We start from the raw sequence: 111,506 nt of genomic DNA, 5'->3' as shown, positions 1-111,506 counted from the left end.
TTGGTTAATGTTTTTTGTTTTCGTGGAATATATTTTAATCCAATGCAATTTGCAGTAATGCATGATTTCCCGCCATTGTGATTTTCCGTAATTTCAACAATATTTGGCAGCTTTGTTTGGTTTTGGCGTCATTTTTGGCGATGATGGCAATTATTGGTCCCGTATTTTCCCATATTTGGAATCCCAATGTCCCGTATTTATCTCGAGGAAATATGGTCAGCCTACTTATAGTGAAATCATGAGGCTTTTTCAAGACGTCATAATTATAATCAGCATCATTTTGAGGGACAAACACTAGATCATAGTTTCCTAACCTTTTTCGTCTCCCATCGCAATCTAACCCATAAAATCCAAAGCCATACCCGTAGCTTCTATCACCCCCAGGCCATAGGCGTAAACTTGTATCCGGCCCATGGGCCCGAGCCCCCCCCCCAATATTTTTGAAGAGCCGGCTCGCCCCCCCCCCAAAAATTCTTTTTACCAAAAAAAAATTTTAACCAAAAATTGTCCTAATTATGAATTAGATAATGGAAACAATCTGCTCAAAATTTTATTTCTTTTAAATACTCCCGATGGTCTTTGGCTTTCTTGTTCATGCCAAAATAATTCTCTCTCATTTCTCTCTTGCCGCTCAGTTCCCCCAGTTTCACTCCCCCCTTTTACCATAGCCCACTAAATAATGAATGTCTAGTCGGCTGTGCTTTTACTGCCAAAGAATTTTCTTTGAGTGCGGAGGGGGTCTTTTCTTGTTTGCCTGGAAAAACTCGAAAGTGTCTCTTCTTTTGTTCACTGTGACCAAGGGAGGGGGGGGGGGCGCATGATGCCAACATGAAAGGAAGCCCAAAGATGTGTGGTAGAAAAGGCACCGACACAAAGAACATTGGGGGCTGAAAGATGCTGGTTGTTCCGTATATACAGGACTCGGCGAGTAAGTAGGAGAGAGAAGGTGCATTGCATTGTTTTTTCGGAAATTATTGGGGGGGGGGGGGAATAAAATAAAAACGAGTTAATTATAATATTGATTTACAAAACATGCGTGAAATAAATAAACAATTTTCAAAGGTTCAAGAGCCCTCGGGCAGGACCTTTATAAAATTATCGAATTTGAAAGTTGTGGGGGCGACGAAATAATGTTTGCCCCAGGCTGCAAAGGTCATAGTTACGTCCCCCCCCCCACCTTCAAGTTTCCCGTCTGGTTGGGTGTTTCGAAGATGAGGAACGAAACTAAAATTCAATAAAAAGCTGGTGCGGGGGCTATAAGTTGATTACAAGACTCATTCATAAGAAAAATATCGCTCACAAATTAAAAATAATTTCTTCAACTGAAAAAGTAGAAATTACCTAAGGACCTTCAATTACCTAAGGAAGCAGGTTGGCCACCCCTTCATAAACAGTGAAATGCATGCATAATATGGGTATACATAAGTGACCCAAAATGTATCTGTCTATTTAGAATTCAACAAATCATAAATAGTAAGTCCTCGGTATAACGTCACTAAGGGACCACATAAAAATGACCATAAGGGGTGATAACTTGATAATGAGTAATACCGATTCACTTATTATGCTGGCAGGCACTAAAAAAAGGGACGATGATAGGCATCCCCAATACTGCAGCAGGGTCTCAGGCTGGGTTCTTTGGTGGGCTATAGCTCACGGGCCACTCTATAGTGAATTTTTTGTGTGAAAAAAATAATAGAGAGGAATCGTCCCGGTCCTCCGAGTGGTGAGGGGCATGTTTATAGTGTAATGCAGCGGTTCTCAACCTTTTTTGACTCGCGGAGCTCTGTTTGACTCGAGGAGCCCTTTTTTGTACATAATTTTTATGGCAGAGAGAACCTGTGGGGCCTCTTTTATATTTATTTATCAAATTTACTGATTTATATTATTTTCCTCGAGTCGCCACGGAGCCCTTGGGGCTCCACGGAGCACCGGTTGAGAACCCCTGGTGTAATGTATGCTTGATGACGTGAATTAGTGTTGACGTTACAACGAGGTCTTTATTGTACTTTGTCAAGCCTCTCTCGCTGTCATCCTTATATAAGATTTTTAATTGAAAATTAATTTTTTTTAAAAATTATGTATTGATAGATTATCTTTCCATGTTTAGCGTGACCTTTTTCTTCTATGAACGCAGGGTCGTAGCGTGCCTTCTCGGAGCCCCAGGGCAATGCCTCGATTGCCTCAGCCTAGTTACGGACCTGTATGAACATATAGTAGTTATTCCAGACAACCAGCTTTTTCCGGGGCAATGGCTATCGTGCGGAGTGATCAAAGAAGCCGTTGGGTCGCAACAGGTTGGATTTAACGATTAACCATTTTGAGGGAAACAAAGCACATGCTTAGGGCATCAGCAAAGGGGCCATCACAAAAAAATATCGAATTTTTTTCTTTGCTGATTGTAGATCGACTGCGACAGGAGAAGAAAATGTCATCAATGAATAATAAATCCTCTTGAACGCTCTGTACTATGGCTGTGGCAGATAACTATATTATAACGATAGACTCGTCGACCAGTTCCCACCACCCACCATTTAACAAGTGAAGTGGGGGGGGGGGGGTTCAGCGATTCTGTTGAACAGTTTTCTCCTTTCTTTTTTTATATATCGCTTCGTGTACGATCTCCTTCCTCATTGTGTGTACAGTATACCCCTCCTGGGGAGGTCATTTACGGCGTCCTTTCAGTGACGCTTTGATTATTGAAGAAGCATGTACTGCAGCAGCATGACGTCTCTACAACTGCCCCGGAGCAACACCTTCTAAGGAAAAGATTGCTCCAGAAGGTGTTGCCCGGAGCAAGGCGGAGTATACACAAACACACACACATATATATATATATATAGGCTAATTCCGAAAAAAAAATAGTCATGCGCCAATTTGTGTGAAGAACACAAACACGCACACGAATGGGCAGCCAAATGTATTGAAAATGTTTCCCTGAGGAGGGGCGCGAGAACTTTCTTGAAATTTTGTCATAGATACCGTCCTCCAAGGACGTCCCCCTCCGGAGAAAATGTCTGAAATAGAAGGAAAAAGATGGCCTATCCATATATTGTTCTACCTCTTTGGTCAACCTCCAAACGAAATTTCTGGAAACGGGGATGCCGCCATCTATGCTTAGGCCGGTCGTTGTATCCTTCATCAAGGCTCAACTTGTATCAGACAGTATCTCTTGGTAAGTACTATAGCTCATTATATAACAGTTTCTCTAATTTTGGGGACATTTCGCGAGTACGTTAAAGGCTTATACAGATATTCTTGAGGCCAAAAGCTTTTATGACAAACATTGTTTGGAACAAGAATTGTTATCGAAATCCAAAGTACAGTAGGACCTCGATTATCCGAGGGTGGATTATCCGGAGTTCGAAAATTACAAAACTACGGAAGGTGAAACTATGGAAAGAGAGCCGAGCATGAGATTATTGCTCAGACAACTCAAGTAGTTGGGGTAATATTTATTCGGTGATGGTGATTAGAAGAATGGGAACAGAATATTATTATTGAAGTTATTATTATGAATATATTATTATGATCAGTTAGATCAGCGTTTCCCAAAGTGGGCAATATCACCCCTTGTGGGGAGCGATGAGAGAGAATTTTTTTCAGAAGGTGGGGGTGGAACAAAAAGTTTGGGAAACTGGAGTGTTACCCACCTCCTTCTCATGTCGAAAGGCACACTGCAGTGAATAGGCTGGGATCTTTTGAGGGCCCCTTCTGTAGTTAGTTTACAGCGTGAAAAAGCAAAAAATGATTAGAACTGTCCCGGGCCCCAGGGCTAGAGCCCTGTCAGCACCCCCCCCCCTTTGTGGGGGCCATGGCTGTAACTATGATTTTTTGCCGCCCCCACCATTTTAAAATTCGATAATGTTTAAATAGTGTTCTTTGTTTCCACCTGAAATTTTCCAACCCTTAAATTTTGCCGCCCGGGGCAGTTGTCCCCTCTGTTCCCCCCCCCCCTCCAGTTCCCTCCTTGGTCAGGGGCGTCGCGACAAGCTGGAGATATTGATTTGTATGCTTATTTTTTTATTTTTTGAAGTGGTTCTTTTATAAGTAAAAGTTTCTACCAAACTATTCTTGGGAGCCGCAAATGAACCATGAATTGGGCAAGACTGGGCCACTGGTAACAAAATGCGGAGAACCACTGAGTTACGGGACAATGTTCAAAACAGAATATCATTTGATCATTCCGTCGCACCACGGTCATTTTCTGCACACGAGGGCTAATTAGACCGGGGCCTACAATTTATTGCCGATTTCGAACGGCAGGCTTGTTTTTTATACTCATCGAGAGGTTGGTGCGCTAACCCTCGATGGGGGGACTCCCTGTGGTAGCAATTTTTTTTCTGCTGTCATGTCACCATTTTTGTTGTACCCCTGTGTCAGGAAAGTTTTCTGACAAGGACGAACCGGGTATCGAACTCGCGACACCTCTAAACATCCTTTGGTGCTTCAGGCGAGTATCTTATCGATCTGGGCTAACGCGCCCCTGAAAACAGAATATATGATCACGCATACCTGAGGTATTTCTCAACTTTGAAAGGTGTTGCTAAAATCTGACAGAAAAACACTGCACTTAAGATCTTGCTTCGAAATTAGTTTGAAAGTACGAAATTAGTTAGTTAGTACGTTAATACGTTAGTTAGTACGTTAGTACGAAATTAGTTAGTTAGTTAGTGAGTTAGTTTAGTACGAAATTAGTTAGTTAGTTAGTGAGTTAGTTTAGTACGAAATTAGTTCGTACAGTTTCATACAGAGCCGCAACTAGATGCATTGTCGGCCGGGACAAGCACGGGCACTTTTACGTCCCCTTTTTAATGTTGAAGGGGAGGTTAAAGGGTGAAATTGGCGCACCCTCTAGTCCAGTGCTAGCGGTACTAGATCCCACTGCTCTCCACTAGTTGCGGCCCTGCCAAGCCAAAATTTTCTACATTTTTCTTAAAACTCTTCTAGATTGTTCTGCAGTAGCATTAATTCTTCTGCGCGTACGTCGCAGATTTCGGCATATTCTGCTTTGGGGATTGTATAAGAAACATTAGAATTAAGTATCATTGTAAATAATTGTCGAAAATGTATTTTATTGTAGTAATATACTAGGGATGCGACGTAACTGTACCCAAAATGAGAAGCGAACAACAGCTAGACGCGTTTTGGAACTGTATAAAGTTCCTTCAGTAGCAAAGAAAAATATAAATATTTAGGATAAACATCATTTTTCGACTCTGTCTCGAACAGCGTGTAACTCCCGCTATAAGGAGTGTTTATCTTTTAATTTTTCTTTGCTACTGAAAGAAGGAACTTCATACAGTTCCGAAACGCGTCTAGCTGTTGGTTGTTCGCTTCTCATTTTGGGTATAGTTACGTTGTTTCCCTAGTAACCTTTTAGTGTCTCACTTAAAAGGTGTTTCATTTCTATTTACTGTAGTATTTTCGAAGGAATTCATAGTTATTGTAAGTATCATCAGAATTCAGTATTATCTATATACAGGGTGTCCTGTAAGTGCTAATACGGCCTTTATCTCATCAACCATCCATCGTAGAGGAACGATTCTAATTCGAAAAATGCTCGAAAGGCGTTCAAAAATTACCCTGTACCAGTTTTGAGAGTTGAAATACAATGTGTCACAAAATAAAAAATCTGAATTTTTGTACTATCCCCTGTCCTATAACTTCCATTTAGAAAGTTGTTGCCCAGTCTCTCCTGATGCCAAAAAACAAATTCCATGTTTTCTTAGTGCAATATTCACAGAGATATTCAAATTCAAAACTCGGAGGAAACTTTGGGAAGAACAGCGTTAAATGCGGAAAAACCATTTTACACGCATTTAACGTTCTTTCTGAAAAAACTGATTTTTTTTTTCAAAAGAGCTGAGCTCAATGCTTTGTTGACTTTTTGCTTTTATATAGAAACTCAAGTTGTTTAAGCTTTTAAATAACGCATTTTTTTAATTTTAAATCTTTATCAAAACTGGGTAATTTCGAAAGAACTGCGTATTTTCAAATCGTTATTCAAAACTGATCAAAAACATCAGTGTGTTTGAGATTTAAGAAACAGTAATGCATGTCAATCTCAGTCAGCACAGTGTTTTGAGCAATTTTTTTGTAATGAAATTTTTCTTGATTTTAATTTTATGAAATATGATTTTAAATTATAAGTTTTATATAGTTTTTAATTTTTGATTTCGAGATTTCTGTAGGGATATTTTTACGGAAGGGGAGGGGTTTATTTTCAATAAGGTTTCAGTTATACGGTTTTTGCATTTATACGACGCTTTGACCCGCCGTTTCGGCGACATGATTGGAACCTCGTTTATACGGCGCATCGTATAAATGAGGTTTTGTTGTATAGGACCTGAGCCCCCCCCCCCTAACATTTTCAATAACTTTACGCCTATGTCGGTGATTAAAGGAAAAAAAAAGCTGCCGTTCGGAATCGGCAATCAATTGTAGGTCCTGGTCTCACTAGCCCTCGTGTGCTGAAAATGATCATGGTGCGATAAAAATGATCAATATTTGCAAAAATCATGCAATCCCCCCCCCCCCAAATGCACACACGTTCAAGACGGCCTCGGACGACACCCCCAAGAATACTTCTAAAACAAACAACCAGTCCGGGGTATCCCCACCTCCTCACGAAAGCTAATTATGTATACCAAGAATGATTAACGCCCTATGGTTATTCTGCCCACTGTACAGATTTAGTTACAAAAGACAAAGAGGCCACTGAAGCAAACACGGACTATAGAGTGAGGAAATATTTCCGCTGAGCAAAATCTCCATGCACACAGGATACTGTATTCAGGAACTGCTGATGCGGTACCTTTAGCCGTTGAAGAAGCGGAAACAGGAAAAGAGCCGATGAGGGACGAAGAGAAAGGTTGAGACAAGACCAACCTGTGATCGCCATATCCACAGAGTGTCATTGCACCCCTTTTTTAGACACACATAGGAAACTTTATTCATTTCGTTCACGAGCCCTACACTGCTCAAATTCTCGCACGTGCACGTTCGTGTCCGAGAGAAAGAGCGACACGCTCCGTTGCGAAAGGGTTGAGCAAACGTCAAAGCAATCAACCATGGATCCGAGAGATCTTGATTAAAATTCTAATCCCACCGATGGAGTCAGTGGCATCATTATGCATATAGCTATTGCAAATACAAGCACCGTATATTCACCATTTTCGATCTCATGCTGATCCCGGCAGTCGTTTTTCGCTAATTCTTTTTCCCAAGGGGTCATTCAAGTATTACGTCAGCATCGATAAGGGGGGTTTTCGATTTGCTGACTTTTGATGACAACCGGGAAGGGGGGGGGGGTTGGATGATGCTTACGTCATCAACCACCCTTCATGAAAATATGAAATATTGCTGATGGCATCTCACTCGGTGCGCCAAAAACGAAAAAAATCTTTCGCTAGTTTGTGGGCACCTGTGAACTAACATTCTCCCGAATGATAAATCCCTTATAGGAGCCACTTCAGTGATCTCTAAATGTTTCACGTATCCTTTCAAGTGCTCAGGAAATGTGGCCGGACCTCTTAAGTGCTCTGGAACTGTACAAGGCATCACTCAAGTGATCCGTAATTATGACACGGATCACTTAAGTAATCTGGAAATGTTCCGCGGGTAACTTGACTGATGTAGAACCGCACTGGGGGTGGCCGCTTAAGTGCTCTAAAATTGTGCCACATGTCAATCAAAGGATCTCTAAATGTGCCACGGATCGTTTAAATGTTCTGGAACTGTGTCGCGGGTTACTTAAGTGATCTTTGAATGTGAAAGTGATGTTTTTTGCGGCGTACTTCAGTGATCTCAAAATTGTACCACGGGCCACTTAAATGCTCTGGAATTGCGCCACGGGCCATTTAAGGGATTTGTAAATGTGCCGTTCAGTTCGTTTTTACAAAATTAGGTTTGAGAAGGCAAGCCACATCAGATAACCTTCAGGGCTACATTTGGTCTGCGGGTCAAGGGTTTACCATTTATGGCTTAGATGGTGGGTCGCAATGAATTTCTCGAAGAGAAATTTTGAGTTCTTATCCTTCAAATAGCATTGAAATTAACAGAAATCGAATATAATAACATATATAAAGGTATTTTCTTTCGAAATTTTTTAAATGTTTTTTACATTAACAAAAAATATTTCGCCTGGGGGGGGGGGGAGGCGCACCAGTCCCTATGCCCCCCCCCCACTCTCGCGTACGTTTCTGATCCCACCAATATGTGTTAAGAAATACGAGGCAGTGCTGACGTGGGGAGGGAAAGGGGGTCACAGTTTTACTTACTTTTGCTGACAAGGGGGAGGGGTCAAAAATGGTTAAAACTTTGCTGACGTGATACTTGAACGGCCCCCCAACGGAAGACTTATTGATATTGTTTATAATATAACCTCTCTCATAAAGTTAAGTTAATTATAATTTTAAGTTAATAATATAACTTTATATTATTAACTTACTGTTTCTTTTTTAAAAAAAAGAATGAAATTTTGAAATTAAGATTCTTTTATCGAAAAGGCTACCTGCATATCATTATCTACATTCAAGCGATTCGTGGTTACTGTTTTCACAAGCTGAGTGATGAAAACTCCTTTTCACAAATGAGTAGCGACTGGTAGAAGTGTTTTCAAAGCTGTCTTCCCTAGCTTTGGAAATGATCCCAACTGAGCCCACAGAAATAGTTCCTAAATAAAAGTTTCTTGAAATTCCATTTAAATACGTGCGCTGGTTCACGCATTTCAATAAATTTTTTTTTTTTTATTAAATTACCATGATATTTATTATGCCATCACAGTTAATGGCCGTGGTATCGAATTCTGTAAATTACTAATTGTTAGGGAGTGCGAGAATACTAATCAAAGCTCTTACCGTCAAATTAACTTTTTTTGTTGAAAAACCAGCAGCATATAAGAGCTCCGTAAACATTCCCTTAAAGAGAGTGAATTCCGGAGAATTTTCAATAATCTCTTGATGAGATTCAATTGAATTTGCATATGGTATGTACACAAGGGGGGTTCATTGTATTGTTATCACCCTCAAAGACATTGTTTGCTCCCTGGGGGTTACAGTTTATATCATATCTCACCTGTCATCGTGTTTTGCATATTCACATCAAATTGTACAGAGTTCATTTCATTGGGTTGTTCACAGTATGAGATATTAGATGCTGCCGTAATATTGCATCTGCTGGTATGCAATATGAGCTGGTGCAATACTTCTCTGTAGGAAATTTTTGCATGCAACTCGGTGAGTGACAGCCTAGCCTCCTTCACCGATTGAGTAATTAGTTTACCCTTAGCAAGCGGATGGGTGTCAACTCTAATTGTATTATGTATTTCGATTTGTTTTTTAATGTTATCCTGAATTTGTTGGTGATTTTCACTTTGTTCAGTGTTTTCAGGAATATTCCACCTCTTTTCTTGTGAGGAGGAGCTGATGGTAATTGTTCCAGTAGACGGTGAATCAGTTTCATCAAAATTTATAAGATCTGTGTTGACATCTGTTGCCGCATTTACATTTTTAGCAGCATTTTGCCCCGCAACAGATTTCTGCAATTCCGGGGGGACCCTAGGGATAAACACCCTGCCCCTATTTGTGTTCGCAATAGGTCGTTTTGGGCAGCCTGAGTATGTAGATGTGTGCTTATCACCACAATGAAAACACCTGATTTTCTCAGGGTTTCCCTTATCCTGACAAAACCTTGTTTCATGAGAGAAGCTGCAAAACGCACAGACAGGTGACCGTCGGCACCTATAGGCACTATGCCCGTACTCTTGACATGATCGGCATTGTAGGGGCCCTTGTACACCTCTGTATCTCTCAATCTGAATGTTTATCTCCGCTATTTCCGTAATGTTGGCAAAAAGTTTCTCAGAGACTGGAATTTCCACCAGAAACAGCGGGAGGGCCCTTCCCGTGTGAAAGTTTCTCATGTTTGAAACCTTTAAGGGGTTAAAACCCTTACTTTCAAGGTTTGACTTGATTTCGTTAGTATTAACATTGGCAGGCAAACCTCTAATCACAAATTTTAGAGTGCGTTCACCAGGTGTATGGTAAGTATAGTATTTAAAACTTTTCTCATCAAAAATTTTAGTCACCAGCCTGTGGTCCTTGTGTATACTTGAAACACCAATGTATTCGTAGTCGTTTTAAACTGGGGAGGCACCTCACATTGTTTCTTTATAGAGGCAAAATCAGTGAGCCATTGTTTGCCCCAGTCTGATAAAATTATGGGGGGGGGGGGGATGCCCTTGTGTCCTATTAATCTAGTGTTTTGTACTGGGGCTGCCATGTTCACATTGAAGGTGTTCCCTTTATCAGTGTTATCAACAGCTGCTGCTATTGCAGATTTCTTTTTTTTCCTTGGCACAGAAATAAAACCATCATTATTTACCTCAACATCAGAAATACCATTACTAATAGGCAAAGTTACACTTTTAGGGCTCTCCTTAGAACCATTATTACTATTATTGACAGTATTATGAGAAGAATGATCAATTCTTTCAAGTGGCCCAGATGTGCTAGCACCCTGATTTATTGGGGGCTTTTCAGCAGTCGTAATGGGGCTGTTTTCAGGTGATATTGGATGCAACACAGTCCCAGTTCGATTATTATCTATTTCATCAGAAGTATTACAACCATCAGATGACCTTCCAGATCCATTACTACTCGACGATGTCGAGGAACTATTAGTACCATTAGAGTAACTTGAGGCAGAAGCCCCACTATCATCAGTACTGCTCCCATCAGACCCAGAGCCAGACAATTGTCGCTGACAATTTTGCCCATTATTATCAACATCATTTACAGATCCCATCTGGGGGTCATTTGAGGGGGCCCGCGTGCTATCACTCACCAAGTCACTGGAACTTTCCTCAGATTTATCCCTAGATTTCTCCAGAGAATTAGACCCCTTTTTCTTTTTTTTCTTATTTTTCTCCTTCCCAGCTTCATGAGAATCAGTTTTCGGGGTCGAAGTAAGTGGGGTGACATCAGAATTTTGTTTGAACATAGCAGATTGCTTATGCCTACACGATTTCAAATTCAATGCATCAAAATATGTTATGGAATTAAACACAAAGTTTTCATAGTATTGTACCTTGTTCTTACTACAAGAAGTTTCCCACAAGACATAATCCGCCATGACAATTAAATCAAACTCTCTGGCCAGATTACAGTTATCTCCAATGTGACTGAGTTCATCACTCTCATTTTTTTTTTAAACAAAATCCAGCAATAATTCCTCAAATTTGTCTCTAATCTCCTTAGATTCATGAGCTTCAGTAACCCATGAAGACAACTTCCTAACTATCTCGAGATTGGAACTTGCAAATGGGCAAATACTGCCCATATTTACATGAGATACCACTTATCTTGTGCAGAAAAATCACTATCCAACAGAAATGCACGATGGGGGGGGGGATATTTAGGGGCAGACGTAACACTGGAGAAAGGGAAATCACAATTGTCACAATTTGAGATCGACGACACAAGAAATTTTTCCCCGAGTTGTTTAAGAGATAGGTCACAACGGGTTATGGTGAACGGAAAATTCTGTGATTGGATTAGGCGTTACAAGTGCCGTTCCTCAAGGAAGTGTCCTTGGCCCCATACCTTTTTCACCTTTTATCGATAAACTCGATCAGGGTATCGATGGGAATGTTAACAAATTTGCGGATGACGTGAAGCTAATGGGGGTAGTCGGGAAAATCAAAATGACAGGGAGTTGCTCCAGACTAACTTAAACAGGACTACAGCATAGGCAAATGAGTGTAGCATGACGTTTAGCGTTAACAGTGCATGGTCGATCATTTTGGTTCGAACAACCCACTTTTCTCTTACGAGTTGAATGGTGTCACCATCCCGGATACAACTAGGGCCATCGATTTGGGAATTCTCATTGACGAGCAGCTTGGGTTTTCTGAACATTGTTCAGCGGTTGTCAAAAAAGCTAACAGAACCTCGGTTTCATTTTCAAAAAGGTGTTTTTGCGTTCTCCTAAATTCCTTCTTCCGCGGCTTAGTTTATCTTAGACTAGAGTATGCCATAAGGTTTTGGAGACCATACTTATAGAAGAACATAGACTTCGTCAAGGGGTTGCAAATACGCGTGCTCTTGTTGGCACACAAGGCTTGAGCTATGAAGAAGGACTCGATATCTTCAATACGTTTACATTGGAAGAAGGTAGGTGTCGGAGCGGGGTGGGGGACATAGATGGACAAATCGAGAAGCTATCCATACTTGGTTAAGATAACCATAATCTTTTTTATGGGCAGTGTATTGTTATAGCTGTACATTGTTTATATAAGTGTATATCTTACTAGCAGTTACCCGCGGCGTGGATTTGATAATCTGAAAATAGCTTGGACATAATTACTTCCAATAACATTTGAATCCCTCATGAACCCCCTTGGGGACATTTCCCAGAAATCCCGTCTTGACGAGTCTCTATATTGTGAAATATAATACTGACCGAATTTCATATTCACAGCCTCAGCGATGATTGCCTCATATAACCACTATTGAGGCCCCCTTATGAACACTTTAGGGCCTAATTTCAAAAAACTCCTTCTTAGGGAGTCTATATATCATGAAAAAAATTACTATCCAAATTTTACATTTATAGCTTAAGTGGTTTCGGCTTGGCAGGATTTCTCTATACAACATTTGAACCCCCTTATGTCTGTCTACCCCAAGAAGGGGTGCGACAGGGGTGTGCAGCATTGCATATCATCACGTTTTGAGTGCTCAGACATTATCAGCAGGGACCCAAAAAATATAAATATTCGATATTCAAACGTGTACCTAAAAATTGGCAAGAACATGGACTACACTTAACGAATTTTAGTTTTTATTTGCCTCCCTCCCTCCTCTCTATTGAAATAAAATAAAGGCCGTATTTCCTGAAGAGAACGTAATCCGGGATGAAGGGTCCGCCTCTCCATCCCTCACCGCCAGACCACCGTTGACATCTCACGAATTGTCAACTTGAGAAGTTTTGTCTTCACCTCCTCCTGTTAGATAATATTAAGAGTATTACTTTACTTTTAAAACCCTGTCGAAGACCGTAGCGAGAAGAAAGGAATCTGCCCACCACTCCTCGCCACCAGATAGCCTTTCTACGAAGCTACATCTCAAGTGATACCTCCTACCGCGTTCTACACTATCTTCCCCCTGTTTATCAGGAGATACAGACACAATTAAAATTAAATTTACTTCCACTTCCCTCCCTTCCCATAGTAGAAGTCGCGCAGCTGAATTGATAATTAATAACCTGAATTATTTCAGTGGATAAAAATTATCCAAAGAACCATACCTTCATGACAAATAGTTCCCGGGTGAAAACAGAATTTATGACTTCATGGAATCGGGGCCAGTGTCTCTACCTATCGCCAGAGACATGCAAAAACAGGTTCACAGGTGCTCCACCGCCAATGCGAGCTGATTGGTGGTGTTGTGTTGCTGGTCGTAGTTCATTGGTGACGTTATAAATTTTGTTTCGAGATTTACTCGATAACTATGAGCTGTAGAAGTATATATGGTTCTTTAAAAAATTTACCACTACTTAGAGTAAAGATTCTTTTTCCGCTAAAAGTTCACGCGGTCAATCATACTGTTCGTGCAAAATACTGTATTTATACATGAAACAAAAGAATATGCCCATTGTTAACTCACTTTCAACAATCAAAGTGACTCTCAAGATCTCGGTCGCAATTGTTTACGGACATACTGTCGGAACAACAATGAGGGGCACCCTCAACAGAGAACGACAACAGAAAACAAAAAATATCTATAGATTTTTTGCTTTGTGAAAGGAGCAAATTACACTTCATTAAACAATTTTTTACAACGGACCCTGTAGTTGCGAATGAGTTTTCTGCTCAGCTCATGTTTACACCAAATTTACCTAATTTAAGCCACTGCCGCCAAAAAAAAAGGCCAAAATAATTCTGTAAGTAACCCCGGGAGTTCAGTTTTCTCCAAAAAACATGATTTGGAGAAAAAAAAATCGGAGGAAAAAAAAAAAAGACAATGATCTTTCTTCTTCAATAACTGTCTGTTAATGAATTTCTCTGTCGCTCCTCATGATGTGAGCAAGGTTGCCACATTGTGGTAACTTCTGAAATGGAATAATGAACGTGTTTCCCGGATAAGTGGTTTGAAATTCCATTGAAATTTTTTTTTATCTTGACGTGTATTATCGCACCCCTCTCGCTTTGGCGGAAGGACTTTCGAACACCCTGTGTATAGAGAGAAACGGTGTCACTCTTCGCTGTTCATACGAAGTACGAAAGCCTGGATATAACCAATCGGAGATCGAGATGTAGTTCGGAAAGAAATATGTCGCCATCCGTTCAGCTTTCATACATATGCTCAAAGGAAAGGAAATGTCTGTCCTCTGTAGTTCAATGGTTAGAACACTCGTATACACATATAAGAGCGAAAGAGAACAGGTAGAGGGAGTGTGGGGAAATCTAATTCGCACCTAATCTCTTATCTGCTTATTTACCTTTTTCGCAACTTTTTTTTTGTAGAGTACGTTACTTGTTCATTAAATATTCGTTTGCAGGTCTGCATATTTTCAGGGGTGAACATTTTTCTCTTATAACCTGTATCACTTTCAAGAGGGATACGAAAACTCACCATATACTATCAAAGTCCGGACACCTTAGTTCCAGAGGAGTTCATAGATTTATAGTCCAAGATGTTTACTACTAGACCACTGGTCGTTATTCCTATTACCAGGGACGCAAGCAGGCGGATCTGGTGCCCCGGGCACTGAACTAAAGGGCGCCATTCACCCTTCAACTCCTAAATTACACGGGAGCATCAAAATGCGTGCTTGCGCCGGGTGACAAAGTATCCAGTCTCGGCCTGCCCGTTAATACCACGTTCAAAACTCACAGGAAAACTCACACGTTTGTACGCCATAAGTATTTATAATGTGGAAAAATAAGGGCAATTTTTAGTCACTAAATTTTCACACCGTGGGCATTGTATATTCCCTTTCATCTTCAAAAACATATTTCTATTTGTGTTCCTAGTTACATGTAATTAATACATCAAAAATTAGTTTCTCTTCTACAAATTATTTCATCGAATTCATTCATAGTTTGAATTTCTCACAAATGAAATATTTTTGTTCCAATTATTATTTTGATAATAGGCAATTTGCCAAACGGGTGGCAAATTGCCATAAAATTGAAAAAATAGGAAAACAGATTGCCCATGTGCCAAGTTTTATGAGTAATTTGTGTTTGAAAATAATAATGGTGATAACCCGTACCTAGGAAGTGTTTGTTCATTTTTTACCAAAACTATCTGTGAAAAAATGTGTAAATTATTAAGCAACATTATGTAAGTCGGAAACACAATCATAACAAATACCTCAATGCATGCTGCCCAAGAAACAATCTTTCATTTAGTTGATGCTGAGTGACCCGTTGGTTGTACGTGGAGTGAATCGAGAAATCTGCACCACGTGATACCGAGTTGCCACTAGGCAGGGACGTCTTCAGGCCTAGAAGTGAAATTTTGAAAAAAAAGAGTAGGAAAAATAGGAACACCATTGACAAAAAAATAGGAAAAAATAGGAGGGAAAAGAAACTGAATTCCCAAATTATCGTGGCATTTGAAAATGTTCTGCCATTGAGATTCACACCTGATATATTTTAATTATAGTATTATCTACTGATATTTTCAGGAACTCAAGTTCTAACGAATTTAAAAATCTTTCATTTCCACAGAATGTGGGATCAAAAACAATGTAAATAGAGCAAAACTAAAAAGAAATTAGTCAAATTTCTACTGTTACTTTAAAAGTCCAATTAATGATCGTGATCCATTTTCCGCCGTGCTTTTCAGAGAAGGAAAAAAACCTGTCTAGGTGCCAGAGAAATGTAGCACATGCATGCATACCCCATTGCCCACGGGACGAATGTGGCCCCGGAGTCATCTGTTGAGGCCCACAGCTTCAAACCTCATTTTGTAAAAAATTAACTAAGCGACGCATTTCCAGATCGTTCAAGAGAACCTGCAGCACAGTTTCAGGTCATTCAAGTGGCTCACGTCACAGTTCCAGATTACTCAAGTTATCCGAGCTGCTGTTCAAACTTCACTTAAGTGACCTGTGGCACATTCCTAGATCACTAGAGTAACCTGCGATATTGTTCATCTACACTTAACTGAACTCTGACTCACGGCAGAGTTCTGGACCACTCAAGTGACCATTCCACTCAAGTGTACATTTACATGTCATTCAAATGACCCGCGGCACATTCTGTGATGAGTAAATATATTGCAGCATATTTACAGATCACTGTGGCATAGTTCTAAAGCACACAATCGACCCATGAAACTTTTAAAGATCACTCAAGTAACCTGCGCCACAGTTCAACATTCTTTAAGTGTGCTGCAGCACCTTCCTAGATCATTTAGGTGACCTGCGGAAAATTTACAGATCAGAGTACTCAATTGACCCAGAAATATTTACCGGTCAGCTTCAGTGACCCGCGACACGTTTCAAAATCAATGAAATGGCCCACACTTTACTGAATGTTGAACACCCTTGATGTAACCCCTCCTATAATTACACTACATCCGAAGGATACAACAATTAGAATGACCTGCATATGTTTATGAATGTCTGTTTTTTTTCCAAAGACACATTTTCTTAAAACACATGTGCTAACCTGTGGCCCTCGGACTTATCTCATGTGGTCCAGGACAAATAACAAAACTACACAAGTGGCCCATGAACGATCATCAAATCATTTAAGTGGGACACATTTCCAGATTACTTCAGTGGGTTGCGGCACATTTCTAGATATAAGCTGCCAACAGCATATATTCAGATCACCTAAGTGACCTCAAGCACATTTCCAGATTACTTCAGTGGGTTGCGGCACATTTCTAGATATAAGCTGCCAACAGCATATATTCAGATCACCTAAGTGACCTCAAGCACATTTCCCGATCACTTGAGCGACCAGCGGCAAACCCCCAATTCACTTAAGTGGCACGTAGTTCCGTTGCAGATTACTTTAAGCGGCTGGAGGCACATTTGATCATTTGAGTGGCCCTCTGAACGCTTCGAAATCACTTGAATCACTCGTAGCACACAGATCACCTAATGGACTGCGATACATTAACACTTTAAGTGGAAAGATGCATTTCTATAGATTATTTTAGTGGCGCTCTTGACGCATTTCCAGACCACGAAAGTGGCCCGCTACGCACTTTCAGATAATTCAAGTGACTTGTGGCACATTTCAGATGACTCAAGCGGCCCGCGGCACACTTTCAGACGATCTGAATGACTCGTGGCACATTTCAACTTAACTCAATCTTCCAAAGAGAGTGGGGGCCACTTCATTGATTTGAAAACATGCCGCGGGCCACTTCATTGATTTAAAAACGTGTCGCGGGCCACTTGATTAAGTGATCTAGAACAGCACCGCAGGTTATTTGTGTGATGTGTAAATGTGCTGCGGATCACTCAAGCAATCTGAGAATGCGCAGCGGGCCAATTGAGTGATCGGGAAATTTGCCTCTGGCCGCTCGATTGAAGTAAGAATTCACCGTGAGCTACTTGAGTGATCTGGAAATATGCCGCGTTTCATTTAAATGAGGTATGAATGTGCCGCGAGCAACTTAATTTATTTGTAAGTGTAACAGGGCCACTTGAAGCAGGCAATATTTAGGCCATGAGTTGAGCACATGTATGCTTTAAAATAAGGGGCCGTTCAAGTATTATATCAGCAAATTTTTAGCCATTTTTGACCCCCTGCTTGTCAGAAAAATTCTGACCCTCCCCTGTCAGCAAAATTTCGTCAGCGCTCTGTCCCCTTTCTCCTAACGCATATTGGTTGGATCAGAGACGTACGGAGGTGGAATCTGGGTTTGGGGCCCGTGGTCCCCCCCCCCCCCCAGACGATCAAAAATTTATTTTTAATGCAAAAACTATTTTTTAAAAGAATTAAAATTTCGAAAGAAAATATATTTATGTGTTATAATCAATTTCAATGCTATTTGAAGGCTAAGAACTCAAAATTGCTCAAGAAATTCATTGCGACCCTACCTCTGAGCCAAGGCCGTCTTAAGAACACTATGGGCTCCCGGGCCAAGTGATTTTTCTCAGGCCCCACCTGGAAAATTCTTGAAAATTTCAATCAGTTCTAACTTTCGTGAGGCCCCTCTTCTCATGAGGTGCCCGGGTGGGCCCATGCGTTAAGGCGGCACTGCTCTGAGCCCTTGGTAATCCTTGACCCACGGTAAACATTTGGCCTGTGCGGACCAAATGTAGCCCTGGGGTTATAATGTGGCCTGTCCTTCTCAAACCTAATTTCGTAAAAATGAACCAAGTAGCACATTTACAGATCGCCCAAGTGACCTGTCGCACAATTCCAGACCATTTAAGCGATCCGTGGCACATTTAGAGATCCCTTGAGTGACATGTGACAATTTTAGAGCATTGGTGCGACCACCAGTGCGGTTCTACATCACTGAAGTTATCCGCGGCACATTCCCAGATTACTTAAGTGATCCGCGGCATAATCACTTGTATGACGTGCGACACAGGTCCAGAGCACTTAAGCGGCCCGCGACACATTTCCAGATCACTTGGCTCCGCTAAGTATTTATAGACCCCTAAAGTGTCTGTCTAGGGGACTCAATAGGGAGAATGTTAGTTCAGGTGCCCACAAACTAGTGAAAAGTTTTATTCGTTTTTCGCGCACCGAGTAAGACGCCATTAAGAATATTTCATATTTTTATAAAGAGTGGTTGATGACGTAAGCATCATCCAAACCTCCCTCTCCCTTGTCATCAAATCGGAAATCCCCCCATCGATGCTGACGTAATACTTGAATGACTCTCAAATATAAAGATACCCGAAAGTTATTTTCTGAAGCTTAAAAAAAAAATGGGTTCCGTTTTCTCCCCTTCCTGTAAAACCAGACGTGGCTCAGGCTCTGTCACCTAAAGCAACACCCCCATACATATGACGGGACCCGGCTTTAGGCAACACCCCCATAGATAAGGGGGTGTTGCCTAAAGCCGGGTTTTCCTAGAAACAGGTTTTTTGTGTCGCGTGCAACGTGAATTACCCAGCGCGACACGCCGTCCATTCACCAATAAGAAAAGCAGTACGACTGTTTTCCTACAGAGCGCAATACGGCTCACGACAGCGCTTTACGTCGGACGTGATTGGCCGACTGCTTCTGGAGGAGTTAAGCGTCGTTGTGACACGCGTTTCAGCGATCTTCTCTTTATTTTGGTGTTGTGTTCTATTTCCTTTCCCTTCAAAACCGGAGCATTCAGCCGATAGGGTAACTGACGTCAGGGTCATATACTATATAGCCGTCCTGAGCTGATGCGTCATGCTTGGAAAACCGGGGCTAACGAGAAAGAGTCTTTCTCGTTAGCCCCGTGGAAAACACAAATGCGTAACGTGCTTATGTAACACATTTCTCGCGACGCGAAATGGTCCAGTCCAGTTCGGTTCACGCGGCGCAAAAAGCCTACTCCCAAGAAAACCCGGCTTCAGGGATGAACGCTCGTTACGGGATCCCAGAAGAGAGAAACCTATAGTCTCACGGAATCTCGTGTGTGGATGGATGAAGAGCCTGTTCTTCCACCCTCGTTTTTGCCTTCTTATTTAAGGCAACGGATCTAGATTCGCTTTCCCCACCGAACTTCAGTTTTTAGCACTTTGACTACGGCGCAGCGGCGAAAGGATACGCTTGTGGTCGTCCACTCTCCAGTGGAGCTGAATTTTTTTTTCTTTCTTCTTTTATAGTAGCGAGTTGTGATGTGAATAAAACACGTCAAAAAGGGAGGGAAAGCAGTGAAAAGCCGGTTTCTCGGAATTTTCAGTGTAAACATAAGGAGGGGGGGGGGGATAAAATAGGAATAGTAGGAGAGAATTGGGGTAAAAAAGGACGATTGCGGTGAAAGTAGGAAAATAGGAGGACATTTCTAAAAAATAGGAGCGCTGCGAGGTCTGCGTCTTAAAGCATAAGCCCACCCGGGCACCTCAAGCAGGCATTCACTTTAAAGGGAGAAAGGCTTTTTCGTGAATATAAAAACACTTTTCTCTACAAGAAAATCTACAAAAACACAGGTTTTTGGTGTTCCAAATTCTTTCTTGCAGTAGTTTATTCATTAATGCTGCATTAAATTTGAGAGATTAGGTGAAAAAAAAAATAGGTGATATGAAAATATGTACTTAATAATTAACAAGATTTGTTTTAATTAATAAGCAGTCAGTTAATTTTAATCAAAAAATCCGATTTTAATAAAAACAAATCAATTTTTTGATTTTTTAAAAAATCGATTGCTCCCTGCTCCTGGTCAGATTAAATGTCATAAAACATCACATTCCGATATTTCCACAACCAGCTTATTCTCCTTGATCTTGTGTGACCCACACACATGACTTTTCCCTTTTTTCCTCAGATAAAGAATTAGCTTAAGGGGCAACGACTCTCAAGTTCCGAAGGCGACGAAGGCACTAGAGAATGTGGCAAAAGGAGGCTCGCAAAATCCTAATTTACATCTTTGTATGAGCAATGACAAAAAATACATAATTGCACAGAGTAGTTACTGCAAAGGAAACACTTAGGTTTTTGAAATAAATAGGTTCCGTTTTCATAAAAATGCTTCCGTGATAAAATGTGTCTCGGAACGTTTTGGACGTAGTAGTGTAATAGGGGGAAAATACATTGAAATTCTACTCAAAAGGGTGCCAAAAATGGGCGTTATTTCCACCTGGAGGGAATTGGAACTGAAAACATGGCAGTAATGGCTAGAGATGCACGGATTAGTCTGAAGACACGGAATGCAGAGAGCATTTTTTCCTTCTGATATGTGAGGTGGTAGAACAGAAAAGTTTGGGAAATGGTTACAGACAATCATATTACTCTTACAGGATCACACTACTAGTGTCATAGAAATATTTTTAAATGGTACAAGGTGTGAAACTATTGTGTTGTGGCATGCTCTGATCTCAACCTAATCTGCACATCTAAGTCCAACAGATAAGCTCTTTACAGTATAGTAAAAAAAATTATTCTACTTACTGAGATCCAAATATACATCTCAAGTGGACAATGTGTTAGTACTACAGAACTGACGATTTTCCTTGACAATATACCATAGAAATGTAGTTGTCCAGTATAATACTGAGACATTAACTTGCCCAGAGCAACGTTTCTCTAAACTTTTAGATCCAATGATCAGTATATATGAAACAATTTATAACCAAAACCATTCAGCCATCCCATAAAGGCGACTACGCCCCAAAGCAGAATATGTCGCAGAACAATCAGTGCTACTGCAGAACAATCTGAAAGAATTTTAAGGAAAATGTAGAAAACAATATTTTGGGGGAATTTTTATTGCAGAACATTTCCTGTCAACCGAGAGCTCATTGCAGAACAATGCCAAAAATTTTCAGCTTTAGGGCAGAAAATTTACTAAAGAAACTACTTAACTGCAAGTTTGACAAGCAAAATTGGAAGTATGGACCACTCAAGTATGTTGCACCAGTCTTTAGTCCTCAGTGTGCTCTACCAACACCTTCTATAGCAGAAAGCCTCTGCACGAAGCTTTGGCATCACTGAAGTCGTCCATTTCACCTGTAGCCATTGGATATAGCAGGCCGACATATGCAAAATCTTTACTTTTTTTTTGCAATATATCAAATGACTAAAGGTGAAATGGATGACTTCATTGACGTCACGAGCTTCGCAAAGAAGCTTTCTGCTATAGACGGTGCTGGTTATACTTAGTGTTGATATTTCTTGTTGACAATCTTACTTCCGTACAAAAAAGTATAACAGCAGCCAATCAAACACATCATTCCCTGAGCTCTACATATTCCAAGTAGTACAAACAGATTGAACATGCATGCCTGTCAAGCTTGAAGTTATGCGTGTAGCTGCCTCTTAAAAACTCAAAAAAAAACCCCAAAAAAACACTGCAATAGTTCAATAAACTCTGGCGGTAAAAAAGCCTACCGTTTCTCTTCGAAGGCATCCGAGCAATATTATTCCTAGGTAGCACATCAGTACAAGGATTTATACAATAAGTTAATGTAACTCATATTATAAGAATAAATAGATACACCGATTTATTTGAAGTTGTGTGAACAAATTTACATACTTTTGAATTGCACAACCTTCATTGCTCTTTCTCTCTCATCAACGATATGTAATTTATGTTGAAAGGTAAATACTGATACAAAAATTTTGAGAATTCACACATAAAAATTACTTTTTGCGCATTCATGCTTGATAATATGTTGTACAAGAAAAAATAAGCTTATGATGAGAATATTATAATACAATGGTAATGCCAATTGCACTGTGTGGGAGAATAAATGTTTTGTATACACTTACAATATATTATATGTACAAAAAGGTTATCTTTTTATGATATGTACTCAGAAACTAAAATCATTTTCTTTCCTCTCAAGCAATATTATTCCTGAAAATTGTTGCTCAATCCGTTTTTTTTCTTCAATTGAAGAAAAACGACATCTACCTTCCATCGAAGAACAAAGGAACAGGAATTTTAAGCATCAATTTTTCAAGGAATAGCTCGCAAAAAAACGTATGATAAAAATTATTTAAAACACTTGAGAAAAAAACTTTTTAGCTCCAACAGAAAAGAAAATCCTCATTTGAACTTATGCCCAATTACCATGCAAAAATTATTAATATCTACAATTAAAATCTATAGACTCGTAAAATGACCTGAAACACAGCAATCATGCATATGGAGAAAAGCTTGGGATTAAACGTTTCTTTTAAATTGGAGAATCTACATTTTTCGCCAAAAAGGAAACAAGTATTTTTACGTTCTCAAAACCATTTCGTCTCTCGATACCATAATGACCTACAAGTAAATGTGATCCAAGCAATCCACAAAAAATTATTCTCGATCAAGGTCTGTAAAAACTACATTAATTGGAAATGGAAAATGTATCAGAAGCCTATGCAGATCCAGGGCTATTTCCCAAGGAGGGCGAATTCGACTGCATGTTCGATATTTCTGGATCATGGGATGACTGGCCGACTTGATATGCTTTGGGGGAAACTTTCTTTGGGAAAAAAAAAAAATCAGGGAATCAAACTGAATAATCATAATAAGAACATTGAAGTAAATCCCAACAAATAGTAGCATAGCCGCCAACTTTGGAGAATGAGAATAAGGGAAATTTTCATGCAGATCAGAAATTTATACAAAAACTATTCATGGACAAATATAAAAAAGATTTTTTAAAAAAAGTGATTTCTCATTAAGAAAAGTAAAATTTCAGGGATTCCCCTTTGGAAAAATGTAGACGTCATGCCTAGCCAACATCACATACCAAAAAAGTCTCCAATTATCGCCCAAAAGCAGGTTAAATAACCTGTCGTTACAAATCAAAATCAAGCTAACAAATAATTGACCATCAGGCTTGAAAACCAGATACAGTCATCCAGGACGCGGTTCATCTCACTGATTAGACAGAGAAGCTGAAATGATGGTGGCTATGGTCTTTTCCTTGCAAAACTGAAACATTTACTCGTGAGATTTGGGGCAATAGTGACAATTTACTTCATGCATGTGATGCCATCTTTTTTTTGGGGGAAACACGGATGACAAACTTTTTTTCTCGGATCAATTCTTAGGGAATAATTTTCTTCAAAAGCAAGGATTTTGGCCAACCACTGACAAAATTTGCATAACCATTTCAGGGGGGGGGGGAGTAGAAATTTATAGCCCTGGCAGCTGTGTAATAAATACCATGTTAACGTGTAGCATATTAATAATCTTAAAGCATAAAATTAAAAAATTATTGACAAAATTCGCACTTATAAATCCATATCGCAGAAGAAATTCAGGTTTGAATGCAGTGTCTTGTATGCTCTAATGAGCGAATAACAAATACCGAAATTTATGTTAATACACAGCATATTAATCATCTTAAAGCATGAAATTACAAAATTTGAAATAAAATTTTGACAAATTTCATTCATAAACCCACATCGCAGAAGAATAAAGGTTTGAATGCAGTGTTTTGCCCGCTCTAACGAATCACCAATATATAATGTCAACCCAAGACATTTACTTTAGTAACCCAGTGGGTTGGCATCACTACCAATCAACAAGCGATTGATTTATTAACTGTTTGGCTTGCCAATCCCATAAATCATAAATTTGTTTTTGTCTGCTATGTGGTTTGATTGAAATGATGCCAAATACCTCTCAGTGCAAGTAAAAATTGGCGAACAAACATGGAATTTCAGACAGCATTTCATTCTCATAATGACGGAATTTGAAAGATATATACATTGGAATAATTTACAAATAATATTTATCGTTTTAATCACCATACTCTTGTATTGCAGTTGAAAGGATCTTGGAATATTTCATTATCTCGTTCACATTGGCCACCGTTTCACCAGTGACATCTTCAAGAGTCAACAACCTTGAGTTTACCATTTGATTTTTTGAAGATTTTTCTCACTAAGGCTAGAATTACACTATAAAAGTTTTATCAAAGTTTTTATAAAACTTGAAAATGAAAACCAATACGTGTATTTGTTATATTTGAGCAAATGTAACCAATAGGTTGTTTTTCAAGTTTTGTAAAAGTTCTTTTATCAAACTTTTACAGTGAAATCCCAGTCTAACACAGTTAAGGTAATTCACAGCCAAAATCGTTTCCGCCATAATAGACCTACTAAAGATAGCCACACAAAATCTTACTATATTTCAATACTCTTTTGCATATATTTTATTTGGCCCTGAGCCAAATAGGGGGTGGGGGGCACAAAAAAAAAAACACACTTATTTTACATATTTCTTAAGAGAGTTTGACAGTTTCTTGTTTGAAATACTCTACAAAATGAGAGTTGGGGGCCACCAGCTTTGTTTTTCTGAGCATAACCCTTTCGGGGGGCTTCAAGAAAAAGTTTGCAACAGGGCCCAGAAAAGGCGTGTCACGGACATGTGGTTGTCACAAGTTGGGGATAGAAAATCAAGAAATACTGATGCCATGAATCAGAAAGTTCTCTTTCGACCAATCACATTTGGAAGCAAAAAATTTGGTGACTATTTCCATTTCCTGTATTGGTAGACGTATAATGACAATTTCCAAAATAAAAAATTTACTACAGACTCAAATTATGTTATGACACAAATTTTTAAGTCACCATATGTAACCCAGGATTCGTCGAGCAGTGCTCTTTGGCGCAGAATCGTTCTTAGTTAAAAAAACCTTTCCACTGCAACTAAAAACTGACCCCATTGACATTAAAATTCTTTTATCAAAAAAAGTTTTCGGAATTTATTTCACCATGTCTACCAACGGGGGGGGGGGGGGAAATGGTTACCAGAAATACTTTAAAAAATATGCTTGGTTGATATGAAATTCGGCTAGCGTCCTAACTTCTTTCTCAATTTATCAAGCCCCAGTTATACAATTAAATTTCCTTTCAGGTTTGAATCAAAAATTAGAGAAAAAATAACACTATCAAACAAATCGGTAATTGACAAAAAATAAATACATAAATTGGTCAAACTCAAGGTAACAAAATACAATTCTTGCCGTTTTTGATCTTCGGAAAAAGAAAAAAAGTACAAACATCTGCAGATTCCCATTGGAACCCTGAAAAATTTTTTGTTAACATTTCCCCAGATGTTCAGTGCCATGGTGTTAACAATTAGAAGGGGGTCTTGGATCCGGGGGGGGGGGGGGGGGGGGGAAGAATCATCAGATCTTTGCCGCAAGTCTCTTGCTAGATATAAAATTCTCGAGAATAATCTTTAGGAGAATATTCTATGGAAATAGTATATATTATAAATATATATATATACTTGAAAATATTCTCTGGAAGGACTAGTTTTACAAATTACTGGGGAATATCCTTATCGAAAATAATAAGAATTATTCTCAAGTTATTTATAATGGTCCTTCCAGAGAATATTCTCCTCGATGAGAATATATTCTTCAGTTATTTATATTAGTCCTTTCAGAGAGTATTCTCAAGAATATTGACAACATGCATTATAATAAATATCTATAAATAATTTGAAAATAATTCTGATTATTTTACGATAAGAATATTCTCTAATAATTTATAATAGTCCAAGAGGATATTCTCTGTTCCCTCATCTCTCTTCATGTCAAGAAGACGGGGAATATTGAAGTTTATAGCCCACAATATTAAAGTTTGAAAGCACGAAAACAAAACCAACATGGTTGAATTGCACAACTTTTAACAAGAAATACGAGTGATAACAGAATTTAAGCGAATGTACATTGAAGAAAACAACAGTTCTGTATCTTCTTAGAATGAAGGTGATTGTATAATAGTTTCCTTAATCAATTGATTGAGTTTCACTCTTTGCTTTGAACTAATTCCTGAAAATTTATCTAACTTTAAAATAATTTTTTAAGGTTTTAATCATAAGGTTTCTAAAATCTTCATAACCAAACGTTTAAAACCTCTCATGACCACAGGAGAATATTCTCAAACTAAAAGTTGTCATTCGGGATGATTATGCTAAAAATTGATTTATATTTCATAATATAAACAAAACTAGAAAAAAGATTTGAATTATTCAAAATAAAAATGAATATTCTTGACTATTCTCCAATTTTTACATCCAGGAGAATATTATCACCTCGCATCTCTCTTGCATTTGTGAATTTTCATATGGAAGGTGGTTTTCAATAGAACTTGATGTATCAAAAAAATACTTGGATGCCAGTCAAATTTCTAAGGAGCTAAGCACGATTTACTCAAGAAAAGCGAACTTTTCTTTCAGGCTTTTCCAGGACACACACATATATATATAATGGCACTTTCTCACATTGAAATAGGCTGCAATGAAACAAGAATTTTTTGCCATCTCCATATGCCAATCTAGCAATCGCAAGCAGAGAATGTCAGGTGCTAATAGTTGGTTTCTAGTCGCTATGGCGACCTAGCACCTGGGCAGAGATTTGTATGGTCCTGCTTTTGTGAGAATAGTCATTAATTTTTTGGAAAGTGAAATAATATAGTTAATCTATCACAAAAGAAATGAAATACAAAATTTATTGTCTCGTTAATTTTAATTTTGTGAAGGGTCCATTTTTCGGATCCAGAATTTTGAGAAGGGGCCGGAAACTGGACACAAATTTCGGCTGGATAGACCCCCTGCTGGGATTTCTCAGGCCCTGGTTTTCATGGGAGAGGTGGCGATAAATTTCTCTATGTAAGGTACCAAGGAAGTTGATGTGTGGTCAACAGTTCACTTCTCCCACTTTTGGCACACTCTTAGTATTCAAAACCTTGATTTTTGCAATCACACAGCCATCAACCTTTGAGTATAAAAATTTGGATTCCCAAAGAAGAGTCCTCGGCTGACTGGAAATGTTGTGCAGTGAAAACTTCAGCAGAGGAATATGGACGAGGTGCATATGGTTTAGTAGTTGAAAAAAATTTCCATAATACGGTTTTATACATTGTTCTTTAGATTCTTCCAGGTTGTGCTGCAGTAACATTGATTTTTCCGCAACGTAGGTCAGATTTTTACATGTTTTGCTTTTGGGATATTGTCACATGGATCCGAATTCCTTACAAACCTATCTAGACAAATACAAAAGGGATTTTTGTAAATAAAATAGGGATTTTTCATGAAGAAAAGTAATTTTAGAATTTTTCCCCCTTGCAAAAACGTGATATTTTGCAAGCCATTGCTAATTAGCGCCAAGTCGGCAATCATCACCAACCAGTAGGTTACCTGTCACTATTTATTACTGCACCCAAATCAAATCCCGCCAACAAAAAAAAAAATAATCTTCATTGGGCCAGAAACAGGACAGACTAGACTCAATGGGGCACATGGTCACAGCAGATACAAATCACCTCGTTAATTTCAGATGTCGAAAGGACAAATTGATGTTGGCTGTTTAATGAATTTCATCTCCACACCCGCCTCAAAAATGAATTTTTCTTGTGATTTGATGCAAAGGTGGCGATTTACTTTACGCCTGCGATATTGTTTTGGGAATAAAAACAAAAGTGGGAGAGACTGTCGTTTTTCCCAACAAATTCTTTAGGAATAATTTTCTTCCCCAAAAGTAGGGATTTTTCAGTCAAAATTCAGGAAATATAAGAATTTTTCGGGAGTCTGGAATTGAAATTTGGGAGATGTGATATGGCACTGGCTGTCCGTAACTTTATTTCTCCTGATTAAAAGCGGCAAGAACTTTAGTTATCGTATATCAATTTTTAAGAAAAACAAATTATTTTGTAACCAATACTAAAACACATCAGCAAACGTTGCTTTACATCTTCACACATAACATTCGGTAAAACAAGAATCAAAATAATAAAACATACCAATATCAATGTGAAATTTTGTCAACATGAAATACAGAACAGTACCGCTATGAAAAAAAAAATCTTTACTACACCCGATCTCGAATAAAGAAAAAAATCATATCAAAAATATTTACAAAATTTAAACGATAAACACGGGCACCGTTCAAAAGACGACAAAGAAATGAATTTGTTTTTTAAAATAATAGTTCATATCTGTAAAATATGAAATCAAATGGTAAAAAAAAATGTTTCTAAAATTTTAAATTTGATCGAACTTTGGGTCTAATTTTTGAGTCACCGCCCCACGATTTGGATTTTGAGCGAAATTGTCTTAATTCTGATGAGTGATCCTTGTGTAGCATGGGTTTGTAGTCCTGCGGGTTGCAGAATTCCTTGAACGATTCGAAAAATGCTTTGTACCCGCCGTCGAGGATATACACTTCGGGATGATGAAGGTAAGGGTACTCGTTCATTTCTCTGTCCTTGCTACGGAGATAGCGCAGCAGTTTCGGAGCTCTCTCGGAAGAGAACTCGCAGTGGAAAATTATAACATTATGGTCCTCGTTCTCACCCGCGCGAGGTTTGCCGCTCAGCAATGATGAGTAAATATCCTCCCGAGTGTAAATGTTTCTAGCTCCGCATATGTGCCCCCCATCAAATTCGTATGGATACCGACAATCAACGACAGTAAAACTCTTCACTGAATCATCATATTCGCCTCTGAGAAGATTCATCAGCGTTTCCGGAGTTATGCTCTTCAAGTCCGGATGTCTGCCACTGATAACTGGGAGTAGATATTGCTTCGTGCCATCCCCGACGAGGTCTGGATCGGATTCGATCTTCTGAACTGCTCTCATGATATTCGTCGCAGCAGTCTCAGAGTAACAACGGTACAAAGGTGATCGATTCACGTCAGAGAACGAATTAGGCACTGAAATGGTCGGAGAACTCTTCCGTCTTTTACCGTGCAGTGGCGTAAGTCTACTATAGTCTAAGGGCTCCGGTCTCTTGAAAGTTACCTTCACAGCTATGTCGCCCAGCGTATCTTCTTCTTCCGACCGTTCTCTGGGTTTCATCGGTAGTACAACAGCAACCTTGCTAGAGTTGCCAGAAACATCACTGGATCTTCTTTCGACAACCGACATGCAACGCCGTAGAGTAGGGCCAGTTTTTTTAATGTGACAATCGTCTTTCGAGTATTTACCGAAACACTTATTGGCGGACTCTTTCAATGGTTCTTTCAATAACTGAGTCATCGTAACCGATAAGTTCATCTCTCCGTCCTCTTCCCCGACGAATCTCTCAAGGGCGAAAAATCCATCGTCGTCCTCGACTTCATCATCCGCGAACAGCGAGCTGTGGATGCTGGGTACCGAACTCTGGCTCGGAAAAGATTGCAAAGAGCGTCTCTCGCCGACCGAATTGTAACCGCTTTCCTGCGACGCAGACAGTACATCATCTTCCTGGGAAGACATTCTGGTGCAGCGCAGTACGGAGCTCATAGGAGATTCTTCGGGGCCATCACCGCCAGGGCTACCGAGCGAGTTCTCCTTATCGTGACTAGAATAACGACCCATGTACTTTCTATGCAATGATCTCTGCCTCATGATGTTCTTGCTGTCCCTCAAGACATTCTCCTGGATCATTGGGGAGTCTATGGAGAGTGGGGAGTCCGTGACACTCATCCGTCCAGTTGAACCTTTGGACCACGATATCCTCCTAGTGGGGGTGTCCGGCAACTCCGTGGATAAGACGCTGAGATTTCTTGCGAGATCCGTGACGGGCGACATCCCGTCAATCATGTTACTAACTGGAAGATCAATCGACAAATCAAAGTCCAATTTCGGATGATTAGAATTCATCTTGAATAGAGATCAATCAATTACACCTCATGCATAAAAATTTGTCTCGGGAGAAAGTCCACCGCGCCTCTTTCACAGTTCTCCCTTATATCATAAAAGTTTCTTTGTATAAAAACAATGGAGTAAATAACATCATAATGTGATCGCGACATCTATGTGACGCGACATGATCAAAAAAAGACCGAGGGTATAAATTCCACAAAAATAAAAAAAACTCTCTGATATCATTGAAATGGCAAGAACGTCAGCCATTCGCTTCCCCCGGCGTCACTCCTTTTGTGAGAAAAGACTCGTTCGCGTTGTTGCCAACTAATGAAAAAAATTTTTTTTTGAGTTTAGCGGGTTATCGATTCAAAGGTCTTACTCGATTACGCATGAAAATAAGGTAAACTGATTTTTTAATATTTAAATAAATAATAAAACTCAAATCAGAAAATTTTCGCATATAAATTATTTTACGATCCAATTTTTTCAACACATTTTGGGCTTTCAAAAATGGTTTGAATTTTTTTTTTTCGTATATGTACAATGACCATACGTCCCGTATTATTCGGGACAGTCCCGGTATTTTTGGTTGTCCTGACTTTTTGTCAAAAGTGTCCCGGTTTTTCCGGTATTTTACACGAAGCCTACTTAAATTTTTATTCTTTATTGAAGTCAAAGATTGAAATTATTTTTCAACTAATAAATTATATTATGATAATTACAACTATAAATCAGAATATTAATCTCCCACATTTTTGTCTTGGTGAACGTTTTTTTTTTCATGAAATTGATTTTAATCCACTGCAATTTGCAGTAACGCTTCATTTCTGCCATTGTGATTTTTCAGTAATTTCACCAATATTTGGCAACTTTGTTCGGTTTCGGTGTCATTTTTTTTTTGGCGATAATTGGCGATGTCCAGTATTTTCCCGTGGCCGCTGTGGTGGTCGAGTGGTCATAGAGACGGACTCGCATCGCGGGGACCCGGGTTCGAGCAGGGCCGTCTCTATTCTACCTGGATAGTAGAATAGAGACGGCCCTGGTTCGAGCCCCACAGTAGAAACAGTGGTGGTCGGCTGAGCCTATCTGCCCGTTAAAAAGTCTCGCCACAGAGAGCAACAGGCCTACAAACAGTACAAATATTCAGTCACTACACATCACTCACTTTACTTCTGAGATATAGATGGCAGCACTAAAAAATCATACACAACACTAGATACTCAGACATACAACACACTCAGACTGTTAGGTACACACACTTACACTCCCGGCACAACTCACTTGGTGGAAAATTGCCTATGGCGATAGACCTGAGTTGTGCTCGGTTTAAAAAAAAAAAAAAAAAAGTATTTTCCCGTGTGTAGAATCTCAATATCCCGTATTTCTCTCGAGGAAATATGGTCAGCTAACGTATATGGTATGCATGCGTTCAAGTAACCATAAATGCCCGTCAATCTCAATTGTAAACATATCAATAATTTTGCATCCTAACTTGGTAAGTTGCAAATTAGTTGGTCGATTATGAAATTGATCTGTATTTTCGTCTAATCTCATAGCTTGAATTGATCAATTATAATCAGCAATTAATAATCCATTGCTGGTTAAATGATATCAAATTTATATCTCAGATGTGGCCCCCACACATAAGGGGAGGCTTACAGGGCTGTAACCGAGACCCTCTTAACAGTATCGAGGATCCCTCCCCCCGGGAGAAGTAATGTTCTGAGGAACCCCTACACGACTGGGTGTACCACCTTTCAATGTACTTGTATACATATTATCAAAAATCAAGTGCATGATCTCGTAGAGGCCTCTTATATACCTGAGGCACCTAGGCCATGACAGGGTGGGTCAATGCTTTAAGACGGCCTGGAACTAACTCTCATTATTTCTTTTTTTTCATGTATAAATTTTTGTTATTGAGAGGCCCTGCCTAAGGTGTTGGTCAAAGTCTCTTCTCCAGGATTGAGGGGAATGGTGACCACTTTCATCACTTCCATTTTCCTTCACTGTTTTGATCACTCAAATGCTTGCAAACTCTCTAGGTCACTTATGTGCTTGCAAACTCTATCAGTCACTTATGTGCTTGCAAACTCTATCAGTCACTTATGTGCTTGCAAACTCTAGGTCACTCATTCTTGCAAACTCTCTCAGCAGGGTTTAAGCTGGATAAAAAATTCCTTTCGCAAAAAAGCGAAAATGGGGGGAAAAGCTTTAGCAAAAAATGCTAATGAAATGATTGATGGTTGGATGGCTACTCACTGTATGCATTTTTGTGAAAGTGGCTACTACTTCTTTCGCATTCTACGATTTTCTTTCGCATTTTGCGAAAAATGCGACCGTAGCTTAAACTCTGTCTCTCAGTCACTTATGTGCTTGTAAACTCTAGGTCACTCATTCTTGCAAACTCTATAGCTCACTCGTGCTTGCAGACTCTCTAGGTCACTCACACACTTGCAAATACTCCAGATCACTTTTCTGCTCACCCACATGCTTGCAAACTCTCTAGGTCACTTATTCTTGCAAACTCTCTCAGTCACTTATGGGCTTGCAAACTCTATAGCTCACTCGTGCTTGCAAACTCTATAGCTCACTCGTGCTTGCAAACTCTATAGCTCACTCGTGCTTGCAAACTCTCTAGGTCACTCACACACTTGCAAATACTCCAGATCACTTTTCTGCTCACCCACTCTTTTGATCCCTCACATGCTTGCAAACTCTCTAGGTCACTCATTCTTGCAAACTCTATAGCTCACTCATTCTTGCAAACTCTATAGCTCACTCGTGCTTGCAGACTCTCTAGGTCACTCATTCTTGCAAACTCTATAGCTCACTTGTGCTTGCAAACGCTACGTCACTCATGCTTGCAAACTCTCTAGGTCACTCAAATGCTCACCAATACTCCAGATCAATTTCCTGGTCACTCCCCCTGTAGATCATTCAGGCCATTTTTTAATTTGCCACTGACCTAGTCCTTTGCTCTCTTTTGGTCATTAACATGCTTGCTTATGCTGTTTAGATCATTCACTTGGGGCGGGGGGGGGGGGGCATGGGTTGAGAAACACCTACCTGGAGGGTGTACAGCAAGCCTTCATTTGGGGTGTCAGGGGGCCGTTGTCCCCCTGGCTTTTTAAAATACACTAAATGTGGTATAAATACAAATATATATATACATACATACATTGAGTACATGTTCTTTGCCCCTCCCCCCCCCCCCCGGAAAAGTTGAAATGACGGCCCTGGTGTACAGGCATATGAACAACCAAAAGAGTAACGTGGAGATAGAGGTGTGTTTACAGGGGTGGCGGCAAGTAGGATATAGCCCAGGGTGGCAGATTTTCAGAACAAGTGACCGAAAAAAAATTTGATGATAAAGGAAGAAGAGTGGCAAAATTTATGTCGCCCACAGGCAGCATAACTATGAATCCACCAGTTGCCACACAAATTTTGTGCTTTTACTTTACCTCCCAATGTGTAGGATGTAACATGGGTAATTTTACTGTGATATCAACTAAATGTGTAACGTTTTTCTCATAAATAATAGGTGAATTGAATCCCAAAGACTTAACATACATCAGAGTAGATTGTCTATCATAACGGAAAAAAAAATGTATATATCATGAACAAAGAGAAAGTGGTTGTCTCTGATCTTGACAATACAGTGCATAATCCTGATCTAGTGAAAAATTCGAATGTCGCTGTTCCAGAAATCGTAGACGATGAAGAGAATGACATCGAGGAGTGTGATGTAGACGTAATGACTGGCTCTTATGGGGAAATCTCCTTGGAACAGGAACTCATAGCGGCGGCTCAAGGTGGGTTTTGCGAAAGCAAAGACTCGCCTAGCAGTAAGACCACAGAGGAAGATGACGAGGACGAAGAAGAAGAGAAAAATGTCAGTCCCGAAAGTGATAAAAACTTGGTTCAAAACAACGATGACGTGCTGTGCTCCAAAGAGAATAGGCGTCCGAACAGTCTCGTTTTAGCTAGGAATGCTTCGGATGTAGACAGGGCGAGTGCCGCTTTGAAATTTTCCGGGGGTGCGGAGTGTCCAGATCCATGGAAAAAGATACACAAGAGTCAGCAGACGTCAGACAGTCAGACAACGAGCGTGGATGGCTCTCCCTCGTTCAGCTCAGAGGAATATGCCATCTGTTCCCCAAGGCATCATCGGACCGGAAGTGATACCAGTGGGCTGACAGATCTTCAGGGTACCATTACAGTCGATGGTGATATGGTGACTTTCGTGGCTGATGATCTGCAGGAAAAGATAAGGTTGAGCAGCCCAGTGTCGCGTTGGACAGGTCAGTAAGGGAAGTTTTATTAATATGGAGTATTTACAGTTTCATATTATGTATAAACCATACTTTAAAAATGTATGAAAGTTCTCTCTGTCTCTCACAAATTTTTGGCGAACAGTTTTTTTGATTATACAGTAGTAATTATTGATTGCTCTATTGATTTTTCAGATTCCCCATCTTATCCAGGTTCAAGATCATCGACCCCTAGTCTATATCGCCAAGCTCTACAACCGCACATTCCTATCATAGATGCTAGTGCAGTGGTAGACTTGGAAGTTCATGCAAGGAAAGTGGCTGCATGTGTGGATACGATGTTAGGAAACCTGAGCGGAACGCTACAAAGTGTATGTTGATGATAGTATTGACACCAAATTTTTACTCTTGGCAGGCATTTTCCGATAATATTTTATCAGTTCCTTGATATAACCTACGGCTTCACAAATCCCAAATGCCACGGTGACTAAAAATAGGCATTGGCAACAAATATTTTCTCTGTGTAATAACTAAATTGAAGTCTTAAGACAATGCAAAATTTTCAGAATTCAATTGAGCATTTCCACCAACATTAAGAACGGTCATTAACAGGCTCAAAATTAGGCTGGGAGCAATGAAGGCCCTGAGCAGAACCCCCCCCCCCCACAAAAAAAATATACACTTATTTCACATATTTCTCAGAAATTTTGAGTTTCTCATTTGAAGTAATCTTCAAAATTAGAAAGGGATATAACCAGTACCTCCTAGAGATAGAAAGCCTCTGAACACTGCTTGTGACGTCAGCAAGTAGTCCATCCTTACTCAGAATATTAAAAAAATGAATTCAGTTTCACGTGCTACCAGACCAGACCAGAATCAAACTTTAACTTCCATGCCCAGCCCAGAGGGCCGATTGTGGAATTACAGACGGCTCAAGAGGAGCCTATGAAGAATAGAAGAAATATGTAAGTTAGTTTGTGTGTGCATGTCAGTGGGAAGAAAAGTAAGAAAAATTTTGACAAAATCGGGAAAAATAGTCAAAATTTGGCCTGCAGGGTAAAATGCCACCAATCACACTTCATGTATCGCGACTCCTTGGCAGGAACCCCCTGATTGGCCAAAAAACAGATTGCTGCTATCTGATTGGTTGATAGCTGTTGAGCTTGAACAGACATGATGCAAGCCGAAAATTCCCTCGTTCAGGATGGAAAAAGGGGAAAAAACACCAGCCCTTGCGGGCTGTAACGCAAAAAACCCCTAGTTTTCTTGAATTTCAGTCTTTCTGGATGACTGGAAGCGACTTCATGATGATAGAAGCCGATTTCTTGACGCTATCTTGAAGCTGACGAATAAGCCTATTTAGGCTTAGTTCGCTGTTTTCGCCGATGAATTTGAGAATAAACGGCTGGATTTCCACAGCTAGTTCATCAACTGGATTAACACAACTGTCGACACTTGTTCCAGGAGAATAATCTGGAGATAGGAGCTCCAACCTATCTTTTTTCCCCTCTCTGGACGGGATTTTCGAGAGATTTTCCTTGATACTCACCTTGGGCTTGATCTTAGCAGCCTGGCTCAGCTTGACTTCTTTTCTGGCCTGTTTGTATTATTGCTTGCTATACGGTGAAAACCTACAATTACGGTAATTTGCCGTATGAAACTGCAAGCAATTACAACACTGAGGCGTATCCACTCCTCGTACATTGGGACACAGTCGTGACGGGTGTGGAAGTATACACTTGACGCATCTTTCACCAGCCTTGCATCCCGAGCTGTGATGGCCCCAATTTTGACAGCGATAGCAGATAATGTTCTTCTGACCATTGATGTTCTTGAACTTTTCAACCTTGATCTTTAGGTGGTCGATGACTCTGAGGTTCAGGATCCTTGAAGACTCCGGGGCTTGCGGGAGATCGACTCTCCAGATAGGAAGCTTTCTACCATCCCGTCGTCTTCTCAGCTGCTGAACCTTGGTTGCCTGGAAACCTAAGTCCTGTAAAGAGAGTAAAATATCCTCACTTGAGGAATCAATTTCCAGACCCTTGATGACATAAGAGTCAGGTTTGTCACAGTCCAAAAGATATGTGTGAAAGACAATATTATTTGCCTCACAATATCTTGATATGAGGCGGTGTTCATTAGCACATTCTGGAGTTACCATGACTTTATCATTCACGATCTTAGCTTGAAATCCAGAAGGGCATAAGGCATCCAGTTCTTTGGATATCTTTCTCCAATTCCCCAAACTGGAGATATGGATGGGCGGAATTTTTCTTTTTTGGCCTCGATTCACCATCATCGAGGGTAGCGGATTGTCGATGTCCCCCTCACTCTTCTTTATGTCATGATCCGGAACCATAGTAGTCGGCTCCAATGGTTGAAGAGGAATGGTTAGATCGCTTTCGCTAGTCTCAATTATTCCTGGCGAGGGAAAAGGTACAGGAGAGAAAATCGGCGCCATCGATTTTACTGTATGCTCCATCCTCTGCTTGAACTTCTTTCTTCGGGCAATGTTGCATGAATCATCCGGGCAGACCGTTGTAAGTGTAAGGAAGTCCTCAAACACTTGGTTGGACCTTTGCTTGCTCACAGGTGATCCCAGCTTCTCCAACTGCATCGCACTCTTGAATGTCTGTCTAAACAGCAGGTCATCCTTGCATATGCGTCTTGATTGAGGTATGTCAGCGATGACTTTTGCGTCAGTGACTAACGACTTAACAAGTCTAGTCACCAGGGCCATGATACCCGCTTTGTCATCCTCGGCCTCTTTTGTATCAGCATCACGATTTGAGAAAAGTTTATATCTCTTGGACAAGATAATCCAATCCTTCGTATGACTTGGAATTAGTGACTTATGGAGATAGCAACAGTTTAAAATATTGCCAGCCATAATCACAGCAAAATTTTCCAGGAATTACCTTCGATAGTTTCACGTGCTGGTATCATTGTTGTACAGAAAAGAAACAATCGGGCTCAGAAGTGACGATTTCTATGCCCCACATCCAATCATCATGTGGTATTTGTAAGCCAACCAGGAAGATTCTACATCAAAATAAGAAAAAAAGAAATAGGATGCTGTGGTTCAAAATGTGGCAAACTTGCTAGGTAGTCTTAATGACATTGCAGAGGAACTTGGCAACCTGCACGGAGGCCTTATATCTCTAGGAGGTGCTGGTACAACTTTTTCTGAACATACTCCTTTTGAAGCCCCCCCCCCCCCCCCCCGCGAAAAAGTATGCCCATGGCCGTGTAATTGAATGCTATGTTCCTGGTCAACAAGGCCCAGAAAACAGAAAAGCATGTAAAAATATAAAATATTCAGGTCATTTTCCTCAGAAAAAAAAATTATTTTTGCTCTTGGGAAATTTTGGCTACTTCTACACTACTTTATCACATACCAACTCTGGTCATATCACTATATAGCAATTTACTATAGATCGTGTTGGGTCAGAAATAAAGGCGCCACCTATCAGTGATTGCCTCAGAATCGCGGTAAGTAAAGAAACTTGTTATCTATGTTCTTCCCACCGATCGAACCCTTAAACTTGGCAATAACCTTCATGGTAGCTGATGAGCATCTTACCATTGCACCACTCGAGCCAAGGTTGAAGCTACAGCCGCATTTTTCACAAAATGCGAAAGAAAATCTTAGAATGCAAAAGAAGTAGTAGCCACTTTCGCAAAAATATGTACTGGAGGCACGAAATGAGTAGACATCCATCCATCAATCATTAGCATTTTAAGCTAATGATTGATTTAGCTTCATTAGCTTTCATTAGCTTCTAAAGCTTTTTTTCCCATTTTAAATTTTTTGTTGAAGGAATTTTTTTATCTAGCTTAAACCCTGACTCGGGTGCTAATTTTCGGCACCTAATTTGTTTCCCGATTTGTCAAGCCCTGATAAACTAAACACACTGTTTCTGCAGTTGTCTTTTTTTTTAAAATTAAGTCATTTTTGTAATGTGTCATATGTAAAATAACGGTGTCTCTTCCAATCATTGAAAAGACACAAAGTCCAAAAAAAGTTCAGAAAATCATGGCCCCTTATCAGATTTTCCCACCATAGATGGAAATACAGGGTGTTCCCCTCCCCATATCAGTGTCAAAGTCGACTGATCTGAATTACGTGCATATATATACATCTTTGTGCTCCTAGCCTTTCAAGTCTTATCTTTTCACATGTTGCTAATCGCAAGAGCCAGAAGATAGATACCCGCAATCATGCCATGGTAATTGGCTTAGGATGGTTTTCTCTAATTTTCCAACTTTGAAGTGCAAATAGGAGTCTGGCCATCTTAAGAGCATTACAGGGCCCCTAGGCCAAGTGATCTTTCTGAGGTCCTTTCCCGGCAAATTCTCAAAATCTCATTTTTGTGAGGCAACCCTCTCATGTTGAGGCCTTCCAGGCTGAGCCTGGTTAGACCCATGCATTAGGATGGCACTGAGTTGGTTCCCACTTAAAGAAAGTCACCACAGTAAGCAGCAGAAACAACCAGGGTTTCTATGTCGCAAAAAAAAAGTTGTCATGTGCCTAGGGATAATATACAAATATATAGCCAGCAACAGGCAAATTTGCCCAATGAGGTTGCTGAAAAATTATTCCCATAAAAAATATGGCTGTCAAATATCACCAAAATACCCAATATACACCAAAAATAGTAATAATAGTTATTAACATAATGCACTGCCCATAAAAAATATTACGTTTGCCTTATCTGAGTATGGATATCCAACGATTTATCCCGCTATGTTTATCGAACTTCTTTTTGAACGTATCAATTGTGTTAGAAGTCCCAACCCCTGGGTTAAGCTATTCCATTTATTAGCTACCCTATTAGTGAAAACTCCCAGGAACAACACAATTTGGAGTTGTCCCTTACTAAACGACACTGATGGCCCCTTGTAGAAGTCGTTTATTGACGGTGCATTCATAACTCATGATCCATCCTGTTGAAAATTTTGAACACTTTGATCATATCCCCCCCCCCCTTCCCGTTCCTCCAATGTAAACATGTTCAAGAAATGAAGTCTTTCTTCATAACTCCAGCCCCATGTGCCAACAAGCACACACGTAGCTCTTCTTTGCACCCCCCTTCAATCAAGTCAATGTCCCTCTGTAGGTACAATCTAAAACTTAACAGCATACTCATGGCCCTTATATTGTAGAGCAGGGCCCCTAGGCTACTTTACAGCACGTCAACTCTGGTCATATATAGCTGTACGGCAATTTCCAACCAGTGGTGGGAAATGAAGATGCCATCTGCAGAGAGAACTTGTTTCTGATGTTCTTTGCCTGGATTCGAACCATAAACCTTGACGGTAACATTCATAGTGGAAGATAAGCAGCTTACCACTGCGCAACTTGTGTACAGGGTTTCTAGGCTGGGATCTTTATCGTACCTCCCCCCCCAATGCCAGACTTTTCATGGGCCCTTCTGTAGTAAATTTATAGCATGAAAAACAAAAAAATTATGGTAATTGTCCAGGGCCCTTGGGCTGGAGCCCTGTCAGCTCCACCGTTGGGGGACCCATGGGCATACTCTAGTGTAGGATGAACCAGGCCTTCGGAAAGTGGAAGAATGACTTTAGGAGAATGCAGAGATCTTTTTAAGAATGAAACGGAGCATTCTGTTCATTTTTTTTGACCACCGCTGAACAATGTTTAAAAAACCTAAGCCTCTCATCAATGAGAATTCCCAAATCTGTGACCCTAGATGCATCTCGGATAATGCTGGCCACAAGTGCCAAATTTTATTGCAAAATACTTCTATTTCTTTAAACTGTACCAAAGTTGTTACCATTAATACATATCAACTTGTTTGTCATTTCCTGGCACAATAATGCAGTTAGTAATGCATTCGATGTCACTGCTATAATGAAAAAGTCCAAAAAAGCTCATTCGGCTGATCAAAAGAAGGTTATGGAAAATTCATTGTGAATTGCTCTTTGGATATGTGTTAGACACCCAGAATAACGGCTTAATTCCTGGCAAGTTAACATGTTTTCATCTATTCTTGCTTCATTTTTTTCCTTGTTGCAGATATCCTCATTGACGGTTGATTACATGGAGACCTACGAGAAAGCAGTTTGTAAGACATGTGACACTGTCGACACCGGTATAAAGGTAATTCCTTCGATTTTCGATATGTATGGTCAAGCATTGGTAAATTTACAATTACTCTTCCTGTCGACCAAACTTGTCAGAATAAACTTACACTATAAAAAGAGTGAAGCGTTAAAAAAAAATCCCCCATATCACTCTCACACTACTTAACCGCTTCAGAAGTTTGGAATGAATACTTTAAATCAGCTGTTCTCAACTTGTGCTTCCCAAGGCCTTGGAGCTCTGTGTACACTTCCCTGAGGCTCCGCAGCCTCCAAAGGAAAATAAAATAAATTTTAAATTTGATAAATAAATAAAAAAAGACATGCAAGCATTTTGTTGAACAAATGGTCAAGTGAAGGGTGAGCATTCTGCTGGACAAACAACGCATCTGTGATTTGGTGCCTTTTTTGGCACTGGAACTGCCTCCTGCCCTCTAGTTGTAGTCCTGATCAAAAGGTTAAAACAATTCAGTTTATCATGCAGAATTTCTTAGTTTTAGTGACTAATTTATCACAAGAATTAATTGGCAGCATTCATTTTCGGTAAATTTCTGTTGCTGTAAAATCGATTTAATGATATGAATATCGCAGTCCACATTAGTGTAGTTACACTGTTTTATTTTTCAGACTATGTATCAGGTGATGGCCAAGTGTGAAGAATTGAGCAATGCTGTGAAGCCGTTGTACAAACTCTCACAGGACATGTATCCTTTGATAATTCCTAGTTCAACATTGAAAACTTGCAGTGTTTTATTATACACTATAAAAATTTGGAATCGGCATGGACCCATGATAAAAATGCGTTTATTTGCTGCGATTTCCTGCATAAAATAAATTTAAAAAGGATCTGAATTTATTAGTGCAGGTATAGATTCCCATGTACTATGTGCAGCTTTCCCCCCCACCCAAAGTTAGAAAGTAAAACTAAAGATACTTACAAAAGATAACAGGTGGCATATAGATGCGAGTAAATGACATTTTTTTTCTTCTTAAAAACGTGATCAAGAGACCAGAAGTTCAGGCAAAATGCCATATATGCCTCTTTTTTTTGCCTATTTTTTAACTTTTTTTTTTAAATGCCTTTAATGAACTTTTCCTGTCATAAATGCCTATTTTAATGCACTTTTAAGTTTATTAGTGAATTTCAGAGGCCATAATCTGTAAAACTTAGATATTGTGAGCATTAAGAACAAAAAAATTACACTTTTCAAAATTTTCCAACTCTTAGTATCAATTATCATTAGAAAACCACCTTTTCTAGCCAAACGCGAATGAGTGATCTGAGAGATAGGAAACTTGATGTTGCAATGCATTAACTTTGCTTTGACTGTATTTCAGATGAACACAGCCCATGTTAGAAATGCAGAGAAAAATTAGAAATTTTTGTTTCTTCATGCACTGCCCATAACATGTCTCACTCAGGCATAAGACTGCATTGTATAACATGTAGCTGACCAATGACTGTCCCAAGAGGTCATAAGGTTAGGAGCAGACAGGGCTCTGGGGACCCATGTTGTTTGATTTTTTTATGCTATAAATGCACTGCAAACAACCATATGACTATTTATTTTATATTCATATTTGGTATCTGATTAAATTGACCAGAGTCGCTCCCAGGGGTGAGCGCCCAGATGCGGGTACCATACGGTACCCCATGCTTGAAGTATTCCTGCATATATGGTAATATTAAAAAAAGTTAAATTTTTTTACAAAAGTAAAACAAGGTAGCTATGTTTCAATTATAGAAATGATAATGATTATTCCAAATAATACGACCAGGGTTGGCAAGGTTTTGTACAGTACTGCCCAAAACCCTCCTGTCCTAAACTGTCCAACACCTCCTATTTATAACTATAAGTGAAAACTTTTGCGATTTGATGAAGAGGTAATTTTTGTAATCAAATATTAAACTTTATATTATATAAATTATATTAATTACATTAAATATAATAAAATTTTGAAATTCAAAACATTATATGTAAAGGGTTGTATGACTGATATCAGGTTATCAAACAATTGAAACTGAACTATCTTGAGGTTAGATATTAGATTAATGAAAACATGAAAGATACAAGAATGGGATGAAAATTTGTCACATGAAAATTAGAAAAAAGCAATAGATATGACTACAGAATGAAATTAAACTTAAGTAATAACCGAGCACTAATAATCAAGTGCAGCTGCCCCTTTTAACATTCGATATCTCATAACTAATTTAGCTGCCCTATCTGTGCCAAGATGATTTCTAAGATAAAAAAATTTTGAAAATATTCTTTCAATTAATGCATAACTTGGGGAACATGAAAATAAAAAAACAATGTGTTAAAGACAGTCTTTTGATAAGTCGTCTTCCAGTGTTTTCCATATTGCTGTCCTCCAAGTGATAGAATTGCAAATATAGCTTGAATTTATTTGGTGAAATATTAGCTTTTAGCCTCGTAAGAGCAGTAATTTAAATTTAACAAAAACTTTGGGTCTTGAAGTCTTTCATCATCATATAGGCATTATCAGTGTTTGTGAAATTGTGTTCTGTTGGTCATGTGTAGGTGCTACATAGTGGCCTCATTTTCTTCAGATACTTGCCTTTATTTATAATTAGTTTTTAAAAATTGAGAATGTAAAATAGAAATATCAATTTAAAATTTAAAGAAAAAAATTTGAGAAGTCAAAACAGAACAATTTGCATGAAATAAACACTACACAATTGATATTTATTCCCATCATTATATTGCTATCTAATAAAAAATAACAATTATGTTGAGTTTCAAAGTAATGCAATGATTATAACTGTTATTATGCATATTTGGTACCTTCAATATAATGTATTTTTTAAAAGAAAAGTTTTTGGACAGATTCGGCAAAGTTTTGGACAAGCACAGTCCTAAATACAGTACCTGCTTCATAATCATACATGAAAAATAAGATGTGAAATAAGATTTATAACATTATTAAAAATTTAAAACAGTGTTTATTTAAACATTTATATGAGTGATATTAATTTACTATCAGATTTCCAGCTTGAAACCATCAATTTGGTGAAACAATTAACTTAGAAAAAAAACCAAATGACACCTTTTTGAAATAGTTTTGATTTAGTTAGTTTTATTTTCTGCTAGTATTTTTTTTTAAATATGTTAGTATCATGAAAAAAAAAGAAAAAAAAATCCAAAGTTTTCCACGTAACATTTTGAAACTTGGAGGTTTTGGACAGTTTCAGACACTTTAGGACAGTTTTGGACAGTTTATCCCGCATGTCCTGTCCAAAACCCTAACCCTGAATACGACGAATAAATAAAAATTATTCGAAACTCGAAGCCCACAGATCATTTTCTCTAGGTCTGGTGATGGTGGCCCTGGAATTGACTTAATTTGGAGGGTCCACTAGCATTTTATTTTTGGATTGAAATCAATTTAACTTTGATAATAATGTAGTTAATATAAACTTTAATTAAAACAGTAGACGGATTAAGTGCAACTAATTTTTCAGCTAGTTTTGAACTCTTAATATCTTAGTTTCTAGTTAGTTATTTTTTCTTCCTTCCATAAATTATAAATGTCTTTTAGTGCCTATTTTTAGCATTTTTAGTGCCTGTTTGCCTGCCTATTTCAACCATTTTTAGTGCCTGATCTTCCGGGGTCTAGTGATCAACAATAGCCTCATTGCTTAAGCAGGGGTGGGAACTCTGCACCAAAATTAACATCTTGCGCCATTCTGCTCCAATAGTGTAATTACGTATTTTTCTGCGTCAAATAGCGGATTTCGAAGGACGCCAAAAATTTTTTGTTCCTTCTTGCCGCGAACTATTCTTTCTGAGAAGAGTGTGTTTTATTCCACTGTAATCTAACCATCGCCTTATTTAAACTGTCGTCCAGTGCATCAGACTTTCCATCGCGAAATCCCGATATTATCCGTGATCGTGCAACTGAAGATGATTTGCAATGGTCTTTCAGTTTTAAGGCATCCGACTACGTTGAAAACGTCATTTTGGAAGAAAATATGGATTTTAATTTTTTTATTTTTTATAAAAGCCCTATTTGTTGATATTCCAAAACAGGCCTTGTTTTGCTTATATGATGCTTAGAATCAAAGTTACGTTCACTTTAGTGTTGCGTTTTTACATACAAGTAATACACGAATAAAGACTTTAAACGTGTTTTACGAAGAATGTTATTTTTGACATTTTACTTGACTTTGTGACATGATTTGTAAAAATTGATGCATTGCATCCTTACAAAATTTTAATATGATATTTTGCTATATATTGTTGAGGTTATGAACCAAAATCTAAGGTCTATCACATATATTTTTGGTGTGTGTAATTACAGTGTTTTTTTTATAGGCAAAATGTAGGATGAAATTTCAAAAAATTCACACGTACATAAATGTATTTGGGTGTAACTTATGAGCATATCATGCAATCTTTTAAATTTTGGTTCATAACCTGCAACATTACAGCTAAATGCACTGTGAAAATCGCAAAGCATTTCATTAATAAAATTTTTTGCAATCGTGTTTCGAATATCACATGAATTTTGCCTAAAATTTGACGTAAAAATAACTTTTTCATAGAAAATATAATAGATAGACCAAAATTTGTCACTGTTTTCACCATTTCGAGACACTTTCTATCAAAAAATTTATTTAAAGTTCACTCCAGAGCCATTTTAAAGAACAGTGACAAGAAACGTAATCGGATACCGTAAAGCGCAAATGCGAGTCAGTTTCCGTTTAAAAAAGAAAGTCTGCACTGGAAGCAGCAGAAATTACTGTAGTCAATCGTCATTGCGTCAAATCCTGATGTTTCGTGAAAAAAAATTGCACTCTGGGAGTAAAAAGCACATGTCCGCCAATTGCTAATTTAGAAACTTTGCTGAATAATAAGCATTAAATCGCCAATGTTGCAGAATAACGAGTGTTATTCTGCTGAATCGCCAAACATTGTGTTGATTCTTCCGAAATTCTCTCCCATTTTACAACAATTTCTTTCCGAGTAAAAAATTTTCTATATAAGTTTTCAATTTTTTTAAGCCCATTTGAAAGGCTGCTGTTCCAGACAGCAAATAGTGCTCTCAGTAAGCAAAAACCATCTTTAATAGACTGGTGCGAAAAACTTTATGACAGCCGCTCTTTCAAACAAGGAGCCTGAAACAACAAAAAACAAGCTGATGAAAAGATGTTTGATAAAAAAAAAATGCAGTAGTTTTATTTTGAAAAGGGGTGAGGGTTAACGAAAATATTGTTAATTTCACTACTCCAATTTATAAATATCTGCTCCAAATCCTATATTTTGCTGCTCCAAATCCTCAATTTGCTGCTCCAAAACTGCTCCGAAATGGACTTTGTCACTTCCCACCCCTGCTTAAGATTTGATTGCTCGTGAATGAAATATGCATATATTGAAAAGGGAATCACATTGGAATATTGCCAAATAATACAAATGTAATAGGTTTCAAATATACAAATGTAATAGGTTTCAAATATACAAATGTAATAGGTTTCAAATATACAAATGTAATAGGTTTCAAATATACAAATATAATAGGTTTCAAATATACAAATGTAATAGGTGTTCTTTGATTCAAATCAGAAATTGTATCGCTTTTCAGTTTTTTTTGGGTATGTAGGCCATGGGTTTTATTAATTTTTCTTTTGGTTAAAGGGTTCAAAAACTCATTTGGTGTCAATTTTTTGAGTATCAAAAACTTCTATCTAGATAGAAAAATTCATTTTGTATTAACTACTTCATGGACTATTGGGATTACTTCATTGTGCAGTAACTAGCATTCATCATTCAAAGTTATGGTGCACATTTTGTGTGTAGGTAAAACGACAGTTTGCATAACAAAGCAGTTGTATATATAGGCCTAATCTAGGTTTGGTGATTCAGATGCTACCCAATAGCATTCAATTGTCTTCTGTACTTTTAAGACATGCAGAGGCATAAACAATGTTTGCAAAGAGCTAGAAATGAAAGTGTTTCATTTGCTAAAAACGATGATGCGTGAATTGAACAGTAAAATGCAAATGAATCCCTTTAAAAAAAGAATGGACAGTTCAGTAAAACCATCCACTTCACTGACTTATTTATATTGGACCTCGCAATTTACACATTTTGCACTGTGCTTTTGGAAGTGGTCTTGAAGGAGCGTCATTCTTAAAAATATTAACTTGTCTTCATAATTTGCTGTGCATTGAAGAAGAGCATTGACAGACAGACTAGATGTAAGAAGACTCCTTGAAAAAAAAAAAGAATTTAATATATTGTGAGGAGCGACAGAAATTAATTATCTGTGGTTGTTAGTATGCTGTTTTGGCCCAAAAAGTTTTTTGTTACTAAGTAATTTCTGTTGTTTTGCAAATCTAATACTTTTCGTACTCGAACCTGTCATACGTTTTCTAATTTTTGAGATGTAGCCCTGAATCACAGTATTAGTTAAGAGCAGTGATTTCTCTTTTCTTATTATGCAATAGTTGGTATATCTGTTTTGCCTTTGGGACCCGAACATACGGCTGAGAATGTATAGTATTAATTAATCAGTCATTTGCATTAAAGTATTTCCACTATTGCAACACAGTGAAAAATAAGTCACTCACTTTGACAAGAAACATAACAAACAATAAAATAAAGTTTGGTTACTCACAATCTTGTATTTAGGGCTTGGGAAGACTTTTTAATCATATTGAGAAAAATTATTACTTGCTCAACTCCAATCAAAACACCACCAGTGACTTTAGTGCACTAAAAATTATTAGCTTGTTATTCTCACGGAAAGACTAACCATCCCCTAGGCTCTCACTATATCCTTATCAGATCAGGACCCCAGAGCAAGTGTGAGAGATTCCCTTTCTTAATAAAACAAAGAACTTTACTTCTGGTTTCTTTGTCTCGAGTCCAATTCCTCAAGGTAGGCACCTGATTGGAATCCGATTTTTTGATTGGTCAAAAAATTAAAAACTAAAATGTCGTGAGCTGAAGATTTTTTTGGAAGAGTCTGGGAATGTCTGTGGTATCAGCGCAATTCAATAAACTGTAAATGTCTGTGGTCTGTGACTCAAATCAGTTCTTCAGCTCTAACTGGAATTTATATCGATGTTCTTGCAGCTTTGCCATATCGATGACAGTTTTTGTATTTTTGTCAAGTTTTGCTCTTTCCATTCTAGTGTTAAGCATTATTCTACATCTCACCAGTCGATGATCACTTCCTGTATTGAATTTGTTGAGAACACTGCAGTCGTGGATCATATGCTTCTTATTAGATAGGATGTAGTCGATCTCATTTGTTGTTCCAGTTGGGCTTCTCCAGGTCCACTTTCTTAAAAAATGAATTCATGATGCATAACTGTTCAGCCTCTGCAAATCCAATGAGTCAGTTTCCTGTGTCGTTTCGTACACCGTAACCATGACTTCCAATTGAGCTTTCACCATTTCTTCTCTCTCCAATTCTGGCATTGAAGTCACACCCATTACTATTTTGATATGATGGTTTCCTTTACTATGCATCTCGTCTAATTTTTCATAAAAGTCTTCTACTTCTTCAGAATAGCTTGTTGTTGGTGCATAGACTTGGATAATCTGTATCCGGTATCTGCTTGATATTTGTATAACCAACTTTGCAACTCTATCAGATGCACTATCTAACTCAACTATGTGATTTTTCCACTTTTTATGAATGAGAAATCCTACTCCACTGGTTCTTCCATTATCTGTTCCTCTGTAGTAAAATACGTGCCCACTGGCAAGTTAGATTTTCTCCTCTCCTTTTCTTCTTATTCACAGATGTCTAAGACGTTCCAATTTATTTTTTCTAATTCTTTCAACTGCTACAAATGATTTTCTGAAGAAAGAAATTGTCCGTTATACGTGGCCAAGGTCCTATGGCAGCCTTGTCTAAACCAGTGATTCTTACCACCCTTTGTCTTTATGTCTTGCTGGTTGCTGCCATAACCAGGTACACTCAGACTGCTGGGAACTGAGGGCCTTAGTTTATAGACAAAGTTCATATTTCTCTTTAGAGGGTTTTTGGCCGTAATCTTCCATGCTGGCCAGTGTGGGTTGGAGAAAGCCCATCCGCGTCCATTCACCAACATATGCAGGCTGTACTATGAGAAGGGGCATATTGGACTTTAAGCCTCTACTCCCTAGTCGATTCCTTCAAGTCCTCATAATGAAGCAATTGAAGGGTCTTCTCCTAGTCAACAAGTAAAAACTATTCAACAGCCCTGATTTCATAGTAATATTTTATTTTTCTCCAGAAACTTAAATTGATCAAATTAATGAATGATAGTTGCATAATATGACTACGTGCTTTTGGATTTTTTAATCAAGTACAAATTTCAATACTGTTTTAAACGTAGAATGATCTATTCTTAGATGAAATCGGTAAGATAAATGGGATTCTTAGTAGTTATGCTAATGCAATTTTTTTAAAAGCAAGATATCTAGTGCTTAATATAGTCTACAAGGTAAAAAATGAGAACTATGACTGTTATAAAAACTATTTAATACCCCTAATAAGTTAGCATTTCAAACTTGGAATTAAAAATGAGTAAATATAGAATTTAAATTTAAATCTGTTTCAAATAGAAAAAAATCGAATTTATTTTTGTTTTTTTTTTTTTGTTGAGGAAATCATGATTTTTATCAAACCTGGACTTAATATTAGCAGAAATTTTATAACAATAGTTTTCCCTCTATGCATATAAATAAATGTCTGTTCCATGTATGACTATGCACTTATTTTATTGTTTATGAAGTTCAGTGTTATCCGAAAAATTAGTATTGGTCTGATTTCAAATCTAATCAAATTTATTCATTTCCAACATACAGAGATTTAGATTAGTTTAAAAAAAACATATTTATCATCCAGAGGCTGTGATGCCTGTACTGATGATTGAAAATTTACATGATAATTAATGAATAAAATATATAAAGCATACGACATGAACAGAAACATTAAAAAAAAGACACATATACAACATAAAAGAGAAAAAATTATCACTGTCAAATAAAAAAAATACGTAAAGATAAAAAATCAAGAACGAAAAAACATTCACACCACAAAAAAGACAAAGTTCTTAATGCATGGCAAGAAATGTAAAATAAAACAAAACATTAGATGAAAAAAAATATGAAAAAAATGAAACTCGCACATACATAGATAAACACAAACAAGAACGATTTTTTTTAATTGAAAAAATATACATAATTAAAGTACCAAAGCTAAATTGAATAAATTTTATTGCTCCTCCTAAAGGTCAAAATAAGAATCTGCATCGTCTATTGAAATTAATAATTTGAATAATGTTTTTTTAAATACCGCGTGTGTGGGCATATTTTGTATTTCTACTAGTAGTTAATTATATAATTTCTGAGCTAAATAATAAAAATGTTTACAAAAAATTTCTTTCCTTAAAGTAGGAATACGGTAAATCATATGAAGTCTTCGCTCAGAAACATCTTTTAAACTGCATAAACCTTTATTACGGCTTAAGAAAAGAATAATACGAAAAAGAGTATTATGGCGTAAAGGAAGTAGATTAAGATTTCTAAAAATTGTAGAAGACTGACCATTTCTATATATAAAAGGTATCTTTAGAATTTAATATTGTTTGATATAGGGAGCTGATATGTTGTTTGTTATAGGATTTTTGTTAGGGAGCTAGCTTCTGATTGTGCTTCTGGGTTCGAATCCCAGGTTGAGCATGGATGTCTACTAACACTAACAAATTCCCTGGACAGATCGTAACGATCTCTTGGGAATACGTGCTGATCACGTTATTATTATATTGTTCAGTCATTAGATTGTGTTTTATTCTGCATAAGTTAATGTTTCAACTGGAAGTTTAAAAACAAAAAAATCGGATTCAAATCAAAGAAGTCTGATTTTTTTTAATTAAAAAAAAAGCGTGATTGTTATCAACCCTAACGAGTATTTCGTACACCATGGCTTTTATTGCTTATGGAAAAAAAAAGTACAGCCCCAATTTCTTGCATGAAGCAGTGATGGACAGCGTCTCCAACTGTCTTTGCCCCAGGTTTCCTCAATCATGTCTTCGTGTATGAGTGTGGTTTGTTTTGCCTCTTGCCGTTTAAAATTTTTTTGTCTTGTTACATGAGTTGTTTTTTTATTGTATAGTAAATATTTGATTTCCCTTGTGAAGTTCCTTAACCACCCGATCAGTAAGGATATCAAGAAAGTACTTGATCACTTCGAAAATGCAGTCGAACACAAATCTTAGTACGAATCCCACATGATTATGTACGTATAACGAATCATATTCTTGTACAGAAGTTTGTTCGAGTTTTTTCTGCTTGTGTGAAAATGTGTTATTTATTGAAATAAATTATGATGTGTTAACTTATCATTCATTTTATGTTGCCATGTATATTTTTGTTATTATATATTCATAATTATGTTAAACATATGAATAAACAATGAATTTACAAACATTTAGCCTTTTCTATTCTGCATCCTGATTCTTCCAGAAGATCGAGCGTTAAACGATTTCCGTGAATCATATGCAGTGGTTGAAAATTTGTGGTACATAAAATCTTTTGTGAGCTGTACCCAATATCCGCCCCTCAAAAAAAAATTCAGTTGAAAAATATGTCTGCAACCAAAGCACAAGTATATTAAAGAGCATCTTTTTTGAACTAATACGATTCTGAACAGCAAATAATCCCTGCTGTATGGTTTTTTTTTCAATTTTTTCTTTTGTTAGCCACTGAAAAAAAAAGAAAGAACTTTACTGTTGTTTTCATCACATTTTTTAAGTTTACTTATGTTTTTATTTTTATTTCTAATACAGACAGATAGACCATCTTGTTGGGATAGTTTGTGCTTTTTCCCAAAGGGATGGACGGTCTCGGAGATATATCTAATACAGCATACCCCAAAGCAGAATGTTTAGCACTGTTCTGTAACGAGCCCTCGGCTGACTGGAAATGTTCTGCGGTAAAAAAATCCCCATGCTGTAAAATAGTGGTTTTTTTCACTTTTTCTTAAAATTCTTCCAAATTGTTCTGCAGTAGCGCTAATTGTTCTGCGACGTACGTCACAGATTTTGGCACATTCTGCTTTGGGGACAGCATACCCTCCTGGTAATTATGTTTGTTCCTTTGCACAGGTCTTCAACATCAGGGGTGAAAAATCTGCTACAATTTCTGACGTCTGCTATATTTTGCTACAATTTCTGGCCGTTTATTGAGAAAATGCCAAAATTATTAAATTCTGCGTCATCTTGTGCCAAAAATGCAATTTTCCCTTAAGAAACTTTGAAATTGTATCACAATAGCAGTTGATTTTTCGATAACATCATTTTCCTTCCCCGCCACAAATAAAATTAGCTTGAGGGCCCCCCTCCCCAGGATGCGGCACCCAGGCTTCCGACAACGTATAAAATAGGGTCAAACTATGCAAATTGCCGCTGATCCACAGAGCAATGAAAAAAAACCCCCCTTCAATTGCTGTTTCCAGCTATTTCTTTTACCAAAAAAAGTTGACTCCCTTTTGATTTATGTGTGCCTTACATTATTTTTTAAATTGCGTCAATTTTCCCTGATGTGATTTGATGAAACATTTGTGTATCCTTTAACAGAATGGAAAAGTTTGCGAAAGAACATACAGTAGAACCTCTTTATAATGGACACCCATGGGATCAAAACTTTTGTCCACCAACGGTGAGTGTCTGTTATTGGGGAGGCACGATATACAGTAGAACCTTGTTCGTGCAACATTTGGATTCATTCCCAATTGGTTTCTATATTTTACTGTGTGTAATAGTCATACACTGGTGGGTTTGCATAATCATCAATCGTATTGATAAAGAAATTTTGATTAAATTTTGCTTCATTTATCACCGATTATGCATAATTCTCATATAAAGTAGGAAACTCTGATAAATATAGCAAAATTTATAACCTTTCTTCTCTTCATTAAACCAATTAATTATTTTTACCCGTACATGATACGTGCACTACACATATTTTGAAATAAAATTAAAAGTGTGAAGAGAAGAAATAAACGTTCAAAACAACATTATCTGTAATGTTGGCTTTCTTCACACATATCAACAAGTGTAAAAAAAACCACTTTTACCCTTTGGAATCAGCATCCTGGGCAATAGTTATGTTCAGTTAATTAAGTAATTATTTGATGGATTGCCATATTTACCAATACGAGCTTGGGATTATACTTTATCACCTTTCAATATGATAAATTCTTGATTTATGAACAAAAATTCACAAATTAGAATTTGCCTAATTTTACTGTCCTCTATCGAGAGTGTGTCTGCTAACAGGGGAGTAAAATACACTCATGTCCATAAATTAAGGATAATGCCAGCTCTGGCAAATAAAGGTTCAGAAACAAAACAAACGTTACTTATTCATAAAGCCCATTTATTAAACAAAAGATAAAGAACAAAAACGATGGTGTATGTATGATACCATTCATAAAAACTATGATTTTTGCTCCCTGGAGCAATTGTAAAAAATATCTCCTTTACAAAAACTTACTATTACATGGTTGGTATGATGGTTAATACATTGTATGTCTCCCATGCGATGAAATACAGTCCGTACAACGCCTAGGCATGCTGAGTATCAAATTATCGATCTGATCTTGGGGAAGATCACTCCACTCAGCAAGCAATGCTCTCTGAAGTTCCGGTACACATGTAGGAGGTGGTTGACGGGCTGCAACTCATCGGCCAAGCATGTCCCACACATGCTCTATCGGATTCAAGTCGGGTGAGAATGCTGGCCATTTCATACGGGTTATATCCTCAGATTCAAGGCATTCATTTACGATGTTTGCTCGGTGAGGACGGGCGTTGTCATCCATAAACACAAATTTTGCGCCCATGGCACCCCTAAACAAATGTACATGTTGTTCCAGAATGATGTCCCGATAAATTTGGGTTTTCGTGGTTCCGGTTTGAACATGCAGATCTGTTCTGGAACCCAGTGTAATTCCACCCCAAACGAGCAATGCTGCACCACCGTAACGGTGTCGTTCAATGATGTTGTCTTGGTGGTAATGGGTACCTGGTGTTCTCCATATGAAAGTCCGACGTGAATCAGACTGCAAGCTAAACCTGGACTCGTCGGAAAACATCACACAAGCCCACTATGACGATGTCCACATTTCATGTTCTCTACTCCAGGCTAATCGCTGCTGACAGTGAATTGCCGTGAGCGTAACACATCTGACAGGCCTGCGAGCATATAGAGCAATATCTCCCAAACGTCTGTACACGGTTTGCCTTGAAACTGTGGTACCCGTGGCTGCAGATAGCTGACGAGACAGGTCGGATGCTGTGCTCCGTCTGCTTCTTTTGGCAGTTACTGCCAAATACCGGTCTTCATTCTGTGTTGTAACTCGAGGGCGACCTGTACCGTAACGTCTACTGACATTTCCGTTATCTTGGAATCGTTGCCAAAGCCTAGAGATGACACTTTGGGCAATTCCAAGTTCCTCGGATACTTCCATCTGAGTACGCCCACATTTCAGGCGGCCGATAATTCTACCACGTAAAAAATCATCCACATGCGTCCTCTGTGTCATAACTATTCACTTATGGCACTGAGCGCCTTACAGAACTCTTGTGAACAATTTCACTTCTTTGCCACCATTCCTTATATACCCCCCCCCCCTTACACTCTTGTCATTGTGACGTACTATTGGCATCATCTGGTGGTTTCCTGAAATTTGCATATCATTCTTGCGGATGTGTGTGATAATTCTATTGGTGAAATTTTCACTTTAGATTTCAATTTACGTGTGATTCTGAATTATCCTTAATTTATGGACATGAGTGTACATTAAATTCCTATTCCACGGGACAGGATCAGAAAAGTGTCCATTAATGAAAGGTATCCGCTAACGGGGAGTGTCTGTTCAGGGAGGTTCCACTGTATCGCACTGGTAAAACAGCAATGACGAATCTGTCTTGACCATCAGGAGTTGCAACGCAAAAGATGTCGGTAAATTCACTGTGTCTACGATCATGGAAAAGTAACGAAATGAGAAAAGGGTCACGAAATAAGTGAAAAATAGGGAGTGAAAACAGATGTGTACTCGGACTGAATTTTTTGTAAATAAATTTCTAACAGTTTAATCATATTCTATAGTTTAATAAATATTTAATTAATAATAGTTTAATAATTATTTATTAATAAAATAATTTGAGTCTGTAGTTTTTAATCACTATTAAATTCCTTAGAATTTTTCTAATAAATATTGTAAGAATAACCCAGCAAAAGAAGTTATTTCGAAGTATGTTGAATCGAACTGAGATAATGATCAAAAGAGCGAACTAAAAAAAAAACACTTATTTTAAATATGAAATGGATAAATTCTATTAAGAGAAGCAAGATCAAATGTTCAAAAATGCTTGAAACTGAAAAGAACAAAAGCATAACTTAGACGCATCAGCGGCAAAAACAAGAAAAATAATTACTTTTCTAATGAGCGTCAAGTCTCAGTGATTTTTTTAAATTAGTGATTACTGGGGCTCGAATTTTTATGCCCTTAAAGATGAAACGTCGTTGCTGATCGGTAAATTCAGGTTTTTTAACCTATCAGCAACCACGTTTCACCTGTAGGGTATAAAATTCCAAGCCCTGTGATTACCAAGTCTACAAGGTTAAAATACCACGTGTTAAAATGTCTCTATGTTAAAAGCCTCTTATTTGCTGATATCGTAGAGAATGTGAAAATATAAATATCAAGAGACTTCTCAATTTTTTATTTAGAAATTTAAAAATATATTTCTTCTAGGGGGAAATTTCTATGTATTTTTTATGCCTTAGGGGGAGGGGTTGCACCTCCCTTCTTCTGAGTTGAGATAACAATGAAATTTCCAAATCACTGCCTATTAGTGAGAGGAAACTGAAACAATTTTTAAAATGCACTGTACTTGACCCAACCCTTCAAGAGATAATTAATTATAATAAGAATGGTTGGCCCACTGACAGATGGGCACTGTCAAACAGTACTACAAGCTACGAGATCAGATATTACATAGCTGATGGATTGTTGTTTTTCAATAACAAACTAATAGTCCCTGAAGCACTGTGTAAAGATATGTTATGTTTAATACATGAATCACACATGGGGATTGTTAAGTGCAAAGCAAGAGATCTTATATTGCCCTGGCTTATCAAGAGACGTGAAAGAATAGTGTTGAGAACTGTGATATATTTGCGAAACATTCAGGAAGCAGAATGTTAAAGAACCACTGACAAATCACTCAATCCCTAACAGACCTTTTTCTAAAGTTGGTGTTGATCTAATTAAATTCGGATAGAAATTGAGGTGATAAAGGACGAAAGTGCATCAGAAGTAATTATCACACTTAAAAGCCTTTTCATTAAATTTGGGGTACCAAACTAAGTTGTCTCAGATAATAACCCTGTCAATAGCTTACATTACAAACAATTTGCTGATACATGGAATTTTGAGTTCATTTTCGTAAGTCCCAGGTATCCCAAAAGTAACGGAATGGCAGAAAGATCAGTAGGAATAGCTAAGAGCATGTTTAGGAAATCCAATGGTGAGAGAAGATTTTGGTTAGTTTAATGGAATATCGGAACACGCCTCTTCCTGACATGAACTTATCTCTCGCTCAATTAATGTTTAATCGTCGCCTAAAAATAAAATTCATTTCAGAAAAATTGCTCAAAACTAAGCTAAACAAGAATGTGACCCAGTTTTTGAAAGAAAAGCAAAGAAAGCAGAAGCTACATTATGACAGAAATGCTCATCCCTTAGGAATTCTAAACAATGGTGAAAGAGTAAGAGTTTTGAATTTCAATAAGAAACAATAGGAACCGTTCAGCTCACATCTCCAAGATGTGAAAACACCATGTGGTAGAATTCTGTGAAGAAACAGAAGTCATATTCGACCATCACAGTGCCAAACTTTCAAACATAATGCTTCACAGGAGTTGTTTGATGACCTGAACACATTGGTTCTGGAAACTATGAACATACCCAAAATGATCCTCGTACACTGCATACAGATGTTAATCAAAAGATTACTCGAGTGAGGGGGGGGGGGGAATTTAAACGCCCAATATATTTGAATGACTATGTAGCCTAAGAGCTTAAGAGAGGGATGTCATTATTATGGAGTGAGAGTACATGTGTGCCTGGAGAGGGATTCGTTAACTCTGATATTGTATATAGTAACTAACTGAATAATATATAAGCTAATGATACAAAATTACCTGCATAGCATCAGTTTATTATTAGGTGTATGACATCACAAGCAGCCAGATGCAACACATATGCACACACACAATGAAACCTCGATATAACCTACACTCTGTAGACCAAGAAATTATCATTGTAGAGGCATTATTATCGTTATATCGAGAGGCAGCAATTTAACCTTGGAGAATACATTTCAAAACAAGACTTGAAAAAATATCATTTTAGAGGGATTTACTGTTATGTTGAGTATCGTTGTAATGAGGTTTGACTGTATATATACAGGGTGATTATAAAAAAACTATCCCGACATATGGGCCCCTAACTATCATACCATTCACAGAAACTGAATGAAATTTTGGCATAAGGTATTTTGATGTATGCGCTCAAGAATGATATGGAAAACAACAGTGTCACTCTAACAGTTACGGTTACAGTGAGAAAATTTCGAAAATATCAAATGGCAACCAAGTTTTTTGTATTGGAATGTGATCTCCATTGTGAAAAACCCTAAATAGCGTTCGAACGGCAACTGTAGCATGAAAATCACCGGCGGTAGATAGGCTAAAAGTGAGGACAACCAATAAGGACAGAGAAGCAGCATAAAATAAAGCATTTTATTGTGTTCCACAAATTTTCCACATGACCTTGTGGAGGACTAATCAGGCTGGGATCTCAGCCGAAGAAACGGTGTGACGAATGAAACGAACATTAATGCTCTGGTGCACGGCAAAGTCCTTTTTACTTTTTCCTTGCCTAGCTCCGGAGATTTTCGTGCTACAGGTGCCATTCCAACGCTATTTAGTGTTTTTCAGTATGGAGGTCGCATTCCAATACAAAAAACTTGGTGTTGCCATTTGATATTTTCGAAATTTTCTCACTGTAACCGTAACTGTTAGAGTGACACTGTTGTTTTCCATATCATTCTTGAGCGCATACCTCAAAATACCTTATGCCAAAATTTCATTCAGTTTCTGTGAATGGTATGATGGTTAGGGGCCTATATGTCGGAATAGTTTTTTTATAATCACCCCGTATATGCCATCAGGGCCATCTTAAGAGCATCCTGGGCAAGTGATTTTCCTGATGTCTCCACAAGGAAATTTTATGTTTTTTCTAGAAAATTTCAACTTATTCTTGTGAGGCCCATGCATTAAGACGGCACTGTGTGTCATCACTTTTTTTTATGCCATCCATATGCATGGCATGAAAAATTTCTGAGTGAAGTGATCGTATAAGGCTACAACAGGGCTTGCTTGACAAATCGAGAAAACAAAATCTGGGCACCAACAAAATAATTTAAGAGCCGAGCACATTTTTAATTTTTTTTGCCTAGGCTAATAATTTTATATAGAAAATTTTAGGCGCCATGGTGAACTGGTATTTGTCCAGCCACTGCGACTCAATCCAAGGCCAACAATAGGTGGTGATCACATGATTTTATCTATCCGATCTCAGGTGTGGCCAACTCGATATGTTTGGTCACGTGAGCTGACACATTGGGGATAAATATTGGTCAGACGGACAGTCATGTGATCTCAAGCTTTATTGGCCTTGTGTTGAGTCAGCTATGGTTTACACACCACACTATAGGTACACCCAACATAATTCCCTTCTGGGGTAAAGAGAAGTTTTATAACAGTGGTTATATATATATATAAATTGCTTGAATGACGATTGGGTTATGGACTATTTACCAGACCAGACCAGAATCAAAGTTTTACCCCCATTCCCAGCTCTGTGAGGGCTGACTGTGGGATTACAAACGGGCCTTGAAGGGCCTATGAAGAAGGAAAAAATTGTTGTGTTAACCTGTGAGTGTGTTTTGTGTAAAAAAGATGGAGAAATGGTCCTGGTCAGTCATTGCCAAAGAAATGTTTGCCCGGGGATTAAGTCGTATAAAATGTTGTCACAACACTTCTATCTAAGGAGAGAACAATTTACATACAATAGTAATTGAACAATAGGTGCCAAATTATCAGTATTATCTTTCATTCTCCCAATGGAGATGAAAGATTTGTTGAGGTCTACGATAGGCATTTCTCCTTGCTGAAATACGTGGAGTCTGGGCACGATGGTAATCTACAATGTCACGTATATGTTGGTATTCAGAGTTTGCCATATTGTCAAATTGAGATCTGTTAAGTTCTTTAATATATGAAAAAATATGTGGAATTCCAAGGTCCTTTTGAATGTTTTCATTTCTTACAAACCATGGTGCTCTCACGAATCTCCTGAAGATTCTATTCTGTCCACGTTGAAGGATTTTGATATTATTTTTGCTGACATGCGCCCATGCTGGTGAAGCATAAATTAATGTTGGGCGAAGAATTGACTTAAAAAGTAAGATTTTATTTTTCATAGAAAATCTTGCCTGAGGGAATGTTATTAAGTGCACCCATGATATTGTTAGTCTTGTTACATGCATTTTTAATTTGGTGCGTGAAGGATAAAGTTTTGACCAGGATGCAGCCGAGATATTTGACTTTCAAAACTGGACTGAGTGACGTATTATTGATGTGAATTCTTCTATTCAGGGGTACATTTCGGCAGTGCGTAAACCAAGCAAACTTGCATTTGTCTTGGTTAAGAACTATATCTGAGTCGATACACCAGTCAGTGATGTCATCGATCGTTTCCTGATGGACTATTTGAAGGAAAGAAAAGCAAAATAAGGTAAAAGAATAGGTTTCTTTCTCATAACAAACTTGTCGTGAGTTTTGATTTGTATTGTGTATAACAGATGGCAGCACATGAAAAGGTGACACCAGCTCATTGTTAAGTGCATAGGCGTTCACAGAATTTTCAGAAAGGGGGGGGGGGTTCAATTTTTTCTTCTTCTGAAGGGGGGTTATGTTTTTTCCTGAAAAATAACACTTTTCTTTCAAACAGAGCACAACTCAGGTCTATCACCATCTATGGGTGATTTACTGCCTAGTGAGTTTCCTATGGAATCTTAATGTGGAGGCGCGTCTGGTTTTCATGCCTAGGGAGTTGTGCCAGAAGTGTAACTGTGTGTGTACCTAACAGCCTGAATGCATATGTAGTGTTGTGATTTTTCAGTGCTGCCGTCTACATTTCACAAATGAAGTGAGTGATGTGTTATGATTGAATTACATCTGTACTGTTTGTAGGTCTGTTGCTCTCTGTGGTGAGACTTTTTGTAGGTCTGTCGCAAAATAACACTATAATCTCGGCTTGGGGAGATTAGAACCCCAAAACCCCAACGTACGGCAATGATTACACATGAAATCGTAAGATTGCTGCCCAGACCATCGAGCGAGCAAACATGTCACTCCCGTATATTTTTCTTTTGTCATTTTTCGTGTTGTAAATATTAATTATTTTAAGAAATTAATTAATCATCTTGAATCCTTCATTTTCTACAAAATCACGCAACCAAAAGCTCATAGATCGCTGAAATATCTACCAGAACCTTGTCTTCCAAGAAATATAATCTCTTTTGAAACATATTTTCCTTTGAGAATCTGGGTAGTCCTGCTAATAATCTACATGTCTCTCCCCCCACATCTGTATGAAGCTAAAACGGACATGAAACCTGTAATGAAGAATAGACAAAGTTCCCCTTATATAAAACAAATGCATCCTATGGTGTTGTGTAACGATCCCTTCAAACCCATCAATTTGATCCTTAACATCGAGGATGGATCATCCAAGACAAACTGACGAAGCTCTTGATGAATTTGATGGCCTGCAGGCCAAATGTGGTCCTCAGAGTCATCTGATGAGGCCAGTGACAGATAACCAAACCACTCAAGTGGCCCACCAAAGATTATGAAATCACTTGAGTGGCCTGTGACAAATTCCCAAACTACTTCAGTGGCTCGCGGCACATTTACAGATTATTTAAGCTGCCAACGAATAGCCAAATCACTTGAGCGACCCACAGCACACCTCTATTCACTTAAGTGATGTATGGTACATATTTGCAGATTACTTGTGACTGGCCACATTTCTAGATCACTTAACCCAGAGGTCAACCTTTTTGCAGTCGCAAGCATCCTTACGGCAAGTTTAACATACGAATGCATAAACGACGATTTCAATCCTTGAATGCAATTCCTCCAAGGTGTTTAGTTAAAATACTGATCAAGTGCTTGTGAGCATGAAATTGGACACAAGCATCGAGCACACCAGGTACTTCAAGGAGCACTGTGTTGAAGATGCTTAATTCTTTAAGCGGATCTGTATTATATAACTGCCACATTTGATATTGTAAAACCTTCACAAATTGACACCTGCTTTCCCTACCCCGAACAAGAAAAATTGACTCTGCCCATCGCTTTCTCCTACTATGACACAAAAACACTTGTCCATGACGTATGTGGCTTCCTAGGAAGAAAAATACATTTTGTATTATTTATACTGGGCGTATAGTTCTTCTGCTTCATTTATCTAACTCCACCCACTGGCAATTGACTGGTTCAAGGGGGCAGGGGAATTTGAAAAACATGTTTTGCTGTAAAAACAGCTTCAAAGCGTTTCCAGAATATGTGTTTCAGGGTGGCTGAAATAAAGCAGATCAAGTTTGACGAGCTATCTCAGGATTGCCACTGAAAGGGTTAAGTGATTCTTGGCACATTTCCAGAACACTTAAATTGCCCATGAAACATTTCCAGATTACCCGAGTGGCTTGGGGATCACTCAAGCAGCTCACTTTCAGATCACTTGAGTGATTTGCAGTTCATTTTCAGATAACTCAAGTGACCCGAGACACGTTTCCAAACCAATGAAGCGGCCCACACTTTCCAAAACTTTGAGCACCCTTGCTATACAGCCTGTTTCAGACATCTTTTCGATACAAAAAAAACTAGAACGAAACTTTTGCCGCTTGGCAACCAGTTTTGTAGTTACAGGAATGTCAATATTACTACCTTATAAAGAAAAAAAAATTGTTGATTTTGAATATGGGGTTAACCCAAGTTCGTGAATTTTTGAGTTGTGACATTATTCTTGGTGGTGTGCGATATGCATTGCAAGTCATAAAAAACAACTGACTTTCAAAATCCACACTTCATTCTTTTAATAGAGAAAACAAAAACAAACTTCACAGACGAAATATTACACAGAGTATGTCCATTATCGTTCAATATTATAGAGAAATTCAAGGATAATGCGTCATTAACATGGTTCTTCAATATATGACAATGAAGATAAATAATTGCAACATTAATTTACCGATAAACTTGCAACGAAGGTTACAAAGTCGTCAGACGAGTATCATTCCATAAATGAAAACAGGCTCTACCCATTTCAACTTCAACAAGCCGTTTCAAATTAACTCACACATCTCGGAATTTATTCCACTAGCGAAGAAATACGAAAAATGGCAGCTGGGTTCATGATGATTGTTTTCACCCATGAAACTATTTAAATGCAAACATACACGACAAGTACATGCAATTTTTTGTCCAAGAAGAACTTAATAAATCATTCTAAAACTATTATAAAAGAACAATAAAGAAACGAAACAACAGCGGAAGAGTTGATATGTCAAAGCATATCGGCAAATGAGCAGATATTTTGGTCACGATATGATATTTGTTAAAATATCAGATAATGCTAATTATTTTTATGATAATTACTATCTTGACACAAACAAAACCCGTTTTCCATGCCTAAAAATTGAAATTGCGGCATTTCATCAAAAGCTAAAGGCAATGAATCTAAACAAAATGTCTTACAACAAACCACAGAATTTACATTATAAAATGAAAAAAGAATTGTGATATTTTCAATGAAATATCTAAACTAAAATAATATATCATTAATAATAACCCTTTAAAGAATAGTGTGATCATCACCGAAAGAAAAACAAAACATGCTAGAATTATCTTCGGCCACGAGAGAGACACAGAATCCTCGCACACACACATAAAAGCCCTCAGGTTCGTTCATTCATCGGACAAATGAGAGAGACTTGATCGATCCGAGAAGGGAATGTTAAAATGTTTTTTCCTGTCCCGTCCATCATCATCATCAATAGAACCGGCCTCGACCTCTTCCACCCCTGAAGTAACCACCAGGTCTTGGAGAAAAGAACTTGACGTTACCGCTGTACTTCCCACTAGGAGGTGTGTACAACTGGCGGGAACTCTTCCAGTCCTTCTTCTTCTCGTCGGCAGCACCATCGTCGCTGCCAGACAGGCTCTTGCGCTTCAGTGATGCAGCTGCTGCATCGGATCGCTTGACCGCAGATGGCTTCCAAGACAGGACCACGATAGTCTTGAATGAGGGAGGGATGTGGAACAGGTCCTTGATCAATGAGTGGATATTTGCCATAGTACGCAGCGCGATGGACAGCTTCTGCTCTTCCTCTGCTGCTATCTTTGTCTTGTTGTCGTTCAGGGACTCCTTGATGCGTTTCGAACCTCCTTGGACGCTTCTCGCGAGGAAATTCAACCTGATCTTCAGTTCCTTGAATCTAGCAGCATTTTCCTCTGACGTCAGGAAGTCCGGAGACTTCTTTGCCAGCTGGTGGAAAGCGTAGATCAAGCATTCAATGTGAGTCAACTGGAAATTCGGCTCGTTCGCCAGTGCGCTATCCTCCAAGCTTTCTGCTGGGGGGAGAGGGACGTACTCTATCAGCGTGTCATATATTTTCTCCAAGCACGAATTATCACTTTCTTTCTCATTGAAAAATGGCGATATCTCTGCTAGAAGTTTCAAGACCTCGAGACTAACATCGACCTCATCATCGATGCTTGCCAAGTTCTTAATCACTGGCAAAATCTGGCTGCATATGTACTTTACGAAGGTGCTGGAGCTGACGTAGTAGTTGAAGAATGGCAATGCACTGCGGATGCAATGAAGTAGGCAGCTCGTTTCCTCTGGGTTCTCGTGGTTGAAGTCCTTGTCCAGTTCAACTTGTCCCATGATCATCTCGATCAGAGACTGTTGCCCCTGGAGCGTCTTCGCAGCCCTGAAATTAGCCACCAATGCCATCAGAGTCGCGAAATCCTCAGCACTAAGGCTTTTCGCAGCCTCCTTCGCCTCCTGGAGAATATGCTCTTCAATCTCCTTTGTGACCATGTCTTCGGGAAGGAACTTTATCTTGTTACAGATGAAACTGATGGCCCTCTTGCGGACGGTTTCCTCCTCGGTCGACTTGATCTGCCCGAACAGACCCTTCAGAGCCTCCTTCACGTCCAGTTTCAAGACGGTAGCCATCGCGGAGTTCACCACGGACAGTTCGGAGGGGTCGTCGGCGACCATCATCTGGGTGAGGACGTCGGCGACCTTGGCGAGGTAACGCTGGACCTTGCAGAAGCTCGGGAGGTGTTTCAGGGCCTGCTTCCTGATGGCGACGTCCTCGTCCTCGATCAGGTCCAGCTGGGCGTCCAGGGCCTCGTTGGTCAGGTGCGTGAAGTCCTTGAAGAAGCGCGGGATGAACTGCGAAGCCAACATCTTCTCCTGGGTCTCGCCCTTGACGGCTTGCAGGATGGTCTTGTACTCGTCCTCGTGCTCCTTGATCTTGTCGCCGGCGTTCGCCAGCGTCTCGTAGCACTCGTAAAGCCTGTCCACTTTATCCATGGCCAATCAAATCAATCGAATTTTCACGACTGGCAGCGGCAAATATGGCGGAAGATTCCTATCGGAGAATACAGAAAACGCAAAGTCAGACTCACTTCAAATTCACGGACTCACATGATACGCGGAACGGTAAACTGAAGGGAAAAAAATAAATGGACATAACACAGTGATGACTGCGGAATTGGTACTCACTTGATTCTCTATTCTCGAATGAATATCCTGACGGAATTTATACACGATTTCAGTTAAAACTGACGCCGGAACAGGCACATTTTCTTCGTGAGGGATTTGTTGATGTAGATGGTGATGATGCTTGCTTTAAAGCTACCATCACTGCTGGTCTCTTCCACATATACTACCGAATATTGACATCACAACAGTACGATAAAAACCAGTTTGAAAATGCAAGCAAAATATGCATATGAAATATAAGGGAAATAATTATTCTTTCGACGCAAGTTAATTTTCTTTTGCTGTTAGTAAATAGTGAAAAAATGGGAATTCTATGATGCATCCGTGCTGCCACCTCCCACTTAGAGTTTATTAAGCCATATTTTTTCGATGAATAAACAGGACATCAGGAAGACATCCTTCAGCAAATTTCACTTTGCCTTCAAAACAACTAGATCCCAGATCAAAACTGCAACTAATTAAAATTATTTCATTAAAACAGTTGAAGTCACATTCATATAGCTGTGGTTACAAAATTCCCCAAATTTTCAATCTAGTGGAACGTCACTTAGGATTGTGACCATATTTCATCAATGAAATTCACATTCAAACACGGTACATTTTCAAATTTTTACAATAAAAAATTGCCACATGGTAAGAAAATCGCCAACTGTGGCTGAAAATTCTTTAAAATTTTCGATGGAAAAGAACCACAGACAATCAAAACATATTTTCCTGAAAAAAGTCAAAACTTGACATGCATTTTTGATGAATATTCATATTCTTCATCGAAATTGAAATCACGCAAATCATTTTCGATGATTTTAGTAAAAAAATCATGGATTCAAATGAGAACGTTAAATGAAACAATTTTATAAGGAAGTTGGTACGGCGAAAAGTGCTATAATTTCATACGTAATATGAATAATGCAGTCTATTTAAATATTCATATCATATAGATAATTCATCAAAACAATGGTGATCGAAAGAAAATCACCTGAAACGTATGAACTGAAAACTTTTTGCCCCTGTAATGGCCTACAAACATCAATTGGGTGTTCACTGCCGGCACCTGGCGGCGATGTCTGGAAACTAAGCCAAGGATACATCATCAACATCATTGCTCTTGGCTTCGTCAACACAACACAATAATTATAGTTTTGTTGTTTTTTTTTTATAATTCAGTGTATGAAGCGTATCTCGATTGTTGTTGTTTATGATGATTACGAGTGAAATTTCGAGCAGCTTGAATCAATAGTAACGCGGGGGAGCGCCCCCCTCCCCATCAACATGGACTCTTGCATGAACGTTGAGCGTGAGATTGAGAAAGTCGTGAATAAATTCGGTGCTTTCAATGAACATGTGGGAAGAACTCTCACCGAACTCATTGATTACGTCCAAGGATTACAGAACGAACTTGACCACGGTAATTATCACGATAATTATCATTTAATTGGTGCATTGATTCGATTCATTATCATCATTTGTGGTCATTCGTTAACGAAGCATCGCCCATTCATTTAAATGTGTTTACACAATGTTTGTTTTCATGTCAAACCCAGCTTTTACTACGGCTCCCCCTTCAAGAGTGGGGCTGATAGGGCTTGGAACGATTTTTTTTTTGTCTCTTCAACTCTATGGATTCGCTGTGTGGGGAGGGGGCATGGAAGATCACAGTCTAGTTCGTGGGGATGGGGGCCTGGCTTGCATTGTACGAATTTCACAACTTTAACTTTCATTTTTCCCTTGCTTAACTATCTGTCCTAAAGATGTAATCTATCTATAGTGTTGATCTGCATGAATGATGTATGCGACTGCCCTTTAATTCATGGGCCATGTTGATGTGAAGACATCGAGTGAAATGCCTTGTGGAGCGAGAAGTTGAAGGGTTATGGAAGTCTAACCAAGTGACTATGAGCGATGTTTCCAAGGTTAAGGCATAGTTAGGGGGGACCCAAAATTTGATGCTATCGATGTGATAAATCAGCGGGTATACCCCTTAAGGCTTGTCTGTAGCCGTCGTCCTTGAGCGGTTTGCTGAAATTTCCCATCAATGTGTATGAATGTCACAAAATGTTTTATAGTCAGCCAAGTAATGCGTGCACACTTGAAGAATGTTGTACTTTGGTCGACCCTTTGACGGTCGGTAAAACGAAGAGACATGCATTGTATTTCCATCATTCAGGTTGTACAAGGGTGGAAAAGAAAAAGAAAAGTTTGGTAGGTTTATTTACTACCTCATAACCTAGGCGAATAAGCGTACGTAGATGTGTCTTTATATGCTTCCATAGCCCCCTCCACATCCGTCCCAATCCCCCCGAATCGAAGACCAGGGATTTGAACTCCACCACGCCACAGTGGTGGGTGGGTTTTCTCTGGTTCCCAACTTCTAGGTGCAAATGCAAGACTATCTCCTTGTTAAAAAGTCTCACCACAGAGAGCAACAGGCTTACAATTATTCAAGCATTGCACTTTGCTCACTTCACTTTTGAAACATAGATGGCAGCACTGAAAAGTCAGACACAATACTAGATACGCACTCAGACTGTTAGGTACCCATACTGACAATTCTGGCACAACTCAGTCTGTAATAAATTTCCATGGCGATAGACCACAGTTATGTTCGATTGGAAAGAAAGGCCTTCACATCCTGCAACAGGGCTCCTAGGCTGGTATCTTCGGCAGGCCCCAGGACAGACCTTTCACTGGCCCCTCTACAGGGAATTTACAGTCGCAAAAGTTGAGAATCGTCAGGGGGCCAAAGGCTGCAGCCCTGTTAGCTCCACCCTCGTTGGGGCCTATGCATGCTTTATCTGAGAAGGTTAAGAAAACAATATGATTAGTGCACTCAGTGATATCCAGTTGTGTTCGATCCAGGAGGTCACTGTGAATAGGCTACTCAAGCTCTCATAGTAGTTTCTAACAAGGTGACAGAGCTCTTTCCTCCCCCTCACTTTGGTTAAAAAAATCTAAATCTCCTATACTCTTGTTCAACTTTGCAATGTATTCAGTGATGTTAATCTACAGTGAAACCCCTTGATATAATGGTACTCAGCAGACGAAGAAAAATATCGTTGTAGAAGGATTATCGTTATATCGAGGGGCAGCAGCTTAACATTAGAGTATAGATATTTCCAAACCAGACCTGAAAAATATCATTGTAGAGGGATTTATCATTATATCAAGTATCGTCGTAGCAAGGTTTCACTGTATTTGTGATACTACATCTAGATCCTCACTGAATGAAAGTTTAGTGATTCATGAATTTTAAATTTATTCTAAAGTTCAGGGTGTCTCACAGGATGTAGTGTGTTAAATGAGATTTTATAACAGGGTTGTCAGCAATGCAAACCCGTTTTTTTAGGGGTAAACAGTTATTATCGAAACAACTTATTAGCTGTTCCCCAGCACCAAGGAAAAGCTTCGTAGATGTCATAGTCTCAACTTTGGATTTGATTACCACTGCCACAAATTGTACTAGAAATTTAAAACATAATCTTAATTCTATTTATATCAGATAATCAAAGCTTTATTTTTATTATGTTTGAGTTCTGCTGTTAAATTTTTTTTCTTTTTCCAAGCTCTGGAAAACCAACCGCTGACTTCAGCACAGAGCCAGGTGTTAGCAGATTGTGCGAAGAGAGTCCGAGATGTTGTCACTTCTATGGCATCTCAACACAGGGATTTGCATGGTACTGTTTCAAAAGTCGGGAAAGCTATTGATAAGGTGATATTTTCTATTCCTGATTGTATTTATTGTTGTTAACAGAAACATTTTTGAAATTTTTCATAAACTTGGCAGCAAAAACAAAAAGATATCAAATTTTCTCAAACTTTTCTATAAAACTTTTTGCCCGTTGTTTGTTTCTTATAGAACTTCATGGCAGACTTTGCGACAATAAGCAATGAAGAAGTTTTTCAGAGTCAACATAGCGCGAAGCTGTTGAATCAGGTTATTAGCGAGCACTTCTTACGTCAGGGCATGCTAGAGATAGCTGAAGAACTCATCAAGGTAATTAGATATATCTATTATTTTCTGGAGCTTAAATTCTCATCATTAAATGCTACCATTCGGGATGATGTTATCATATATAGAAATGTCCTCTCTCCACTTGTTAATACAAGATTCATTGGAAGACTAAGTATTTGTGGACCCCCCTCCCCCAGGGACACGAACCCAGGTCTCTCGTTTGCCGGACAAGTGCTCTACCATCTACGCTATAGAAGCAGATTGAATATTTCAACCTTGGAGCATATATATATGTAGAAAAGCTCCGTGCATGGATAGTAGCAGCAATCAACTAATAGCTTGTGAATGACATAGGCCACCAGATGACCACACGCATATATAAATGTCCTCTCCACTTGTTAATACAAGATTCATCGAAAGACTATAGTCCGTTTCAGGTTAACTTTGCAGTGAAGGGGAAGCTACGAGGGAACCGCATCACTCGTTGCTATGGGAACGAAAGCCTCTTAACCAATGTATCGATGCGCGGCCTCGGTAAGGTATGGCCGATTCTCGCCAATCTCACTGAGAAAAATATTTTTTACGTGTAACGTAATTGCACAGTTAAATTAGTAATAATTATAGAATTAAAAGAAAACCACTGCCGATACTTTCAGAAATTAAAGTGAGGTTTTTGAAATCATTTGTTTTGTTTTTTGATTAGAAAATGTTTTAAAATATAGAAAAAAATAATTATCTTCTATCAGCGTGTCACTTACTCTTCATTGATGTGTCGTAAGTAACATTAAAAATTTCAAAAAAGTCATATTTTTCTGCAATATTTCCCTTCCCTCAGCTGAAATTTATTTACAAAAAAAAAATCAAAACAATATTATGAAAGCAACGTGTAATTTTAAATACTGTATGTTAACCATGGCTCTCAAAAACTTGGGGATTTTTAATTTTTTCTTCAATTTATATGGAAAAAATTAATGTTAAATAAATTAAGAAGAAGCAGGTTAACTCTGTTTTCACATGTAAATGCAGGAATAGCACCAAATAATAATAATGATACGGAAAAGTTTAGAATTTTTTTACTCACTTTTCTTGCCGAAATTTCCGTCACTCGACCTCCCCCCTTCTCCGAACGGTATACGTCGATGCCACTTGTTTTCCCGACAGCTTTAGTCTTTTGTTATGGTTGATGTGCTGCTCATGGTTATTACGGATTATTCTTATGGAGTTTTGTTTACAACGAATATTCAAAAACCAAAAATATAGTATTCAGGAATGGAAGAGCAGAGAACTTTAGCGTGGCTATCTCTGGTGAAAATTAAGACACAACTGTCACATAACAGATGAAAGCCCAAACCACTGTGGACCCCCCCCCCCCCATTTATTGTATCTGAAGAGACGCTATAGGCAAGGGGCATGAGGAGAAACAGGTGGGTGGAAGATGGCGTCCGTTCGTGTGAGGGGAAGTCGCGACTCTGTCAACACTCTCCGTGATCGGAAACTAAAACTATCCCATAAACATGGCAAAAAATAAATAATTAAAAAAGGAGGATCTATAACCAAAACTTCTGCACCCATAGAGGGCCTCTCACAAGTCACAATAGTATCGGCACTCTCGTGGAAGAGAAACACTTCTTGTAATCTATGAGTTAATATCTGAACTCACTAAAGCCTATTTTTGGGAGAAAATAAAACTGATTGAATATTCGTTTTTATGTAAGCCTACAACTGCATGTAATGTAAAACTGAATGGAAAATTGTATCGTTATGGAAAATTCAACCAAATAACAAAAAAAAAAATGTATATATACAGTATATAATTGTGTAACGGAAAAAAACACGACAGTGATATTGGCGGGGAAAATTTCTAGGATATTGCGCCAGAGTGTCGTTGCCGTTGCTATGGATTTTTAATAATGGTAACCAATATTTTTTATAATTCAAAAATTTTAAACAAGTAAACATCGGTTCAAAACGATTTTTTTTTCAGTATTTTTTTCAAAATCATAGAAAAAATTGAAATATTATGTATAAAGGTTCATCTTAAACCTCCGATATATGAGAACTATATTTTGCGGCGAAGGAATACACTCTCTACCTTTCTCTTCACTGCAAAGTTAACCTGAAACAGACTATAGTTATTTGTGGAGATGAAGATTTCAAGGAGCACTCGTCCGGCAAGCAAGAGACATGGGGTCGCGTCTCCGTGGGGGCAGTGATGAATTTTCTTCCCTGTAATCTTCATCTCCACAAATAACTAGTCTTTCAATGAGTCGTGTGTTGTTATCATGTTTGTGACTTTTTTTTATCTTTCCATATTTTTCCCATTATGGTAAGATTTTTCAGTGTCCTAAAATCTGTGAAGTTTCAATTAAGGACAATGAGAATTAATTGTTAGCCATTAGCAGGATCTTAACAGCATTACAAACTTTTGAGCGAATTAATCTATGTTCTGGGGGGGGGGGCTTCCTATCTGGCCAAAATTATGTCTACAAATTTAAATATGTTTCTTCAAAAAGAACAGCACCAGGTCTCATAATGTGTGATCTATGTGCCAAGAAGACTAGCCCCCTGGTGGTGGACAGAAGTGGCTAGTGCTTGGTGAAAAAATTAAGAAACCACTGCTCTAATTCACAAAACGACCATAACATAACAAAAAAATAGAGAAAGGGCACTTTTGACTCAGGAATAGAAAGCATTTCTGGGAAATCTAAACATTGATATGCATAAATTGCCTATTTATTAGCACCAATAGTTTGCCTCAACAAAGTTATGAATCCTAATTAGATTCATAATTTCTCCTGTTTACACCAGCGCAAAATTTCAAACCGTTTTAGTAATCAAGAAAATATGCATTTTCTGAATGTCATGCCTAGGTGAACTTGGAAAGCAACGTCATCTGGTCTCTGCCAGGAATCGAACCCACATCCTCTTGTAGCGGTAAGATGCTCGTCTTCCACTATGAAGGTTGCCGTCAAGGTCCATGGGTTCAAATCCTGTCGAAAGAACATCAGAAAAAGTTCTTTACCTATCAAGCCTGGGGTGACCACTGATCTTCATTGATGCCTTCATTTCCCACCCAACTCCTCTAGTTGGAAATTGCCATGTGGCGATATATGACTGAAGTTGGTGTGCAGTAAAGTAGATCCTCTTGCAGAGTGGGCAAGTGTGCTATTGTATACACCACTGGAGACATGGCCTTGCCTTCCTTGTTTCATTCCAGGCATTAGTAGCCCCTTCCCTTAACTTCAGCTAATGGCCCCTGGGTTGCACAGTAGAGAGAATGAGGCAGCTTTTTCCTCAGCCCAATATATCAAGGAAATAGACATTTTCTGGATATTATGCAGAGGCGAACTTAAAAGGAAGTGTCATCTGTTATCTGGCGGAAATTTAACCCAGGTCCTCTATCGAATTTCTGGCAGAGACCAGAGGACTTATTTTTCTAAGTTTGCCACAGCATAATGTCCATAAAATGTCTTTTCCCTTGATGTATTGAGCTGTTAAAAAGCTGTCTTCCTCTGATCTTAGTAATGATAAGGAAATTGTACCTAGTATTGTGAGATGAAAGGATAGTTCTAAGCTGAGGAGTTATGTTCCAATAAGCATTCACAGATACTTATCTATATGCCTGATTCATGCATCAAAATTCAATTATACTCCTCCAAATTTCATTGAGGAGTGAAAATACTCCTTCAAATTTTAGTTAATTTTTTTAATGGAGTTATTTCTCTGTTTTTCATTAAAAAATTAAAAAAAAAAAAAAAAAAAAAACTACCCCCTTAAAAATTTGGAGAGGAGTAAAATTACTCTTCTAAATTATTTTTTTTTTTTCAGATAACACTGGTTCCGATAGAATTCCCAAATTTTTCGCCCACATCTTGTGGGAAAAAATCTTTGGTTGTGGCAGGTGCATAGTAGTTTTGACCTCCTTGGCTAACTGCAACTGAGATCAGGGCTGGGGGCTGCTGGTATTTGTAAGCGAACCAAATTTGATTGCATCAGGTTTGTGTCCAGTCTGCATTTGTTGGTCCACCCAAGTCTGTGTTGCGATTGCTGTGATTGGTCAATGGTCCAATGCAATTCAAATACAATTTTTCTATAAATGTTACTGTAACCCTAGCCTCAATCTCAGTTAGTTCTGTACAGCCAAGGAGATCAAAGCAACTTTATATCTCACCACTAGTTAAGATATCTTAACTAGTGGTGGTGGTTTTACGGATGCTGACAAATTGTTTGGGAGTCCAAATCCTATTGGACCACGGCTTGCCAGTCCTGAACTATTTTATCATCACTATAATGCTTTCTGTAAATGAAAACGTACTCTATAAATGAAAACATACTCTATAAAACTACATACTTTTTGTGCTTCAAAATCACTTCTGGTATTTATTTTGCTGTGGTTTTTCTTGTTGATTTATTCAGGAAACCGGTTTGCAAATGGAACAGGGAAAGAGAGAGCCTTTCACAGAACTCAACAGAATATTATATGCCCTTAAGAAAAAGGATCTTCAACCCGCTTTAGAGTTTGTATTAAATTTTCAAAAATGTATAATTCATGTGTATTATAATTTTTCTGGGCTTAACAACTTCATTATAGTTCATGAAAATTGTGGTGTAACTAAGACTATGTAAAGTGCTTTCTTGCAACATGTTTAAGGAAGTCTGCCGATTGAATTCGCATGAAATTTTTTCCCTTCCATGGGATCAATGTTATTCAACTGCTGATAATTCTTCCCTGAGGGACTATAGGATCTACTTTTCAATGAAGAAGCAGTGAAGTGGGTCTGTTCCCGCTTGCCCTTGCATTACAGGGTGGGATAACCTCTTTCTGTGAGGAGTAAAAATATTCATCGGGATGCATGAATTTTTATGAAAGTTTTGTTTTCTCGAAATTTATTAAAGTTGTAATGTGTAAACCAATTCACTGATGAGGAAAGAGAAAAGTATTATTTTAAATTGAAATTGTACTTGTTTGATAAATTAATTGTTATTGAAAGAGGGGATTTTTTGTTGGTACAGCGGAGCCATCAACAATATGTGTTTTGTAATTTTTCTTCTCAATGCTTTATAATGCTTGATTGCACCCACTTACTCCAGACCATAGATAGGGCAGTGGTTCTCTTGTGGTGCTTTAAAGTTATTAGAGATGTCTTTCTGCTGAGAGCAGGCAGAACTTCAGCATAATATTTACATAACATGAAAATATGAACATATGTTCATGATATATGAACATAAATATGTTAAGGCCACACACATACACTCAGAACAGTTCCGACATGTACCGATTCATTAGAAATTCCCCAGAAGAATGTTTGCAAGTTGCATATACAGTTAAGTAGTAGTAGTAGTAGGCAGTGTGTTTGCCAATGATTCACACATAAAAATTCAACTTTATTCCTCCAAATTTTATTGAAGAGTGAAAGGCTCCTTCAAATTTTGCGTAATTTTTTTTGTCAAAATAGAGTTTTTGTTTTAGTTTTCTCTGCTTTTCATAAAAAAAATACCTCTCTTTTTTCAAAATTATTCTTTACAATTTTGGACAGGAGTGAAATTGCTCTTTAAAATGGTTTTTTAGATAACACTGGTAGTAGCTATTTAGAGATGTCCCCTAACTTTAGCTAGAGTCCAAGCCATGACCATTCAGTGGCCATGAAGAAATCAGTATACAGATGGACTAACCCTGGACTAACAAAGATAATTTGTTCTGGAATCACATTCGTTATATAGCCGAAATCTGATTTTTCATAGGTTTCCATCGAAAATCATTTAATTTGTTCCAGATATGGCACAAAATTTAAGGATAAGGTTTTTAAAACACCAAGAAGCATTATAAAAATACAAAAATGGACTAAAGCTAGCGGAGCTAGCTTTGAGGAGCTTCAAAATTGGATAAATGATAATTTACAGAAAAACAAGGTACTGAAGATCCTTTTATTTCACACTCTGTACTCAACCAACACCAGCTTTAGTCTACTAAACCTTGTGTTGACACAACCCAGTTGAGTTCATAGGTGTCCCCCATCCATTTATGATTTGGTCAACTTATTTCTTCGATTCTTAGGAACCCAGCATATTTTTTTTAGAAGAACAGATTAAAATAATATCGATATTAATATTGATTCTGTTGATTTTAAAATTTTTGCATGTTGAATTTAATTTCATTAATCATTTCATATATTGATCAATTTTTATTGTTTTTTTTTTTTTTTTTTGGCAGCTGGGCTCAAGCAAACAGACAGAAATTACGTGAACAGAACAGTACTTTGGAATTCAGGTTACACAGGCTTCATTTCATAGACTTGTTGCAGCAGGGCATTATGCGGCAGGACGAAGCGATCGGTTATGCTCGTCAGAATTTTCAACACCTCGCAACACAACATGAGAAAGGTTTAAGCAAAAACATTATCAGTATATAAAAAATTTTCAGTATTGTGTGAAAAAAGGAAACATTTTTGCCTAATGTACATTTAAAATTTTTTTTCCTTCTGTTTTTTTCAGATATTCAAGTATTGATGGGCAGTCTGTTGTACTTGAAGAGAGGCGTTGAAAATTCACCGTACAGTTATCTTCTAGATCAAATTCAGTGGGTAGAAATCTGTGATATCTTTACTAGGGATGCTTGCGCCCTCCTGGGTCTTTCAGTGGAATCTCCTCTAACTGTCTGGTAAATATTACAGTTGTTAAAGTTTTTTTGAATTCATTATTCATTCTGAAGGGTTTGATTTTAATTTTTTTTAAAAAACAACACTAGTGGTTTTAGAATTTTATGCTCAACCTTAAATTTCAGTTTGGCAAAAACATTGAGTTGAATCATTATATTTGCAAAATTCAATTTTTTCTATACATTTAATACATTCAATTCTTTTATACATGGGCAAATATCTAATAAACTATTCTCAGGAGCCACAATGAATGAATTTGGCAAGGATGCCGCAGATGACAAAAGTTTGAGAACCACTGCTATAGCATATATATGAATTGCGTTTTGCTGACAATCTAATGTGCAACACAAAGGAATTTCTCTAGCTCATCGCAATGTTCCTAAGAGCCATGACTCACACTTTGAGAAACACAGTGTTTCAGTTTTCATCTGTGCTTATCTCTTTTAAACAAACAATCTAATTTCCTTCAGTTGATCTAATTTTGTTTTGCTGAATCCCTGGGGAGGTGATTATAGCCAAAATTGTTATCTACTTTCTCACAGCTTTAGGGCTAAGGGTGGTTGGGCTTGACTGTAACACTCTAACAACAGTAAAATGTTTTGTAACTTCATGATACACAGTGAAACCTTGATATAACAATATTCTGTGGACCAAGAAAAAATATTGTTGTAGAGAGGTTATTATTATATTTAGAGGCAACATTATCATCATGTGCCGTAAACTTTATGCTGCTGTTGACATCTTTTCTAAATCAGTGTTAGTACCACAAAATATGCTTTTGAGTATTTTATTCACCACAAAAAATTAAATTGATTGGTTGATAAACAAAATTCTGTGAGATGTATTGTTCCTGTAAAGAGGTTTATTGCAATACAAATGCAAAGGTCCCAACAGGCAAAATACCCAACGAGGTGGCTGCTGCGAAGTAGTGATACCAAAAATTTCATCAATACTTTCTATGATCAGGTGGTACACAATATCAGTGTTATTGCCCTCGGAAGAACTGAAATATGTAATGAGTTTAAAAATATATTGAAAGATATTTCAAGCAAAATATAAAAATATTGTTGGAGTTTCATTATATCTTCCAAAAATATCATTATAGGGTAGTTTGTTGTAGTAAAAGATATTGGTGTCGAGAGGAGTTTGAGACTATAGGCAATTCCAAACAAGATTGAAAAATATATAGTTATATCAACTATCATTGTAGCATGGTTTCACAGCATGTAAATGTAATTCGATTGGATGAAAAAAATTGACATAACACATTTACATTAGTGGCCGTGATGATATGAGGAATTTGAACAACTATTTCTACTTCCCCTTCTTTTTTTTCTTTATAGCACAAATGCAGGATGTATTGCATTGCCAGCTCTACTAAACATCAAGCAGGTCATGCAGCAAAGGCAAGTCACAGGAGTATGGACAACTCGAGATGAATTACCTGTAAGTTTCGGCATTTCTTATTCTCCATCTTTTCCAGTTCTGACGAAAATTCTATGTGGGTCATTATTTGTTAACTTTTTAATCATTTATCGTTCACTGGAGGTGTGGTTTAGATGTGTGAAGCAGAACTTTGTTTCGAAAGCTCCAGTTCAGAAAACTTCACTTCATCTGCTTTAGAAGCTGTGTAATTTCATTTGCATTGGAATTTATTTGCCCTTAAGTTTTTATTCGATAAAAACAAAGCAATTGTTCATAATTACATGCAATTAAAAATTTATGAAGGCTGATAAGCCTTGTGGAGTCAAATGTCACTTTTACCGCAGCAGGGTCTTATAGCTGTTTGAGCTATTAGATATCAAAATCCAAGTCACGTACTGGTGTTTATCATACATCCTGCTGTGTCTCTCATCATTTCAGTTGTACAGTTATTTTTTCTGGCTTATTATTTTTGTGTAGCTGTATTTAGATTATGGCAACCATAATTTTTTGTGTTTTTTTCCCGATACTATTTATTTTTATTTCACCTTTTACTTTTTTTCCAGCCGCCTTGTCGGGCAATTTGCCTGTTGTGGTTTCTGATCTTGTATTTATGTTTTGTATATTTATATTTGTATATCATTACAGGCAGATTACCATATATATTTGTGTATAAGCCAAGGCTTTTTTTGTTGAAAATTTTGTTTCTTGGTTGGGAGGAGGGTGAGTTTTTTGTAGAGAAATTATTGATCCCCAATTCACCAAACTGTACAGCTAGATGGCCTCCTTATGACTTGAAGATCCAAGATGTCATTGGACTACTTTAGGTTGCATTACTAATCAGTAGAATGATTTTTGTATCTATGTTCAAACCCCACTGAACCGATGATCCGAACACTCAGAGCAAAGAAAAACATTGTTAACTTTGATACCTGGTGGACTTTTTTTTAGTCTTTAGATGTGAACGTCAAAAAAACCTTGTAAAGATTTTATTAAAGATGCCTTAACCTAACATCGGCCTAGTGTGCCAGTGAGTTCACATGGTGTAGAATTCTGTTTCCACAGAAATCATGACAAAATCCTTTAGAAAGTGTTTTATGAGTAATGCGCGTGATGGGCGGAACTGAAGAGGACATCCTTTTTGAAAGTGAAGACGACAGCACAGTTGAAGATGAAAACGAAGATGCCACACCACATTATTGGCTTGCAATATAGTGGTCAGAGAATCAGAAGAAAAAATGGATAATTTTTCATTGTTACTTTTTTTATTACATGAAAATATTTAAAAAAAAATTCTCTCCAAAATTTGCTGATTTTTAGGGGTCGACCTGTACACAAATTTTCAATTTATTGTGGTTTTTGGTGGTCCTGAAATGAGATTGTCGGCTTGTATATGTGTATACATAGGGTGTATTGAATTTTTCAATATCAAAGTTAATTTTAATTCAGGGGCAGATCTTGTTAATTTTTTTGCGAAAAAGATGGTGTTAAGACAGAGCTGACATTATAATGGATTGGATGATCTTTGCAAGTTGTTATATTGGGTGATTAATAACATGGCAATGAATGAGAAAACATAATAAACTTATTATATCAGTCATTGTAATGGGATGGTCACATTGATTGCATTAGTCATTCAGACTAAGCTTCAAACCTTTAACTTGTTCTAATTAGCCTTTGTATGAATAAAAAGACTGCAGTGCAATGAAAATAATCTTGAATTTGATCGCTTAGGGGAAAAACCTTTCTATTTTTATTCCTGCTTCATTTGCGAGAGTTTTGGAAAATCTGAAATTTCTCATTTGAATAATTGTGATTGTAATGTTTGTAAATAATTGTAATGTAACTAATAATGTAAATGCAGATGTTGGTGAAAGGGTTCAGTTCAGTATGTAGAATAAACAGCCAAAGAATGCTAGAGTTACATAAAAACATTGAATGTCCACATAATATGTGATTTTCGGTCAATTTCAGATTGAGATAGATCTTGGCAAGAAGTGTCACTTCCATTCCATATTTGCTTGTCCAATACTAAGACAACAGAGTTCAGAAAACAACCCTCCTATGAGATTAGTCTGTGGTCATGTGATATCCAGAGATGCTTTGCACAAATTGGCAAATGGGAACAAGTAAGTTTCCCCCGTGCTATGGTTGTCATTTCAATTTCACTCAGTTTTAAAATTCTTGTGCAGACTGATATCTTGTCATGCTTGTGAGTTCATTGTTTTTTTTCCCTCTGTATTGTATATATTGTGAAAATCATTTTCAGATTTTTACGCAATTAGTGTTAGTTAATTGTAATGTTGTTTCATGTATGTTTGTCTCATTAATGTTTGTTTAATTGTCCCTTAACTCTTTAGTTTAATTGATGGAAATTAGTCTTAATAATAGTTAGGCTTCCTGGTAGCAAATATTAGTTAGTGTTTCTTGTAACTAATAATTATTTTATCATAATTATTGGTTTTTTATTGCACTTATTGGCTGCATATTTTTTATGAGCATTTTTTTTCAGCCACCTCGTTGGACATTTTGTCTGTTGTGGCATTTGTATTTGAAATAAAGAGTTTCATTTTATTTCATGTGTCAGTAGATGGATGCTAGTCTGCAACTTTCATGATCATCTTCGTCTCTGTCATTCTACACAAATTAATTCATTCATCAAGGGCCAGAGACTCATGTTTGGCAAACTCAAGCAATTAACACTGCAGTTAAAGAAAAGCGACGCAGTGAAGAAGAAACCGGTAGTAGATGCCAATGAAGACATGAAGTGATCCATACGTCGGGCCTAGACAATTTGCCCACCATCAAATGATTCTTCATCTTGCCCATGTAATACATTCAACTATGGCATCGTATCTGTGTTGTCTGTCACGTGCCACCTACAGTGTGTTTTTTGCATACTGCCAGCTGTCTCTAATTCAATTGCTCTTGAATGTATGACTGTCACTACTAATTATAATAGGTTTAATTTTTGTCTAGTACTGGTTACCACTAATCCCCTCCCACACAGTCTGCTTTTCATGTGGAAATCTGGTGTTGTCATGTTTATATTTTGTGATGTATGTTTTATATATACAGTAAAACCTGTCTTTAATGAAATCAATATTAAGGGGAAACCGGTATTAAGCAGAAACAAAGTATTGGCCCCCCTGTGATTTCAATGCCAAATTACATATTAAAACACCTGGATTAAACAGAACCTGTCTGCCTTGGAAACCGAAAAGAAATTTGTATCCCCTTATAAAGTGTAGGGTGACATTTTGTACAAATGCTGTTAAAACCTGAATATTTAATATAGTTATATAGAGTAAATAATGTACATTACTTTAATTATTTTATCTATTTTTAAATTACTTTATTTTTTATCAATTAATTTTTATTTTATTTCCATTGCATACAAGATAGTTACATAATGTCACACATTATGCCAATTGAACCTTTGTGAAGCAGAAACCTATGTTCAACGGATAAAAATCTCAGTCCCTATCGATTCCGTTGAAGACAGGTTTTACTGTATAAATAAATTAGGCTCATTGTCCTCACTCAGCCCGTGTGTACAATGAGCTGATATAGTTATGTCGCCTGGGCATCCCTCGGTTTGATGGACGGTGTCCTTGTTCCTGATCTTGTCCTGGTGTTATCATCCCTCACATTCTAATATAAACTTGAACGTATGTGTTAAAAGTCAGTCATGTGTGTCTCAATCATAGCCGTCATAAAAGAAGGCTGACAGAGCTTTAGCCATGGGAGCCTGTAGACTATTTTATTCAATTCTTTTAATGATATTCATTTACCAGGAAATCAATATAAGAGGTCTGCTAAAAGTCTCCAGATGTCCTCCCTGACATAATGAATTTTGATGTGTGATCATACCTATTCTTTTTTTTATATTTAGGTTAAAGTGCCCGTACTGTCCGGTCGAACAGAATCCATCAGATGCAAGGCTCATCCATTTCTGATGTGCAACAATGTGGAGGAGGGAGAGAAAGAGAAGATTAAATATATTCAGCGTCCATAAGTGGACCTCACATGTCTTCAGTTTTCTGAAAAATCTTATATCATGAACTATTATTATGTTCCCCCTCTCGCCCACACAAATGACGATGTCACAAATCATGCTTTGTTCCTGCCACGGTTGTCTTTCCCCCCCCCCCAAATATTAGAACTAATTGTACCTTCTCATGAATGTGATGCCATCTCTTGGAAGTTCGAAAATTTATAAAATTTCCTCCTTTGATGTCGAAATGAATTTTTTTTAAACTTGAAAAATCATGTATACAGAAGACGCATGATGATGTTTATAAATATATTTTTTTTTCCTCCCACATGCTTTCGAAGATTTTTTGATTATTCTTTTTTTAATTATATATTTTTTTCACTGAGTAAGTAGCTCATATATGATGTCGTATAGTATTTTTTAGGGTGTTTTTTATTTCACATTTTGAAGCATTTTTCTTGTTCGATATCATGTTTTTCTCACCATTTCAAACTCTTCAACATTCGCTATTCATTTAACAGAGCTGCCATGAGAAGCACACGTTTTGCATTGTTACGTCATATTTTTGACCTGAAATATTTATATAGCATTAAAATTCTGAATGACTCCAAGCTCTCTATAATTTAATGCTCATGAACAATTAATAGTGCAATTACTATTGATTTAATTAATGTAACATCAGGAATCACAAGTCTATATGAGTGAACGTATGAGGGAGTGTCATTCCCAGGAATTGTCAAAACAAATGAACATAAATCCGTGAAACATCCTGGGAGTCAAAGGACTCGCAATAAGAAGTAGGCAGTACTCTGAACAGCTGATGGATATTCACTGCGCTTGGCTCTTGCATTGGAGGAAGTGGACCAAACATGGACGAACTTCAATCCATGCATCTTCTGACAATCTCTTACTCTATTAATCTTATTCTTATGGTGTTGGCTGAAATAACTCAATGTACATTTTTTTTCATAAACTCTTATGGCATTAATATTGATAATTAAGCTTGTTTTTTAGACAATTGTTATTTTTCTTGAAAAAATGAATATTTAAAGCAGCGTTTCTCAACCTATCGTTCCTCGGACTAGATGTGGTCTGTAAAAATAAGACATAGTAATTCTGATTAAATGAGAATTATTCAAATGCATGTAACTAATGATAATAATATTCACATAGGTTCAAACCAATATATCAAGGCCCACATACTGTAAATTAATGATCTTTGCATTCAGAGAGGACTTTACTTTTGAGAAACGCTGATTTGAAGGATCGCCTTCCCCACAGACTTGACATTTGAATATGTGTTTGTAGAAGCAGAAGTCACCACATCTGTTTATCAGTGTCTTTCATGAGTCTGTGGTTGACATTAAACATTTTGGCCAATGATCAAAACTTGATCGTAATTCCCATAAGTGTTCATACTTTTTATCTTCGCTATTTCAACATTGCTAAGCATAGTCGTTCAATGTGTAATTGTGTATTTGCTTAGATATTATTTCACGCAACCATCAGAAATTATGATTTCTCAAACTATTGATTATTTTGCCTTTAAATTTTTTTCTTCAATTCCATCAAATTTGTCCGAAATTAAAATTTCTCAAACAATTTTTTTTCATGGGTAATGATGGTTTTTAAGTTCTGAGAAATAATGATTCTTTACTTAGGATTCAGTTTAGAATAAAGCCATAGCTAGTCAGACTTAAATGTTTGTGTAAGCATGAAAATTCAACATACTTCTGGAGATAGTTATATCTCCGATGTTGAGTGCTTGCTGGATTGTGCTCACCTACTTAGCTCTTGGTTGGCCCTCCCCCATATCCCATTTACATAGGGTACTGCATGGGGTATTGATTGTACATAGGCCTCTCCATAGTAATGAGATCTAGTACTATTGTTTTTTTTTTTTTTGGAGAAATATGTGAAATAAGTAACTGGTATTTACTGCCAGAGAAGGGGGAGGGACAAAATTTTACTCTGCTTGGGGCCTTATGATGCCATAAAGACTGATCTTCCTAATCTTTTGGCACCAAAGGTCCCTGTTACATTGCTACCGTATTTTTGGGATAATGATGTATAAAACTCTTGTCGCATTGTTGCCTTTTGTATACACTAGCATAATTCTGTTTCTAGGTGGTGATTGTGCCATTTTCCATCTATTTTTGGTGTTGCGCTAGAATTCCTGTACCCAACAAGTGTTGCTATTTGGGTTATTCAATGCACCCAGCACTCAGGCACCTGCAATCACGCTCTTTCAGGAAACAGCTAAAGCATTATTACCTCACATTACTATCAGACTAACATGCATCAGTATGTTTGTGCTGAACGAGTCAGGGCTGGTAATAGATATTTAGTCGGCTGGATCAAACACTTATTTTAACGTTTATGTGTAATTTTGAAGGAACAGTTATAAAGACACTGGACCTGCCTGCTCCATCATAGTTGTGGCCCTGCATAGGATTCTCTACATTTCTTGTAGCCACATGACCTAGGCAGGTGATGGTGTGTCCAGTGTAGCTTATGAACAGGGTGGAATTCAATAAGCACACCTTTAATATGCTTATATACACCACGATATAACTCCAGAGTATTAATGAATCATTGGGAAATAAATAAATATATAATGCAGTAACAACATTCAAAAAAGACAGTGCTATCGATAAGTGTTCAATTGTACCGTTTAGCTTTATCGGGATCAATATCACTTGTTTCTGATGATCCACTGGAAGTTCAAAAATGGAGATCATGGATTTTTTTTTTTTTTTTTGTTCAGTTGTGAAATCTGGCCATAGAGGCATGTCTGTTAGTAGTCAATAAGTTATCATTTGGACATATTAATGAATTAAATGGTCAATTAATTAATTAAATGATCATTAACATATTTGCCAGTGGATACAGCTGCGGTTATATAGCTTTTCTGTGTTTTCTATCACGTGCATTAATAAGTTTTTCATCATTCAGACAAATGAGGGGGTTCATTATCAGTTTTCAACTAAGACACCTAACCGCTTTTGATTTACTTATCCTCTTGTAAATACTTGAGTTGGCATTTTGTACAAAAGAATTTATTTTCAATATTGTAACGGTTATTATATATATATTACATGTGAATTAAAGGGACAAAAAAGAATTATATATCGTCGTAGAAAATGAAGTGAATATGGGTTGTGCAAATAATGATATAAATGGCTACGTTTGGTGTTCGGGTTATGAAAGACGTTATGATCGTGTGTATAAATTTGTCTTTTTTTTTCAAATTTGGTTCTTTCTTCCCACCATCAAGAATCATTCGGCATTTTTGAGAGCTCGTGTATTTGCATAAAAAGTCATCCATCCAGATTTTTCTTTTTTCGTTACTAATGAATAGAGTTAATGGAGTTTTATTATATTATGTGTATTAGAGATGAATAAAATTGTAAATAAAGGATTGATTGAAATTGTATTTTTTGTCTTTTTGATATGGTTATGTGTGTGTCGACATTTCCGTGTATTAAATTTATTGGATATTCACAACTCTTGAGTAACTCTTCCATAACAAGGACATGAAATCACTAATTATATATTGATCCCTTTAAGCAGTTTTTTTAAATTTTCCTGATCCGCATTGTGTCTGTCACAGTGGAAATCACTAAACCTTCTAGAAATTGACACTTATTTTTTCCAGAATAATTTTTTTCCCATTGCATGAGCTGAGATAAATGCTTTTCCCCCCAACATGAAATAATTAAAAAAAACAAGATATATATATACAGTAAAACCTATCTATAATGATACTGTAGGGCACAGGTTTCTAACTGGTATTCTGTGTGATCAAAAGCTACGGAACCCTTAAAAATCCAAGATCCCAGAAAACTTTTTTGTTACTGATATTCGCAAAGCTGTTCTTTGTTTTGAATTGTTACGAGATGTGTAGTGTTGTTTAAAAAAAAATCCAGACTACACTCGGAGGACAGAGGATATGAAAGCGTGTGAATGGCTAAATGTGTGACTGACACACAGGAAGGGGGTGGCTAATATAGACGAATGAGTAGTTAAGGAAACAAGAATAGAATGGGTGAAGGGCAGAAAAATTTGTATAGCCCTCAGGGTTAAAACCATAAATTTGCCTCCAGATGGGGGGGGGGGGTGCTTGTCAATTTCTTGAATTTTTACGTGGAAAAAAGACATTTTCCCAAACGGTAGCTGACCCCCATCATCGTGGAGTGCTCCTATGCATCAGAGAAGCTCCTCTGGGCAGATGCGTTAAGACAGCCCTGGGGTAGTTAATTAAAAAATTGGAGGTGGGGGGGGGGCAATATCTTCCTCCCCCAGTTCAGAAACAATGAGTAAAACAGCATGTGGCGCCATCTCTTGTAAACCTATGTAAGAAACATAGCCAAGGATGCGCGTGTATGCGTCCTCATGTCCTGGTTTAGGGATTTCTGGTAAACCTACTTCTACGCTTTCTCTGGCATATTGAGTAAGTAGATGATAAATAATATCGTTACACATTGGAACAGTCCTTGAAAAATCCTGCTGAGCCGAATAAAATTTTTCATTTCGTTGGTACCAAAAGTGTGGTCATTTTCCACATAGTGGGCACATTGTCTTTAATTTCACCTGCACAGACCTCTTTGTTTCTCTGGCACAGAATTTCGATATCTGTGCGGAATGAAAATAGATCATGCTATTTATATATATATATACACACCTTTTTTTATACAATGTAAGAAATTTTTTTCTGCGCAGCAAAAAATTCGAAAATGGACACGAAGGAATGTACACAGTCATGCCCGAGACTAATAAATAAGTCCATATTTTGTAAATTTATTAATTTTACTCTTAATGTATATTTGTTTTGCTTGACAAAAGCTTAAATATATAAGTATTTGGTGAGCGCTGAGTATCTAGTCTCACCATTGAGTTTATTTACAGCCTCATATTACATAATCTTCGAAATATGGCTGTGTCGGAAGTATGAAATCTTATGGCTCGTTTTTGCCACCAGGGCCCATGGGCGGCAATCAAAGGTGAAGTCGACTGATCTAATGCATATATGTATAGATGAATCGACATCATCTTGCCCCCCCCCAGCAATAATGACCGTGCCCCCCTAGACTTCCAAGTCTATCTCCGCCTATGCCCGGGCCTCAAGAGAAGAGGGGCCTCAGAAAAATTTTCGAGAAATTTTTAGGTAGAAACCGCAGAAAAATCAGTTGTCCCGGGGGCCCATGATGTTCTTAAGACGGCCCTGGATGTTTAATCATTTTTGTCTCAACACTCATTTTCTGCACACGAGGGCTGATAAGACCGGGACCAACAGTTTATTGCCGTTTCCGAAAGGCAGCCTTATTTTTTTTATACTCGTCGAGAGGTTGGTGCGTTAACCCCTCGGTGTGGGGACTCTCTATGGCAGCAATCTTTTTTTCTGTTGTCATGTCGCCGTTTCTGTTGTAGCCCTGTGTCAGGAAACTTTCTGACGAGGACGAAGCGGGTATCGAACTCTCGACACCTCCAAACATCTTTTGGTAGTTTAGGCAAGTATCTTATCGACCTGGGCTACCACGTCCATTATTGCAACACGAAACTTATGAAATATTTTCGAAGAAAACTGTGATGTTAAAAAAATTGAATTTTTTTTAATAACCTTTCAAGCGGTTTCTAAAATTTTCTTGAGCCGCATGAAAAAACTGCTACATTGGAAATCACTAAACCTTCTAGATACTGCTACCTATTTTCAAGAAGAATATTTTTTTTCCCACTGCGGGCTATAAATGCGTTTCCCCGAACACAGAATAATAATAAAAATCAAGGAAGAGAGAAGGAAAACGATAATTTTCTGTTATTTATGCAGAAGGCATAATCGTATACTAACTTGAAGGGAAAGGAAAAACCATCCTTTTTTCTCCCCCTTCTGGTATCAGACTTTAAACAAAAGCTGACTCCGTCCACTGGCAGTTCATTGACAGGACGGGGAGGAAAACATGTTATCAGGTAAAAGCTCCGTGTACAGAGCCAGCTGGACCAGCACCTCCTAGAGATAGGCCTCTGCACTGTTTGCCATAAACGTCATCCAGACTACCTAGCAAGTTTGCCACATTTTGAAACACAGCATCCTATTTCGTTTCTTCTTATTTTGGCGTATAATCTTCCTGATTGGCTCACAAATACCGCATAGTGATTGGATGTGAGGCATAGAAATCGCCAATTCTGAGCCCGATCATTTCTTTTCCTCACAACGATGATACTGGCACGAGCAGGGAATTTTTCCCCCCGAATATTCTGAGGGAAAATGGACTACTTACTGACGTCACAAGCTGCGTGCGGAGGCCTTCTATCTCTAGGAGGTGATGGCTGGAATCATGATTGCCGAAATGAGAGTGTTTTACGAAGACGAGATATCTCTCTCTTGGAATTGCCGTTGTTGACCCATAGGTTACATTAATCGTTTGCGGTTCTATGTCTAATCCACCTCGACATAGGTCTGCATCAGGGAACAACGGTACTTCATTGAGAGCTCCCTCTCGAAAATTTTGGAAATTATCATCAAAAGGTAGTTTGTGAAGTGAATAGAGAATAATGTATTGGCGGATAATCAGCATGAGTTCAGGAAGGGGAAGTCATGTGTAACTAACCTCCTTTGCTTCTATGATCATGTGACGAAGGCTTTGGGTATAATGGCAAGAATATAGATGTTGTTTTCCTTGATTTCTAGAAGGCATTCGATCGGGTCCAACATGGTAAACTCTTTTGGTTTACACGAGATTGGAATCCTCCATCTTCCGATGATAACGGTAATTAATTTTTTTTTTACTCGCGGAATCTATGGCTAAAGCATCAGACAGTAAAATGAAAATTTTTTTTAGAGGAGACCTTCATCCAGCAGTGGATTGAAAATGTTGTTGTTGATGATGATGATGATGACTCGCAGAATCTGAAGAAAGACAATAGTTTGGGGGAAGAAAATTGAAATTCTAGTTAAAAAACGCAGAAGACAAAATCTGAAAGATTGCGATGAATTTGTAACGCGATTGAGATGCCGCGATGAAGAACCTAGACCTGATATCAATCCAGCTCAGACCAGACACCTCAAATCAGTACCGTCTTAACGTACGGGCCCACCCGGGCACGGCCCTCACAATAATGAGATCTGGAAATTTTCGAGAGAACATGTAAATTTTCCAGGTATGGCCTCTGGAAAAATCACTTGGTCCGGGTGCCCTTTAATACAGCCCTGCCTCAAATATAAGGTTATCCCCGTGATAAAACAACAAATCCGCGTACAGATGTCCTTCACTTTACGCGAATAATTGGTTCTGTAATGTAATCACGTCAGGCAAAATCTCGTAAAGTGAAGGATCGAGTGAAGCGAAGGATTCTTTTAACACAGAAACGGCACATGGGAACAAAATCTCGCATAAGTGAAGAACTGAAATCTGTATCAAAATGGAGATTGGTCTGAAGTATGCTTCTTGGTAATTTGGGGAGGGGGGGGGGAAATGGCGGATGATAGACAGAGAATTAGAATGGAGGATGATAACTTCTAAAAATTAGAAGTTCTGATTCTCTGAACTTCTTGGAAACTAGTTATGGAGGCGGAATTTTAGTAAAGAGGAGTGAAGATGGCGCACGAAATGGCGCTAAGCGATTTGAGGATTGACAATCTGAAGATTGGCTATGCGCCACGGCAGTAAACAGTAGCCGATTTCATACAACGATGTGCGCACTGAAGTGCAAATCCAAAAAATTATAACGAAAGTGACTGTCCAGGCACGCAAAGCACAACGAAAGTGGTCGTTTAAGCGTGGAAACCAGAACGAAAGTGTGGCTGTGATCAGAAAGTGATCTATAAATGTACCACGAGTCACTCAAGTGATCTGTAACTGTATGTACCGAGTCACTTTAGTGATGTGGAACTGCACCGCAGATAACTTAAGTGCTCTGGAACTATGCCGCACATTACTCAAGTGGTATGCAAAACCACAGTGATCCGGGAATATGCCACGGACCAATTAAGTGATGTGGAACTGCAACAGTGGGTCACTTAAGTGAACTGTTTATGAAGCCGCTTAGTTCGTTTTTACAAAATTAGGTTTGAGGTCTATTGCCACATCAGATGACTTTAGAGGCCACGGGTATGTATGACCTAGAGCGTGTGCTAGTGAGTGACCAAAACAATGTGCGAGTATGTGAGTTGCCAAAACAATGGTCCAATTTAAAGAATGCTCAACAGGTGTAAATTATTACACCTTACTAAAATTATTCTGTACCAGTTTTGAGAGTGGAAATACAGTGTGTAACAAGAGGAAAAATATAAATTTTTTATGGTCCCCCCTATGCTCTAACTTCCAATTAAAAAGCCCAGTCTCTCCTGATGCCAAAAAAAAAAAAAAAAAAACAGGTTTCTAACTTCAATATTCACAGAGATATTCGAATTTCAAAAAAACGGAGGATATCTTATCAATATCCTCCCTCGGGCTGGAACCCGGGACCGTGACAGCATCTTACCACCACGCCACTCGGCGCTTCGTGACGTCACTGAAGTCGCCCACTTCACCTATAGTCATTGAATATGCTTCAAAAAAAAAGGTAAAGATTTCGCATACGTCGGACTGCTATATCCAATGGCTACAGGTGAAATGGACGACTTCGTTGACGTCAAAGCTTCGCGCGGAGGCTTTCTGCTATTGAAGGTGTCGAGTGATTGCATTCGTTACTGTATAATAGGCATCTTCAATCCGTTGCTCGCTAGCCCCACGGTGCTCTCTAAAGCACCCGTAGTGTCCGATTTCGTGCTCGCGAGCACTTGATAAACGTTCTTATTGAACACATTGTACTAATTGCATTCAAGAACTGAAATCATTCTTATTTCATGCATTCGTATGTCAAACTCGCCGTAAGGGTGCTCTTCTTCTGATGATGGGTGCTGGCAGTGCTCGCGGCTAGAAAAAGGTTGAAGACCTCTGCTGTATAAGTATCTTTAATTCTCAGTGGATCTTCGGTGTATTACCAAACAAAGACATGCTGCAACATTCATGACGTAAAAATTATTATTTTTTGCATGTTCGAGTTTATTTCGGTATGGTTCGGTTCTATAGTAAACCGAAAGATCCGGAATCCTGTTCGTTGTCGATGGTCATCCTCCACAGCGAACCGCACAAGGCGTCCATGTCCGATCCCAGAGGGACAAACACCGAATATTCGTCGACCTCTCCCAAGTCGAAGACAATCCGATGTCCTAGTTCTTCGAGCCTGACGCCAGCGTGATCGGCCAGGAATCCTGTCGCGTAGAATTCCGATGGCCAATGCTCGATCGCTCCAGAACGATCCGAACTGAAGGCATTCAGAATGTCCCTAGAAGTCCTTAAGCTGAGCATGTGACCATGCGGCGAACAGTATGACGGATTGGTGTTATATAAACCGGTTATATTGTGTCTGTATGTCCAGGGAGACTTTTCTACGGTCACGTTTCTCCAAACCAGGCAGTAGATGCGATCGTCCTGTTGCCCGCGCATTGTTGTGCCATCGCGATGGTCCGTCGTCGTCGCCTGTTCAGACGTTGCCCCGTCAAAGCGTTTCGGGTACCTATTCAGCTGCTGTTGCGGATCGTCTCCTTCGTGTTCAGTCGCGTCCCTGTATTCATTCGTGACAGCTGCCGTTGTAGGTGATGACGTATCAGTTGCCTTGTCGGCCGGAAGGGAATCGACGGAAAGTACTCGTCCGCGCAGGATGTCTCCGAGGAACCTCTCCAGCGCGAACGGGTTGACAAAGGTGTCATCTGGCACCTCGACGACGAAGTCAACTTTGTTGCAGTTTTCTACCGCCCAGCGCATCGCATTCATTATGTTCCTCGATCTTTCCTTAGCCGGTGTCGTGAACGTTTCCGAATCCGGACTGATGTGCATGACGTCGCTGAACACCTCCGACTCGAGCCTCAGCTGGGTCTTGTATTTATGAACGTCTCCTCCGACCACCACGAAGACGACCGCCGATCCGAGCAAGAAGTTCACTTTCTTTTGACCCCAACTTGTTCGGATGATCTAGAAAAATATATAAAGTCACAAATTATACAGAGCTATTAGTACATCAATTGCAAGAAAATTCAGGCATTTGTCAATTTCACTTCAAATATGGAAGACAGAGGGCAGCACTTCTTGAACACGAAACACGCTTGTATCAGACATCATAAGAACCTTAGGCCGGTCGCCCACTGGAAGCGACACCATGCGGCAAAGCTACGCGAGCTACAATAGCCGACATTGAGTCCAACGACAAAGGGTGTCTAATGTCGCTCCGATCTTTACACGCAACTCAGTTCGCGACTGCGCTCCATGCAGACGAGTGTGTGTTAGCCAAATAATATTGAGAAAATATTGAAAAATTAATTTTTTTAGAAAATTGATCAAGTCCATACTTAACAGTTGACACCGGACGCAAACTCGGAGAAAGTGTCTCCTTTGCTATAAATAAATAAATAATCGCTTCAATTTGTAATCGATTACTATTCACCGTAGAACCCATAAACGGCAGTTATCAAATTTTTAGCTTCCATGTTCACACGGGAGAGAAGGGGGGGGGGGAGAGAGAGAGAAAGAGAGGAGGAAAAACAACGGACCGAATGGCGAGAAAAAAAAGTAAACAACCGTACTGCGCTTGCGCAGATACGGCAAGAGGCTCAAGATCCCGTTCGAATAGGAAATCTCCGTCGTCTGCGCTGTTGTATCCGGAAATCATTAGCTCAAAGTCATTTCTAATGGACGAAGTTCTCACATTTTCTGTGCAATTAGATCAGTCTTACGAATACAGACAACTGCGCTCTTCAAGTCGCTACCAGTGGACGACCAGACTTAGGGTCAAACACACACACACACACACACACACACGCACACACTTTCCGACATGCACCAATTTCTTTTGAGGAACATTTGCGAGGTGCGTGTTCAGCATATTAATAATGATGGATTAACTATGATGCATAGATGCAAACTGGTTTCTTTCTCAAAAAAGATTCCCCGCAGACAGGCAGGCCTTCAACTGCCGAAACCTACTCATCTTCCAGCGAGGAAGTCAGATGGCAGCGCTTCTCAAACACCAAACACGCACAACTCTGACATAAAAAGTACGTCAAGACTTACCATCGGGGGATGTACGCGCTATCCGCCTTTGGAGGGGGACACAAAAGGCTTGGGGAGGGAACAAACATTTTATTCTCGAGAAATTTTGAGTTATCGCACTTCAGAAAGCATTAAAATTAACAAAAATTGGTTAATATGGCATATAAAGGATATTTTCTTGCTATATTTAAATTTTTTCACCGAAATAATAATAATAATTTTTTTCTAATTTCCGGACTGCTTGGGGGGGGGGGGCCCAAGCAGTCCGTGATGCCATTGATACCGCGATGAATGGATCTAGACCTGATATCAATCCAGCTGAGGCCGAAAACCTCAAATGTAAGGTATCAACTTGATAAAGCAACAAATCCGCGTACAGATGTTCTTCACTTGACGAGAATAATTAGTTTTTTTTTTTTTTTTTTTTAATAATATAAATCAAATTTATTGTTATCATATAACAGTACAAAAAGAAAAAATTTACCAAGGAGTCAATCAAAAAAATGACCCATTCTGGTAAATGCTAGTAAAGATTAGTATGGAAAACAGAATAGTCAACTAAAAAAAAAAAATCAAAATTATTCAAATTAAAATAAAAATTAATGGCAACACAGCAGGGTTTTGCAAGATAATAGCGTCAGGCGAAATCTCATGAAGTGAGATCGCGTAAAACGAAGGATTCCTTTGGCACAGAAACGGGACATGGGAACAAAATCTACATACAGGGTGATCAGCGAATAAGCCCTTATTTTAAAATTAAATATCTCTACAACAAAGATCCATAGAATTATGCGGTAAACGGTACGTTTATTAGCCAAACTGTAAGAATGTTGTACAGAAATTTCGAAAATTTAGTTTTTTTTTAATTTTTTAAAATTTAAAAAAAAACAAAACAAAACTGGAGATTTTGGGGTTCCGAAAATCCTCATTTGTGTGAAGAGAAACCACTGCATTCGCCTAAAGTTACTGCATGGGCTGCGGTATGCGCCAGAGGCATTATCGGCTACTACTGAACGTTACGTTACAATTTTGGAACAATTTGTCAGCACACATGGCGCATACCGCAGCCCATGCAGTAACTTTAGGCGAATGCAGTGGTTTCTCTTCACACAAATGAGGATTTTCGGAACCCCAAAATCTCCAGTTTTGTTGTTTTTTTTTTTAATTTTAAAAAATTAAAAAAAACAACTAAATTTTCGAAATTTCTGTACAACATTCTTACAGTTTTGCTAATAAACGTATCGTTTACCGCATAATTCTATTGATCTTTGTTGTAGAGATATTTAATTTTTAAATAAAAGCTTATATATATACTAGCTGTAATACCAGGCGCTGCCCGCAAAGACTCACTCTGCTGACAAAGACTCACTAAGAAAAGGGTTTTTCGAAATTCGACCCCTAAGAATGGGCGGGGGGAGGTCAAAAGAGGGTTCAACGTTAATATAGAGAAATCATGCCCAGCCAAAAAACATTCAAGCTATATTCATGAAATCTGTTTAGAAGTTTTATTTCATGACGTAGAAACTATAAGAGGGGAATTTCCGAAATTCGACTCCCTAAGGGCGGTATTCACCGACATGGTTTAAACTGTAGTCACAATTTTTTAATAAAAGATCGACATGGATATTGGTTAAATTCATGTTTTTAACCAATCTATGTTCAGGGGGCGCGGTAGCCCGGTCGATAAGATGCTTGCCTAAAGTACCAAAGGATGTTTAGAGGTGTCGCGAGTTCGATACCCAGTTCGTCCTTGTCAGAAAACTTTCCTGACACAGGGGTACAACAAAAAACGGCGACTTGACCGCAGCAAAAATTGCTACCGCAGGGAGTCCCCCATCGAGGGGTTAGTGCACCAACCCCTCGACGAGTATAAAAAACAACCCTGCCGTTCGGAATCGGCAATAAATTGTAGGTCCCGGTCTAATTAGCCCTCGTGTGCAGAAAATGACCGTGGTGCGACAAAAATGATCAAATGACCAATCTATGTTGATCTATTATCCGAAAATTGTGACTACAGTTTAAACCATGTCCGTGAATACGGCCCTAAGGGTGTCATAAAAGTGGTTCCAATTTAACAGAAATCATGCCGATCCCACACCACTGAAATTTGGTTAGATTTCTAATTTATGATGTAAAGACCAACTAAGAAGGAATTTTTAAAAATTCAATCCCCCCCCCCCCCCCCACTTCAAAGGGGTTCAAAGGTTATACGGAGCAATCATCACTGATCCGAAATCGCTGAAGCCATAAATATGAAATGTAGTCAGCAATATATTTCATAATGACCCCCTAAGACGGGATTTCTGAAAATTCATCCCCCCAAGGGAATCATGAGGGGCTCAAATGTTGTATGGGGGGGGGATCATCGCGGGAATCATCATCATCATAATTTTCAGATTACCAAATTTACGTGAGTGAAGCCGCAGGTAACAGCTAGTCGCACATAAGTGAAGGACCGAAATCCGTATCAAAATATCGATCTGAAGCATGCTTGCTTCTTGACAAATTGGGGGGGGGGGGATGGTGGAAGATAGACAGAGAATTAGAATGGATGATTATACGAACTTCGAAAATAGTCATGGGGACGGAATGTTAGTAAAGAGGAGTGAAGATTGTCGATGCTATTACTGTAGCCCCTTTAAACGTGCGTACTGAAGTGCGAGGCCCACACTTCTAAAAATCAGAACGGAAGTGGCTGCATAGGAATGCAAAATAGTGGTGGATGAGAGAGAGATGCAAGCGGATATCTTGGCATGTTAACAGAAGCCGTCGCCTAGAAACGTTCCAAAAGGGGCGAGTATAGGGTGGAGATATTTTTCCGATATCGAAACGCAACAGTTAGCTGCGCGTGTTACGTGAAAATGAAGCTTTAATGTTGTCACAAATTGTTGGTTACCGTGGAGCTTCGTTTCTTTAAAAATTTAACATGAAACGATTTGTTTCGAGAAGCCTTAAGAGAATCAAAAATGTTTTGAGCAACTAATGACATTTTCGAGTTCGCTTGACTGTACCAAGTTTCAAGGCATTTAATTTTTATTTCTAAGAAAAAAATTTCCACCGTAATGTGCTGTGTATAGCTGATACATAGGGTATGGTTTATGTGGTCTTTCTGCAATGAACATGCTGTGATAGATAGGGTATGATTATCGTTGTCCTGCTATGAACATCTCGTTATGTATCTTGGCCCTTATGCTATGACCATCTCGTTATGTATCTTGGCCCTTATGCTATGACCATCTCGTTATGTATCTTGGCCCTTATGCTATGACCATCTCGTTATGTATCTTGGCCCTTATGCTATGACCATCTCGTTATGTATCTTGGCCCTTATGCTATGACCATCTCGTTATGTATCTTGGCCCTTATGCTATGACCATCTCGTTATGTATCTTGGCCCTTATGCTATGACCATCTCGTTATGTATCTTGGCCCTTATGCTATGACCATCTCGTTATGTATCTTGGCCCTTATGCTATGACCATCTCGTTATGTATCTTGGCCCTTATGCTATGACCATCTCGTTATGTATCTTGGCCCTTATGCTATGACCATCTCGCGATGGATAGTGTATAGTTTCCGTGATTCTTCTGCTTTTGCACCCTCAAGGGCGTTTCTGAGTTTGAGAACCCGTTCTCAATTGTGCAGTAATTGTCAAGTCCCAAAATGTTCAACTAAAGGTTTGTAGCCTTGGGGTGATTTGTGAATCAGTGTCACAGTTAATAACAGCATTAGACTTTGCTCTACAACAGATAACTTTTAAAGGGTAAAGAATCTCGACACTCCGCCACATATTTACATGAAATGCTTTTGATGGGTTGAATTCTTAAACGGAGACGAAATCTAAAAGATTGCGATGAACCTGTGATGCTATTGATGCCGCAATGAATGAACCTAGATATCAGTTCAGCTGAGACCAGATACCTGAAATGTAAGGTATCCCTTTATAAAGCAACAAATCCCTTTACAGATGTCCTTCCCTTGACGAGAATTTGTAAGATATCTCATGAAGCGAGATCGCGTAGCGAAAGATTCCTTTAACACAGAAACGGGACATGGGAACAAAATCTCACGTAAGTGAAGGACCGGAATCCGTATCAAAATAAAGATCGATCTGAAGTATGCTTCTTGGCAACTTGGGGGAGGGGTGATGGTGGAGGATAGACAGACAATTAGAATGGATGATTATACGAACTTCGAAACTAGTTATGAGGACGGAATGTTAGCAAAGAGGAGTGAAGATAGCGTTTGAGATGGCGTCAAGTGGTATGAATGTTGTCGATGCTGATGCGACAGTAACCGCTGTTACACGTACGCTAGCAATGTGCGTAATGAAGTGTAAGCCCAACACTTAAAGTCTGAACGAAAGTGGTTGCATATGCTGAATGATAAAAGTTGATAGCTTGGCATGTGAACAAAAGCGATCGCTCAGGAACTAGAAACGTTCCATAGAGCAAAGATGTTTTTCTCTCCGCTTTTTTCCAGTTATTAAATAACAGTCAGCTGTACGTTACTTGAAGAATTATCAAATGGTGCGTGGTTACAATTTGTTGGTTACCGTGGGGCTTCGTTTCTTAAACAAAATTTAACCCGAAACAATTTGTTTCGAGGACTTGAATCAAAAATGTCTTGAGCAACTGACACGTTCGCGTGACTATATCGTCAAGTTCCAAGACATGCAATTTTTATTTTTAACTAGCTATAATACCCGGCGTTGCCCGGGTACAAAAATGGGAAAGAAAACATGCTACGAACTTGTATAACGACAAAAATGAAAGAAAAACATTTTGCTACTTGCATAATTACAAAAATTAATAAGGGAACATGTTTCGAACTTGCACAATTGCCAAAATGGTAGAGGAATGCGGATTTGTATAATAACAAGAATGCGGGAGATAAATCTGGATGATCTATATAGATTATACCCTGTAATCTAACTAATAAGGATTTTGGCCAAATGCGCCTAGCTATAATACCCGGCGCTGCTCGGGTTTTCTTTAATGAGGGTTTTTGGATCACGTGATATCTCCCTCTTTCTTTGAGGGACATGCAAGAAAACCCCACCAAATTTCCGCATTTCTACATTAAAATCGGCAATTTTAACATTGATTTCTATGGGGGCATCATCCTTTGCCTTAGGGGCCGTTCAAGTATTACGTAAGCAAATTTTTAGCCATTTTTGACTCCCCCCCCTCTTGTCAGCAAAAGTCACCAAAACGCTGACCCCCCCCCCCCCCCCCGCCCCTTGTCAGCAAATTTCCGTCATCAGCTCTGCCCCTCTGAATCCTAACTCATATTTTCATAAAGGGTGGTTGATGACGTAAGCATTATCCAACCCCCCCCCCTCCCCCCTTGTCATCAAAAGTCAGCAAATCGGAAACTCCCCCCCCCCATCGATGATGACGTAATACTTGAACGGCCCCTTACCCTCAAAGTGATGCTGATGATGGTGTCTATTCAAAATGCTCTCATTACTGGGAGGATTGAATAAAGTGGCCAACCATCATAAAGGCATAAATGTTATACATATACTGACAGCGTTGAAGAAATGACAAACCATTGTAAACGCATTGTACACGTCTTAAACGCATTGCTAGGGAACCACGGTAACCAAAGTAAACGTTCGGAAAGTGATTGTTGAGGCCCAAAAACCATTGTTGCCTGATAGTTTTTTTGCCCGTTTGGGGCATTTGCCCTGCTCTGACGAAATTTTAATGCAGCCTATCGTTCAAGTCGGGTCCCATTTGGTATATATGCGAAATTTGGCGACGATCGATTCAAAATTGTAGATTTGTATAGAGAACATACACACACACAGATAGAAAATCAATTTTATATATATAGATAATAAAATCCCCACTATATTTTTGTGGTCCTATGCATATCTGATGTCTAAGGTATAATTTCCGTGGTCTTTCTGACATACTGCGATGGATAAGGTATCTTTCAATGAAACTCCTAACCTACCCCTAAGGGTACATAGGTTAACTTCCGTAAATCAGACGCTGCAGTCCATTACTTGGCAGGGCGAAACGGAAATAAATCCCGAGTCGAGTGCTAATGAGATCTGATTCGAGGGCGAAGAGGTACCACCCCTCCCTAATGTCCGTCGTGATTTATGCTATAGACCTATAGCTAAATCACGATGCTATTGCTTACTTATAGCCTTCGACCACAGGGCTTAGCGCTACATAACGGCAGCGTACAGCTGAAGCCAGCCCTACCCTACACGCAAGGGCAAAATATCCAACAGTAGGGTAAAACTAACCTATGTGCTGCAAAAGAGGGGTTTTATGAAAAAGAGATTTTAAAAAATCCCAAAATTTGAAAGGTTATTTTCACTCCTCAAAAAAATTTGGAGGGGCAAATTTGCATTTTGATGCGCAAATCGCGCATCTTGATGCGTATTGACTGCTAGGTATATCTCATACATAGGGTATGGGTTTCCGAGGTTCATCTGCTATCTACATCTGATACAAAGGGTATGGCTATCGTGGTCTTTCTGCTACGAACATCCCTCGACGGATAGTGGCGGGTCTGGTTATCGTAGTCCTGCTATGTACGTCTGATATGTAGGGTATGATTTCCGTGGTCTTTCTGCTTTGACCATCTCGCGATGGATAAGTATGGTTATGGTGGTCTTCTAGCTATGAACAACTCGCGATGGATGGGGTGTGGTTAACGTGGTACTCCTGCAATGAACATATCGCGATGTGATATCGTTATCGTGGTCCTGCCGTGGGCATCTGATAGGGTATACTTTCCTGATCCTTCTGCTATGAACATACCGCGATGGGTAGGGTATGGTTGTCGTGGTCCTTCTGCTATGAACATCTCCTGATACATAGGGTATTGTTTCCGTGGTCTTTCTGCTTTGACCATCTCGCGATGGATAGGTACGGTTATTGTGGGTCTTTCAGCGTTCATTCGGTCATTCTTTCAGGTCATCGCGAGTTCATAACTCGCGATGGATAGGGTTATGGTATGATTAATGTGGTACTCTTGCTATGAACATACCACTATGGATAGCGTATGGTTGTCGTGATCCTTCTGCTATGCAGATTTTCCGATACATACGGTGTGGTGTCCGTGGTCCTTTGGCTATAAACATGTGATGGATTGGGTATAGTTATTGTAATCGTTCTGCTATGAACATCTCGCGATGGATAAGGTACGGCTATCGTGTTCCTTCTGCTATGAATATTTCGTGATAGTGAAGTCTCTGCGAACCAAACAGCTAGCAGCAACTACACGGCTCGCATTCTCAAGCATTTTATTTTCACCGACATCGGCTCGCATTCACGCTTCCAAATTTGTACTTTCAACCGTAAACATTCTTGTGGAAGAATTTCTAACGAATTGGTATATTGTGGGTCAGTATTTGTCCTCGCCCTAACGTGTTTTTGTTGTTGGATTGATGCTACCATCAGTTTCTCCATGTTTTGAAGTGAAAATAGCAAATGCCCGAGTTTTCGTGTTATGTAGGTGTCGTGTTGAAGGCCTGCCTGCTCTCCGCAGAGAGACATTCTTTTACGAGGAGATATGGGACAACTATGAACATCTAGCTAAAACGTAAAACTTTAGGTAAACTATGTGCTTAAATCCCATGAAACATGACTTGCCGGAAGTGTCATGCCAGTGTTGAAAACTTAACCTACATCACGTCAAAATAGGGTACAATATCTAGGTGAATTGAAATTCAATTCATTCCTCATTACACAAAACAGTGACGGTATTGATGGTATGGTTATAGTATAAATACCTGTCTTCTCCTGGAATTTTGCGGCTCGGACACGACGAAAATGATGCTGGTCGCTTCGGAATGAGTGTTACCCTTCTTGCAGATATCTGGCAATTGGATCCTGAATGAGACATTCTTGAAGATTTCCGGTCTCAGAGCGATTCGACTTTGTCTTCTCGTAACCATAGGCCCCTCCAGAATTTTGGTGCTTTGCAGGTACAGCAGTAGCACCACCAAGATCGAACATCCACAGATCGACAAGAATAGCCTCCGGGCCGACAATTGACGCATCAAGAGTCAACACTGGAATCTCCCTGTGGTATTTTATGACATGAATCAGTATGCATTCGGATTTAAAAACTAATTAATTTTTGCTAATTGCTATTAGTAGTAGGGTTAACAGACATCCTACATCAACAACTTCTATAAAATAAGTGAAATGTCCGTGCACTATTTCGAAACATCTCGAAACAAGCGATTTTAAATTGCAAAAAGACTTCGATTGGGTTTATTAGATAAACTGCAGTTCTCTCTCTCTAAAAGAAAACCAAAGAGAGCCTGAGGCAGGCGCAGATCCAGGACGATTTAACGGGAGGGGCGAATTGCATAAGTTCATTCCATTTTGTCGTACCGTATTTTACGGGACGAAGCAGACATCAGCTGCAAATGAAGTGGAGGCAGACATCTTCAGCTGCAAATGGAGCTGAGACAGACATCTTCAGCTGCGAATGAGGCCATTGCAGACATCTTCAGCTGCGAATGAAGCCATTGCAGACATCTTCAGTTACGAATGAAGCCAAGGCGGATACCTTCAGCTGTGGATCTATTTCGGCTGTGAATGGAGCGGAGACAGACACCTTCAGCTGTGAATGGAGCTGCGAGTGAAGCCGTTGCAGACACCTTCAGCTGTGAATGGAGCTGCGAGTGAAGCCGTTACAGACACCTTCAGCTGTGAATGGAGCTGCGAGTGAAACCGTTGCAGACACCTTCAGCTGTGAATGGAGCTGCGAGTGAAGCCGTTGCAGACACCTTCAGCTGTGAATGGAGCTGCGAGTGAAGCCGTTGCAGACAAATGAAGCTGAGGCAGACATCTTCAGCGGGGAGAGAGGCCGATCCACGGTGATATGTCGAATGAATGAACGCCAGGGTCTCTGCCATTTGACTTATCCCGTTGCCGAGATCTCTTCCAGCCCAGCTTCGTGGCAGAGTCTGGAACAAAGTGAGTGCACCTAACAGTCTGAGTGTGTAGCTACGTGTATGATATTTCAGTGCTGCCATCTATACTTCAAATTGTGAGTGAAGTGTAATGATTGAATATTTGTAACGTTGTAGGACTGCTGCTCTCTGTGACGAGACTTTTTAACGGGGAGATCGGCTCGCAATCACGCCTTGAAGTTGGGAACCACAGAAAACCAACTTCAGCCGACCTCCACTGTGGGGTTCGAACCCGGATCCTCGCATCGCGAGTCCGTCACTATAACCACTCGACCACCACAGCGGCGCGGTGATATGTCGGAGAAGCGACTTAAGGACACTACACACTACGCTGACGTGACGTGGGACGACATGTTAGTGCATGTGATATAAAATTCCACCTATGAATCTTCTGTAGTTCTCTTCACACTGTGCTGACGTGACGTAATAAAGTTTGTGATGATGTAATCTGACGTAACACAAAAATCCGTGCACACTACTCTGATGTGAGATGAGACCACGTAGAAATAAATTCCACCTGTGAGTCTTCTGTAGGTACGTTCACACTATGCTGACGTGACTTGGGAATATGTCGGATTATGAAATCTGACGTAAAATGCCTTATTATCTGTCAGAAAAAAATCAAACCTTTCAGATTTTCGTCAGTCGTGTTATGGCATGTGAAGACGCCATATTTGTTTTTCTCGTTTTTTTGGCTTCGTTCGCGTTTTGATCAATTTTGTGTTTTGTTCGTTTTCATTTATTTCGTTTTTGTTCGTGTTTCGACGATGAAAGAGGAACTTATCGAGCACGTTCGGTCAAATTCTCTGCCGTATGACCCTACCAACAACGTCTATAGCAGAAAGCCTCCGTGCGAAGCTCGTGACGTCACTGAAGTCGTCCATTTCACCTACAGTCATTGAATATACTGCAAAAAAAAACGTAAAGATGTCGCATACGCCGGATTGCCATATTCAATGGCTACAAATGAAATGGAGGACTTCAGTGACGTCAAAGCTTCGCGCGGAGGCTTTCTGCTATGGAAGGTGTTGGCTCACCAGACAGCTGTCGATCTGCATTTATGGGAATCAGAGCCGCCCTTAAGGGTGTGGGACAGGTGCGGTCGCACGGGCTCTGCGTTTTGGTGGGATCACATTTAAGCTAACAATAATTTCTTTCATAAATTCTATAAATCTGCATTTCTATTTGGAAAAAAATAATTCCGAAAATGTTTTTGAATTTTCATCTAGAAAGAAATAATTCTAATTTCCACCATATGCACACCTGGGAAAAATATCGCTGTAGTGGAATTATCGTTATATCGAGAGGCAGCAGTTTAACATTCGAGTATAGGCATTTCTGAGCAAGACTTGAAAAAATATCGTTGTAGAGGGATTTATCATTACATTGAGAATAACGCGTTGTTTCACTATATTTCTATTATTCTATATTTTCACTAATTCGGAAATTTTTTTTCTCCTTGTATTTATTTCGAATTTTCATGATTTCCATTTTCTGAATTTTCGATTCCTCTCTCACAGAAGAAAAAAAAAATCGGGGCTAAGGAGCCCAGCTATTATTTTCGCGACGGCCCCCACGTATGGTAAAGGCTACCCCCGTATGGGATGCATCCAGATTCTCCTCGAACACTTTCTGCAATGATTAATACAGTCATTTCTTCCTCTTCCTCCTCAAGATCATCCAAAACACGTCTCAGATCCATGGGTGTTGAAAAAAAAACTATTTTTCAAAAAGTCAAAACAATTATAAGTTCTCAAAACGGTAGTACAGTAGTAGATATTACGACCAACACACACACAATGGCTTCACTTCGACTGATGGCGTAAAAAGGCTGAAACACACTACACTGACGTGACGTGATCTCCCGTCATGCGAGAGACGTTGTAAATTCTGATTCGTTGAAATTCTGTGACGTGGGAATTCCACGCCACAGAATTTCCACGCGAATAAGATTTCACAAATTCATCATTGTAGTGTGTTTCGGTCTTAATGCATTTCTTAAAACATCAGACCAGTGTACACGCCGTATAATGTCTAATATGATCCCACGCCATGTGGCACGACCACGCGTCACGTCACGTCATAGTAGTGTGTACAGGCCTTTATTGTGTAGGTGCATCGAATCATCCCGTATTTTAAGGCAGTGGTGCGCAAACCGTGGGTTGCCTCCCGGGGAAATTGCGTCAATGAACTACGGGAGTCGCAAGAGATTCTCCAAAATAAAAACTTTCAAATAAGAAATTCATTTTTATTTAAAAATATGTCAAAACTAAAGAATGCCTTTATTCAGCTGAGCTAATTACCATGTATCATACAATGTAATTTTATCAAATTCTACTAGTACAATAATTAATATATCGGCTCCGTTGAGCAGGGCCGTCTTAAGAGCATCGGGCCCCCGGGCCAAGTGGTTTTTCTGAGGACCTACCAGGTAAATTACAGAAAATTTCAACCGAATCTAATTTTTGTGAGGCCCTCTTCTCTCGAGGCCCCCGGGCCGTGCCCGGGTAGGCCCATGCGTTAAGACGGCACTGCCGTCGAGCCAGAATCACGAACAAATGCGCAATGTATTTACAAAAAAAGAACGTGGTAAATGACGTTTGAATATTTACTCTACTCATATTATTCTATGGAAGTTATTTTCCTAAAATATATTTTGTAACGTGTGTTTCAATAGGGATGCACATTTACATTTAAGGCACACCTTAGATCCAAGGTATCCAAACAGCTGAGAAAATGAAAATTTGTACATTCGTGCTCCTGGCATGCGGCGGACGATATCAAGTTGGTACTTTTATAGGGCGACTTAATGAGAATCACCCGAGTTCAAAATTGTATTTTTCTCAAAAATTAAAAACACAGAGTAGAATGATAACTGATATGTGAATATACGGGGGAAAATGTGTCTACGTTTTATGAAAATCCCTTTGTTAATGGTCGATTTCAAGTGACGAATCACTTTGAAATCGGATGATTCTTTTTTAATCACCCTGTGTACGAAAATCAAGGACCATATACTTCTTGCATAAGGGACACTAAGTGCATCAAAAAGCAAAGTAAATATTCATATGATATTTAAAAAAAAAATTGAATAGCTTTGGGAGTCAATATTGCCTAATTAAAACCGAAACAGGCGTTCCGAAAAAGGCTTTCGAAACAGCAGAGACAGCACTTTTACTGGCAAAAAAATCAGAATATTCTTTTTTCCGGGACATATGGTCAGCCTATGTAGAAATCGCCAATAATATATATTTTTTTTGTCAAAAGGGGGTTGCGCTTCTAAAAATTTGCGCACAACAGTTTTACGGGACAGACAAATTTTCCCAATATTATTTGGCTCATGGGAGGGACACTATCCTCCACTCCCCTCCCCTGAATCCGTTAATGTAATTTTGAAGTTTAAATAAAAATGAAAAATATATATATAGAAAATTTGCAAAAACATGAAAAAATAATTGCAGAAAATGAAGGAAAAAACTGCAGAAAATGAAGAAAAAAATTGCAGGAAACAAAACAGAAATTATGCTGAAAAACGAAAAAAAGAAAGAAAAAAATGCAGGAAAATGAAAAAAAAAACAAAACGCAAAAATGAAAAATAAATAAATAAAATAATATAATACACGTATTAAAAGCACTGAAGTATGTTTTAACAGAAAAATGCTTAAAAAATGTGCCCTAAATTGAACAATACTCAATGGTGAAATATTTCCTTGAGAAAAATAAAGAAATTAGATCAAATTTAAAGAATACAAAGATGAAAGAAATCTTGAAAACATTAGTACACCGCGATTAAAAAATGCTAAAACATGCACTTATTCTAAAATTTCGGTGAATTTATGCATTTATATGCAGTAACTATAAAAATTGCTAAAATACACAATTACATATGAACTTATGCTATCATCATCCGGGGCCTTTTATAATTTAATAATAAAATTACAAAACAAGAAAATTTTTTTGAATCAAATTTAAGAATTAAAAATGAAAGAGTTTTCGAGAAAGTTCTAGATCTTACCTAGAGAGTGTTTAGATCCGCTGCCGAATTGGTCTCGAAACTCACATCCAACACTCGGAAAACAAAGATCTTATTTCCTATTTATAACTTAATTTTTTAATATTTATATATAATAATTTATTAATTATATCTCTTCTTTGATGGTAGATCTTTGAATGATGATGTTTCTGTTTTTTTTGTAGAATGGAATCCAACTTGCAGAAGCGTGTGTTTGTGGCTGTTCAACATTCGCAGTTGGAATGAGTTATTTTTAGGATTTGCTTGAATCGGAGAGAGAGATGTGAACACTCTCTCGACTCTGCTTTGTTTTTTGTTTAATTTTTTTTCATTTTAAGACAAGAACATTTCCGTTGTGTAGCGCCAAATCACTTTATAGCATCTGAAGTGAACGATTCAATCAATTACAAAATCGGTGAAATAAGAATATTTTGTGTTTGATTGCCCCGCCATGTGTGACACAAATTCAAAGAAATTTGGGAAGAAAATTAAAATGTGAATATAGCGTTTATCCTCTTGAGACCCGAGACAAAAATAAATCTTATACTTTATAAAAGTTACTTGATTAGTTGTTTAGAACAGTTTGAAGTATAGAAAAGTGACATTTAAATTTTTTGAAATTTAGGGGGCATGTATCACATGTGATACATCAGGAGCGAGCATAGAGTTATAATAGTATATATCTTTAGTGTCTATGGGAGCGAGGCATGCCAGAATCAGAATGTCTTAGGAAGAGTTGTTTTCTAGTTTATTCACATTCTCTTGTATCAAGCACCGAGGAGTTTAAACATTTCATTCACTGTTTTGTGTCTTCTCTTTTCTTCTTTTGTGTGCTCCTCTCACTAATTGGGCTATAGCCCACAGCTCAAAGGGGCGGCGAATTTGAGTGATGAGCGGCCAAGAAAATTAGTAGAATGGGAAAAAAGGCGGCGAAATTTGTATGACCCTTAATAAATCTGCCTAGGTCCAGGCAGCGAGGGACTAAGTCACTGAGTGGCCAAAAGAGTTGCCAAGTAAGTTTGCAAGCATGTGAGTGAGCGGAAGCGTGATTAAGAATACGAGTAATCGTGTGAATGGCTAAACGAGTGACTTACAGAACGAAGGACCAGTTCAATGAGTGACTTGGAGCGTGTGCAAGTATGTGAGTGACTGAAACAGTGTGAAAGCACGTGAGCGGCCAAAAAAGTGACTTAGAGAGTGAGCGAGCATGTGAATGACTAAACGAGTGACCTACAGAGCTTGAGCAAACGTGTGAATGACCAAACGAATGATCTTCAGAGTATGAGCAAGCATGCGAATGACCAGACGAGTGACCTACAGTGCTTAGGACCAGGTCAGTGAGTGACCTTGGAGCGGGAGAAAGTATGTGAGTAACTAAAACAGTGTACAAGCATGTGAGTGACAAAAAGAGTGACATAGAGCGTGAGCAAGCATGTGAGTCACCAAAAGAGTGACATAGAGCGTGAGCAAGCATGTGAATGACCAGATGAGTGACCAACAGGGAGAGGGACCACCAGTAAGTGACTAAAACAGTGTGCAAGCATGTAAATGACGGAAAAAGTGACTTTAGAGACACAGTGTACTTGCAGGAGTGGGAGAAGGGGGAAGGAGTTATAGCGCAGGGTGGCGAATTCGAGGAAAGTAGTAGTCAAGAAAATTAGAAAAGGGCGGCAAAATTCGTGTTGCCCACGGGCGGCAAATCCGCCTCTGATGATGAGCACAAGGCAAATGACTCCTTGTTTCTGGAATTTATTTCATAACAGCTATAAATTTTCGGCAGTTTTATCGATTGCCAAATTTATTTAGCGAAAATTTGTGATCTTTCGTATTTTCCCGTTTTTTGACTCGATTCAATATGGTCATCCAATTAATACCACGATTTTTTTTTTGTACTTCATATATGTAGCTCACTGTATATTTTCTTGTAGTCAGATATATTTTTAACCCTAAATGCATAGCTTTGCATATGTGCAAACAAAGGGCCCTTTAAACGTTCATTACTGTAGGCAGTTTTAAGATAAAAATGCAGAATTGTCTTTGCATATAAGGTGGTCATATTCTGTCCATTTTATATTCTGAACTCGCTGGGTCAAACCCGGGTCCAGGGGAGGGGGGAGATCGCTCCTCCTAAGAGCAGAATAATATGGGAAAAACTGTCTCGTAAAGTACGGGATGATCTGATGTCCCTACATATTGAGTCACCTTTCCGGCACATCACCCTGGATTCGCCTGCTTCCGCTCCATTCGAAGCTCAGGATGTCATCCTCAGTTCTACATATTCGCAGCTGAAAATATCTGCCTCGGCTTCAGACGTAGCTGATGTCTCCACTCCGTTCGCAGCTGAAGATGTCTGCCTTCATTCTGTTCGAAGCTGAAGATGCCTACTTTCGCTCCATTCGCTGCTAAAGATATCTGCCTCATTCGTATCTGCTTCAATCGCAACTGCACATGCCTGCATCTACTTCGCTCGCAGCTGAAGATGCCTGCCTTCGCTCAGGCAGGGATTTAGAGAGGGAGAGGGGAACGACCGCTCCTCCTAAGAGCCGAATAATATGGGAAAATTTGTATGTTCCGTAAAATACGGGACGATCATACGAACCTACACAATTTGCCCCTCCCGTCACATCGTCCTGGATCCGCGCCCGTTGCTGGCGGATGTCCCAATTTGCAATGATAACAACTCTTTGTTGCAGACCATGTGTGGCTGTGATTTCGTCAATTTGTTGAAATGTTTTGTTTGCACATTTCGTTTTCAGTACCTTGAAGTTTGCAATCCGAATTATTCTTTTATACTGTAGTTTGAATCACAAAGAAGGTAGTTATATACAGTATTTGAAAAGTAATATTTTACTTTTCAAATATATTTATTTTATGTGATTTTTTTGGCTCTATACGTCCTTTTTTGAAACCCTGTACAATTTGAAATAGATTTTTTTAATGATTTTTCTCTCTGGATTTCCATACGTGACATTAACTATGAAAAAAAAATTATCCGCTCGAAAAAAAAAATCAAGCATTTAAGGGTACGGACACACGGGTCCTGCTCTTTGCGGGGGCCCCGCACTCACGGTAATCTACTACGAAAATGTAAATAAGGAATCGGAGAAAATTATTGGTCTCATGAAAGGGCCTGCCTCGTGTTTATTTTTACGCAGGGCTCCGCGTCTGGTAAGAGCCAGCACCTCCTAGAGATAGAAGGCCTCCGCACTCAGCTTGTGACGTCAGTAAGTAGTCCATTTTTCCTCAGAATATTCAGGGAACAAAAATTCCCTGCTCGTGCCAGTGTCATCGTTGTGAGGAAAAGAAATGATCGGGCTCAGAATTGGCGATTTCTATGCCCCATATCCAATCACTATGCCGTATTTGTGAGCCAATCAGGAAGATTCTACGCCAAAATAAGAAGAAACGAAATAGGATGCTGTGTTTCAAAATGTGACAAATTTACTAGGTAATCTGAATGACGTTTGTGGCAAATAGTGCAGAGGCCTTCTATCTGTAGGAGGTGGTGTAAGAGCGGCCCTGTCCTTTTTGCTAGACATTTTTCACTTATGGAAGAGCAAATAAACCAAGCAGGCATCTTCAACTCGTTGCTCGAGAGCACCACAGTGCTCCCTGAACCACCCAGAGTGCTCGATGCTCGTGTTCGATTGATCAACAATTCCAATTAAACACCTATGGGGGACTCCCTGCGGTAGCAATTTTTTGCTGCGGTCAAGTCGCCGTTTTATGTTGTACCCCTGTGACAGGAAAGTTTTCTGACAAGGTATCGAACTCGCGATACCTCTAAACATCCTTTGGTACTTTAGGCGAGCATCTTATCGACCGGGCTACCGCGCCCATGATTTTGGCACGAGTTGATGACTTTGCTTACTTATGGAATCATTTCTGGCGATAATTTGCCATGTCTCGTATTTTCCTCCAGCAAACGATATTCCCTAATATGTTCATAAGGACGGTTTTTTTCCCCGCATTTTAAGAAATTTTGGATCATTGAACACATATTGAAGAAAAAACAATTTGTTTTCAAATTAATTTTTGTTTATTACACACAATCAATCTTTTTTGAAAAAAAATTCTAATGCATCTCATTTCATCAAATTTCATCATAAAAACAACAGTACATAACTGAAAGAAAGAAATTCTTTCATGTGCTGCCATCTATTTCATACGAAGTGGAAACAAAACTTTACTCTCTCGAAATTTGAATTTATAATTAAGTATGTATTATTATAAGTACAAGAGAGGTTTTCGATAAAATTTAAAAATACGTAGTCTCTTTGTCCGTGACCTACGTTTCCATGATTATAAGTCACACACGTAATTTAATCCACAGCAATAGTCGTTTCCTGTCTATTGTTGTTATTGTAATTATTATATTCGCACATTGTTTGGCTCATTGTCGTTGTTGACTAAAAATAAAAAAAAATCATAATAATAATAATTCTTGAAAAGACTATTCGATAAGTGTTGAAAAAACAAGAAAACGATTCGATCTTGACCCGAATCCTTGACCTATGAATAGCGTATATTTCTCTCTCTCTCTTATTACTTTCTCATAATTTCTTCTCATAAGCTGTTATTTTTCCTTTTTTTGAATTAATTTTCCAATACTTTTTGCATTTTTTTTCTTCACTGTTTCTGGGAATCTTAATTTATTTTATATTTTATTTCCATCTTAATTACGTAATATTCCGAACGTTAACAGACATAATTCAACCTAGGGTATCGCGTAACTGCGCCCTTCATCAGTTCCCGTTTTGAGCGATCATGGGCAGGTGGAACCTATAAAGGTGCCCAGTCGGGGAATCCCCTTTCACAGAAGTTTCCATTCACATAATTTTGTGCTTCGGTTCCGTTAAAACTAGTTTTTTTTTCATAATAAATTCATTTTATTCATTTTTTTTATCCATATTCAAGGATTTATTGAGAGAGACATATGGGGGGAAAATATTCCATATCAATCTCATGATTATTTTGGTGATAAATGGTTATTGATTGAGTATGATAAAAGAGTATAAAAATATTTACACGTAATAAATACGAAAAATTATTCATTCAAATTTTATAATAATTTTATCATTATTTTTTCAGCTAAATAATGGATGTCTGACTAACCCCCTATAATTTATATAAAATATTTTTTTCAAGTAAATTTCAAATTTATTATTCAATAGTTACTAGTTGGTATTTACTAATAGTAAGTATAGTTAATAATTACTATATAATAACAATGAAAGTTGTAATTTACAAATAAATTTTATTTTATGAAATATAACTACTTCGGTATGAAAGAATAAGATAAGAATGTTACGAAATAGTTAAATTGCAAGGTTTATTAATTAATGTATTGTTTATACAAATTATACCCAAAGATAATTGAATTTAAATTTAATTTAATTTAATTTGAGTCATTAATTTAAGTTATGTAATTAATAATTTTAGTGTTTTATTTCCTGATCTACAAATATATTTTATTACACACCTGTTTCGATCCTTAAGTTTCTGCTTTAAAATAAATTTCAAATATTCTTTATAATTTCTTATTAATTAAATATATTAATAATAAAATTCTAACTACTAGAAACAATTATATTCTATTATAAACGTGCATGAGTAATAATGATATGTTTCAAAAAAATTATGATATATAATTCCTTTGATGTCAAAAAATAAGGTAAGAATGTTACGAACTAGTTGAATTGTGAGGTTTATAATAAATTAATTTATTATTTATACACTACTTATATATATCCAAAGAAATATTTTACTGAATTTAAATTACAGTAAATTAATATAAATCTATATAACTAATAAATTAAATTTTTTTCATTTTCTACATAATAAATATTCACCTGTTTACAATCCTCAAATAATTACTTTCAAATAAATTTCAAATATTTTTTATAATTTCATATCAGTTGAATATATTAATAATAAAAAATTCATACCTATTAGAAACTATTAAATTTAATTATAAATATATATGAGTATTGGATTAAATCGTATTAAATTAAATTTAAGTTAAGTAATTAATAATTTCCGTTTTTTATTTTCTATTTATTATAAGTATTTTACCATCAACCTGTTTAAGATCCTCCAATACAATAATTATTTTCCAATATATTTTAAATGATCTTTATGATTTCGTAGTATTTAATTAGAAATTAGTAATTTTATATAAATCATAAATTTATATAAAATTACTAATTTCTAATTAATTACCAATTTACTAATTTCCTTCATATGAACCAAGACTATAATAAACAATATAATAGTTTAATAATTATATAACATTATATAATTATATAAATACAAAAAGAGTATAATAATTATATATATAAATTCGTATTCCCTTTATAATTAAAATTTTTATTGATCAAATAAATCCAGGTTACGTCACTTAATAAATTTTATACATTTATTCAAAGTCTTTTATCAAATTCTTTATCAAAGTCCCAAAATGTTTCGCAATACCCATTTTATTCTTTTTTGCGTCATACGAAACTCTACTTTCTCCCTTTTGTAATTGATTAAGTAAAAATATTATTATAAAAAATGAATGACAAACTTATATAAGTTTACTAATTTCTGATAAATTACAAATTCACTAATTTATTTCATGAGAACCAAGACAACAATGAACAATATAATAGTAATCATCAGCAGAAGCCATTTTATTAAATTTTTTTTCCACCTATTCATTTTTCCACGATGTCATTTATTAATTAATTTGATGCATGGAAAAAACTAATTTAATTTATTTCAATGAATTAAATCCAATCAATTTTAATGTTTTATAATTGTAAGAATTTCTTCAATGTATTATACGTTTAATTTAGTGAATTTTATTATTTTTCGTTTTTAAATTATATCATCAATA

At 38.2% G+C, this 111,506-nt stretch overlaps 5 protein-coding genes across 5 annotated transcripts; 2 read left to right on the top strand and 3 right to left on the bottom strand.

The window, feature by feature from the left end:
• Positions 1 to 25,735: 25,735 nt before the first annotated feature.
• Positions 25,736 to 30,511, bottom strand: LOC149065881 (M-phase inducer phosphatase-like). Its single transcript, XM_089253343.1, has one exon. It carries the CDS (start codon positions 30,220 to 30,222, stop codon positions 28,612 to 28,614), a length of 1,611 nt encoding a protein of 536 aa, XP_089109469.1. The 5' UTR covers positions 30,223 to 30,511; the 3' UTR covers positions 25,736 to 28,611.
• Positions 30,512 to 31,615: 1,104 nt separating this feature from the next.
• BORCS6 (BLOC-1 related complex subunit 6) lies at positions 31,616 to 51,039 on the top strand. Its single transcript, XM_089253348.1, has 6 exons — positions 31,616 to 31,702; positions 33,752 to 34,511; positions 34,677 to 34,852; positions 40,522 to 40,605; positions 41,214 to 41,290; positions 50,769 to 51,039. The coding sequence occupies exons 2-6, from the start codon at positions 33,827 to 33,829 to the stop codon at positions 50,824 to 50,826; spliced, it is 1,080 nt and encodes a 359-aa protein (XP_089109474.1). The 5' UTR covers positions 31,616 to 31,702; positions 33,752 to 33,826; the 3' UTR covers positions 50,827 to 51,039.
• Positions 51,040 to 61,823: 10,784 nt separating this feature from the next.
• cass (apoptosis inhibitor cassowary) lies at positions 61,824 to 64,666 on the bottom strand. The gene is made up of 2 exons (XM_089253353.1): positions 64,551 to 64,666; positions 61,824 to 64,416 (listed from the first exon to the last, which is right to left on the bottom strand). Exon 2 carries the CDS (start codon positions 64,356 to 64,358, stop codon positions 62,805 to 62,807), a length of 1,554 nt encoding a protein of 517 aa, XP_089109479.1. The 5' UTR covers positions 64,359 to 64,416; positions 64,551 to 64,666; the 3' UTR covers positions 61,824 to 62,804.
• A 970-nt stretch (positions 64,667 to 65,636) lies between these two features.
• Positions 65,637 to 84,010, top strand: Sou (required for meiotic nuclear division 5 protein souji). The gene is made up of 9 exons (XM_089253333.1): positions 65,637 to 65,955; positions 68,111 to 68,256; positions 68,404 to 68,541; positions 72,916 to 73,016; positions 74,711 to 74,880; positions 74,992 to 75,157; positions 76,499 to 76,601; positions 78,552 to 78,706; positions 80,473 to 84,010. Exons 1-9 carry the CDS (start codon positions 65,820 to 65,822, stop codon positions 80,534 to 80,536), a joined length of 1,179 nt encoding a protein of 392 aa, XP_089109459.1. The 5' UTR covers positions 65,637 to 65,819; the 3' UTR covers positions 80,537 to 84,010.
• A 5,501-nt stretch (positions 84,011 to 89,511) lies between these two features.
• On the bottom strand, positions 89,512 to 104,769 carry LOC149065877 (uncharacterized). Its single transcript, XM_089253373.1, has 3 exons — positions 104,630 to 104,769; positions 99,421 to 99,713; positions 89,512 to 90,587 (listed from the first exon to the last, which is right to left on the bottom strand). Exons 2-3 carry the CDS (start codon positions 99,688 to 99,690, stop codon positions 89,640 to 89,642), a joined length of 1,218 nt encoding a protein of 405 aa, XP_089109499.1. The 5' UTR covers positions 99,691 to 99,713; positions 104,630 to 104,769; the 3' UTR covers positions 89,512 to 89,639.
• Between the last annotated feature and the right edge of the window lie 6,737 nt (positions 104,770 to 111,506).

Source organism: Pholcus phalangioides, unplaced genomic scaffold, assembly GCF_987345545.1.
Source record: "Pholcus phalangioides strain wild (caught in Gottingen) unplaced genomic scaffold, Ppha-v1.0 ptg000037l_1, whole genome shotgun sequence".
Lineage (NCBI taxonomy): Eukaryota > Metazoa > Arthropoda > Arachnida > Araneae > Pholcidae > Pholcus > Pholcus phalangioides.
This window is presented reverse-complemented; position numbering and strand designations above follow the sequence as displayed.

Bases quoted from the DNA above. Each gene is read 5' to 3' on its own strand.
- LOC149065881 (XM_089253343.1), bottom strand. From the start codon at position 30,222: ATGAATTCTAATCATCCGAAATTGGACTTTGATTTGTCGATTGATCTT.
- BORCS6 (XM_089253348.1), top strand. From the start codon at position 33,827: ATGAACAAAGAGAAAGTGGTTGTCTCTGATCTTGACAATACAGTGCAT. The intron at 40,606-41,213 runs GTAATTCCTTCG...TTTATTTTTCAG, and splicing joins CTGTCGACACCGGTATAAAG to ACTATGTATCAGGTGATGGC. The intron at 41,291-50,768 runs GTATCCTTTGAT...CCACCCGATCAG, and splicing joins TACAAACTCTCACAGGACAT to TAAGGATATCAAGAAAGTAC.
- cass (XM_089253353.1), bottom strand. From the start codon at position 64,358: ATGGATAAAGTGGACAGGCTTTACGAGTGCTACGAGACGCTGGCGAAC.
- Sou (XM_089253333.1), top strand. From the start codon at position 65,820: ATGGACTCTTGCATGAACGTTGAGCGTGAGATTGAGAAAGTCGTGAAT. The intron at 65,956-68,110 runs GTAATTATCACG...TCTTTTTCCAAG, and splicing joins ACAGAACGAACTTGACCACG to CTCTGGAAAACCAACCGCTG. The intron at 73,017-74,710 runs GTTTGTATTAAA...TTTTTTTGGCAG, and splicing joins GATCTTCAACCCGCTTTAGA to CTGGGCTCAAGCAAACAGAC.
- LOC149065877 (XM_089253373.1), bottom strand. From the start codon at position 99,690: ATGCGTCAATTGTCGGCCCGGAGGCTATTCTTGTCGATCTGTGGATGT. The intron at 90,588-99,420 runs GTATTTATACTA...ATATTTTTCTAG, and splicing joins AAAATTCCAGGAGAAGACAG to ATCATCCGAACAAGTTGGGG.